The sequence below is a fragment of the Natator depressus genome, chromosome 3 (assembly GCF_965152275.1).
Source record: "Natator depressus isolate rNatDep1 chromosome 3, rNatDep2.hap1, whole genome shotgun sequence".
In the NCBI taxonomy this organism is placed as follows: Eukaryota; Metazoa; Chordata; order Testudines; family Cheloniidae; genus Natator; species Natator depressus.
In genome coordinates, this window is record NC_134236.1 from 13785961 (window position 1) to 13927877 (window position 141917).

The following is a 141917-nucleotide window of genomic DNA, read 5'->3' on the forward strand; positions in this document are numbered from 1 at the left end:
TGAGACCATTACTCCTCGTTCTGTCATCTGCTACCATTGAGAACAGTCTAGAGCCATCCTCTTTGGAACCCCCTTTCAGGTAGTTGAAAGCAGCTATCAAATCCCCCCTCATTCTTCTCTTCTGCAGACTAAACAATCCCAGCTCCTTCAGCCTCTCCTCATAAGTCATGTGCTCTAGACCCCTAATCATTTTTGTTGCCCTTTGCTGGACTCTCTCCAATTTATCCACATCCTTCTTGTAGTGTGGGGCCCAAAACTGGACACAGTACTCCAGATGAGGCCTCACCAATGTCGAATAGAGGGGAACGATCACGTCCCTCGATCTGCTCGCTATGCCCCTACTTATACATCCCAAAATGCCATTGGCCTTCTTGGCAACAAGGGCACACTGCTGACTCATATCCAGCTTCTCGTCCACTGTCACCCCTAGGTCCTTTTCCGCAGAACTGCTGCCTAGCCATTCGGTCCCTAGTCTGTAGCGGTGCATTGGATTCTTCCATCCTAAGTGCAGGACCCTGCACTTATCCTTATTGAACCTCATCAGATTTCTTTTGGCCCAATCCTCCAATTTGTCTAGGTCCTTCTGTATCCTATCCCTCCCCTCCAGCGTATCTACCACTCCTCCCAGTTTAGTATCATCCGCAAATTTGCTGAGAGTGCAATCCACACCATCCTCCAGATCATTTATGAAGATATTGAACAAAACCGGCTCCAGGACTGACCCCTGGGGCACTCCACTTGACACCGGCTGCCAACTAGACATGGAGCCATTGATCACTACCCGTTGAGCCCGACAATCTAGCCAGCTTTCTACCCACCTTATAGTGCATTCATCCAGCCCATACTTCCTTAACTTGCTGACAAGAATACTGTGGGAGACCGTGTCAAAAGCTTTGCTAAAGTCAAGAAACAATACATCCACTGCTTTCCCTTCATCCACAGAACCAGTAATCTCATCATAAAAGGCGATTAGATTAGTCAGGCATGACCTTCCCTTGGTGAACCCATGCTGACTGTTCCTGATCACTTTCCTCTCATGTAAGTGCTTCAGGATTGATTCTTTGAGGACCTGCTCCATGATTTTTCCAGGGACTGAGGTGAGGCTGACTGGCCTGTAGTTCCCAGGATCCTCCTCCTTCCCTTTTTTAAAGATTGGCACTACATTAGCCTTTTTCCAGTCATCCGGGACTTCCCCCGTTCGCCACGAGTTTTCAAAGATAATGGCCAAGAGCTCTGCAATCACAGCCGCCAATTCCTTCAGCACTCTCGGATGCAACTCGTCCGGCCCCATGGACTTGTGCACGTCCAGCTTTTCTAAATAGTCCCTAACCACCTCTATCTCCACAGAGGGCTGGCCATCTCTTCCCCATTCTGTGATGCCCAGCGCAGCAGTCTGGGAGCTGACCTTGTTAGTGAAAACAGAGGCAAAAAAAGCATTGAGTACATTAGCTTTTTCCACATCCTCTGTCACTAGGTTGCCTCCCTCATTCAGTAAGGGGCCCACACTTTCCTTGGCTTTCTTCTTGTTGCCAACATACCTGAAGAAACCCTTCTTGTTACTCTTGACATCTCTTGCTAGCTGCAGCTCCAGGTGCGATTTGGCCCTCCTGATATCTTTCCTACATGCCCGAGCAATATTTTTATACTCTTCCCTGGTCATATGTCCAACCTTCCACTTCTTGTAAGCTTCTTTTTTATGTTTAAGATCCGCTAGGATTTCACCATTAAGCCAAGCTGGTCGCCTGCCATGTTTACTATTCTTTCGACTCATCGGGATGGTTTGTCCCTGTAACCTCAACAGGGATTCCTTGAAATACAGCCAGCTCTCCTGGACTCCCTTCCCCTTCATGTTAGTCCCCCAGGGGATCCTGGCCATCTGTTCCCTGAGGGAGTCGAAGTCTGCTTTCCTGAAGTCCAGGGTCCGTATCCTGCTGCTTACCTTTCTTCCCTGCGTCAGGATCCTGAACTCAACCAACTCATGGTCACTGCCTCCCAGATTCCCATCCACTTTTGCTTCCCCCACTAATTCTACCCGGTTTGTGAGCAGCAGGTCAAGAATAGCGCCCCCCCTACTTGGCTCGTCTAGCACTTGCGCCAGGAAATTGTCCCCTACGCTTTCCAAAAACTTCCTGGATTGTCTATGCACCGCTGTATTGCTCTCCCAGCAGATATCAGGAAAATTAAAGTCACCCATGAGAATCAGGGCATGCGATCTAGTAGCTTCCGTGAGTTGCCGGAAGAAAGCCTCATCCACCTCATCCCCCTGGTCCGGTGGTCTATAGCAGACTCCCACCACTACATCACTCTTGTTGCACACACTTCTAAACTTAATTCAGAGACACTCAGGTTTTTCCACAGTTTCGTACCGGAGCTCTGAGCAGTCATACTGCTCCCTTACATACAGTGCTACTCCCCCACCTTTTCTGCCCTGCCTGTCCTTCCTGAACAGTTTATAACCATCCATGACTGTACTCCAGTCATGTGAGTTATCCCACCATGACTTGCAATAGGAGTTGGGCTGCTTTGACAATCACCCCCCACCCATTTATTATTTATGTATATTACAGTAACGTACTCCCCCCCCCCCAGGATGTGCTGGGTGCTGTACAAACACTTATTTAAAAAACAGCCTCTGCCCCAAAGAACTTGCCGTCTAGGTTACAAGCAGATGAAACCCAGAGCTGAAGGGAAGATGGGGGATGCTCATGAAGCTTCATCAGCCTGGTATTAAAAGGGTGATGTGTGCAGAGTTAGGGGGAAGCAAAATACGCCCCGCCACCCCAGGCTGCAGCCCAATCAGTTCATAGGTTTGATCTGTGAACGCAGCCTCTGTCCCACTAGTGTGGGAGCCGTGGGGCTGCCGGATCCACTGAATATTATAGCGTGAGCACCTTGGGGCAGGGACTGTGTGGTGGTGGTGCTAAACAAAAAGCTGTTCCCCTCTATCCCACCGGGGCTGACATGGAGCCCACTCTAAAAGAGATCACCTGTCCAAATGCCCCACCCACTGCCTCCTCCCTGGTGGAGGCCAAAGTTGGGAGGTAAATGGCTTGTGAGGATCTTGCCTGAATCTCTCATCCCAGGGTAGACATCACCCTTAAATTGAATGAGAAATACAGATAGTGAGCTGGGAAAATAACTGGTCCAGGACCTGGCTTGTCTTCCCAGATGCACAAGGAACTCTCCCGCATGCTTGTGTGGGGACAAGTGATCTCCTATGGCTTAGTGTCTGCTGGGAGCCTGGCTGCATCGCTGGGAGAGCTTTCTGTGGGATTTCATTTCTTCTCAGTGGAAATGTTTTCTGACCTTGCTCCAGCTGGCTTTGGCGTCTCATTGAAATCCAGGCTGCAACACCAGGGCTCTTCTTTCTTTCTGCTTGGTTACTGTATATCAAAGGAAGTGTAAACACTTGGCACTCCAGAGCCTGAGCAAAGCCATTTTACTGAGGAGTTTGGTTTTTGGACACTCACTTTCTGTGTTGCCAGACTGAGGGATTTGCTGATGTCTCATAGCGGCTTCATCCATGGGGGCTTGTGGCAGGGCCAATTTTGCAAACTCATTACTGAGCCTGTTAATGGGAAATTAATGGAAATCCTCATGATAGCATGCACTAAAGCAGGGATCGGCGACCTTTGGCACGCGGCCCACCAGGGTAAGCCCCCTGGCGGGCCAGAACGGTTTGTTTACCTGCCGCGTCTGCAGGTTCGGCCGATTGCGGCTCCCACTGGCTGTGGTTCGCTGTTCCAGGCCAATGGGGGCTGCGGGAGGCAGCAGCCAGCACATCCCTCGGCCCGCGCCTCTTCCCACGGCCTCCATTGGCCTGGAACGGCGAACCGCAGCCAGTGGGAGCTGCGATCGGTCGAACCTGCAGACGCGGCAGGTACACAAACCATCCCGGCCCGCCGGGGGCTTACCCTGGCGGGCCGTGTGCCAAAGGTTGCCGATCCCTGCACTAAGGGCTGATTCTGCCCCCTCTGCTCATGGTGAGTAGTGCCATACTCTGCCTAGAGCCAACAGAATTCAGCCAGGGTGTGTTTGCACAATTACACCCGAAGAAGGATCTCTTCATGCTTCAGCTGAGCAGCCACATGCACCTAGGGGACAGCATATCTGAAAGGGCACTGCCAGCCTTTTCGGCCCCGTCCCATTATGCAGCTTCATTAGAGGATAACATTGCGGTGATGCTACAGCCAAGGTGGGGGCAGCGACTGCATTCTACCCTGCAACCGCAGGGTGAGAGAGCAGCTGGAATAGACATGTCGCTAGAGTATGGGAGTAGTGAAGCCGCGGCAACGTGAGCTGTACAAGCCTGCCAGGAAGCCTGGCTAATTACTTGCAGGGCTAGCCTGTGCTGAAGCACATGCTGCCACAGCTTCGCTGCTCTGCTGCCTGCCACAGCTCGAATAAAGCTAGCTTGGGTGTGACCACTCAAACTGCAGTCGCTCGGAGTGATTGTAATGTAGACATACCCTATGCACAGCTGGCTCTGGGTCAAGCTCTTAGAACCAAACTCCCCCATTTGAATTTAGGGCAATCTGGATTATATGTATTGTGGTAGCACCTAAGAGCCCCTGTCATGCAGCAGGACCCCATTGTGCTAGGTGTTGTATCAACACAAAGCAAAAAAGACAGGCCGAATATCTTGAGCTGATGTATATTTACTTCATTCTAAATGCCTAGTTTTGGCTGGAAGATTTCCCAGCTGCATGTAACAAACTTGGAGGAGAGGGGGTTGGAATTACCGGTTGTGCACAAAATGTTTTGTCTGTTCCTGGCATTAATTGTTGTCAGTTGAAACCTATTAATCTAGAGGGGGTTATATCTTTGGTACATGCAGCTAGAGATCGCAATGGGCACATGTTATAAACTGGACAAATAAATAAGCTCCCTGCTGATCATCTTCCTATTTTGTCTCAGCATTTATTTTCTCCCACTGGAAATCTAAATGCAGCATGCCTTCCAGCCTAACAAAGGGTACATTGGATCCCAAAATCACCAGGCAAGCCACTCTGACCCCATATATTTAAAGGGACATTGTTACACTACAAATCATGGGTCTGATTTTCATAGTTGGCCCTACCCAACTTTAGTGGAGGTTGGAGGTGCTCATCACTTCTGAAACAGAGTTAGATATTCTCCTAAATTCCTTTTTTGTGATTGCTGCTACTGGCTTTTATTATTCATAATAATGGCACCTGCCACCTTTGCATCCAATCACTTCTGTAAGGGAAGGGCAGGGAGTTCATAGCCAAGGCCTATAGCTCTTACCCTGGTTCTGATCCACACAAAAACACCTGCGCCCCTGAGTGGTGGTAGGGCTGAGAGTTTTCCTGTTGATTTCTCTTTGGCCATGAGAGGGAGCTGCCATTCAAAGTCACAAAGCAGATCTGTTACAAATGCAGCTCTCTAGAGAATAGCTTGGGATACAGGAGGACGAGAGCTCGCAGCATTGCTTGCACTGGTATATGATACCACCCCACTCCTATGAACAGATGGGAGCCGAGGAAGACAGGTGGTAGCCAACACGTAACATGTATGCAGGATGATATGCCTACCTAACACCTGCAGCCAGTGTGTGTTGTAACTTCACCTTTGGAACCCAGCACTGGTGTCATGGTTGTGATGAAGTTCTAGGTACGAATTGGATTCTAGTGCTAGGATCCAACTCCTCCACGTGTGAATGTCCCCAGGTGCCCTTAAGGAAGTGCATGTCTCCCACCTTACTGCCGTTTATTATGGATTTTTTGCCATTTTAAAAATCCGGGTGCTCCTACTGTTCGTAAATCCAAGTACTAGACTCTTGCCTAGGGATTTTGCTGTTGATGTGCATCTATTTAGACTTAGCCAATCATTGAGCGCTCTGCTGGGGCTTCCAACAAGGAGACAATACAGACCCAAAACTTACACACTGGCAAACAGTGCTATATAAATGACAAATCCTCAGCTGGTGCCAACCAGCATAACCCCAGCTGGCCTGTCGTTTTTTAAGAAAACAACTTCACTATAAGCAGCGGATTCCTAGAAACAGGATTTGCATTCCAGTTCAGGTAAACAATGCAGCACTTTCATTCTACACCAGTCTAACCAGTAAAGCAGGGGTGGATGGGGCCCCTCACCCCGAAAAGGAAGGGGTGGGAGTGAGGAGCTAGTTGATGTTTTTCTGTAGCCATGCAGCTTTGATGAAAAATGAATTTTTTCACAGAATTTTTTCCCCCAGTTTGCCAGTGAATGCTTTTACAGGTTTTGAAAAGCAGGTTTCAAAAATCAGCATTTATTACAGGTTTGACTTTTATCAACCAAAAAATGTTCAATATGAAAACGAAAAAGCTGCAATTTTTTTCAGTATTTCCCAGGAAAAAATAATTGGTGTTTTTCAGCTAGCTCTGTGGTTCCTGGGTTTCTGAACGCTCCCAAAGTCTGGGCAAGTTCAGAGCTGGGGTTTTGACCTGGGCCCACCTCTAGTTAGAACGGAGTGTCCCCATGTCCGAGTTCACTCTAAGCAGCTTCCACTCCACCTCCAGGAGGTTACGTGTCCAAAGGACAGGCCTGGATTGTCTTGCATTTCTGAATATCTCTGAGTCTATGATTCGTGCTCATTTGCCCCCTGCTATCCCTTCCCTGGCCCTGTAACAGAGAGCATAACTGAGCCCCCTGGTCTATCGGCGGCAGTTTCATTCCACTTTTTTTAAAAAATGCCTAACGTTTTTGGCCGTTGGAAAGAAAACCAGTTGGAACGGCTTTTCTTTTAAAAAGCAAACTCTGCCCAGTTCCATATAGGGTCTGGCTGACACGCCATAGCCCAGGAATGCTGACTCGAACACAGTGCAGCTGATTCGCCAGCTGACTCCCCTGTGAGCTCTTTCCGCCCACTCCAGTTCCCAGCTGGAGACTGAAAGCAAAACACCCCCAGCCACGGCCCCTGAACACGGATCCTGTGAAACAAGCCCAAGTGGAGGCATCTCCGCTCCAGTGAGGATCATGACCCTGGGTGTTGATCCTTCTCTCCCTTATTCATGGATTTAGATGGAATCAATCTTGTTCTGAACTGGTGTCAGTGATTAGAAAATCAGTTCCTCCATCTAGGTGCCTCTGGCTTCCCGGTGGATCCTCTTCCACCTAACGATTAGGTGATCTGGTGGGTCTGACTGGCTGTTCTCAGATGGACGAGAGAAGAACATAAGAGCTGCATTACTGGGTCAGACTAATGGTCTATCTAGCCCAGTAGCCTGTCGCTGCCAGTGCCAGATGCTTCAGGGGGAGTGTACCAAACAGCAATATTGGAAAGATCCACCCCGTCTTCCCCTCCTATCTTCTGGTAGTCAGAGGTTGAGGTTCAGCCCAAGCATGGGGTTACATCCCTGATTATCTTGGCTCATAGCCATTGATGGACTTGGCTTCCATGAACTTATCTAGTTCTTCTTTGAACCCATTTATACTTTTGGCTAGCACAACATCCCATAGCTATGAGTTCCACAGGTTAATTGTGTGTTGCGTGAAAAAGTATTCCCTCTTGTTTCCCCAGCTCCAGGTTTTGTACAGGTTTTCCTGATACTCAGTCGAAACGCCCCACTTTGTTAGTTTCACCCCCATTACAACCCCTAGGTACTGACCCAGCAGTTCCTCCCCACCCTTGGTGGTGGCACCCTTCAGATTAGACTGTTCTCAAGCCCCTCCTTTAGCAGTCACTTAGACAAGCTATTTTATCTTTTAATCTTTCCTCCTACATTGGTCCCTCCAGCCCCCTGCTCATTTTTCTTGCTCTTTTCCAAGCAATGTCCAATTTCTCAGTAACTTTGGCAAGGGAACTGCATCTCCTTAGGTGTTTGGACAGCACCTAACAGAGTGGGGACTACAATCCTGAGTAGGGCTCCTGGGCACTAACATAGCACAGGCAATCCATAGTGACATGGAATAAAACAGGGGATCAGGTGTGGCCATGCCAGAGCTGATCAGGGAGGGACCATCGTCTGCCTGCTCCAGGATGTGATGCTTGCGAGCACGTAACCGCAAATCCAGGGATCTTTTACTGTATGGCACGTCTAGTTCACTGCTATCCAACTACGGTACCTATGTGGGCCTCACTACAATAGTATCTGAGCACCTCACAGTCTCTAATGTAGAACACCTCTGAGAAATAGGGAACTGCTATTTTCCCCATTTAACAGATGTGGAACTGAGGCTCATGGAGGCTAAGTGACTTGCCCAGGATCACACAGGAAGTCTGTGGCAGAGAAGAGACTTGAATACAGGTCACCCAAATCCTAGGCTAGTTCCCAGGACCACGCCTCCTCACAATCTCCCTTAGTCTGGTCTCCCTCAACATCTGTGCTTCCCTAGTTTCTCCTTCCCACTGAGTCAAGGCTTATCACCCTTTTTTCTCCTGTCTGACCAGTGTTCCCGGAGCTCAATCCTTTGTTACTAAGTTATATATCAGGGGTTAGCCCTTGATCCATTGACTTCAGTGGGCTTTGGAGCCGACTCTTAGGATCAGACTCTGAGCATTGTTTTAGCTATACTGCTGTGATGTAGACATGCACAGTGACAGAAGGGGTTTTTTCATCACAATCCACCCTCTCGAGAGGCACTAGCTAGGCTGACAGAAGGATTCTTCCATCGACCTAGCTGAGTCTACAGTAGGGGCTAGGTCGACCTAACAACGTTGTGTAGGACGTGAAATTTACACTGAGCAATGTAGCTACATTGACCTAAATTTTAGATGTAGACCCGGCCTTAGTGAAAGAAGCCTTGAGTTTCTCAGTTGCTTATTGTAAACAACAGTGTGTGGGTTTTATGGAGAGAAAAGCATAGTCATTTGCACCAGTTAATCAGGACCTACCTAATAGGGATCTCTGCTTCCGTAGAGCATGTAAGGCCAGGAATCTATTCCCCATGCTGTATTTGGCTGGAGGGGACACTCGGTGCTCTAAGTGTCCGGTTTGAAACAGCGCAGCTCCTTCAAACCAGCTGGAGCAGTCAGTCCTTCATCCTTCTTCAAACTCTCCCAGGACAGAATGGGCCAGATCCTTAGCTGGTGTCAATCAGCATTGTTCCACTGAAGCCAAGGGAGATATGCTGGCTTACACCAGCTGAGGAGCTGACCCAGCGTGTTTACTGTGTAGGTCTTTGAGATGACATCTTAAAAACAAAGTGTCTGTTTCCAGTTTTTCTAAGCTACTTGCCGTCACCTCTGTCTTCTGTGGCCCTCTCCCATGCATGGCATGATCCCAAGCTCATCTGCAAAACCCTACCTGGTCCACACTTCAGTCCCTCTTAACGACCCACTTTTGCCTTGCCAGGCTATAGTGAACTGAGTTGACTTGAATGTAAATTGGCTATTGTTGATCCCTCTCCCCTTACCTTTGCTTGTCAGTCTGTCCTTAGGCTGTCAGCCCTTTAGACAGAGCCCACCCCTACTCCAGTGTTTGGAAAGTGCCTTGGACTTTGGGGTGCGGCCATCAATAAATAAGAATGGATATTAATGAGTCCAGGATACTCTGCGAAGAGTTCTGCCCTGGAGACCTTGGCCAACTTCTTCTTGTCCTCCAAATTATCCTCTTTCGGCCTGGCTGCTGCTCTCTACCCCAGAAGCAGCTGCATTCTAGTGCTGCTCTGTGCATGTAACTTGTGAAGCACCTTGAATCCTGGAGTCTGAAAGGTGTTCAAAATGTGCTGCATTATTATTCAGTAGGTGTTCGTGTGGATGTTAAAAGGGGTTTAATGTGTGGGTTTAATGCCTCTGAAAATAAAGTCAGAGGGGCCCAGTCCTCACTCAGAGGCTTTAGGCAGGCTGCTCCCATGAATAATGCTCAGCGGGTAAAGGCTGTATGTTTCTAAGACCTCTGGAGTGCGAATAAAGTGGGTTTAGGAGGCAGCATCGCCTAGGGGCTAGCGCGCTGGGCGGCAACTCTGGCGACCTTGCGTCTGTTCCCAGCGCTGCCCCGGCCTGCTGGGGCGAGCTTGGGGAAGTCACCGTCCCGCTCCGTGCCTCAGTTTCCCCCTCTGACAATCGTGACACTGACCTACTAGGTCAGTGAAGGGTGGGGGGTTGGGCAGGATGGAGGAAGGGGTGGGTTGAATGCCGGAGGGCAGGGAGCCGGGGGAGGAGCTGGGGGGGCGGTGAGGAGCCGAGCCCGGCCGGCAGAGAGCCAGCCCCCCGGGCAGGGACGGGTTAAGCGGGCGGGGGCGGTCGGCGCAGGCGCGGGCCCGGCGCTGCCGAAGTTGTCCGGGCTCCGGGCCGGGCGAAGTTTGCGGCGCTGGGCGGAGGCAGCGGCGGGCGGCCGGGCTGCTCGCTCCGCTCCGCTCCGCTCCGGCCATGGCCTTCCGCCGGCGGGCCAAGAGCTACCCGCTCTTCAGCCAGGAGTTCCTGATCCACAACCACGCGGACATCGGCTTCTGCCTGGTGCTCTGCGTGCTCATCGCGCTCATGTTCGAGGTGAGAGCGGGGGGGCCCCCCTGCACCCCCCCGCGGGACCCCCCCTGCACCCCGATCGCTGACCCCGGGGACCTCCCTGCACCTCCCTCGCGGGACCCCTGATTGCTGACCCCGGGGACCCCCCTGCACCTCCCCCGGGGACCCTCCCTGCACCCCTGATCGCTGACCCCGGGGACCCCCCTGCACCTCCCCCGGGGACCCCCCCCTGCACCCCTGATTGCTGACCCTAGGGACTCCCTGCACCTCTCCTGGGGGACCCCCCTGCACCACTGACGCCGGGCACTCCCCTGCGCCTCGGCCGGGGGCCCCCCCCGTGCCCCTCTCCACTGACCCTGGGAACCCCCCTGCACCCACCTTGAGAGACTCCTTGTGACCCTTCCCCAGGACTTTGCCCTGTGCACTTTGGGGGTGCTGCCCACTCCACTCTGGGACCCTGCTGTGCCCCTTCCTGCAGATCTGCCCCTTGCCCTCTCAGGATACTGCCTGCTGCACCCCCAAGGAACCCTACTGCACTCCTTCCTTGGGGGACTCCTCTGCAGCCCCCTACCATGGGACACTGCAGCCCTTCCTGGGGGTATTCTCTGTCCCTCTCCAAGGGACCCTGATGCAGTCCCTCCACCCAGGGCATCCTTCCTTGGGACCCCAATGCACTGCACACCCTGAGGGTGGATCCGAATGTAACTCCTTCCCAGGGATCCTACTCCAGCAGATCCTCTCCTTGTCAGTAGAAGCAAATTCCAACCTCCCATGGTGCACCCCTGGAGAGTGCACCTTTGCAATGCACCCGTTTGACGTGTGGGGGAGAAGACGACCCCCCTGCACTCTGCCTGGGGAGGGAGCCCCAGTGAATCTGCCTTTCGGCACTACCCACATTGCGCCCATCAGGCGGAGCGCAGTGCACTAAGCCCCCCAGGTCCCACCAACCTCCTTTTCCCAGCCCCTTTGTGGGTTAGTTTCCCTCCCCTACACTGCACTTCCTTCCCCCTTTCGTTCGCCAGGGATCCTTCCCACTTTTCCTGTCCTTTCCCATCCCCATACGCCGCCATCGACCCCCCAGGTAACTTCATTTCCCCTCTTCCATACCCCCAGCTGCTTCTCCACTCTGTCCACACCCACAACTTCCACCTCCCCAACTTCCAGTCCCCCCAGTATATCCTTCCCGCTCCCCAGTGCCTCCTTCTCCTGCTCGAGTTTGCAGTCTCCCCTTCCCCCCCCAGCCCCTCTTAGACCTGGACCAGTGCCCACCAGGAACAAGATTTCCCCCTGGCCTCTAGCTGCTGCCCTCCTTGAGTCTGGTTGAGTGTAGGCGGGGGTACTGGGGACACTGACTAGCTACTGCCAGGGGATGGCCGTGCTTGTGGGACCCCTGTCCATAGGGTCCATGAGATAGGCAGGGTAGCATCCTTCAGTCTCTGTGTTTGGGCATGGTGCAGGTGGCGTGTTGACCGTCTTGGGCTCCAACATTATGGGGTGGAAGAAAAGGCTTTTGGGGTGAGGCTCTCCCTGTGCTAGAGCTCTGGGGATGGGGGACAGCTGGCTCTGGCTGGTGCTTTCCCCAGGGTTTGGGGATGAGCTGCCAGATGGCATTGGTTTGTGCCCCAGAAGTTGGGGGAGTTGATGAGTGAGGGGAAGTTGGGTGTGGCCTGAGTTGAAGTGGAGCAGATTTAAGGCAGGGGATGTGCTGTGATGGGGTCACAACCTTTTGAGGTTTGGCGGGAACCCCTGCAGTGTGCTGTCATGCTGTGGTTAGCAGGAGAGGTGGCAGTGCCCACAGCTGGGCCACCGGATGCTGCCATCCTGACAGCTCTTTCGTTAAGCAGGGCAGGCTAGGTGAGGTCATTCCTTGGCTGGGAGACCTCTGAGCAGCCCGGAGGTGCTGCTGGGAGTGGGGATGGCAATTCAGTGGAAAGCTAATGCTCAGCCTGATGCAATGCCCCTGTGCTGCTGGATATCCCCATCTTTCAGGTGCACTGTGGCCGTGGGTTTGGATTGTTGGGCTTTGTCAAAGGGGCGCTATCAGATTTTAAATCTTTTCTTTTTAATCCCTTGTCTAGGTTACTTACCGCTGATACCTTTGATTACCAAAATCAAAAGAACTTTAAAAAATCCAGCCCACTTTTCACCATTTGTGTAGCTTGCTCTGAGTTTCCCGCAGCTGTCGTTACTTCTGTGTTTGTTTATAACCCCTTTCTCGCGCTGGATTCTTGTGTGCCAGCACCTGGCTGCAATGGTTGGGGTGCAAACTCTGCCAGGGAATATGTAAACCCAGATCAAACGGAAGATTTTTTTTTAAAGAAATGGAAACATTTCTATAAATAGGGTTCATTTAAAGAAGAAAAATAGCTTTGCCTGCGGAGGGGGAGAGGCAGTGTTGGTGGAGGACGTCTGCCCCTTCCCTTTCCCCGGGAGCAGCTGCCCCTTTCCTTTGCCCATAAGCTAGGGTTGCCATCCCTGAGCTACAAAAAACTGGGACATTCGGGATGATCCTGAGCGCGTTACACACGACCAGCTGGCCAGTTTTTGGAGCACACCGACCGACACCCAGGACAGCGATCTCAAACAGGGACAATCCTGGGAGAATCTGGCCAGGTGGCAACCCTACTATTGAGGTACTGGGGGTTAGGTGTTGGTGGGGGCAACTGGCCTACCATTTTCCACCACCTCCTTTTGTTCCCGCCTTCCCCAGCGTTGCCCCTTCCCCGGAGGGAGTCGTGGTCCTGACCTTAGAGAAATGTCCTTCTGGAGGAGTGCAGTGCCCCCTCCCAGGCCACACTGTCCCCAGTGCCCCTTTCCCCATGCTTGGGGCATCTTCCCCTCCACCAACCCCTGAGCTCACCAGGAGCCTTGTTCTCCCTCTTTCCAGAGACATCCCACAAGCCAGAGGTGCTCTCCTGCCTCCCTTCAGCCAGCCCCCACCAGAGAGAACCCAATGAAACCTTTCCCCCTCCCTAGACAGGAGTGTCCGCTCCTCCTGTGGGAGGGGGAGTTATTTATCGGCCCCTCCCCAGTACATTTGATAGAAATGGAGCCCCTGGTAGGGGGAGAGGAGCAGTGCTTGGCCTCTCCCAAGCCTGGCATCAGGGCTCTTCCTCCCTGTCAGTCTGGAGAGCAGGCTCCTTGCAGCCCCAGTGCTTTGCACAGAAATGTCAGGAATGTGGAGCTTCCCCCCCCACCCCACCCCACCCCCCCTTCCCAGCTTTCTCCTCTCTTTCCTCTCCTCTTTCAGGGGAGGAGACGGGATAGGGAGGGGGCTGAGGATTCCTGCTGAACAACTCAGCCCTTCAGGCTTGCTCCATACAGGGAGTCTGGCCAGCCTGGCACCTCAGGGGCGTGCGTGCTTCTGCGGTCAGCATCTGAACCATGTATGTCTGCTAGGACCGTGTCTCTCCCAGCCCCCCAGCCGAGTGCCACGTTTCAGGGCAAATGGAGACGAGATGGAAGGGGGGGTGGGGGAGAACGCATCAGAGAAGGGGGAAACCCATTTCCTTAATTAAAAAAACAAAACAAAAAAAAAGACAGTTTTCCCCTCCCTTTCATTGCAATGCACTGAATGAACAAGTAGTTTTCAGTACCTAGAAATCTTAATGTCTTTAAAGGAAACATCTAAATTAGAGCCAGAAAGGCCAGCTGGCTGGGGTATAAATTCCAAAACCGCATGCAAATGCTGCAGAGTTGGACACACCGGCTGCAAGTTTCATAGTTGTACTTTGAAAACAAAACAAAACAAGCAGTGACTTTGAGCTGGAGGGGGTTTTGTCTCCCACTAACACAGCAGGCCGAGGGTTTCCCCTTGGTTGTTGCTGGTGGTCACTTTACCAAACTTTCCTTCTCTAAGGCTATGTCAAAGCTGGCACTTTTGTCAGTATAACTTTGCCAGTGCGGACAGTGCTATGTCTGCGGGAGACCGTCTCCTGATGACATGGCTACTGCTGCTCGTTGGGGGTGGTTTAATTATGTCCACAGGAGAACTCTCCCCCCGTCAGCATAGAGAGGCTACACAGGAGATCTTACAGTGGCACAGCTGCATCGGTACATCTGTGCCGCTGTAAGCTCTCTAGTGTAGACGTGGCCTTAGCCTCAGGGCTGCGTGCAGAATAAGCTCGTCTGGGCTCTCTTTAGTAAAAGCTGATTGTGTTTTTACACAGTTGGAAGATGTCGGCTTGACAAAACTAGTGACAGGACTTGTCTGCATTGGTATTTTCATTAATCTCCCACGATTGTAGCTGCACTAGTCAGAATCCTGGTGTAAACAGGGCATTGTTACCATCCAGACTTCAGAGGAAAATTGTTAGAAGAACCTAAATGATGCTTTTGAGAGAGAAGGTGGGTGAGGTAATATCTGTTGTTGGACCAACTTCTGTTGGTGAGAGAGACAAGCTTTTGCACTACACACAGCTCTTCTCCAGGTCTGGGAAAGGTTCTCTGAGCATCGCAGCTAAATACAAGACGGAGCAGATTGTTTAGCATCCGTGGTTAGTGCACGTTCTGAGGAATCATTGAAGGTGAAGTAGCCCATTAATACATCTTCAGTCATAGGACAAAAAGCGGGGCTAGTGGGCTACAGAGTGTTATAATAAGCCCTAATCCAGTGTCTCTGTCCGATCCATGATTTTCAGTGGCGAGCAGCGTTATGAATTTAAGCTCCCAGGCTTGTCTTTGGAAGCGTTGTGCAGGTTTTGTTCAAGGAGGCGGCCTGATAGGGCAGCTGTGGCGTGATCGCGCTGTGAAAAGTGTTCACCCGCAGCTGCTGGTGTGTTTGTCTCTCCTCGTTTTCCTGTGTGAGTTCGTTCAGCGTAGGTGCCTTTCGTAATTTTACTCCCTCATCTGGACCTGCGCTGAGACAACACAGTAATAAAAACACCCGTGTCCTCTCTACGGTGGAACTTCAACAACGGAGGAGAATGGAAGAAGAATGTTAGTGCAGGGACAGCCAAGGCAGAGTCAGTATTAGCCTAAATACTGTCCCTGCGAAGGGACAAAAATGTTTTTTGCTTTATTTTTTTTCTTTTTGATGTACAGAGAGAATTTGAAGTGTGGTTTGTGCTGGAAATGCTGGTCTTGTGTCCCCTGCTTTCTGCCCCGCCCCCTAGAAGGCTCTGTGGATGTCTGGCAAACTTGTAAGATTAGGACATGTGCCGTACCGTGCAAATGAAACCTGCTTAAGTGGGAAGGGAAGAGAGGGTCACAACGCGCCTACTCTCCACCTTCGCCTGTCCCAGTGACCTCACACCCTCCTGATCTCCTTTCACTTCTTCTTCTCTTCAACTTCTCCCCTCTTACTGCTGCCTTTCATAGTACAAATATACTGTGGTCCCCACGCCCTTGGGCTGTGTCTACACATGGCAGCGTGTAGTATACAGGCACTACTTGCGTATCTACGTGTCACAATGAAAGGCTCCAGCAACAGGGAGCTGCTGGGGCCTTTTCCCACAGCGGGAAAAGGCTCTGGCAGTGGGGCACGATCCTGAAAAGTAGCCGTGTAGACATGGGAGGCACTGCTTGGGCGTGTAGGTAGATACGCTGGAAGATCAAACGTGTAGGGCATGCTGCTTGCGTAAGCCGTGTCTCGCCCTCTACGCTGCTATTTATAGCCCTTCTAGCTGGGGGTGCAGCATCTGTACTCCACACGCCCCCGGAAGTGTAGACGTACTTTTAGAAAGTCATTTCTTGGCCCCAGCTGCCTCTTACTCTCACGTCCTCACCTTTGTAGCCTTCGTGCCTGAACCCACTGAATGCGCCATGTACGGGCAGCACCTCGAGTTCCTGTCTTTCATCCTGGATCCCCTGGCTCGCCATGTCCCCCTGCAGCTGCTGTCACAGAGGTTTCTAACGGCCTCTTCTTGGGCAGGGGGTCCTCAGACTTGGTCCATCCTCCTAAACTGCTGCTTTTGGCTGCGTCAGTCATACTCCCCCCTCTTGATGTCTTGTCCTCCCTTGGCTTTTGTTGTGGCTCTGTCCTCTCTTGGTTCTCCTCCGACCGCTGTGATCGGAGTCTCTTTTCATGGGTGCTTCTCCCCCCTTCCCACTCTGGTGAGGTGCCTCAGGGCTCTGCCCTGGCCTCCCGCTCACTTTACAGCCTCTCCTTGTGAGATCTGATCCATGATCTTTGCTGGAATGACCTCTCTCTCCACTCCTGCCCTGCCTCCCTCGCTCCTGCCCTGTGTCTCTGCCTATCTCTGACAATTCCGGTATGTCTTACCATCACTGTGCACTTAGCGTGGCTAAAACTGAGCTGCTCATCTCTTTCCAAAACCTTCTTTATGCCTCCTCTCCTCCCCCTAGTCTTGATCATCATTGCTTGGACCCACATCCCGGGTATCCCCTTTGACTCCTTGTTTCCTTCCTCACCCCGCGCAGGCATGCTGTTTCCATGTCCTGCCACTTGCTGCTCCACGACATTTCTAAGATCCGCCCTGCGTCTGCTAGAGTTGGAGACTTTGCATGGTGGAGTCTCTTTACCAGGGATGGGTGAATGCAGGTCCACAGGGGCTTTGAGCAGCCCGTTAGGCCTTCCTCAGGCTGGTGTGGCCTGTGGTGGAGATCAGAGAGCATCATCTGCAGAGCCCTTCTAGAGTGTAGTGGCCAGAGCTCAGATCAAAGCGGAGAGTCTCAAGCTCTCTCCTATGCTGCAGCTCCCTCCTAACGTGGATAGATGCAAGATGCTGCCCTCAGCTGGTGAAAGGTTTGGCACTCCCGCTGTCTGGCCATACAGACATGGAGAGACTGAAGGAAATGGCAGAACCTGTCTCACAATAGACCATTTCCTGTAGGGAAGGATTTCTCTGGGCTCCCAGGCACTCTCCCGCAGGCTGTGAATGTGTGACTGTGACTTAACCATTTCCTTCCAAATCTGCAGCTGGCACACTTCTGACCTAGACACTCGCCATCGTGTGTTTGCGAGGGCCTGTGGCGTTGTCTGCTCACAGGTGGTGAGCTACTATCCAGCCACAGTCCTTGCTGCCCTAAAGCTTGCTGTGTAGCTCTGTGCTGCTTAGGCCTTAGCTGGAGTATTGTGTCCAGTCGTGGGCACCACATTCCAGGAAAGATGTGGACAAATTGGAGAAATGCCAGAGAACAGCAGCAAAAATGATTAAAGGTCTAGAAACTATGACCTATGATGGAAGATTGAAAACATTTAGTATGTTTAGCATGGAGAAGAGAAGACTGGGGGGGTACATAACAGGTTTCAAGTATGTAAAATGTGGTTACAAGGAGGAGGGAGAAAAATTGTTCTCCTTAACCTCTGAGGATAGGACAAGAAGCGATGGGCTTAAACTGAAGCAAGGGAGGTTTAGGTTGGACATTAGGGAAAAACTGCCTAACCGTCCAGGTGACTAAGCACTGGAACAAATTGCCAACGGAGGTTGTGGAATCTCCATCATTGGCAGTTTTTAAGAGCAGGTTAGACCAGTGGTTCTCAACCCATTTACCATTGTGGGCCTCAGATGCAGCTCTCTGTGTTACGTGGGCCACATCCACACAATATATATATATACTACCTGTGTGGCCCTGAGGATATCACGTGGGCCACTGCTGCATACTGATTGGGCCACAAGCGGCCCACGGGCCTCAGGTTGAGAACCACTGGGTTAGACAAACATCTGTCAGGAATGGCCGAGTTAAAACGTCGTCCTGCCTTGAGTGCAGGGGTCTGGACTAGATGGCCTCTCGAGGTCCCTTCCAGTCCTACACTACTATGATTCTGTGAACATGGTGGCTAGTACAAGTCTGAACAGCTGTACAGCATTTTCACACACAAAGTACTGTGAGTATCAACTTCTTAGGGCCTGACCCTGCAACCCCTCTTCATACACACAGCTTCTGTTGACTTCAGTGGGAAATCCCTGTGCAGAGAGCGCTTTGTAACCAAGGCCCTGCCTTGGCAAGTCAGACTTGTGCCCTTTGTAGCCTGGTATCCTGTCACGGGCAGTGGGCAGTTGCCAAATGGCGAAGAAGGACAGTGCAGCAGTTAGAGCGCTAGCCCTAGGAGTCGGGAGACCTGAGTTCAAGTCTCTGCTCCACAACGAGGTTTGTGTAACTCACTTAGCCTCTCTGTGCCTCTTATCCCCATTTTAGATGGGAAACATAGCACTTTCCCACCTCAAAGCGGTGTCGTGAGGATAAATACATTAAAGATTGACGCACTCTGTGACAGGAGCCTTGTAAGTCCATGACTAGGTAGATGCCTTTGAAAGTGGCCTGGTCACAGTGCTATACAATGTACTATGGGTAGAGCCTTCCCAAATTTGCAGTACATTTTGGTAAATTTCATGTCATAGCATTTTAAAAATCTTGAATTTCATGGTTTCAGATATTTAAATCTCAAATTTCAGTGTTGTCACAAAGCATGAATATGTATTTAAAAATATAACCATGTAAAGCCCTTAAGTCAGCATTTCTAAAACTGGGGGTCCCGACCCAAAAGGGGGCTCCGAGGCCGTTGTGGCAGGGCTGCGGTATGGCCACCTTTACTTCTGCGGTACCTTCAGAGCTGGGCGGGCAGAGAGCGGCGGCTGCTGGCCGGGTGCCCAGCTCGGAAGGCAGAGCTGCCCCAGCAGCGGCACAGAAGTAAGAGTGCCATGGTGTGGTATTGTCACCCTTACTTCTGTGCTGCAGCCGTGCGGCCTTCTGAGCTGGGCGCCCGGCCAGCAGCTGCCACTTTCTGGCTGCCCAGTTGTGAAGGCGGCGCAGACGTATGGGTTGCCATACTGTGACCCTGCCCCCCCCCCCCCCCCCCCCCGCAAAATCCAGATTACGTGGGAGAGACCAGTTTCGTGGTCTGTGTCATGTTTTTCATGGCTGTGAATTCAGTAGGACCCTAACTATAGGGAACAGTCTTGTGTTGGCCGTGAGATGGCACATGTGATCTACTATAGGCTTCTCCATCTGTAGCTTCTAGGATGAAGGCTGATGTGATGAAAGTATTTTTTTGGCTTGAACCCAGTTTCAGTCCCCTCTTAATTCAAGTTGGATCTGGCTCCCCTCCAGATTGATTGTGTGAAAGGTGTAGTTGATGTGAGAGTGAGAAAGCAGTGCTGGATTTTCTACAGCTCCTGGCCTCTTTGGCAAGCAGTCTAAATAAGTTTCTACTCCTGACCTGTCCAGGGTCAGTGCAGGAAGCTACAGGATGGACCACGCTTTGAAAAGACATGCTTGCTCATTCTAAAAGTAAATCTAAGTGATGGCAAAGAATCACTTCCACTATTTTACTGATTAAAACTACCCCATATTTAAATAAGTTCTTTTCACCCAAGCCCCAAATTGCTTTTACTTCACTGGCATATTTTAAACCATGTTCTAGCAACAAATGAAACTTGAAAAGGATTTGTAATGCCAGTGCTATGACATGGATGATGGCACCACCAGTTGCCCTTACCTAGTTGGTCAAGCTTTGACTAGGTTAACCTTAATACAAAATGCTTACGCAGTGTTTTTCATCCCTCAATCAACAAAGCACTTTACTAAGGAGGTCAGTATCATTATCCACATTTTACAGAAGGGGAAAGTGAGGCACCGGAGATGATGTGACTTGCCCAAGGTCACCCAGCAGGCCAGTGGCAGAGCTGGGAATCGAACCCCAATCTCCCAAGTCCCAGTCCAGGGCCCTCTCTTCTGGCTTGCAGAGCTGTAGACATTTATGGTAATAAATTCTTGCTGACTTGTGTTAAATTCCTATTTGTCTCAAACAGTTCAGATAAGCTTGTTGCTAAAGCACACTTGTGACGTGCAGCAATGCTACTTTGTATAACGTGTACTCACTAAACTTGGAAACTCCCCCCCCCCCCCTCCGGTGCCTTGAAAGTAGGTGGTTTTCGTTAGTCAAAACCAAAAGCACATCTGGATTCTAGAGTCACCACACAGCTTGGTGGGAGGAGAAATTAATCTATTTTAGCCAGAGCCGATGAAGCTCAAGTTGCGATGCTTTCTCCTGTATTCTTGTTCCAAACAAGGATGGGAACATTCACTGCCATCATAGTCCTGAATCATGGTCTTCCAAATATGACCCTGCCAAAGGGAGGAGGCTCACAAATGAGCTCCTGTTTCCAGACTAATACTAAATATATTCTGTCCTATTATAGCACCCTTCACGAAAAGCTCTTAAAACACAGTACAAACAGTAACGAACGAAGCCTCACAATAGCCCTTTGTGGTAGGATAGTGTCATCTGTGTCTGATGGACAGGGAAACCGGAGAACCCAGAGGTGAAGTGACCTGGCCAAGATTGCAGAGTTTGTGGCGGAGCTGGGATTAGAACCTAGATCTCCTAGTGCGGTGGGAATAAATAAAAGGGAAATGCATGGTAGACGAACTGTTGTATGTTAAAATAGACAGGTATATTTGGACAGTGTGTTGTGAATCAGAAGCTAAAAAAAAACCCTCCTTTTTATCCTTGAGCCTCAGAGTTCAAATTTGGGAGTCCAATTTACGTGCAGGTCCAATTCTGACGCATCTGGAACGTACTTCGGATTAACAGGTTTTTATTTGTGTTTCAATGGTCACTCGAGCCCTCAGAGCACAACATTAGGAAGCAACGTATATTTTTTTTAATTGTTTGACAAACCTGTAATATGAACAGAAATATTTTAATGCTTTAAGGAGGCTGTGGAATCTCTGTCACTAGAGGTTTTTAAGAACGGGTTAGACAAACACCGGTCACAGACGGTCTAGACCAGTGGTCTCCAAAGTGGGGTGCACGCACTGCAGGGGGTGCGCCAGAGGATCCCGGGGGGTGCGCTGCAGGAGGAGCGCTGCCGGACGGCACTCTGCCGGTTTTTTTTCTTCGGCGGCAGCTCGGCACGCCTGCGGCAGGTCTTCCCGTCTTCTTTCTTCCGCGGCACCATGCGGGTGCACGATCCAAAAACTTTGGAGACCACTGATCTAGACAATACTTAGTCCTGTTTCAGTGCAGGGGACTGGACTAGATGACATATGAAGGTTCCCTTACAGTCTTACATTTCTATGATTTATTTCTAATGACACTGGCAGGGCGGGGCCAGGTTTATGCATTTAAAGGTGCTGTAAACCAAACCCAATAGCCTCCTGTTAGCTGCGGACATGCCCTAGGCACACCTGAAAGTGAAACTAACCAGGATCTGACTAGAAACTTTTGTCAGTTTCACTTTTGATTTTGCTGCATGACCTGCAAAATGCCAACAGCTTGAACAATGAAGTAAATGGGGTCAGGATGTTAAGATGTCCATTTTAGACCCATTAGAGGGACCTGGTTTTCTGAGGGGGAGGGGATGCCCTTTAATAGGTCTGTTTGGGATGCCCAGAATCTCTAGTCACATCTAAAAATCTTGACATTTTAAAATTCCAGCTTTAATAATCCAAGGTACGTCAGTAACGGGGCCATGAATTATTGGTACATGGTGATGCATGTGCTCTAGGTTCTCTTCTAAAGGGGGGAAAGGGCACCCCAGCATTTATATGGGATAAGCAGCTCCCACACTAAGAATTATTTTGACTTCATTCACCCTCCAGTTATAAATAAACAGGTGGGCTGTGCAGTGTGAATATGCATCTTCAAATACGTCTCATAATAATTGAGTTGTGTTCCTTTGATTTTTGGTCCCCGCTATCCCATTCACTTCCCTGTGGCATGCTGAGTTGCTCCCAATGTCACGCTACAGGGCTAAAAGTAGCAGTGTAGACGTTCCCGCTCAGGCTCTTAGATCCACCCGCTTGCCAGGTTTCCATGCCTCAGCTCCAGTCCGAGTGGGAACATTATACTGCTATTTTTAGCCCCGTAGCACAAGCCCCATGAGTCTGAGTGTGTAGACCTAGGTTCTGAGGCTTACTGCTGCAGGCCTTTTTTGCAGTGTAGACATACTGAGTGGCTGTTGGATGTCAGCCTTGTGCCAGGATTGGGGTTTTAATGTCACCAGTTTAGGCTGTTATTGGATCAGGTGTCAGTATCGTATTCACTGGAGCAGATTCCCTTCTGAGTGATGGGGAGATTAAAACCCATCTGGCTGGTAGCTGGAGTAGGGCAGGAGGGCTGTAATTTGCACAGCATTCGGGAAGCTTAGTTTTGGCTAATGCCGTCCCTGACCCTTGCAAACAGTTCTGTGCAAACAGTAGCTCCTCTCCCACCCGCTTGCTCATTACTCATTCCCCTAATCTGACTGTTCTCCACGTCACCAGCTGGCATTGCACTCGATGGATTCCAAACTCCAGCTGGTGCCAGTGTGTTTACTTACGCAGGCAGCAGGAGAGCCTGGCAAACGGCCCGTGGCCAAGTTGCTGCACAGCTTTGCAAAGAGAGTGCAAGGTAAAGGCATCTTGGAGATGAGACACCGGTTTATGTTCTCGCCCATAGTGCCTGTGAGGGAGGTGGGGCTGAGCTGCTGTTCCTGTACTAAAGGGAAGGTGGCTTGGCGTCTCTTTCTCAAGAAGAACAGGAGTACTTGTGGCACCTCTAAGATGCCACAAGTACTCCTGTTCTTTTTGCGGATACAGACTAACACGGCTGCTACTCTGAAACCTATTTCTCAAGATGGTCCCAGGCTGAGGGTGGTGGTAATGGTTTAAGATCTGTATGGTGGTAGCACCTGGAGGCCAACCAGCTATGGTGGTCGGTGCTGCATGGACATACAGCACATGACAGACGCTGTCCTAAAGAGCTGACCACCAACGGGGGAGGTTTCCAAAGGAGTGTAAGCGACTTGGGGTACGTCCACACAGCAGCCAGGGGTGTCCTTTCCAGCTCAGGTAGATATACTTGTGCTAGCTTTCGTCAGGCTAGTGCACTCAAAATAGTAGTGTGGCCAGTGGCTACATGGGCAGTGACACGGGGTAGCCGCCTGAGTACATACCCTGTCGGGGAGGCGGGGTGCAGCTCGCTTGTCCCGTCACCCATGTAGCTGCAGCACCACTGCTACTTTTGGCTCATTTTATCTGGATCAAAGCTAGTGTGTGTACGTCTACCCAGGCCAGAAGTGACAGCCCCCCCGACTGCAGTGTCAGTGTACCCTTAGGAGCACAAGTTCCTGGGAGGGCTGTAACTTCCCCAAGTCCCTGGGGCTGAGGCTCCTAAATGACTTAGGGTGGTTCGATGAGCCCATTCCAAACCCCATTGATATTCAGTGAGATGTACGTGTCTCACTCCCTTAATCTCTGAAAGTCTCAGTCTACAAGATGAGACATAACCGGTAAATGAGACAAGCAGGCTGAGGTGAGGGACTCTGGGTATAACACAGATCTTGGGATGTGCCTAGTTCTTGGCCAGCTGTGAGCTGTGGTTGCAACTTGCCACCTGCAGTCTGAACTTTCCCGCTCTGGTGCAGTCTTCCTCTTTGGATCCATTGGTACCTCCCAAGTGACTTACAAAGGATTCTGGTTCTTTCTTTAATACTTCAAGAACTTAGAAAAAGTTGTCACCAGGGTCTCCAGGTTCTGCATGCCCATCTTTGGACCAACTAGTGTTACAGTTGCTGTTTCTATTATAAATTTCTCTTATAGATAGATCTTTTATTGGACACGAAATGCAGTTCATCCTAATGCTTTGCAAACACCAGTGCTTGCCATGCCCCTGTGAGTTTGGGAAGTCTTATCCCCATTTTACTGATAGGGGAAACTGAGGCACGGAGCAGTTATGCGACTTACCCAGAGGCACAAAGCCAGGGCTAGAGCTCCTGAGTTCCTGTTTCACTGTCATGTGTGTGAGCCAATAGATCATGCCCCTCTGTCTGCACAATACCCTGGATTATGTTAAACAGCATATGGCGGTACGTTGGGTGCTGTAAATACTTGTTGCCAGTCCTGTTCCAAATGAAGTTATCCAGCCACATCAGATCATACACAGTGGGTCTCCTGCTTTGAGCAGGGGGTTGGACTAGATGACCTCCTGAGGTCCCTTCCAATCCTGATATTCTATGATTCTATAAAATACTGGGATGACCTCACTGTGATGGGTAAACACTGGTATGACTGAGCAGAATTTGACACTCTAATTTACATGTGGCCAGCAAGGACATTACAGGTGTCCTGATAAATGCCCCTCTTACCTGTCAATGGTGCATGTAGCCTGTCCACACAGCCATGTATTCATCTCACTGGAGTCCTGATGGTCCCTTCTCTGTTCCCTTTGCTTGTTTGTTACGTGCATCTTGTTTCAGTTTAGATTGCAAGCACTTTGGGATCTGAGTGTGTTTGCACAACCCCCAAAATGATGGGGCTCTAATCTCAGGGCTTCTCTACGCTTAAGATGCTACAGTGAGGCAGCCTCTATAGTGCTTCAGTGTAGACGCTAGCTATGCCGACAGGAGGGGTTCTTCCATTGACGCTGGTAATCCACCTCCCTGAGAGGTGGTAGCTAGGTCAATGGAGGAATCTTTCTGCCGACCTAGCGCTGTCTACCTGGGACATAGGTCGGCTTAACACTGCTACTCAGGGGTGTGGATTGTTCACACCACTGACCAACATAGTTAAACCGAGCTAACTTTCTGGTGTAGACCAGGCCTCAGTCTTAAATCAAGACTGGATTCTAGAAAGAAATGCCCTAGTTCAGCCACACCATTTGGAGCTCTGAGCAGGAATCGGTGGGTGAAATTATGATGGCCTGTGTTCTGCAGGATGTTAGTCAAGATCAGGGATCGGCAACCTTTGGCACGTGGCCCACCAGGGAAAGCCGCTGGCTGGCCAGGACAGTTTGTTTACCTGCAGTGTCTTCAGGTTCGGCCGATCACAGCTCCCACTGGCCATGGTTCGTCGGCCCAGGCCAATGGGGGCTGCGGGAAGGGCGGCCAGCACAACCCTCGGCCCGCACCACTTCCCGCAGCCCCCATTGGCCTGGAACGGCGAACCGCGGCCAGTGGGAGCTGCGATCGGCCGCACCTGCAGACGCTGCAGGTAAACAAGCGGGCCCGGCCCACAAGCAGATTTCCCTGGCGGGCCATGTGCCAAAGGTTGCCAATCCCTTGTCTAGATGATCAGAGTGGGTTCTTCTGGCCTTAAAATTTTTTCTGACCTGAGAGGGCAAAGCTAATCTTGCCAATTAGGTTAAACAGTGGTTCCAATTGTATTATTCCAGTGACTTCATTGTTATTAATCTGGGTGCTTCCGGGTCAGTGAGAGCAGAGTTTAGTTTTCATTTGTAACCACATCTGGAATGGTTTGAAGCCTTCGTGTGAAGTTAGTGCCAGTGGTGGTATCAGAATGAAAGCTCCAGAGACTTCGGTCCTCTGTGCGTAGAGCAAGTACAGTAAAAGCAGCAGCAACGCAAGCTTCCTCCCCACTTGGGAGCAAGAAGCAGTACTCAGGGTAGGAACTTTGACCCTGCTGGTGTCCTCAAGGCAACACACTAAAGAAAACCTGAGTAACCCAATGAATTGCTGTAGAAACACTCGACTTGGAATCTCCAGGCAGTCCGCTTTGCTGGACTTGCATAGCGGATACAGTCACCAGCGGGTGAAACTCACTAGGCCTACGAATCTCTGATCACATGGTGCTCCTGGGTTTCTCCTTAGAGGGACAAGGAAGACACGGCTGTTATCGGTTGTAGCTGACACGATATGGAATAATTTCACACTTATAGAAATTCTGATTTAGTGTGAAAGAAAATTTCACAGTCCCCGTCATATCAGCCTCTTTAAAAGCTGTCCTTGTGCTTTGGTTCCACCGCACATGCAGACAGGAATGGGGGCAGGAGGCGGGATTGGGAAGAGAATCAGCTTCCAGATGCAGAGAATGAAAATAATTTGGTCCAAGTTCCATGACTAGACCTGGCGTAGTGTTAGACAGAAGGACCAGCAACAACACTTCTGTCACAAATCTCGTGAGCCCTCAGGCCTGCAAAGCTGTTGCTGCATAGCCCGGGGAGGCTGGGATTATCGGTTCCCCACTGGCCAACCACATCTGTTTCCAAACCTGGCTGGTCATGAGACTTCAGACATTTAAAACTGAATCATTCTAATGACTAATTTGCTTTTGATTCCTTTCCGCTTCAGTTCAGACATAGATTTGATGGTTGCTATCTTGATTTGCCAACACTAGTAGAAAACAGTGTTTTGTCCCATCTGAAAGCTTGGAACCCCGCTTTGAAATAGCAGATGTCATTAACTTTAGCCATTCATGAGATTGTCTACTAAAATCACATTGGAATTGACCAGAGCTTTGGGAGTAGAATGCTAAGGATGTTGTGGTATTAAGGTATGAAATCTTGCAACCAGCATGCCTGGAAGTCCTTTGGTGGGCAGTACAAGTGCTTTAGGACCAGAAAACTTTACAAAGCCCTGGTCCAGCGAATGGAAAGAAATACTTTTGTTCTTTGCTGTGTGTCCCTATTATGTAGCACAAGGTCTCTGAGCTATTCACTAAGGATTTGGATCGCAGGTGGGCTGGAATGCAGGAAACCTGAATTCTGTTCCCCACTTTGCCGCTGACTCACTGTCTGACCATGGGCAAGTACCTCCGTTCCCCATCTGTAAAACGGAAATGATACAGGGCTCCTCTTTATAAATCTGAGACATACAGATTATAGTGCTGTGTACGGCATAAGATCACTAGCTATCATTGCCTAGTTATCATGTAGGGCTTTTTAGAATACAACTAAAATGCACCTACCTCTGGGGTGGAGGATGGTTGCTGGATAAACAATTGTGATGCTCAGTAGTTGTGTGGGAGAGAAGGGAATGTTTGGCCAAGACCGTGGGCAAATCCCTTTCTTGTGTTCAGTGCTATGAGACCTTTAATATCCCCACAGAGTCTTTGCTTTTTAAGGCCTTATCTGAAAGACACTGAGACAGATAGTTGCAGTGTTTCATAGATTGTGATCTTCTAAATGGCAGTTGCTAACCTTTACTAAATGCAGCTTCTGTCTATTTGTGTTGAAGCTCACAATGCACTAAGTCTGTCTTTTCTAAAGATCTGCACTTGCCTGCGTGGTATGGAATCTAGACGGCTCATGGGGGCGGTTGAAGAGAAATCCTGTGTTGCCACTTGCTTGGAAACATTAACGTGCCCAATGTTGTAGGTTTTAATTCTCTGATTTCAATACAGATGATTCAGCTTGTTATCATCAAGTCAAGTGTTGGCTGCTAACACTGCACTCTGCGGTGAAGGGGGTCTTTGCAAACAGTGAATTCCACCTCCCCGGCAAGGTAGGGTAAATACTCCAATTTGGTAGCTGAGGAAACTGATACACAGATTAAGTGACTTGCCCAAATTTACTTTGTCAGTAGCAAAGTTTTGACAATAGAAACCAGGAGTCATCATTCCTCATGTCCTACTTTTACTAGTCATAATAATAGCTAATAATACCTAGCTCTTATACAGTGCTCTTCATTAATAGATCTCAACTCGACGTACAAAGCAGGTCAGTATGATTATCCCCATTTTACAGATGGGGAAACTGAGGCACGGGCATGTGACTAGGCCAAAGTCACCCAGCAAGCCAGTGGCAGAGCTGGGCAGAGCTCCTTGGTATCCTGAGTCCCAGTTCTTTGCTCCATCAACTAGACAATAGTGCCTTACATTAAATGGCATCAGAGCTAGCTGATATTTATCATCTGAATTCTCTAATCACCTTTGTGTGTGTGTCTGTAATAACAATATATTTTACATTGTAAAAATTACTCTAGATATTTAATTACCTTCGTTGAGAAGGTTCCTGGCCTAGTGGATAGAGGGGAAGCTGTAGATATATCTTGATTATAGTAACCCCTTTGACACATGACATTCTCATAAGCAAACTAGGGAAATGTAGTCTAGATGAAATTACCATAAATTGAGTATAAGTTTGGTTGAAAAACTACTCAAAGAGTAGTTATCAATGGTTCCCTGTCAAACTGGGAGGACATATCTAGTGGGGTCCCTCCAGGGTCTGTTGTGGGTCTGCTACTATTCAGTATTAATGGCTTGGCGAATAGAGTGGAGAATAAGCTCACAAAATTTATGGATGACACCAAACTCGGAGGGGTTGCAAACGCTTTGGAGGACAGGGTTAGAATTCAAAACATTGGATTCTTGATTCAGTCTTGATACATTGGAGAATTGGTCTGAAATCAGCAAGATGACGTTCGGTAAAGATGAGTGCAATGTACTTCCCTTACAAAGGAAAAATCAAATGCATAGCCACAAAATAGGAAATAACTGGCTAGGTGGTAGTACTGCTGAAAACGACCTGGGGGTTGTAATTAGGCTTGGCAGAGTACAATTTTTATTTATTTTTAAAATAAATTTGATGGATAATATTGATGCTTATTTTTAAGCATTTTTTCTATTATTGATTTAAATTTTCACAGTTGCAGGGAATTATTGGGGGGTGTCAGATAATCATTTAATGACAATAGACATTAAGATTCAAAAAGTAAAAACCTTATAACCACTAAAACACAAACTGTCAGCATCATGTGTCAAAATACGGAAAGTAAATATCCTTAAATCAAGCTCTAATACAGTCTCAAACAGCATTTTTCTTACTCTGCCTATATGTAAATTTCTGTTCTCATTGATAGAAGTATTTTCCCATCTGTTTATGTAGTAAAATCAACATTTACTGAAACTTACTGGTAAAAATCCAACCCTTCCAAGCACCGGTATAGTGGATCACAAATTGAATGAATCAACAATGTGATGCAGTTGAGAAAAAGACTGATATTAACAGGAGTTTCATATGTAAGACATGGAACATAATTGTCCCTTTCCACTTGGTACTGTGTCAAGTTCTGGGCACCACACTTTAGGGAATATGTAGACAAATTAGAGAGAGTCTAGAGGAGATCAACAAAAATGATAAAAAGGTTTAGAAAACCTCACCTATGAGGAAAGGTTAAACAAACTGGGCATGTTTAGTCTTGAGGAAAAAAAAGTCCTGGCTGGGACCTGATAACAATCTTCAAATCTGTTAAGGGCTGTTCTCAAGAGGACAGTGATCGGTAGTTCTCCATGTCCCCCAAGGGTTGGACAAGAAGTAATGGGCTTAATCTGCAACAAGAGAGATTTAGGTTAGATATTAAGGAAAACTTTCTAACTCTAAGGATACTGAAGTATGGAATAGGCTTCCAAGAGAGGTTGTGGAATCGCCATCTTTGGAGGTTTTTAAGGACAGGTTAAACTTGTCCGGGATGGTCTAGGTTAGTGGTTCTAAAACTTTTCGTGGATCACTTGAAAATTGTTGAGGGTTTCGACACGATCTTTCCAAATGTTGTTTGTACCGTTAGCTAACAATTGTAAAGCACTTTGGATAAAAGCGCTATAAAAAAATTAACGTTTTTTTTTGTCCTACAATTAAAAGCACACAACTCCTATTTTAATATCAGTAGTCTTACCTTTCTAATGTGATGGATGTGCCCTCTCTCCCCTGCCGTGGCAACCCCCAAGCTGGGACTGGGAAGGAGGGGGTCTCTCTCCCGCCACAGCAGCCATGGAGCAGAGGCTGGGAAGAAGGGCCGTCTCTCCCTGGCAGCCGCAGCTCTGCGTGTCCCAAATTCCCCCCACCCTCTCTTCTCACCCCACTGCCCCTCCCACCTACCCCCATTCCTCCCAAGGCCACCACCTCACCTTACATGTGCGTCTTCTCCAGAGTCCAGGCACTTAATTAGTGGAACCGTGCCTGGGCGGGCTCCACTAATTAGGTGGGTGGCCCTTCATTCTCTCACGTGTGGCTGCCCAGGCGCGCACCTTAGAGCAGGGGCAGGCAAACTTTTTGGCTTGAGGGCCACATCGGGTTTCTGAAATTGTACAGAGGGCCAGTTAGGGGAGGCTGGGCCTCCCCAAACAGCCAGGCTGCTGGGCAGGGGGAACAGCAGGGGAGGGGCCAGGGGCTAGCCTCCCAGTCCAGGAGCTCAGGGGCTGGGCAGGAGGGTCCCGCGGGCCGGATGTGGCCCGTGGACCGTAGTTTGCCCACCTCTGCCTTAGAGGGAACTATCTGCAGACCACAAGTTGAGAACCTCTGGTCTAGGTATACTTTGTCCTGCATCAGTGCAAGGAACAGGTACAGTCCAGTATGGCCTCTTGAGGTCCTTTCCAGCCCTACATTTCTGTATTCTATATATAAAGTAGCCTCCCCAGAGACCACATAATGCTCCCACACACTTGTATTTCCCTTCTTCTAAGCAACTTTGCGCTGTTGTTTTCTCTTGTTTGTTCTTAATTTAGGAATGCCTATACTGGATCAGACCCGGTCTGTATTCTGTCTCAGACAGTGTCCAGTACTAGGTGATTCAAAGAAAGGTAAAATAAACTGTGATTATGAGCTAGCCTGCCTCCCAAGGAAAATTTCTTCCTGACCTCTATTAGTCATAGCTCAAAGTGTGAGGTTTTATATCCCTTTATATCCTCTTGGAAGAAAACGTAAAATCATCACTAATAAAGTTTGCAGATGCTGCAGAAATTGAGGCTGTGGTATAGGATGAGGCTAGATCACTTGGTAACCTCGGTGCAAGCAAATAATGTCCATTGTAATACAGCAAAATATACCCCTACGAGCAAAGAATGTAGGCCATGCTTACAGGATGGGGACGCTGTCCTGGGAGGCAGTGACTCTGAGAAAGACTTGAGAGTCATGGTGGATAATTGGCTGAACATGAGCTCCCAGTGCAACACAGTGGCCCAAAGGGCTAATGTGATCGGGAGATGCGTAAACAGGGGAATCTTCAATAGGAGAGGAGAAGTTATTTTACTCTGTATTTGGCACTGGTGCAACAGCTGCTGGAATATTGTGGCCAGTTCTGGTAGCCATAAGTCAAGAAGACCACAGAATAAGGATGTTGATAAATTGGAGAGGGTTCAGAGAAGAGCCATGAGAATGATTAAAGGTTTAGAAAACATGTCTTATAATGACAGACTCAAGGAGCTCAATCTATTTAGTTTAACAAAGAGAAGGTTTAGGCGTGACTTGGTCACAGTCTATAAATACCTACATGGAGAACAAATATTTGACAATGGGCTCCTCAGGCTAGCAGAGAAAGGTACAACTCAATCCAGTGGCTGGGTGTTGAAGCTAGATAAATTGAGACTGGAAAGATGTAAATTTTTGACAGTGAAAGGAATTAACCATTGGAACATCTTACTGAGGGTCATGGTGGATTCTCCATCACTGGCGATTTTTAAAAGGTTGTAAGCTCTTTGGGGTATGGTATTTATTTATCTGTATGGTATTTATGGTCATGCAGGGACTGGACTAGACCTCTCAAGGTCCCTTCCAGTCCCATGATTCTATGCCTATCTATGGTATTATAGTGGCAATCATGTGTGTGGTTTGCAGTAACACTTTGTTACTCTTACCCTTTTATGTGCAGTGCATCCGATGAAGTGAGCTGTAGCTCACGAAAGCTTATGCTCAAATAAATTTGTTGGGCTCTAAGGTGCCACAAGTCCTCCTTTTTCTTTTTGCTGATACAGACTAACACGGCTGCTACTCTGAAACCTGTCATTCTTCTCATTAGTAGCTCAGTCACCCAAGACTGAAATTCCTGCCTTAACCGCTCAGTGCCTCAGTTTCCCTACCTCCACAGAGGTGATGTGCAGCTTGAGTCTCTGAAGTAGTTAGAGACTCTCAGATGGAAGCTGGTAAATCAAGTGTATACTTCTAATCAAATCCACCTTCTAATGAGGCCTGTTGAATTGCAGTGATCGCTGCCTAGGCAGCCTGCTTGCACCCCATTGGAGGCTTTACTGTCATCCATGCAATGCATGGAAGGCACAAGGCTCTTGAAGTGCTCAGTGTTGCTGTTAATTGGCTGGCCCTGGAGTCAGGATAGAGCCTGGGGTGTCGGCTCTGTCTCTGTCTTAGGTGCTGTTATTCTAGAGCTCGGGAATAGTTTGATTTAATGCTGCCTGCTCCCAGGCATGCCCACCTTTGGGGCTCAGTTGAGCGTTGGTGGCCCACGCTTGGCTATGGGAGCGTGCACTTCAGGACCTGCTCCCTTCCAACTCGCTCAGCGTCAGGTTTCTGGTATTGTTTTTGGCTCTGTTTCCTGGGGCGCGACACAGGGAGTCCTGTCTCGCTCCGCGTCGCAGCCGCACCTCCCGCTTGGTCTGTCGTCCGCTTGGACCCTGCTAGCCAGGGGGCAGATGGATCCATTTCGTGACCAAACGCCAATGAAAACGCAGTCTTGGCTTTTGGTTCCAGATGGCTTGGTTGCCTTATTCCCGACCTTTCCCCAGCCCAGCAGCTGTCCTCCTGCGTCTGCCTCAGCAGCGTGGGCTGGAGTCCCAGAGAGCATGTTAGCGATCAGATCTCCTGCTCCTGCAGTGAGGAATTGGAAACTAATACTTGCCTTCTTCTCCTTCCCGCCCCCGCCCCCCCATGGACTTCACACTCACCTCTACTGCCATGCTAACCCCTCCCCACCTGAGCTCCCAGTGCAAACCTCCTCTTTTCTGGTTCTGGGCCCAAGGGTCAGATTGAGACCCAGCAGCAGCGTGAAATTCAGACCCAGGGATGTGGTTTCCCAATCCCAGCCTTCCAAAGTTCTGGCCTTTCTCCCCGCACTGGGCAGCCCTTGCTCATCCCCAGCCTCAGCAGCCTCCTGAACCCCAGAAGGCTCTTAGAGTACCCAGCTCGCCAAGGACTGAACACACACTGGATTTCAAGGAGTAAAGAGACCGTGCACAGATGCTGGATGGACACTTGGGCTTACCATGCACAATACAGTCACGTGATTTTGAAACATCGTAGCCCTGGTATCCTTGAGGTTTTGCGAGCAGGATAGAATTAACCCTGAGATGCTTTCCAGGCCCTCAGCCCAAACCACGGATTTTACAGGATGTATCTATAGATGTGTGCCATCTGCAACAGCTTCAATTTGATTCCCAAAGCTGCTTTTCCTCCGCACCCAAGGAGTCTTAACAAGCATCTGCCACTCTCCTCCGTGGTTCTGACATGGCTAATCCCTGTGTCTGTCACCAGTGGGAGGGATTACTGTAAAGAACTGCTGGCTAAATCTGTTTACAATCTACAGCGCTTTACACCCATCACAGGGCTGAGGTTATTCTGGGGAGCCGGGGCATTCGTTTGTGAGCCAAAGCCAGTTAATGTACTATGCTGATGTCCCTGCCTGGGACGCTAGGAGCCGCTTAAAACCAAATAGTTTTCAAAGCCAAACACTATAATCCTTTAGCCATCTGTGGTTCCTCTCCTTTTTAAGAGCAAGAGGCTGGGTGAGTGAGGGCCTGTCCCTCAGCCTAATGTATTGCTCAGTCCTTTGGGGGATTTGTCACGCTATGACTAGAAATCCTGGCTCTGCCTTACAAGGCTGTATGTAAAGCATCCTTAGATTGAACTGATCTTGCATGATCACAACGTGCAAGGAAGGATGGAGCATGCTTCATCCTGAAGGACTTGGGAGCACTTCACAAACGGACAGACCAGGCACATCAGGGCTCAGGGCGTCATTCCGTCCTGATCACTAGTCGTCACAACCTGTCTGTAAGTCTGTCCCCTCCCTGCGCTTTCCAATGCAGTGCTTTGTTTCTTGGTCAGGCTGTTGGCATGGCTCCTCCGTGGTTAAGTTTAAATCCAGTCTAACTTCCCTCCATGATATGACATCATGACTAGAACGTAGTCCTCTCTACCCCTTTGCTGTTTCCCTTTTAAGCTTCGTCTTTTGCAGCAAGGTGAAGGCCCCAAAGAAACAGCTGATGCTGCCTGTTTACCCCCAGAAGTGGTGCAGCGGCGCAGCGTAATCTCCTCTCCCCAGGCTGCCCTGCCGGTCTGCCTCAACCCTGATTTTAAGGGATCTGCTCTAGGCGGTGAACTGCGATGATTAACAGGGGAGCTAATAGTGGTAACGGACTTCACCTGCAAACTGGATTGGACTGAAAGTACCAGCCTTACCCAAGACACCAGCAAATTGTAATCTACACCCACCTAGTCTCATAAATCAGTTTAGACTGTTGGCTGAACAGTGAGCAGAGGATCTGGACTTAACCAGCATGCACTGCAGTGTGATTGGGGATGGGACATGTGACCCAGGGGGAAAGAGGTTGCGGACAAGACTGGACTTTGTGTCCTGCACAGAGTTCCTTGTGATTGGTTGCTGAGCAGTCGGCTTTGTGGAGCAAAGGCAGCTGGCTTGGAAGAGGCAGAGGGATACAAACAGACGTAGCTGGCTCTAAACAGGGAACCCTTTGCCATAAGCCATGCAGAGCTGGGATTTCAGTGGGGGACGGTTCCTGCAGGGTGGATTGTTCTGGCTGGGATATGGGTGGTGGTGGGAATCTGTACCTGGTTCATTGAAAATATTGTGATTCACTTTAACCAGGTGTGTGGGGTTTTTTTGTCTTTAACAGGCGACAGCCAAGACTGCCTTCCTGTTCATCTTACCTCAGTATAACATTAGCGTGCCTACAGCAGGTAAGAGCATCCACACCAAAGCAGCAGCCCTGCATACAAATCCTCCACAGGATCTCGGCAGACTGTGCCACTCATCCTCATTGCTAAGCGTCCCCGGCTGAATGGGTCTCACATTCCACAGCGTACATGACACAGGGGATTTTCTCATAGTAGAAAGCTACTTTAAAAAAACTATGCTAGCAGTTAGGGAATAGCTCAGTTACTGTTTATATGGGCTGTTAATCCTCATGCGTCAGGGCATAAACTTCCCACTAGCTGGGGTCAGGAAGAAAATTTCCTTAATGACACATAGTTATTGTAATGCTTCTTCCATCCCTCTCCCACAAAACCACTTGGCCAAACCAATCAGGGCACTTCACAGCATAATCCTCCCAAACTGTCTTAACGTTCAGACAAAAAATAATATGCACAGGGTGTGTTTTTTGTCTGCTAAGGAGCATTTGGTTGAGACACCGTGTTGGACTGCATGGGCTATTGGCAATTCCTACAGCTTTAAATTCTTGATGTAGTTAGTTGTTGTGAGGAAAGAAAAAGAAAGGGAACCAGATCACTGAAAACCAGGATTGTGTAAATGAAGTCAGATGTGGGTGCCCCAGTAAAATCAATGCAGCACAATCTACCATGCTCTGTTCAGACATACAGTAAATGCCAGTCCTTTTCGCCAAAGAGCTTGCAGTTTGTATTCATCCTAGCCGCTGGAGATGGAAAAGATCTATTAGGCTGTCTTGCTTGTCTCTTACACAGAGCTGTCCTACAATATCTCTTCCAGTGCTCTGTCCAGTCTCGCTTTCATTGTCCTAAGTAATGAACCATCTGCTATGTTCTCTGGGAGACTAGGTTTAAGCGTTCGCTATATGTAGCTTGGTTAAGTGATGCCTGAGGGGATGAGTGTGTGGTGCGTGGCAATCTGCAGATATTTAAAGTGTGTAAAAGCCAAGGAAGGAAAGGAGTCGTTGGAATTAAGGGCTGGTCTGCACCGAAATGTTACATCTGCATAGCTATCACTCTGGGGGCAGGCGGGGGAGAATTTGAAAAACGCACACCTCTAAGAGATGAAGTTAATTTAATCTAACACCCGTGTAGACAGCACTAGATCAGAGGAAGAATTCTTCTACCAGTCTAGCTACCACCTCTCCAGGAGGTGGATTAACTAGAGCGATGGGCGAATCCCTCCCTGTCACTGTAGTTGGTGTCTACACGGGTGTTGCTGTAGCATTTGGAGTGAAGACATAGCCTAATAGTGTGGGGTACAACTAGGGCTAATGAGATGAAAGGGGAACGTTTCTGATCATCACATTAATGATGTGATGAAGGGACCACTCTGATCATCTAGTTTGACCCGTATAGCACAGGCCAGAGAATTCCAGCCAGTGAATACTGCAGTGGAGTGAATTCTATGAACCTATGAAATAATCTCCCAAGGGAAGTGGTGGAAGCCCCGACATTTGGAACATGTAAAAACAGGACAAACCATTGGGTATAATAGGGAACAGCCCAGCACTGGCAACAGGGAGATGGAGTAGCTAGCCTAACAGGGACCCTTCCATCTCTGACCCAATTGGTCTGTAGTGCAGTAGAATGCACTTGTAGGAGACTTCTGTTGCTAGTTTCAATTTTTCTTGGCTGAGCTTCACCTCCATCTCGAGGTGAAGACACTGTCACACTAGCTGCTCATAAATCCAACATACCCTAATTAATTTACTCAGAGGTACCTTCTCCTGCAGTTAGCAAAAGAACAATTACAGGTAGAAAGGTCTGTGAAATACTTTAAAGAAAGGAGATGGGATGGTCCAACTATAGTGTCAAGTAATGAAACTGCTGAAAACCTCACAAACCCTGCAACATTTATTATAGGAACATAGGAATTGCCAGACTGGTTCAGACCCAAGCTCCATGGAGCCCAGTATCCTGTCTCTGGCAGTGGTCAGCACCAGATTCCTCAGAGGAAGGTGTAAGAACCATGCAATGGGCAGATGCGGATTATTCCAGTTCACACACAGGTTTTGTCCCTGCCTCTGAGGGCTAATATCCTTTACAAAATGTTCGTTGTCTTTAATTAGAACTCTGGATATTCTTGTTATAAAGATAAATGTCCAGCACTTTGAATCTTGCGAAGTTCTTGGCCTCAACGGTTTCCTGGGGCAATGAGTTCCACAGCTTAAGTTTTACATGAATTAGTATTTCCTGTTGTTGTTTTTGAAATTGCCACCTTTCAGTTTCATTGCATGTCCCCTGATTCTTGTGTTATGAGGCAGGGAGAGTAGATGCTCCCAATCCACCTTCTTTAGACCAGTAATTATTTTATCTTTTTTATCAGGACTCTGCTTATTCATCTGTAAGGTATCATTCCCTTCCTAGGAGAGTTTTTCAAGGCTCTTGATCATTATCATAACTCTTCTCTCAGCCCCCTTCAGTTCTTTGGTACTTATTTTAATAACTTTAAATGAGATCAGATACCTTAAGTAGCTGGGATTATACATACTCCATATTTAAAATGTGACTCACGCTGTCTGGAGTAGCTCACAACTGTGAGTGCCAATCTCAGGTCAGACTGTCAGAAAACAGGGTAGACACCCCAAACTGATGGTATATTCTATAATTAGATTTTTACCAAGCCAGTAACAATTGTGAACTTCTGGATCACTATATTAGCCTTACCATGGCATCTCAAGCAGTTCCCTTAGGGTCTCCAGCCAATTTTGCCACTCAGACAAACTGGACTTTGTGATAATGGTCCCTTATACCAAATAGCTCTTGACATTATGTTACTCCCAACCTCAAAGGGTCAGTCACTTACCCCAGTCTGTATCTCACACCAAAGATCGCTCTGGTAGCCAATTTTTCTAGTAAAGTAACTAAAGGTTGTTTTTTTTAGCTAAGAAAGGCAATGAGAGTTACTTAGAGGTTAAAACAGGTAAAATACATTAACAGGTGAGTCAAAGTTTGTAAGTCCAAATGATAGCGGAGATGTAGTGATCTGCGCATTTTCCATACCCCTCTCAGGGTTACCCAAAATAACTTTGGGGATCTCTGTCTTGCTTCTGGAGTACTCCCCTGTGAGTGTCCAAACAATCCAGAGCTACAGGCTCGATTCCTAAATCCATCTTTACAGCTGCTTTCTGTGGAAAGCAATCTGGCAAGTGTTTTCATCACAGCATGGGCTCTCTCTTTGTGGACTAAATACAAACTGAGCTTGTGACTTTCCATTGTCAAACACAAGGAACCGTGCTTTGACGTTAGCAGTCTTTTACATTTCCAAGGCTCCAATCTTGTGTGATGGTTAAACCTAACATAAATACAATGTGATAGCCAGAAACAATCCTTCATTAGTTTTCATGAAGTTTACACATCCAGTACATTCACATTTTAACTAGCACACACTTTAATCTAGGATTACCTAATTACCAGGTATACATAGTGTAAAGTGATAGTAGACAACGGGTTATAGGTAAGTGAAAACAATAATATTAGCAGTTCTTTGATATTCACCCACAAGTGAACTGGTCCATGGCTTTGATCTGAGCTGGCCTGTCAGTGTCAAAGTGACCTTGTCCACTTTTGTTAGGCCTCAAACACCAAATATGGCTTATTTAAAATGAGTCCTGCCTGTTTAAAAGATTAGGTCCCACTGTTTAAAAGTATTTAAGCTTTGCTGTTCTCAGCATCACGATACCTATCTGGTTTAGGAGCCTAAATCTTATTTTCAGAAGGGATTTAGGCACTTAAGAGTCTAATCACATCAACTGCTTTCAAAATCCCCATACGTGCATATCTGCATCTTTAGGCACCTAAATCCCTTTGGAAAATTTCCCCTAAATGTTCAGTAAAGATAAACAGATTAAAGCTGACAGTACAAACTATTTTAGAACATAAAAACCTAAGAATGCCCATAATGGGTCAGACCAATGGTCCATCTAGCCCATTATCCTGTCTTCCGACAGCGGCCAGTGCCAGGTGCTTCAAAAGGAAAGAAAAAAACAGGACAATTATCAACTGATCCAGTCCCAGTATCTGGCAGTCAGAGGCTTAGGGGCGCCCAGAGCCATGGGGTTCCATCCAGTGATGAGCTGCCAAAATCTTAACAACCAGTTCACTATAAAAAGTTCTGATTTAAGGGATGTGCCCCAGTATGTATTTTTTGTACCAACGGGGTTGCCATACGTCCGGACGGCGATTTAAGAACCAAAAAGCCTGACCTGTCCGGGAAAATACGTGTGTGTGTTAACCCTGCCTAAAGTTCTTTTTTAAAAAGATGATCCTGAACTAGAAATGAGCTCCGTTTCACATGTGTGGGTCCCCGCCACTCCCTGGGGGTGTGCTAGGGTGACCAGATGTCCCGATTTTATAGGGACAGTCCCGGTTTTGGGGTCTTTTTCTTATATAGGCTCCTATTACCACCACCCCCATCCTGATTTTTCACGCTTGCTGTCTGGTCACCCTAGGGTGTGCACATGTGTGGGTCCCAGCTGCTCCCTGTCCCCCTCATTGAAGCAGGTGTGCAGGGTTACTGCCCTGGGAACTGCAGGGTACCAGTGGACGTGGGGCCAGCTGCAGACAGGGGTATGAGGCAGGGCTAGCTGGAGGCAGGGGGTGGCTGCAGGTAGGGTAGGGGGTGCGGGTAGGGTAGGGGGTGCAGAGCTGTCTGGAGACAGGAGGGTGCGGGGTTGGCTGGAGGCAAGGGGGTGTGGGGCTGGCTGGAGACGGGGCTGGCTGCAGGCAGGGCAGGGGGTGCGTGCGGCAGGGGCTGGCTGCAGGCAGGGGGTGCAGGGGTGGCTGGAGACAGGGTAGGGGCTGACTGGAGGTAGGGGCTGGCTGCAGGCAGGGCAGAGGGGTGCAGGGCTGGCTGGAGACGGGCTGGCTGCGGGCAGGGCAGGGGGTGCAGGGGGTAGCTGGAGACGGGGGCTGGCTGTGGGCAGGGGGTAGCTGGAGACGGGGGCTGGCTGTGGGCAGGGGGTAGCTGGAGACGGGGGCTGGCTGCGGGCAGGGGGTGGCTGGAGACGGGGGCTGGCTGCGGGCAGGGCAGGGAGTGCTCCCGAGGAGAGCAGCAGGACGCAGCCCAGGCCCAGCAGAGCAGCTGGTGACCCACCAGGCAGCAGCGGGAGCCCCAGGGTCAGGGGAGCAGCAGCAGCCCAGAGCCAGACGGCAGCCCACATGGCTCCCGCAGTGCAGTGCCCCCGGCGGCCGGAGCCCATCAAAGCCTCAGCGCCCCCTGCAGGGAAGCGGGTTAACAACCGGTTCTAGAACTGCTTCAAAATTGAACAACCGGTTCGCGTGAACCGGTGCGAACCAGCTTCAGCTCACCACTGGTTCCATCCCTGACCAATTTGGGTAGTAACCTTTGACCTATCTTCCGTAAACTTCTCTAATTCTTTTGGCCTTCACAACATCCCCCAGCAATGAGTTCCACAGGTTGATCGTGCGTTGCCTGAAGAAATACTTCCTTTTGTTTGTTTTAAACCTTCCGGCTATTAATTTCACTGGGTGACCCCTCGGTCTTGTATTATGTGAAGGGATAAATAACACTGCTTTACTCACATTCTCCACGCAATTCATGATTTCATAGAGCTCAATCATATCGCTTCTTAGTCGTCTCTTTTCCAAGCTGAACGGTCCTAGTCTTTTTAGTCTCTCCTCAAACGGAAGCTGTTCCACATTCTTCATCATTTTTGTCGCCCTTCTCTGTATCTTTTCAATTTCTAATATATCTTTTTTTGAGATGAGGTGACCAGAACTGCACACAGTATTCAAGGTGTGGGTGTACCATGGATTTATGTAGTGGCATGATATTTACTGTCTTTTTATCTATCCCTTGCCTAATAGTGTCTAACATTGTTAGCTTTTTTGACTGCCGCTGCACATTGAGTGGATTTTTTCAGAGAACTAGTCACAATGACTACCGTGGAGGTCCTGGACTTTAATCTCTTACCTAGCAGCTTAAATTTGGGCGCTAGGACTTCTCTCCTATCCCTCCCTATGTCATTGGTACCTACATGTACCATGACCACCGGCTTTTCCTGAGCACTGCACATAAGCCTGTCTAGATGGCTTGAGAAATCTGAAGCCTTTGCACCCAGCAGGCATGTCACCATGCAGTTCTCCCAGTCATCACAAACCCAACTATCTATATTTCTCATGATTGAATTGCCCATTATTATTACATGTCTCTTCCTCAGAACTGGGGTCCCTTCCTCAGGAGGGGTATCCTCAGCGGGAGAGGACATCATTACATCATTTGGAGGGTGGGTTACCACTATGGGATCATTTTCTTCCACTCCAGCTTGATGTTCTCCTTCCCCGCGACTTTCATCCTCCTCAACAGCACAGAGGCTGTCATACTGGACGCGTGACCACTCTGACTGTGTCCCAGAAAGTGTCCCCTATGTACCTCTCTGTCTCGCTTAGCTCCTCCAGTGCATCCACTCTGGTCTCCAGAGCCCGTACTTGGTCTCTGAAGGCCAGGAGCTCCTTGTCCTGAATGCACAAATACGCCACCTGCCCTCAAGTCAGGTAATCATGCATTCAGTGCAATCAACTGGATAGTCTCCGCTTTGCTGCTGGACTTCTGTCTGCTTTCTTTTTACTCCTGCAGCTTTTTTGGGGTGGGGGGTTGTTTATTAGCCTCAGGTTAGAGAATGTTAGGTGTCTCTCTGGCTCTCATGCTGCCTTTCTCAACTCCCTCGCAAAAATTCCATTAGCTGCTGCTGTTTGCTAGCTCCTCTGCTCACTTAAGAGCTGGCTTTTTAAACCTCCTGCTCTTCCTGAGTAGCCCTGCCTCCTGGTTAAAGGATCCTTGCACAGATATTAAGAGGGGGTGGAAACACTCAACACAAGCTACTACAGTAGAGTTAAGGCAGTTTAGCATAGGGCTCATCTACCTGGAGAAGCTATTGTGGGAGAAGCTGGGGTATGAATTTAAAGTGCAATGGCTATTGTGCACTAGCCCACATGTGGACATTTTTATTCCACATCAAGGGTGTGTGTCTACCGTGAAGCTGGAGGCATAATTTCCAGCTCGGGTAGACATACACACACTAATTTTGACCAAGCTAGTGCACGCTCAGAAGAGTGAGCAGAAAGAGGTGGGGGAAGATGCCAGGAGGGAGTGGGGCTTTGGGGGAAGGGGTGGAGTGGGGGCAGGAAGAGGTGGGGTGGGGGCTTGGGGAAAGGGGTGGAGCGGGGCTGGGGCCTGGGCTGAACGGTTGAGCACCCCCAGGGAAAATTAGAAGCCAGCGCCTGTGCCAAAGGTTGCACCCAATAGGGACCTGTCTCTCCCTAAACTCTAACACTTTGGCTCTCCAGCATGTCAGATCCCCCAGAAAGCTCCCTGCTGAGGAGTTCTGGTTTGGCCGTGGGTCGCATCTCTCTGGGTCGCATCTCTCCAGCTGCGCTGCTAGGCCCATCTGGCTCTAGATGATGTGTTTGCAGTGTTGGTCCAAGGACGTTAGAGAGACCAGGCTTGGAAGGTAGTATCTTTTACTGGACCAACTCCTGTTGGTGGAAGGGACAAGCTTTCGAAAGGTGGGGGGTTACCCTCCCCCCACCTTGTCTCTTTAAAATATGGGGCCTGCACTCCCTGGAGTGTTGAAATTCCCACTCTGATTATCCTGGTTGCAGCACCCAACCCTCTTGACTGTGTTGTCCCTGTCTCTGGGGTCTGTTGGGATACTGATGCTTTTGCCATATGTATTTTTATTGTAAAGGCTTGACTCGTTCAGCAGCTGGACTCTTGTTCCCCAAGTGACTTTAGTGCTGCTGAAGGGTTGTATTGACAGCCAGAGGGACTGGAGTCTTGTTGTGACATTGCACTCCATATGCGTTATAAAAATATGTTTATAAGTGTGAATATGATGGAACTGGAATATGCTTTATGCAAACGGTCTCTTGTAAGGTATCATTACAAAGCTTATAATCTACTGAGTGTGTTCATCCTATTTGTATGAATGTAGCATTATTGTATCTGAAACTAGAATATGAAGTGTAACTCTGGGGTCCTATTGTAATTATGCAAAGTGTGGGCCATTAATGGTGGTTTAGAATCTTGATGGCTCCCATTGACTAGGACAGTTGACTGTAAATGGTTCTGTTTACCTGCAAGCCCTGCCTGTGTACATGTAAGCCAGCCCCTGGGTAAGGAAAAATGAGGTCTTACAGTGACATGTGACTATGTCACCTGATACTGGAATCCATCTTAAACCTGGTGCTTTTCCATTTAGAACGAGGGGTTGGGATCCAGAGAGACAAAGGATTCCCGTCTTGTGCCAAAGCTATAAAAGGGGGGTGGAGCAGGACAAAGGGGGTCCCAGTCATGAGAGAGCCCCTGCTTTTCACCTAAGATGCCTGCTGGAACTAACAAGGACTGTACCGGGGAAAGGATTGGGCCCAGACTAAGAAGGAGGATAGTCTGTGAAAGAAGCTTATTGGAATATTTCTGAGGGTAAGATATTATCTGTAATCAGTTTCTTAATGTATTAGGCTTAGACTTGCGTGTTTTGTTTTATTTTGCTTGGTAACTTACTTTGTTCTGTCTGTTATTACTTCGAACCACTTAAATCCTACTTTTTATACTTAATAAAATCACTTTTGATTATTGATAAACCCAGAGTAAGAGATTAATGCCTGTCGGAGCAAACTGCTGTACATATCTCTCTATCAGTGTTATAGAGGGCGGACAATTTATGAGTTTACCCTGTATAAGCTTTATACAGAGTAAAATGGATTTATTTGGTTTCAGAGTAGCAGCCGTGTTAGTCTGTATTCGCAAAAAGAAAAGGAGTACTAGTGGCACCTTAGAGACTAACCAATTTATTTGAGCATAAGCTTTCGTGAGCTACAGCTCACTTCATCGATTTGATCCGATGAAGTGAGCTGTAGCTCACGAAAGCTTATGCTCAAATAAATTGGTTAGTCTCTAATGTGCCACTAGTACTCCTTTTCTTTTTGGATTTATTTGGGCTTTGGATCCCATTGGGAGCTGGGTGTCTGGGTGCTGGAGACAGGTAACCTGCTGAGCAGCTTTTAGTTAAAGTCTGCAGCTTTGTGGGCACGAACCAGACCTGGGTCTGTGTTGCAGCAGGCTAGCGTGTCTGGCTCAACAAGGCAGGGTTCTGGAGTTCCAAGCTGACAGGGAAAACGGGCTCAGAGGTAAATTAAGCACATCAGGTGACAGTCCCAAGGAGGTCTCTGTGACCAAACCCATTACAGTGACATAGTCGAGCAGGGTCTGTGCCCAGCTGATTGCTTTGATACACTGGTAGTGATTTTAAGTGAGTTTTAAGTGTGGTGGCTGGAGAACATACAAAGTGGTTACGGGTTTGTTATTTTCTGTTTGCTTATTTCGGGGAAAGGGAAGTAGGAACAGGAAAATGAGTGAAAGCAGTGAAGCGATGGTGAAGTTGGAGCTTTTTAGGCTGCAAGTTGTAGAAAAGGAGAGGGAGCACCAGAGATTATTGCAACTGAAAGAACGGGAGATAAAAGAAAAAGAAGAGTCAGCCAGAGAGGAGGCTGCACACAGAAGGGCTATGGAGGCAGAGGCAGCCAGGGAGAAAGCTGCACACCAGCAGGCCCTGGAACTCAGGCAGCTGGAGGCTGACGAAAAAAGGCAGGATAAGAAGTGAGAGAGGCAGCAAGCCCTGGAGTTAAGACAAAGAAATTGAGGCCCAGGTTGCAACCCAGAAGTATGAACTGGCTGTAATGGAGTGGAAGAGACAAAATCCTTCAGCAACTGGCTCCACTTCCCCAAAAATCCACAAATGGGAACGGTTATACCCACAGTATAATGAATCCTATGATATTGCTGAATATTTCATCACCTTTGAGAAACTGTGCACTCTCCTTGCGATTCCTGAAGATCAAAAAATGACCACTTTGGTTGCAAAATTGACTGGGAGAGCTCTGGACATATTCAGTAAGATGCCTATTGATGATGCTTCAAACTGATAAATTTAAGGAATTGGTTTTGAAACAGTTCCAGACTACACCTGAAACCTCTGCCAAGATCCTGGCTCCTCAGCTGCACAACAGGCCAACCATGGTCCCCATGCAGTGCTAACTAGGTTAGGCTTTTTGGATGCTCATGAGAAATGGCTTTGGGCCTGTCCGTCTGCTCTCCCCTCCATCTCGGCTATCATGAGCTGGTGACTCTCTTGTGGGGTGGGTGTAGCTTTAGTGGGGGAAGCCTGTGGCTCCCGGTCAGCAGTGAACTCTACCCTTTAGCCCTGGATCTGGGCTGAGTCACCAGCAGGGGTTGGGCAAGGGACACCTTCACTTGGAATCTGAATAGTGAGAAGTCACTGGTCTCTCTCTCTTTGACTGCTGTGAGCTGTGGAATTAAACCCCTCTCTTATCAGAGTCCCTTGTCAGGTGGTTCTGTCTGTTGTGTGGGTGGTATTCCAGAAAACCCACCGCAGGACCCAGGCTTCTGGGAGGGCCGTCCTGCAAGTGGTGGTTGGGTCACCCAGCTGCGCTCTTTTGTGACTGTGTTGCAAGCTGTTTTATAAGACTGGGTGTGGTTCCCCCTGTTTGGGTGTTGCTTAAAATGTCCGAGGGACGACTGAAGCTGGCTGTTTTATGGCCCTCGTTACCGTAATATCTGAGCACTGCATTTATCCACCAAGACTCCTGTGAGGCAGGGCACTTCCCCACAGGCCACCCAACAGCCCGGGAAGGCCGCAGCCATCTAGCACTGCCATGTGTTTCTAGTCGCATGGGAACGAGGGTGCCATTGACAGGGCCTCAGTTTGACTTCTGTCAAAAGGAAGGATGGCCCAATGGTTAGGCTGCTAGTCTGGGACTCAGGAGACCTGGGCTCACGTGCTGGCTCTGCAACAGACTTTCTGTGTGTCCTTAGTCACTTGGTCTCTCTGTGCCTCAGTTCCCCATGTGTACAATGGGGATAATAGCACTCCCAGGGGTTTATAAATCCATTCAAGACCTCAAGGCACTAGGGACCTGTAAACTAGCTCAGCTACGTGTCAGTGTGAAAGCAGCGTTCCCTGCCGCTGCCCATGCTGGGCCAAGATGAACAGAGCCCTCCAGGCTTGGCATCCAGCTTATTTAAAAAAAAAAAAAAAAAAACACTTCATCTCTGGGTGCCTTTAAAACCCAACCCCGGCCCCCCGCTTCGGCGTCGGAAAACAATGCCCTCTTGGCCTAGCCCCAACAGCTGCAGTGACGCTATTCGTCTCTCTCTCCCCAGACGGCGAGCTAGTTCACTACCGTTACGGGCTAAAGGACTTGATCACCATCCTCTTCTATGTCTTCATAGCAATCATCCTGCATATGGTGTTGCAGGACTACGTCCTGGATGTAAGTTCTGCTTCTGTTCTGAGGTAAAATTCCTGGAGGGCCTCTTGTTAAAGAGCCCGCAGGCCTCTATGTTGACTCTTAGTGGCCACAGCTGGCCTCTGCATGCTGGCTGGCCTTTCTGTACTGGTTGGTTTGATCGGGCGGGGGGGGGGTCTCTCTAGGGCTGACACGGTGGCTGGTGAGCTCTCACTTCAGGGGCAGGCGGGAGTGACTGGTGTTTGGGAGTGAGGAGGGTGAATTGCCGGCATTGTGACTTATGCCCTCTTATTATTTTTCCTCTAGAAAATCAACAGGCGGCTCCATCTCTCCAAGGTCAAACACAGCAAGTTCAACGAATCGGGGCAGCTGGTGGCTTTCCATCTCACCTCCATGATCTGGTGCTTGTATGTAGTGGTCACGGTAAGCTATAGCAGAGGGCCCAGCCAAGACTCGGCACGGTCCATTTCAGGTTTCCCTTTACAGAGATTGGGCCTAGACTGAGGGAGTCTGCAGCAGATACCTGCTCACATGGGTCCTTTAGCATTCCCTCTGCTGGGTGTTTTCTGTGCGTGTTGGTTTGAGGCAGTTCTTGCCCATGCTCTCATTGGTAGGAATCCCTCCAAAGTTACTTACTGTGAGGGAGTCTCGAGAGAGCAGACGACTGGACTCCAGAGCAGCATGTACAGTGGAGGCTCCGTGTACTCCTTGGCGAGCTGGACTGAGTCTCTGTCAGAGTTAGGGGATTGCACGGCAGACAGAAAATTCTGTGTCCCTTTCACTGAGCTAAAAACAGGGGCTTGAATGAGCTCAGTTTGAGAGTGAACCATGCAATCAGCGTGGCAGCCACTGTGCTGTTCGTTTTAATATTACATTTAATTGATTTGAAGCTGTCTCCACACTTCAAGTTGTCAGTGTGACACCGACTCTGTATTGACAAGGCGTAATAATGATAATAAATACCTGCCTTTTATAGAGCACTTTTTATGACTAGCTCACAAAGCGCACAATGAAGCTGCATTGTAGACGTTGTCATAGGGAGCACTGGAGGATCTTGGCACCTCGGGGAGGGGTAGAAGACAGTTTGGAACCAGCCCATGGAATGAGCACATTAGCTGGGTGTTTCTGCAAAAACTGTCAGCAGTGAGAGAGCAGTGCAGCAATTTAAACTGTCACTTCAGGATTCAGACTCTCCAGACAGACACACACACACAACAATTAACCCCTCTAAGCTGTTGTTTCAGGCTGCCGGCAGACTCAGGCAGACGTCACCATGTCAGTTTACACTTGGTTCGTGTTTTCAAGGTTTTCTTTGCAAGCGTGAAGGCTACAAACAGAGGGTAAAATTCTGGTCCCACTAAATCTGGGGGAAGTTTTGCCGCTGACTATAATGGCACCAGGGTTTCATCTATCCTATGTTGTAGGGAAAGATTCTGGAGCACATTTCTCTGACAAGGGGAGGATTCTCAGGCAAAACTCCTGACCATGGAATTGCATTGTATCCTGGACCCTGCTTTACAATCCCTTGGCAGCCTGCTCTCTCCCCCTCTCTGGGAAGCCTGTTGTTCTGGCTTTCTGCTATGTGAGGCCCCTTTATTCAAGACGAGAAAGCTGGAAATGTTCAACCAATGGCGCTATCTGATCGACTGGAGTCAACACACAGTACTGTATAGTCCACAAAGCTGCTGCAAGGAGGAGCTGCGGGTGGGGCTGGCTGTGTGCATTTTAGCAAGAGCAGATCTCTTAACCCAGGTTACCAAAGCCCCTGGAATGAGCAGAGAGAAGAGGATAAACTCTGCTAAACACAGTTAAGGTCTCTGAACTCCAAGTGTCTTACTGCCAATTGCTCTTCCGCTCACATTCTGATTCCAAGCTGGGGGAGCAGCGTAGCATAAAAGCCTAGAGATGCCAGGAGACTTTAATATGCATGAAAATGTAAACTGACTTTCCATTGGATTTGGGGGCGGGGGGGCTAGATAGGGCAGAGGCATTGTGCAAACATTCTGTAAAATGTGGGTTTAAAGCATTAGCCAGTGTGCCCCATTCCCCCCAAAATCCCAACCGAAACCTACGTAACTTCAGCTTTAATGTCACAGAACATAAATGCAGTAGACAAAAGTCAGGCAATGCAAAAGTTAAGGATCCTCCTGGCAAGGCTAACTCAGCCATTTGTGTGTGGAGGGGAGGTGTTTTTGGATTGCTCTTAAATACGTGGATTAATACATGTCCCATACAAAAGGCTTCATCCAAAGAACTGAAAGGGTACTGACAGTTCCTAAAGAGTTACCACTTAACCAGCTGTATTAAGCCTCTCATATCCCCCAGTGTCAGGAATGCCCCAGTATGTGGTATCCAGCCAGTGCTGGATAGTAACTGACTGTCACAAATTACATGTGACTCCAGTAAATAACCCTAAACTCCATCTACAGCATCTGCCCTAGCACCCATGTCCTTCCCAGCAGGCTGGCAGCTGCATGCTGCCTCAGGCCCCAACTCCTCCTCCAGCACAGCTGGCTCCACCCTAGTTTTACCCCTCCAGATGTAACTCGCCTCCACAGTGGTGGGCGCCAGCCTGAGGGAGGTGGGTATCCGGAGCCTGCAGGCAGGGAGTCGGGGGGAGGGAGAGAGATTTATTAAAAAAAAAAAAAAAATGGATCAAGACTGCTTGTAAGAATGGCCTCCTGCCAGTACTCAGTTCTCCTTAGGTGTGACCAAGGAACTGGCTGGTCTCCACTGTGTTAAGAATTAGCCAGGGTGTTAAGGGTTAATGTTCTTGTTGCTCTCTATCTCTGGGGAGGGACGGGGACACTTTAAATAAAAAAAAAACAAAACGGGTTCACTCTCATTTTGTTTCTGGCCCAGCCTGGTGTAATGGGCTCCTGGCCAGGCCCAGGGCTCCCTGTGACTCTTTAGTTTCCAGTTAATTAAAACCACCGAGTAAATGTTCCTTTGGAAGCTTCACCTGGCCCTGCCAACCCCTCCCGACCTGCACTGCCTCGCAAGCCAGTCACGGAGCATCCCTCTTTTTCAGCCTGTATTACTTTAAAGTACATTCATTCCTGAGACGCCTGTGGCTGGTGGATGCTCCTGTGAACGATATGGGGCCTGGTCCATTGAAACAGGTGGCAAAGCTATCGTTGGCTTCAATTGGCTTTGCACCCGCCCTGTGGTGCCTGTTCTCTCATTGCTGGCGGTGGGCACCCTGTCTCTCGTTAGTGCAGCGTTAACCCTTTGGAGACTGCCCATCTAGGTACCTATTTCTGCTCCCCCTCCCTCCCACCAGGAAAGCCTGGTGTCCGGAGGGTTAAAAAGACTTGTCGATCCTTCAACATCTCTTATGCCCTTAGTGTGGGCTGCTTGTGCCCCTTGAGAGCAAATTAGCAGCCTCACTCTTGTTTGAGTACTTCACGGCTACAGTCTCCTCCCCCACCACCACCATCCTGCTTCAGATATTTCCACTAGCCAGGGGTTGCAGAACTGGTAGGCAGGGGGGCTAGAGCCCCTGCAATGGAAATATTGTGGGGGCGCTGTCCCTGCATCAGCTTGCACATGCCCAGGTGGAGGGGGCGGGGGGGTTGCAGAGGCGAGAGCTGAACCCAGAGGGGCTAGAGTGGCTGCGTCAGGGCCTGGGACCGGGCCAGGGAGCAGGACCTGGCAGAGCTGAAATGGAAGCCCCAGGACTGTCCTTCCAAGCCTGGAGCTGGCTGCCTGCTCCCACCCCTGGCCAAGTCTCAGTACCTCCCCTTACTCCTCCTTCTATTCCTCTGTCCCCCTCCCCCAATTTGCAGGGAGCTTCCGCCCTCCTGCCTCTAACTGGGGGCCGCAGCCTCCTCTGTAAACATCCCAAGCTGCTGCTGTGCCAGGGAGCCCTGAGGGCGTGCCAGCTGACTGAAAGAGGCGTCTGAGCTGTCTAACTCTGTGTGCTCTGTCCCCCAGCCTGGCTGCAGCTCAGTATCCAGGGTGGTTTTTCAGAGAAGACGCTGTAAATGAGGGTGAATCGTCCGAGCTGGCCCTGGCTGCGGGTTTTGCCTCCAGATCCCAACTCCCCCCCATCTTCAATTTGGCACCATGTGAAATTACGTCCGACAAAGCCAAGATCTGTTGGCCTCCAGGGTGCCTCTGTTCTCCCGCGCTTTCCTTAAGGGAGGGGGAGTTGATGGGAGGAGACTTCCCTTTGGTTTGGGAGCATGGGCTTGTCTACACGGTGAGAAAGCCCAGAATAGTTAGTGTGCACCCCAGCCACTCTGCACTAACTCCCTGTGTGGACACTCTTACTCTGCACTAACAGAGCCTTGGTGCACATCAGCTTAATACACTTCCAGAGTGCCCAGTCAGTGTGTCCACATGAGGATCTAGCGCAAGGTAGCTATTGTGCTGTAAAATCACACCCTGGCTTAGCGCGCGCTAGCTGCTCCGTGCAGACAAGCCCTGCATGTGGGCTTGCATGTGTTGAATATTGATCGGCTTGTATCTCACAATTCCAAAGCAGCTTGCAGTGTTGAAGACACAAGTCCAGTAAACTGAAGTAAATATGGATTCCATGCAAAGACGCTGCATTAAAAGAGCACTTACGTTTGCAGAACAAAGCACTAAAAATAAATCTGGGAACGTCCAAGTTCAGGTTTCCTGCACAACCATTATTATTTATTTGTATCATCCTAGCACCTCGGAGCCCCAGTCCAGGACCAGGAGCCAGGACCCCATTGTGCTAGGCACCATGTAAACACAGAATGAAAAGAGGGTCCCTGCCCCAAAGAGCTTACAGTCTAAGACAAGTGACTGCAGGTGGATACAGGCCGGCAGGGGAGCATAAGGAAACACTGAGACATAACTTGAACTTCACCCCTTTGGGCTTATGATGGGTTTTAATTACAGGATCGCTTCCTGTTACCTCTGCTGGACCCAGGGCTCGTTCAGCTTGCTGGCTGGCTGGTACACACTGTTGTAAGCCTTTTATAGCTTGGTGGAATCAAAATGCATTTTCACTGGATCCCTAAAAGGCAAATGGGACCGTCTCCATCCTTGAACTATCAGGTTTCTGCCCTTTCCCACTGAGAGATTAGCTGGGGGAAGGCTGCAGCAGCTTTATAACAGAAAACATTCCCTGCGTTCAAAAATGGCTGAAGAAGTTTTGCCCAATTTTTATTTCAGTTCCCCTTCAGATACAGAGGAGACCTGGAGAGGTGCAGCCCTGTCACGTGAAAGTTGGACAAAATTATCATCAGCCGTAAGAGGCCTATTAGAATGTCAGTGTTTTGGCAACCTTAATGCTGGCCTTACCTAACGTGCTTCAGCTTGTAATAATTGCAGCTGCTCTGAAAGGATCCAGCCTCCAGGCCCCTTTTCTCGGTTTCTCATTATTGACATGGCATTTAGTTTGCGCAGTTGGAATTGGCGCTGACGTGGGTAACCCCAGAACTGACACGTGCTGATGATTTCCTTTGCTTAGAACTTGCCTCTCCTCTTCTCTTTCAGGAAGGATACTTGTCAAATCCGAGGAGCTGGTGGGAAAACTACCCTCATGTTTTTCTCCCGTAAGCGTTCTGTTCTTCAGCTGACCGCTTCCTTCCTCTTTTTAGGTTAATGTCAGGACGTGGCATGGGAGTCAGTGCCATGTGACTAGGCAGCATTTACCTTGCTGTGTATTTTCAAAGCATTGTACAAAGGATCCCACAGCCCCTTCCCATGCTGGGTTTGCTAGTAAACCCTGATTTCTACAAAGGTCTTAAGGGACATTTGAAATCTTAACACAAATTCAGGAGGTGGCGGGGTGGCAGGAGGCATTGTGTGATCAGGCACTTCAGAGCATGTCTGCCCTTGTGGCCTGGGACTCGAGAGGCCTGAATTCAGTTCTGAGCTCCCAGTGACTTTGGGCAAGTCACTTAACCTCTCTGTGCCTCAGTTTCCCCTCTGTAAAATGAGGGATGATAATTCTCCCCTCCTTGCAGGGATGCTGTAATGGTGAACTTGGGAAGGTTTGTGAGGCTGGGGGATATATAAGTACCCAGACAGAAAGAGGGAGCTCCAGTCAGTGTATAGCCAATGTTTGGGAACCATGGGTTCAGAAATTCAGGAGTGATCTGTCCCCTTATTAGGATGCTAATGGGGGCAGAGAAGTTGGGACTTGCCCAACCAATCAGCGGCAGAGCTGGGGTTAGAAGTTAGGAGGTTCCTGGCTCCCACTCCCTCGCTAAATCCCCAGGAGGAGCTCAGTGGGGTTAGGAGCTGGATGCAGGAATCCCTGGGTGGAATTTGCTGGCCTGTGTTACGCAGGAGGTCAGCCTAGGAGGTGACCACAATTCTCCTCCTGGCCTTGAAATCTGTGACTCTAGATCATTCTGGCCCAGGAATCCTGGATCCCATGAATGATTAAACTTATTTGGCCCCTCCTTCCCATGTGCGCACTCCCCTGAATGCTAGTGGGTAACCGGATCTTAGTATAGGTGCAAAACAGTAGGGAGAGGAGTGCTCTGTGGTGCCCCGTGCAGCGCAAATGGAATTCTAGCACCCGCATGCCAAATCCAGAATGAGTCCGAGTCTGCCAGGCCTCCCAGCAGACACACAATGTTGCATTTTGGTTGCTGTCAAATTCTCCTTCTCTCTCTTCCCTCCCGTTCCTTGGGTGCCATATCTATTAGCTCTTGAAAAGCAGTAACCCCTTGACGACTTTGTCTAAGGCCTTAGGCTGGTACCTCTTTCCCAGTCCTCAAATAAGAGATTAAAAAACTAGCCCAAACCTGACCTTCATCCCCCAGACTGTTTGGGAATGGCTGCTCCCTGCAGGCTCTCTGGTTTGCCCGAGGCTTCCTCTTTCCAGGAAAAGTCCACCGGGGACAGACCTCCTGCTGAGTTAATGGGCATAGTAGATCAGGCAGTCTTCCCCCCCCTGGCTGGGACTGGGGTAGCTGGTTTGATTTCCAGGGGTCAGCTCAGGGCATGTGCTTTCTGCTCAGAGGAATTCTCCCCGCAACTCCCAAAGGGGTGATGCCCCATCCCAGCCCATAGTATGGGGAATATTTACACACATGGAACTTCCAGTCTGGAGATGGGTTTGCCCGCCAAGCTTTCACCTGTCCTGTCTTTGCATTTCAGGTTCCAGGTGAAGTTTTTCTACCTTTGCCAGCTGGCCTACTGGCTGCATGCCCTGCCTGAGCTATACTTCCAGAAGGTGCGCAAGGTGAGTGCTGGACAGGCCGCGCTGCAGGCTTTGCAAAGGCTGCCTCATCTGGTGGAACCACTGGCCAGCGGATTTGCAGTAGCTTTAAGAAGCAAAATGCCAGACTGCGTACATGGAACTTGGGGAGAAGTGCAAGGCTGGGGAAGGCACGGCTGCTGCATGTTCCCCTTACACTGAGAGCGAGCTTGGAAGCTGCTTTCTCTCAGCTTGCCTAGGTGCCCTGGCCACCATGTTGCCTTTACACTTGGCCAATTAGGTGGAATCTTCACGGCCACAGGATGACGTTGCATGTACCACCGGGAGCGCTCCACAAATCTTGGCGGAGCAGGGAGAGCCCTAGACTTACCTCCGTGCTTCGCTGCTCCATTGTGTGTGCTCATTCAGATTTCCAAGTGAGGAAGGTTGAACTTACTGTTAAATCTTTGTTCCTTTGCCAGGAGGAGATTCCTCGTCACCTGCGGTACATCAGCCTGTACCTGATGCATATAGCTGGAGCATACCTCTTAAAGTGAGTGCGGTGGAGTTCGCTTTATGGGGCCTGCGAAGAATGATGGGAAAATCCTGGTTTCCGGAGGGCGGGTGCTCAGTACTTGCTGAGGGGTGGACAGCCAAAATCGCTAGTCCCTGTGAAAATCTTGGCCAGCGCATTGAGACTTGAGTAAAGGGGGGGTGATTTAAAAACCAACAATAAATGCAACAAATGATTAGCCTGTGGAACTCCCAGCTACAGTATGTTACTGAAGCCAACAGTTTCCAAATAGGAGAATAGCTACTTTTAGGAAAGAAGATACTGTCTAGTCACATCAGCTAGGATGGATGACATGCCGGCACCTAATACTTTCAGAGCATCGTACAATGCAAACCTCTGCGAGTGCTTCTCAGTCTCAGGCTGGAAGATGTGATCCCCTTTTTGGTGTCAGGAAAATTTTCTCCCGGGGTTGTTATTGCAGTTAGACAAATACGTTCTAAAGACTTTCATGCGCCATCCGGTGAAGCACGCAGCCTATGTGAGAGGCAGCAGGGTCCAGTGACTAGTGCGCTGGACTACAATACAAGAGACCTTGGCTTCTGTTCCCGGCTCTGCTCAGTGATAGTGGGCTCTGTGCCTTGTTTTCCCCTTAAACCGTGTCAAGTCTATTTCGATTGTAACCTGTCTGGGGCAGGCATGTGTATGTCCAAGGCCCAGCACAACGGGGTCCTGATTTTGATTTGAAGCGCATAGTCCGCAGAACAAACATGAAGTAGAAGTAATAAGGTAGGTGGCTGACTGGAGCTCAGGTCTGTTCCAATATGGCAATGCCTGTGTCTTCTCTCTCTAGCCTAACCCGCCTGGGGCTTGTCCTCTTGCTGCTGCAGTACTTCGCTGAATTCCTCTTCCACATGGCCCGTCTATTCTACTTCACAGATGAGAACAACGAGAAGCTGTAAGTACACTGAGCTGAGAGGAGCAATTCGCCCCTTGCCGGCCAGAACTGTCATGCAGTGGAGTCTAGGGGGAAGTCTGTCTTCCTTCTCCAGAATGGATCTGCAAGGGGTCTCTCATCTTGGAGGTCGGGGGAAGGAGACTAGGGGGAGCAGGGGAGTCTCTCTTCCTTCTCCAGAACAGATCTGCAAGGGAGCTCTCACCTTGGGGGTGGGGAGAGGGGTCACGGGTGCTGCAGTTCCTGACTAGCCTGTTGGCAGTGGGCAGGAAGATCTCCACAGCACAAGTGCAAAGAGGGCACTCGAGGCCGGATTAACTCCCAGGCTTGATTCAGTAAGTATAAGAACCCCTGATCAGTGCAGCCTGTGAAGGGCCTGAGACCTTGTGTAGTCATGTACGGTGGTGCAAAGTTGGGGAGGTGGTGTGGTCTAGTGGATAGAGCACTGGCCTGGGAATCAGGAGGCCTGGGTTCTATTCCTAGCTCTGCTGCTGGGCTTCAGTGAGATATTGGGCCAGTCCCATCTTCTCCCTGTGCCTCTGTTTACCCTCCCACCCTTTGTCTTGTTTGTTTAAACTCATCAAAACTATCACTCACTAGGTGTATGTGCAGGGCCTAGCGCAATGGGGCCCTGATCTCAGTTAGGAAAGCAGCCTGCTGCGCTAACACAAAGACTAATGAATGTAAAAAGATACTGGAATGGTGGTGACGTTTTATGCTCCTGTTGCAGTGGGGTGCATGACCACACACAACAAAGTGCATAAGAGAATTGGACCTGAAATCCCCCCGGGCCTGAAATTCACTAGTGCCAACTGTGCACAAATGTGCCAGGAGACTCTCCGCGCATGCACAAAGTGGTGTGCTCTGGAGTGGAAGGTTGACAGCCCTGGAGACTTAAACCCTGTTCAGCACAGGCACCAGCCAACCTGCCTCCCACGTGACTCGGCAGGGCCATCTAACGCGTTGCCTGTTCCGGCAACGGCACCCTTGCTGAGGCTGCAGGAAGGGGGCCAGCTGTGACAGTTGCATGGCACTCCTAGGCTGAAATAACCCCTCCTCCCCCAAAGTTCAACCCTGTTAAAAGTGGGTCCCCATGAACAACATGCTGCCCCTGGGCATCTTGAGGCAGTTTCCTGGCCTGAACGTCTGCGTCTCGCGACTCCTGCTGCCCTTCCGGGTAGGCTGGCTGTGCGCCCCCACTGCGGATGGAGGCTCATCCCAGTGACACTCCTGTTGGAATTCACACAGGTTTAATGCCTGGGCAGTGGTGTTCGTGGTCACCCGGCTCTTCACCCTCACCCTTTCCGTGCTGGTTGTTGGCTTTGGGCTGGCTCGGGTGGAGAACCAGGCGTTCGACCCAGAGAAAGGAAACTTCAACACTCTGCTTTCCAGGTAAGACGTGGCCATGTGCTGCTCCATCGGCTTCCTGCCCGTAGGCTGAAATGGTCTGCCGGATTGCTTAACGCATGCTCATGTAGTCAGGAAGGGGACTGATGAAAGCAGTAGTGATGCCCGTGTTCAGGTTCTCTACCCATCCACTCCCACTCGGCTCCCAAGGGCCGGACCTGCAAAGTCAGAGGGGTCTGAAAATCCAACTGTCTTCTGCTTGGAACTTCTCCCGTACCGAGGGCTCTGTAGATGCAGCATAGTGCTAGGCGCGCAAGCTGGGTGCTAGGCTGTCTTGAGGCTCAGCAAAATTGTCTGTGAACTGTAGTGTGAAGAAAAGAAAAATTCTTGTTTGCTCAGTAAAGAGACCAGATACGAAGAGAGCCTCCAAGCAGATCTGTCATGTAAGGAGGTGGCACTTAGTACAATCCCTTTTCTAGCCATAACTGCAATTTAAGGGACCTGGTCAACATAAATCATACTTCTGTCTGGCTGTGTCCTCCCTCCTGTTGTCAGAGGAGCCTAGGGACATGGCAGGCGTGATTGTACCTAAGCAAAAACTGGCAGCGGGACTCAGGGCAGGGCTGGTACCTCAGGGCAGGGCTGGAACAACTATTCCCTCCCCTCAGGTGTCCTCACAGAACTGGTCTGTGGGCTCTGGAGAGCACCAGTCTCTGTAACATCGAGATCGCTGTGGTCTTTGGGAGTGAAGAGCCATTTATTAGCTGGCTTGGTTGGGTTTGGAAGTGGCTCCAGGGCCCCTGGCTTCAGCCTCTCTGCTCCATTCTCAGCCTGCCCCTTCTCTGCCCCCTCCCACCCCCCAGGATGGGCGTGCTGTCCCTGGTGTGCCTCTCCCAGGCCTGGATGATGTGGCACTTCATCCACTTCCAGCTGCGGCGCTGGCGGGAGTACTGGAATGAGCAAAGCGCCAGGCAGAGAGCTGCCGCCCTCACCAAACAGCAGTCCAAGCCCGTCAAGAGGGAGTCGGGTAAGTGCCAAGGCGGGGTGCTGAGAGCAGGGCCGTGTGTGGCTGAGCTGGGGGCAAGATGTAAGGGCCCAGGATGCTGTCGGGTCCCTTCCTCTGCTGCAGAGGGATCAGCAATGGCCAGGAGCCATCAGGGCCCCAGCTCTGTCCTAGGGTTGCCAACTTTCTGTTAGCAGAAAACCGAACACCCCTACCCCGCCCCTTCTCCAAAGCCCCACCCCCATTTACTCCATCCCCCCTTCCTCCGTCACTCGCTCTCCCCCACCCTCCCTCACTCATTTTCACTGGGCTGAGGCAGAGGGTTGGGCTGCGGTGGAGCTGAGGGCTCCGGCTGGGGCTGTGGACTCCGGGGTGAGGCCAGAAATGAGGGGTTTGAAGTGCAGGAGGGGGCTCAGGGCTGGTGCAGAGGTTGGGGCTCAGGAGAGGGTTTGGCATGCAGGCTCTGAGCGGCGCTTACCTCAGGTGGCTTCCGGGAAGCGGCCGGCATGCCCCTCCAGCTCCTCGGCACAGGGCAGGGTTGGCCACGGGGGCTCAGTGTGCTGCCCTCACCTGCAGGTGCCGCCCCCGCAGCTCCTATTGGCCATGGTTCCCAGCCAATGGGAGCTGCGGAGCTGGTGCTTGGGGAGGGGGTAGCGCGTTGAGCCCCCATGGCTGCCCTTGAGCCTAGGGGCTGCAGGGACCTGGCCACCACTTCCGGGAGCTGTGCGGAACCAGGACAGGCACGGAATCATAGACTTTAGACTTTAAGGTCAGAAGGGACCATTATGATCGTCTAGTCTGACCTCCTGCACAACGCAGGCCACAGAATCTCACTCACCCACTCCTGTAACAAATCCCTAACCTATCTCTGAGCTAATAAAAGTCCTCAAATCATGGTTTAAAGACTTCAAAGTGCAGAGAATCCTCCAGTAAGTGACCTGTGTCCCACGCTGCAGAGGAAGGTGAAAAACCCCCAGGGCCTCTGCCAATCTGCCCTGAAGGAAAATTCTTTCCCGAGCCCAAATATAGCAATCAGCTAAACCCTGAGCATGTGGCCAAGACTCACTAGCCAGACGCCCAAGAATGAATTCTCTGTAGTAACTCAGATCCCACCCCATCTAACATCCCATCACAGGCCATTGGGCATATTTATTGCTAATAGTCAAAGATCAATTAATTGCCAAAATTAGGCTATCCCATCGTACCATCCCCTCCATAAACTTATCAAGCTTAGTCTTGAAGTCAGATATGTCTTTTGCCCCCACTGCTCCCCTTGGAAGGCTGTTCCAGAACTTCACTCCTCTGATGGTTAGAAACCTTCATCTAATTTCAAGTCTAAACTTCCTGATGGCCAGTTTATATCCATTTGTTCTTGCGTCCAAGAGCCTGTCTTAGTCCCGCTGCGCTACTGACTGGACTTTTAACAGCCCACTCAGCAGCCACCAGGGTCCCTTTTTGACCAGGCGTTCCAGTTGAAAACCGGATGCCTGGCAACCCTACTCTGTCCCCTCCAGCAGCGTAGTGCCCCGAAGGCGGTGCTGGGGCTTTGCTCAGGAGCAACAGAGTTCGATGAAGCAACCCGAGCCCGTGGATCTGGTGGGACCAGGACACAAGGGGGAAGGGCTGCAGCGTGCTGACATCCCTCTGCAATTCTGCATGAGCCCAAGCGGAGGAAGCTGAGATGACAGTTCTTACCCTTTGCGCTGAGCTGGCACTAAGCACTCACCCCCTTGAAGCCAATGAGGCCCCAGTTGAGTGTCCCTAACTCGCTGCGCTCCCCTGTCCCCAGGTTACCATGAAAACGGAGTGGTGAAAGCCGAGAACGGAACCTCCCCGCGCACCAAGAAGCTCAAGTCTCCATAGAGCTGAAGGCTCGTCTGCTGGGGAGGAGGGCGAGAGACCAGGACTAAGCACCAGCCCCTCCCTCCGCCTCCCAGGTGCTGAATGGCTTGGAAACCTCTCAATCTTCCCAAGGTCTCTCCCCCTCCCCCCCCTCCCTAAACCATTTGCAATAAAACCAAAAAACCTTGCTCCGTCACACGGCCTGCAGGAGCCAGACCCAAACCTCCCGTCCTCTCCTTCCTCTCAGTTCTATCATCACTCAGCGTGCAATTTTCTCCCCTCCCCGACCCCGCCCCCTTCTTGAGTGTTTTTTCTTCCTGTTGTGTTTTTGTTACAAATGCACCATGGGATGGTTCCAAGCAAACCATCCCTTTTCTAAAGCAGGTTCTTTCCTTGCCCTTTTGGCATTCCCCTACATCCTGGGCTTGGAGGGGCAGGCGGGTGCTTTAAGGTGCCCTGTGACCATGCAGGTAGAGGTTTGGGGAGCTGGGGAAGCCATGCCCTGTGTGCAGAGCACCTCTCGGCATCAGGGTGGCGTCCTTGGGTGGTGATGCCACTGCTAGAGTTCTCGGGTGAACTGCAGAGCAGCCTTGCATCCAACACGCCCAGCGGAATTGCAGAGGCGGGCCAGGTCTGGATTGGGCCTGTTGCATTAGGGCACAGGGAGGTGACTTCAGATGTGCTTTGCATCGTGCTGGAGCTCCAGCATGTGGGATCCCTAGCAGTCTGCGGCAGGACATGAGCTCTTAGGCCGGTTCTGCCCACCTCTCTCCCTCCCCTGGGTGCGGTGACTCGGCTCTGCCTCTGCCCTGCAATTCCTAGTGCCTTACTTGGGATGATGTCACCCAAGGAGTCGCTCAGGCCAAACTCAGTTGAGGATGTGTAAGCCCTGGAGGTGAGGTCTCCACCAGCCCTGGTCCCACACCTCACTGCTCCTTACCTCACCCAAGTGCTGGCTTAATCCTGTGGCGTTGTGGTCACGTAGCACTTGCTGCGTGCCAGAGAGCAGACTCCCTGCCACTCAGAGTTTATCTGTAACAGGGCCTTTCACCTCATGCCTCACCACTGCACTTGCCATCCCAGACCAGCTATGGCCTCTCCCCTCCGGCTGCAGCTGCCAGCTTCTGTCTTTCCACTTCACAGGCCTCACATCCCCTGAGGGGTTTGGTTAATCTGGGATCCAGCCCATGCATCCCTTTCTGGGCTGGGTGGGAATAGCAGAGAGCAGCCTGTGCGAGTGCCTCTCGCCCGATCCGTGCCACCCTCCTCCCCGGCTGGTGGATGGAATTGTCTCAAATCTACCTCAGAGGCCGCCTCTTTCATACGACCGCTCTCCCTCGACCCCTCGTCGGCTGCGTATGTTGGGAGGAGATGTGGGGGAATTGTTCGAGCACCCATTGATTCTGTCCACTGCCCAGGAACAGCATCCCCTGCCCTCTTCCGGGTGGCTGGAGCCGTCCCACTTGCAGGGCTCTTCCAGTGCCATGTGCTGGTCAAGACTGGCCAGGCTGTCATGCAGCAGAGGGTATTTCTCTCTGTGGAAGGTCCCCGTAAGCCAGACTTTGCAGTGGGCATGTTGCAATGCATTGAGGTGATTTGGCGCTTCACTGGGGTGGGAGCTTCCCTCTCGGCAAAGCTGGCTCCGCTGCACTTGCTGCGGCTGCCCAGAGGGGTAGCATTTCCCTTTGGCTGAGCAAGGAGAGGGTGTCGCTGCTCCCAAAGGGGCAGCAGGAGAGGCAGGCAGGGAGTAGCAGGGATGAAGTGTCATGGAATCACTTCTCATGCAGATCGGGATCAGGGTTCTTCCTTCCTAGCTGGGATGAGTGACACGGGCCAGAATAAACCAAACCGGATGTTCCTGGCTTGTTTCATGCTCCTCCCTGTGGCCTTCCTTACTGGAGGCGATTGTAATTCATGCTCTCCGGCCTTTTGTTTTTTGGGGTGGTGAGAGGAACTGGCTGCCCGTGCTGCTTTCACAGATGTTGAGTCCTCTCCACACCTGTTCTAGCTCCCGCACTGGAAGCCCCTGCCTGTGCTGGGGAGAGAGTACTGGGAGCCTGAATGTAGCTGGTCAGATTCCATTCCTTCCCCCCATCCCCCTAGGAGCTTTGAATGTCAAAGGAGGGCCACTAGCTGGCATCTCCCAGGGGTCTTCCTCCTGCTCCCCCAATATCTTGGAGCAGAGCACCAGGGAATACCTTGTGACTGTCCCTCCTTTGCCCTGGCTGGACAGATACATAGCAAAGCCAGCACTTGGGTGAAGGAGCAGCGGGACCAGGCAGGAAAGGACTGTTACGCCAGCGAGAGAGAGCGAGAGCTGGGACACAAGCTCTCGGCCCCTGGGCCTAGTACAGTTCACCCTTCCATCCCTCTCCCCTTTCCCGTCCGCTCCCAGCCAGGAGGGGATCGCTGAGCCCTGCAGGGAGTGACTGCTCCCCAAATCTCTCTAGAGCCGGAGCTGGCCTTGCTCCTCTGACATCAGCGACTTAACTGCAGACAAGGAGTTGAGACTCCCGGTTAAAAGGTGGCTAGTCGTCAGATCCAAATAAACCAGGATGCTGAATGATTTCCCCCCACCCCGCCCTGCTCCAGGCAGCCTTTCCTCTGGCACAAGCCTGCAAGGCCGTAAAGTAGCTCATTGTTCTCTATATACCAAGTGCCTTACATTGCGATATAGTCTGTACTCTCTTGCCTATGCGCTGCCTCAATAGCTCCGTGCCCTCAGGCTCTGTGTATCTGTATGATGCGTGTTCCATATTTAGAGTCACTGGGGAAAGGGACCGTTCCCGCTGGAAGTCGCCCCTCGTTTTCTGTGCCTTTTCGGTTTGTAGGATGGTTCCTTCCTCCATGACTAAAATCCCCTCCCCTTTTTCTGTCTAGATCGGTTGGCCCCTGCAGTGACGCCCACGGGCTGCCATTTCGCAGGCATCGCTGGGGTCATTTGTGGCTGGAGGGGCTCCCATCCCATCCCTCCCAATGCAGACGCTCTTGCTCCTCTCTGCTCCAGTGCACGTACTGTCCCTGGCTCTGCAGTCACTGGTGCAGCTCTCCTTGCATTTCCTAGCAAACCAAAACTTCCTCTCTATCCTGGAGAACAATCTCCTCGTAGAGATGGATTATTTTCTTTTCCAGTCTCTAGGGTTAACTCTTTCATCGACCCATCCACATACAAAGGTGCAGAGAGCATGGGGAAGGGGAGACCCACTTCTCGAATAGGTCCCCTTCTTGGGCCCCATCCCACAAAGTGCTGCGTATCTTCTGCAACAGTTTGAGTGTCCCCATCTGCTAGAAGGCTGAGGGCACTCGGGATCATGCAGAATTGGGCCCTGGGTCCCAGATTCAGTGTTATAGCACCGCTGGTTGTGCAATAACCCGCCTGGATCGTGGTCACTCCAGTAGTGCCTGTATCCGTCACCAAACCCTGGGAGGGGAGGGCCCCTGAGATGAGGTCAAGTTGTGATAATTGCGTGGAGCACAGAACGCCTCCTAACCTGGGCTGTGGCAAAGTCTCTTAAGAACCAGCAGTTCTTCTCCCTCTCTCCTTGTCCCAGATGGATCTTAGAGGGGTGGATGTTGGGGAGATTGTAGCATTTTGCAGATCAATATCTTTTAAAAAGTTTGTTGAATGAATCTTCCTTGCTCAACAGGGCATTAAAGTTTGTATTTTTGTAGGATGATTTTTTCCTACCTATCATGCACAGGTGTAGCAAATAAGGGAAGAGTTTCTCCCTGGTTTTTATATTAAGTGGAGGATGGTCTCTCTTCAGAACTAGACATGAAATCTGTAGAGGGGTGGTCTTCATTCCAGTGGACTGGAGTTACAGCTACATCTGACTATGGAGTCCAGTCAATGGAAACTGACTTCTGTCTACAGTAGATGGCGTCTACAGCTGTCTGATTGTGCAGTATAGCAGTTCCTTTTTGTGACCTTTGAGTGCATAACAGGTGGCTCAAGTTGGCAGTCTTTATATTGACGCTGTCATCTGGGTCACTCATCTCCCTATGTCATGTGTACTTCTTGCCAGAGGGAGGGATGGACACAAGACACAAAGTTTGGGTGGGTGCTCGTATCTGTCTTTTTAACCTGTTTAATTCTCTGGACCAAACTTCAACAAAGAAACTCAAGGAAAATTCTGTTCTTCCATATTTATGCTTTAGTGCAAACGTTCTCTTCCTTTGTTGTGTATTTTAATTTGTTTTGGTTTGGGGGGGTTGGTTTTTTGGATAACCTCTTCAACTCCCCATCACCATCATATGTTTTTATTCTTCCCCTGTCATTTAAAAAATAACCAATTTTGTACGGAATTTTTTTCATTAAATGGCTTTTGTGAACAAACTCTCAACAAAGATATTTTCTGAAATAATAAAAGGCATAGAATCATCAAGTGGTGCTTAACACTGGTGTGTGTGTTTCCTCAATTTGCGAATACCTTGTCGCTATGACTAGCTATTCTAGTGTTCCCAAGCATGATGGGACGGACCCACCAGGTATGGCAGAGAGAGGTGCAATCTGCTCCATTTGGTGTTTGATCTATCTTTGTCATAGACAACACATCTGCAGGTGGCTGGCTCTTTCCATGGCTTGGACCTGTTCCGTGGTTTGGGTGCAGGCAGCGTATAGGGGAAGTGATTCCTACCCAATGTGCTGAGAACGCAAGTGGATTCTGAAGGGCGATTCCATGGCTCGATGCAGTGGCCTGTGCTAAAGGCTACTGACGTCCATGGAAAGACTCAGTGATTACAACAGGCTGGGGATCGGGCTGCAGCTCTGGACCTACTGGTGAGGAGGGCTGGAAACAGGTTCTTGAAGCTGAGGAGCAGCAGAGTGGTGGCCTTATCGATGCTCTGAATAAGGAACAGCACGGATAGCCCCAGAAGGCGAGAGCCTAACCTAGAAGATGGGAGCTGGTGTGTGGCTGTGTGTTGAGATTCTCGAGTATCTGTGAGGAAACGGGAACCACCCCACACACACACATTCCAAAAAGGGACGGATAAAATAAGCATTTTGCTCAGAAAGTGTGCCCAATGGTGGAGACCTGCATGGTCTCTGTCCTAGTTGCTCCTCAGGTGCACCTGGGCATCCCACTGGCACAGTTGGCTGGCTGACCTAGAGCACAATGGGGGTGGGTGAGTCTGTGGCAGCTTTCTTCATGTAAGGGCGAGCGACCAGACTTTTTAAACAGGGTGAGAGTGCTATAGACTCACCCTGACCATGTGTCTCTCTTCACTGTAGGGAAACACAGCACTATCCAGGCAATAGCCAACACTTTCTCATGGGACCAGCATTTCTAGTAGGGCAACTAAATTGAGAGAACATCCAGAGTGTGTGTGTGGGGCGGGGGGGAATACGTATCTAAATCTATTCTCCGTGACGTGGGGCACGTTATTTAATCAGCTCTAAATCTGTTCCCCCGTGTGTTTTTTTGCTTAGTTAGTCCTCCTCGGGTGGTATGTATGAAAGACCTGGAGCTCTCAGTCCATCCAGTCCACCCCGTCCCAGTCCACCCCATCAGAGCCCAGGAAGAGACAACCTGGAACGATGTGGAGTCATTTCTTTAATACAAATGAAGCTTTTTCTACAGGCTCTGCTTACAGGCCCCGCATTTGGGACGTTGAGCTCAGTGAGGCAGGAAGGAAAGTGGGGCAGAGATGAGGTGACCTGGTGCCGAAGGGATGAGCAGCGCTAAATGAAGCGATGGGGGGAGTCTAAAGGTACATTTGAATATGTATCATTTCAGCTGGGACAATCTTGGCTGGTTTGTGTCTCACCTTCTGGGGGCAGCTCAGCAGGAGAAAGCTCTGATGAAGTCATGGTAATTGATCTTGTTCTCCCCATGTGAACACAGGCTGATCAGCTGGAAAAGAAACGGCAGCATGAGGAGAGCAGAGAAGTACAGTCACATTTCCCTAAAGGATAACTCCAGTGAGCAGCTCCTGTGGGACAGGGCAAAGGGCCCCGTTCTTCCCTATATGGGAGCAACCCACCTACAGGAGAGGAAAACTTTCCCTTATAATAAATAGCCCCATTCACTCAGGAGTAACCTGCCCCATGAAGTTTCAACCCAGCGTCCTCCTCATTCTAGCAGGAAGAAGCCAAATGTTCCCCGCCCTTTGCCTACAGACTTCAGGGGATCCACAGGAACTGAGAGGGACCCACATGGGTGCCCCTTGCTCTGTTGTCCAGACACAGCAGGTCCCACTGACAGCTCCTAAGGAACTGTTTCCCTGTGGCAGCAGCTCCCAGCCACTGCCTAAAGGCAGCAGAGGGAACTGGCGTCGGCTATATTACCGTCCCTGGGGGCTTTCATGGGGGAAGTAGAGTTTTTAATGGTGTCTTCTCTTTAACACCTTGGGATTATCATAACTCCTTTGAAAGATTTACTCACCCTTTGTCACCTCGTTTGCACGGTCACTTGTGTGATGGATACATATTTGGTTAATTATTTCTGTTTTGGAGGTAAGAATTATCTGCTGCTGCTCGGTGTCTATTTTTAGCCTGTGGCTCTGGTATCTAGACTAGGGATCTAGGCACTTTATGTATTACACAGCTAGACTGGAGGGGCGGTCCTGGGTCTAAGGCCCTGGCTTGGGACTCAAAGCTGGGTTTAATTACTGGCCTTGGCCGGGGTGACCTGGGGCATGTTAGTTAATCTGCTCTGAATCTCAGTTCCCCCATGTGTTAAAATGGGGATAACAATACCTCCTTTCTCCCATTATATCGGGTATGGCAGGAAGAGTCTCCTGCAGAATCTAATGCAGCAGGGCCCTGGTGATGAAATAACCTTGTTGCCTTTACTGTAATACCAAAGAAACAAGTCTTGCTAGAATGCATTGTTTTAAATCGGCTTGATCCCTTGGCTACCATCCAGTCTAATTTTCGCTAATTTTATTAAGAAAATGGGGGACATAGTCCCCAGGTTTTATACATTTCTTCAGATGGAGAAGTTTTCTGCACTTACAACTCTAACAGTTTATACTGAGGAAACCCAAGTTACCATTTGTGTTCAACTATGTTTGGTTTCTTCTCTCACACACGTGGTTCTCGGTCCTGTTTCCTACAAGGCAGACTGTGATCTCTGCTGGCTTCTGCTCATGGCCCCATAGCTGTATTGCCATTGACCCTTATTAGCTAAGCCCATAAGGTTATCCAGCCTTAGCGAAAGCCTGAGGTGGAGATGGTGGAGACGCCATGCAGGCTTGGGCTTACTGTACCTTGGCAATTCAGCTGGGATGTGGTACGCAAAGGCAATTGGTGATCAGAAGCTGCCCTGCAGGAAGCATGACTGTGGTGCCCATGACAACATAACCGTGGAGGAAGGCTAGTTACTTGGCTACCAGTGCTATCTTGGGGCCTACATGGAATTGGATTCCCACCTCCATCCCCCAGCTTCTGTTTAACCCACACAGGGGTGAAGTGGTTTTCACCTCAGGCTTTGAAGGAATTTCTCCCACCTCTTGCTAGTCCCACTGCCAGACTGTATGTGTGGGTCTCCTCTGCCTCTGGGGCCCTGAGCAGGAATGCTCCAGGAGGAGGAGGGATAGCACACAGTCTAGTTCATGGCATTGCCCGGGGATGGGGCACTGCCAGCAATGGGGCTTGGCTGCCTTCTGTAAATGGACAGGGCAGCTCCTTTGGAAGAGCTGAGGCAAGCGAGAGAGGACAGTGCTGTGTGCAATATTATGTGGCTCCCAGGTCAACGTTTCAGCTAAAAGCCAAACTCCGCACATGCTAACCATGCTGTCTCCTGACCTTGTTAACTAGGGCATCGCTGACTGGCAGGTTGAATCGGTTGCAGAGGGCAAAGAACTCTGCCTTCTCGAGGAATCCGGAGCCGTCCTTGTCGTGGTGAAGGAACGCCTCCCGCATGCTGCTGTTACTTAAGTAGTTATGGTGCTTCAGCTGCTCTTGAACCTGCTTCACTAGCTCCTCCAGTTCCTGCCTGCCTGTCCCCGCCGCTAATTGGCTGTGGAGGAAGGAAAGGAGGAAATGACTGCGTGCAGAAGTCACGCTTGACACAGCTGAGTCCTTCTCTCATGTGTTCCATCAACTAAAACCTATGGGGGCCAGTCATGTTCCTGGGTGGGCCAGCTGTTCTTCCTGAATATATACAGGCAGTCCTTGGACTTACGACAACACTGGTTCCTGAATATCGCGTCTTAAGTCGAAAACATCGTAACTTGAATTTCCCATAGGAACGATGCTGGATCGAGCATTGTAAAGTCAAAACAGATGTCATAGTCGAAACACAATGACAATTTATAAACGTAAGGGCCGTTCATCGTAACTCCAATGTCGTAAAGTCAAGGACTGCCTGTAGTAGGCTTCTAAAGCCATACTCCTTTGAATAACAAGGTCACCTCCTTGGTGGACAGGACATTGGGCTGGAAGGCAGGGGCCAAAAAGCCTCTGCCCAGCTCTGCCCCTTCCCCCTTTGCCTCTGTTTCTCTTCACTCCTTTTGTCTGTCTGGTCTATTTTGTGTAAGCTCTTTGGAGCAGGGACTGTCTCCTTCTGTGTGGTCATACAGAGCCAAGTGGCCCCATTCTCAGCTGGAGCCTCTATGTACTGCCATAAAAATCAGTAGCTGGAGCCCACAACAGCTCGGTGTGGCGTGGTCTCCCAAGGGATGGGATGGAAGCCCTCGCCCCAGGGAGAGGGGAGGGGAGGTCATATAAAATAAGGCTGGACAAAGCACTAGACAATAGGGTAGGGTCCCGTCCTTCACAGGCCAAGGAATGGCCCAAATGACCCACTAGCAATGGTAAGAGAACCGTCAGGTAGGCTTCTCATAGCCAGAGTGCGACAAGAGGCGGGTGCTGGTACTGTGAGCAGCCACTATTACCGAGCGCCGCCATCCTCCACAGAAGAAGGACGACTTAACTGCTCCGAAGCAGGGCTGAAGAGAAATCTTTGCTACAGGCCTCAGGGCGGCGCCAATGCTCTCTAAGGAAGATTTCAGGCTCGTGGGCTGTGGTAGCCCCAGCTCAGCAGTTCTTATATAAGCAGCCTTAGTGGTACCTTGCATACACTGAATTCCTTCTCTCTGTGCCCAAGGAGGGGTTCCCAGAGTGGAACAATCAGCTGATCAGTCATTAGCCAGCAGTGGCCAGAGTAAGAGGCTAGAGCATGGTACCGTTGGTTAATGATGGTCTATGCAAGGTTGCACTAGAACGCACAGCACTAGGGCAGCTACTGCAAATAAATACTAGCCAGTTGACCAGCTAAAAGCTGAATGACTTATTAAGCCCAGCTCTCGCTGCCTCTCATGTGCTCACCATTGAAACCTACCTCTCAGCTGCCTGCGCTGCCCTTCGGCGAGGAGCAAAGTGATCCCGCAGAGACTGCAGCGTTGCTGCAGGGAAACTCTCGACGTTGCTTTCCATGTAATTCAAGACGTACTCGTCAGCATCGGTGATGATAAACCTGTGGCCAAATACTGGGCAAGCAACAGCAAACCAAGTGTTACTTCCGTGTGTGGGCGAGTCAGGTTACTGACACAAGAGAAGACAAGATTCCTGCCCTGAGGAACTTGCAATGTCAGAGCCAAATCAGAGCAGTTCATGCAGTTTTTTATTGTCTTGGTGTAGGAAAAGATCTCTATGAATTCCGTGGGCATTTTGCCTATGTCAGGAGCCACTGAGTAAAGGCTTCAGGACTGGGCCCAGAGGAATTATACATTTAACACTGTCTACTTTCTAACATGCTTTAGGATCAGGTTTATTTTCCTCCATGGATGAACTGATGGCCCAGGCTCCAGGATTTCATCTGGCCCAGTGCTCCAGCATTAATCCTTAGAATGCTGGCATACCTCAGAACACCAACTGCACAAATGCTACGGAAAACATAGTGCTCTCTCTCTATGTAGGATAGAAACCAAATCACCAGCTAAATGAATGGAACTACACCATTTTCCACCACCTGCTGCATTTTACACTTGATCCAGAACTAACAGTTTGTCGGTGGAGGATGTTGTGTGCAATATCTGTGCAAAAAGGAAGAGTTTGTCTACACTTACTGGGAAACTGAAGCATGGCGATCGATGCATCAGCAGTCGATTTAGCGGGTCTAGTGAAGACCCGCTAAATCGACCGCAGATCGCTCTCCTCGTGGACTCCTGTACTCCACCTGAACGAAAAGCACAAGAGGAGTCAACAGGAGAGCGCCTCCCGTCGACATCGCGTAGTGTGGACCCCATAGTAAGCAGATCTAAGTATGTCGACTTCAGCTATGTTATTCATGTAGCTGAAGTTGTGTAACTTAGATCGATCCCCCCGTAGTGCATCAGAAAACTCATTTAAAACAATGAACCTGCTCTAAAGAACAGATGCTCTAACGGCTCCATCGAGTTCCAGATCTACCTTCAACTGTGGCACCAATGGTGAGGTCCGCTGGCTCGTAGTAAACGGGGTTATCTGTAGTGGAGCCTGGCTTGGGGACTTTGGTCTTTCCTAAGTATTTGCCTCCAATGATGCCTGAATTGCGGACAGGCGGCTCATAGATGCCGATCATGTCAGTGGAGAGGAAATAGGAGAGAATGAACCGGCGCTTTCTCTCCTCAGGGTTTGGCGATTCCTAGAGAAGGGAAGGACCGGAGTGGGTTGTGTGGTCAGGAAACACATATTTGGACATTCAGGGTTAGCAGCTTTCCTTGGATACTCACAAATTACTCCTATACACCCCCAAGCAGCCAAGGACCGAACCTAGAGCTTTCTTTTTTACACCTGTCTAAACACCTACAGCACTTGGTTCGAGCCCCTGCCTGAAGAAGGCAAGAGGAGTAACCAGCCTGCTGCACTGTAATAAAACCACAGACTACGTTCAAAATCGGGATATCAGTGACTCATTGGACTACTCCCAGCCCAAACTATTGCTCAGCATGCCTAACCGTGGCAGAATCTGGTCCAGAGCCACCAAATTCACTCATTACATCCACGTCTACAGCACTCCAGGAGCAAGGCATATCTTGTATGAAGTGATTCATCCCACAAAGAATGATTAGCTGTAGAATTAAAGTCTGTATCTCTGTGAGGTCTGGGCCGATTCCAGCTCCTAACCACAAGATGAAACCCTCTGAGCACTCCACTGGGTTTATGTGCTTAGATTAAAATTAGCTTTGATCTGAGCACTAAATTATGGCCTTCGGGAACAAATACAGCCAACACGAGAGAACAGCCACAGCACGCCCCTTAGAATGTGGGAGGGGCAGACATCAGCTGACCCAAGGGTAGCATGGGAACTACCACTACATCGCAGAGGCCATGCACATGGCAGCCTAAAAGCTGCTGCTGTGTGAAGAACACAGCTCTCAGCTGGGCTCCCTCGCCAGCTTCCCAGCCTGCAAACCGCTGGACAGTCCTGATGTAATGAACCACAGCTGGCTTCTGAAGCTGGGATTAGCCCCGGGGAGGAGGGGGCAGCGTGCACAGGTGCTGGCAGGTGTTACTGGAAGATGATGTAACGGGGCATGGACATGGGGGTGAGGATGGATGATAGGTTCAAGCGGCAATACTGCTCATATGAGCATTGATCCAACACCTACTGAAGTTAAGGGGAGTCTTTCCATTGACTTCAATGGGGGTGTGGTGCAGGACCATGTAATATTGTCTGGTCCTGCTTTTATTCTGCCTTACTATATTACTGCTTGTCTTAAAGGCCATACTGGAACATGTGACCATCCTCAAACAGAGGGCTGTTCGCTGGTGGCTGCTGAAGACCTTTCTTGTAGTGTTAGCTCCCCCCAGTGCTATCTTTTGTTAACTGAGAACACACCACTCCCCCAACCCTTCTGATTTGGAGGGTGTAACCAGGTAGCGCTTACTCATGTACCAAGCTCTCACCAGTGCAACCTGATAGCGCAGCACCTTGTGGTCATTCTCTAGCATCTTAATAAAGTTTTTCCTGGGGGGATGCGGCAGTAGGGAGAAGCAGTTCTGCAGGGAGTCTTCGAGGAAGCCGTAACCGTTGTAGGGAGGAATGATCTGCACACACAAGAGACAGGAGGCACACGTAGTTACAACTAACAAAAAGACAGTGGTCAGGAAGCGGCTCCGGGCAACCATTCTCTGCAGCGAGAATTGTGCCAGTTCTGAATACCTTCCCCGCGGGCAGTGCTGTTTTCCCCAAAGCTGAGCCATGATACCCTGGACTGTACATGTAAAGCAGCAGGCCTCCCATGACTTCGGTTACAGCAGCTGACCCTGTGTTTTACATACTCTGAAAAGAAGCTCTGGAAGAACAAGTCTGAGTTTAAGGCCAGAGGGACCAGCAGGTCATCCAGTCTGACCAATCTCCACTCAACCCCCGCAGCCACCCCCTCCCCAAGCCAACAACCAGCATTAGATCAAAGTATACCAGCCCACAATAGGACAGGCAGAGAGGTGCACCAATCCCCGGAAGCCCCTGCCTTGTCAGGGAAGTGAGGGCATTGCAGGGTTTCAGGTTTATTGTCTTGACTTCAGATCAAATGTGCTCCAGCCAAAATATGTTTGTTTTTCTAGTTCCAAAGCCTGCAAATTCAGCCTCAAGCTCGAGGCTAAAGCTGGGTTCTTTCCTTTCCAAATACCAGGTCCAGGAGTTTTGCAGGCCTGGGGATACCCATGCAACCCTATAATCTTCAAGGGGGCTCACAGCTGTAACTGATTGAAGCCAACTAACCCATTCTGTTGACAATACAGATCCTGTGACTTAAGCTCATAAATCACTTAGGCCTAATGGGAGTTAGTCTCCTAACTATCTTTGAGGATCTGGGCATTAGCCATCTTGGCAAATGTTACCTATTTCAACTATCACAACTGCTCTGTAATATGGCAGTCACCCCGAGAGCAGAGAACATGGCCAAACTGACTCACCAACTCAACTTGAACACCCCGCAGTTTGGAGGTAACCAAGCTACGCAGATGTTTCCTACATGAGCTGTGACGTTAAGCCTTTCCCCGCTCCTGGAATGGCATCCCAATGAAAGTACTAGCCTCTCTGGAACTAGCCTCTCTGGAACTGCCATAGTGGAACAGATCAATGGTCCATCTACTCCTATATCCTCTCCCCATGACTGGCCAGAACTGGACATTCCAGAGAAAGACATAGGCCCCTTCTGCAATAATGTGCCTACTTGTGTGCAAGTCTACAGTGTACAGGGGCTGCAAATGTCTCCTTACTTCAGCTGCTCACCCAACCCCCTGAAGCAAGAGGGGTGATAGCCCCTGTACTTTTTAACCGTATGTACTCTCCTTGGCCAAAAGCTGAGCTGTTTGTTCAGTTTTCATGGAGTCTTTAGTCAAGAAGTTAGTAGGACTCCACTCCCATAGAAATGTAGGGCTGGAAGGGACCTCGAGTCCAAACCCCAGCACCAAGGCAGGACCAAGGAAACGTAGACCTCCCTGACAGGCATTTATCCAACCTGTTCCGAAAAACCTCCAGCGATGGGGACACATGAATAATTCCTGCTCTGAATCAGGGCTGCAGAATTTGGCTCTGAGTAAGGACCTGTGGTGACTTATTCATATCAATATCTAATGAGGTTTATTGGTTTTTAAATCTCAGTACTCAAAGCAAATTCCACAAGTCCACTCAACACTGTGGAAAAGGCACCAGGTGCGTTCCAGAGCATTAGAGGATGTGTTTTGCCTTCCAGCTGCTATGTCATTCAGCAGTGGAATTAACCTTAGAAGTAGAGAGCTTTCCAGTACTTCACTGCTATATAGGTTAAGACTCACAGCCCTACTACCCTGGCTGACACACACTAGACTTTCCCTCTGGCGTCCCCTTAATCTGACTCTCTTGAGCAACACCACAACATTAGGAGAAAGTATTTCTAAAAGGCTTACAATAACGGCACTTAGGAGTCCTAAGGGTCTTTGCCTTGTACAGACTGATGGGTTTCCTCCCCCCACCCCGCCCTGTAAATTTTCTCCCAGTACCTGTGGCACTTCCTCTGGTGGCTTCTTCTTTACATCCACTGGCTGGAAGTCAGTGATACCAAACTTCTCGTAATAGAACTGTCTTGTGAACTCATCACAGTCGTAGATGAAGAAGCTGCGCCCCAGGAGGGTGACGGGCTTGCCAACGGCAAAATCTTTGGCAGTGTACCACTCCAGCACCTCCTGATTGGAGATCTCCAGCACGCAGCGGGGGAAGGTTTCTGGGGAAGATCAGGGGTAGAAAAGGCAGCTCAGTGAGCTAGATGTCGTCTTTATTACTGCATACAAAGCAAGAGATGAGAAAAGCCTGTCTGTATGTGAAAGGTATAAACAGCTTCAGGGGGCCAGTGGTGGAATGCCTGAGATGTCGCACTTGCTTTGGCAAAGCGGCAGCAAAAGGTTAAATGTTTTAAAACCGACAGAGATTGTTTCTGTTGGAAAGAAATTGTAAACTCAAGAAAGGTTCCTGGGATTAATTACATAGACGGTATATTTATAATATGAGACACGCACGCCCTGCATGCATCCACCCATCTATGCTCATGCACACACACAATTCCTGCTAACAGAAAACAGGTAAAACCCCAAGCACAGACTCTTACTCATCTTGTCCACAAAGCTTTTGGGCAAGTGCTGGCGTCTGATCAGCACTGGGAAAGGGTCTCTGCCATCGTTGCGCTCATGGAGTTCCCGAACCTCCACCGTGTCGTCCGCCAGGTAGTAATGGATGATGAAAGGCCGGTTCTCGCCAAACATGTTCTCAGTGTCGTCCCATATGGCGTAGAAGCGAAGGACCTGCAGGTGTTGGAGAGCAAAGCAAGGGCCATGAACCCAAAGTGACACTAAAACATGCCCTGTCTGGATTAGGCCAGTGCAATTTGGGGGCTGTGTATGCAGAAGGATCCTGCCCTGAGCACAGGGGTGCCAGTCTGCCTGTGTTAAGCACTGGTGAGACTGGCCTTGAAATCCTGCACTCATTTCTGGGCTCTGGTCAGCAAGTCATTGAGGGAGGCAGTTCAGAGAAGAGAAGCAGAAATGGTTCAGCAGCAGGAGGTTTTGACTAAGAGAACCAAACAGAACTAGCTAGGCTAGGCAGCAGCTGAGGGGAGAGAAGACCCAACCACAAATATCTGAAACACTATGGAGGGACAGAAATTATTCAGGTAGTTCAAAAGAAATTTGATCAAAGGAAATATTGGGAAAAATGCCCTAGCACTGAGATGTATCAGTCCCCAAGGGCAGCGCTGGGACATTGATAACTAGGCTGGACAAAGTACTAGAGAATAACAATCTAGTACTGGTACAATGAGGTGGACTAGCTGATCCAACAGGGCTCAAACTGCGACCATTTCTTAACAGAACTTCCTTCCACCCCAGATCACAGGGAGACACAGGTGGCAGGCATCTTGCTCTCAACCATCAGGCTGCCTAAACACCATAGCTACTCTCAGGTGGGGCTGTGGTTTATTTGCCCCAGAGGTCAAAATAATCACACAGCGATGGATGTTTGCAATGCACCATCATTACCCACTGAGGTAGCAGCTAGCTGCAGAGCTGGGTTATAATGTGCCTTTCATGACAGATGTGAAATCAGGAGTCTTCAGATGCCAAACAGTCACTGCCCCTGATGCACTCAGGCAAGTGGCTGGTTACCCTACCTGGACATAAAGCTTTCTGGAGCAAGAAAGAGAGAGAGGAGGATCTAGAGTGTGGGCTGAGCTGTTCTGAAGGAGGAACTCTAGAAGCAGCCAAGCCTGGGGGGAAGGTAAGAGCTGAACTTCATATTCTCTTTTTAACCCAGGAACCTATCCTTGCAACAAAGCCCGTTGCCAACTGTGTCCATATATCTATTCAGGGGACACCATCATAGGGCCTAATCACATCAGCCACACTATCAGAGGCTCGTTCACCTGCACATCTACCAATGTGATATATGCCATCATGTGCCAGCAATGCCCCTCTGCCATGTACATTGGCCAAACTGGACAGTCTCCGCGTAAAAGAATAAATGGATACAAATCAGACGTCAAGAATTATAACATTCAAAAACCAGTCGGAGAACACTTCAATCTCTTTGGTCACTTGATTACAGACCTAAAAGTGGCAATTCTTCAACAAAAAAATGGACACACACAGAGAACAACCTAACCCAAGGAAAGGCACCTGTGCCCCACTCACCTGCTTGTCAAAGGTCAGAAACTGTTTGAGCTGGTCGAAGTTCGATGGTGTGACGTACATGCGCATGGGCATCTTCCGGAGCTCCGTGTATGGGTCGAAAATCATTTTCTCAGGAAGGTTCAGCTCAATTCCTTGGCTCTCCAGAAATACCTGGGGAAGTGTCTGGGCCATTAATGCTGCGATGGGTTCTTAAGGTCAGGAGGCAAGGAAAACTCTGGGCTGGGTTTGGGAGGGTATCAGCAAGAGCCTGTAAGCTCACTGTTAGCAGTTGCACCTAGAGGCCCCAATCCCAATATGCTAGGTGCTGCACAATAATCATAGACTCATCGACTTTAAGGTCAGAAGGGATCATTGTGATCATATCATCATAATTAATAAAGGTTTTTAACTGTCAGTTGCCTCTTTGTTTCCACGGACCTTTCAGACCTCTCTGCAAGCCAGATCTTGAAGTCCTGCCTCAGGTTAGACTCGGGCAAACCTCCCATTGGCTCCACTGCTGGGAGTTTTGGCGGAGTAAAGACTGAAGAAGGACTTCAGGTCTTGTCCCTTTATGTTTCTATTACAAATCAAGAGGGCACGTCTCTCTTTTTTGGTTTAATTTGCGATGCCCCTGGAAGGCGCCAGCTCTGGAAAGCAGAGCCCTATTTCTATACTCACGGCACTCACCCGAGAGAGCCACTGAAGCCAATGCGACTGCTCGCCTGCCTAAGTCACCAAGATTTGGCCCAGAAAACATGCAGCTTGGGAAGCAGCAGCACAAGCTTCCCCATCAGGGAACTGACCCCTGAGTTGGAGAGATCACCACAAGGCCTTAGAAGGAAGGGTCAGGCTGCATGGCTTAGTAGTTCTGGCCCTGAGGATGCCAATTTATGCTAAATGTAGTTGCAGGTTTGAAATGGGAACTGGACGGCATCATCAACTCATTTCACATAAGCCACCAAACGACTCTAGAGTAACATCAGGGACTGGATCTACAGCTGGGGTAAACAGGCATAACCCCACGGACTTCAATGGTCATTCAGTTCCAGTTTGCACCAGCTCTATAAAAGAGACCAGTCTACATCATGGGTTCTCAATGTGTTGGCACAACCCTGCGGGGTGGGAGTGTCAGAAATGGGTGTCAGGGGGTCATGAGTGATCACCTCACCTGCCCCATGGTCTTATGTGGGGTGGGGCCCCAGTATGGAAGAGGCTGAGAATCCCTAATCTTACTTTTGTGTGCTGGGATTAGTGGGCTGGGAACAGAGCAGGGATTCTAGTGAGCTTTGCCCATCGCTAACTCCTAGGATTCTCTTAGTCGGCTAGTTCCCTGCATCCCTGATGCACCTGTGTGAACGGGTCACAGTCGACTATGCGGAAAGTCTTGCCATAGATGGTGATGTTCATGCCCCGATTCAGGTCTTTCCAGTGGTAATGGTCCCCGTGGTCATTCTTAGGAATCCGCTGGCGTTTGATGAGCTTGCCCTGAGGAATACCAGAGTTCTCCACGATGGGCTCCATGACGGACATGCTGTCATCCTCCAAGTAGTAATAAATACCCACTTGGCGGATCCGGAAATGCTCTTCTGTGGATATGGGAACATCTTCCTGGAAATAGGCATCAAACTTTAACACCTGTAACATGGGGAAGGACCCCAGAAGGAGAGAAGGAACTCACATTAGTGACGACATTAATCAAAGATCTTGTTAACGTTTGCCATCTGCTTTGACAACATGGGTCACTGGGATTAGTACTTATCATGCCATCGAGGGCCCCAGAGTCTGACCACAGACTGACTGCAAGAGCCTCAGGGGAGCTCTCATTGCTGGTGGTTTTTCTAGAGCCCAATACTTTGTAAATTTTTCCCTTGTCTGAGGCACCCAGGGACCGAGTGTAAGTGGCTCGAATAAACATAGCTCCTGCCCCCACGAAGGATCTCCAAGCCCTTTACAGCCAGGGGCCCCGGCTGGCACATTGCTGAGCTCTCCAGTTCCCATTGGCGTAGCTTACTGACATACACGAGCTTCTTTAATATGCTCATCCCCTCAGAGTCAGTGTGGCTGCCGAGCTCCCAATAGGGGAAGCCATTCTCTCGTTCTCTGGCTCCACTACTGATGAGGTTTCCTGTGCTCTACTGGATTTGAGAATCTGCCTCACTCTCCTGCAGTTGCATTTGCCCTGCAGGCTGACAGCAAGAGCCAGACTGTGCATGGGGAGGTGGTGGTGAGGGAGGGTCAGGGCACAAGGTGACTGCCCTGTCTTGGGCACCCTGCGCAAGTGCAGCCACAATCACAGTTCCTGTGCTTGGGCAAAGCACAAGGAACGTTTCCTCCATGAGACTCCAGGCTGCAAGGGGTGTAGAGTAGCTAGGGCCATGGACCTGCCTGCCTTTCCACACCAGCCAACGGAGCTGCCCAGACATGCTGTGGGGAGCAGATGGTGCCACCCTAAAAGCTGGCACAGCCTACGCATTCCCCGTTGCGCTCTCCGAGCTCAGAGAGGGATTGCAACTTGCTGGGGCATGATCCCTCCCAAGCTGTGCAAGGGGTGGTGCTGCAAGTTCCTTAAGGACACAGTCTGGTCCGAAGCAGATACGCTGACGACGACTAATGCAGGAAGTCTATATGGGGCAGTACAGACTTTAGGACACTGTGGTGATGAGCACGGTATAAACTCCCAGATGACAGCTCGACAAACAGGAGATGCCCCCTTTGCATGGGACCTTTAGGTGCCTGGCTCTGTTGCAGTTCCAGCATAATTTTGCAAGGAGAACATGAGAGGGTGGGACTTACCAGGAGATGGTTTTGTAAAGTGAAGCATCTAGAGTTCATCCAAGTTCTCTTTTAAACTACTGGATATGTCCTTGCGTAGCTCGTGGGGAATGCTTTATAATGTTTACTTACTGTAATCCTCTTCGCAAGCAAAGAAAGCCTCTTTCAATCCAGACATCAGTTGTCTATGACTAAGGACTACGGCAGCTGGAAAATACATTCTATACTGTCTGTGTCCCCGCACCCTGGTGTTCACAGCCCTGGGTTTGGCTAGCAATGCTCCTGAACTAAGGCTTTCTGTACCTTTTTGTCGAAAGCCACATGTGCTGGAATGAAGTCGGAAGGTGGGGCCTGCTTGGCTTGCCCGTAGGTCAGCGTGGGTCTCTTGTTGGACAGTTCATCTAATTCAGCCTGGGACAGCTGGTTCACGTAGAGTCGCTCCCTGCCTATCCCCATCGTCGGTAGCCGCGAACAGGCAAAGCCATTCCTATAGCCCAGTGTCTGGGAGCGATGGAAAGCCGATTTCTAAGGAAAGAAATTCAACCATTAAATACAATCTGGCACCAGCTAGATCTTGATACACAAAGCAAATTCTTTCACCAAAAAACAGCTCAAGGTGTCAAATATCCTGAAAAACGGCAGTGCATTTTATTGTAATTTCTTGCAACAATTATTAGTTTAACCTTTCCTGGTCCCACTTAGCCAAAGGAGGTTGCAGAGAGGACAGGTGTTTTGGGGAGCTGGCACTGGATTGGAAATCAGGAGATCAGTGTCGATTGATCCTCCTGCTCCAAAAGCTCATGCCAATCTAAAGGAGAATCTCAATTTGTTCTTAGAAGGATAGAGCCTCTGACACACTGTTGAGCCATTCTCATTCCATGCTATAGAAGGAGGTGGGAACCAGCACATTACAATGCACGGAAAGAAAACGCCTTCCGCACCCCGAATTTGCAACCAGTTCAGCCTTGAGCACGTGAACAAACAGCCCAATGGTTAAGACTCTAATCCTATTTATAATCCCAAGGCATCAATGGCATTCCAAGTACTTGCCCATTTTTCCTTAAACCCAAATACAGCGGCCTCGGCCAGTGCTGCTCAGGACAGAGCAGCAGTGAAGCAAGCTGGTTTTTTAAGGGAAGTTAATAGCCAGTTGCATAAATATCATACTTGCCACAGAATAACGATTTCCTGGTGGTAAATAAATGCCAGGGCGAAGCAGAGGTGGTTGTGGGAAAGACAGCTGAGAGAAAACCAAGATGCTTATCTATGAAAGCAGGGGACAGCAATCTTGTGACAGAGTAAACTGCAGTGTATTTGGGCCCAATCCTGCAGCCCTTAAAGGCATATAGGCAATCGCCTAGGCGCCGACTGGAATTTTCAAAAGTGCTTATCTACGTCTTTAGACCCCTAGGTGCCTTTCCAGATCGGGCCCATAAGGACTCCCAGTGATATTAACAGGACCAATCAAGTGAGTCTGGCTTCCACTTCAGGACTCTCCTACCAAATGACTGACGTGAATGTAAAGAGACAGCCCCAAATGTAAGCTATTGCATCTGGTCTCAGCTACGCCAGCATGTATCTGAAGGAACACCATTGACTTCAATGCAGTTCCTCTGTTTGCTGGTTCGGAGCCCATTCTCCCCCTCAATGAACACATCAACCACCTTTCGCCTTCCTCGTGCAGATTGCTGACACCAGCTCCGCACTTTTGAGCAACCCTTTAATAATAGCCCGACTAGCCAACTCCTGCTCGTGGCGGATGGCTTTGCTAGAAGATACGCTCCAGTTCAAACAAATTAATTCAGCGAAGTTCTCTGGCCTGTGCTATAGAGGAGGGTAAGCTAATGGCCACAATGGGCCCTTCTGGCCTTCAACTCTAGAAGTCAATGTGAATTACACCAGTTGTCCTGCTGTCAATGGAACTACTCACATGAGTATGGCAAGCGGGATTTCTACAGGCCAGAGGAAAGAAACATTTGGACAGGGAACTAGATTTGAGGTTCAAACTTTCAAGGGGCTATAACCAATGGTGAGAAAAAATATTTAAATGGTGACGAGCTGGGACAAAGCCCTTTTGATAGGTGTGGGGGCAAGGAGGGACAGCTCTTCACTTCTCACTGGCTTGTCTGGCTGATTGTGTGCTTCAGAATGCAACTGGCCAACAACCAGTGTTAGAGTATAATTGGAAGAGTATCTGGGGAACACTACAGCCCACTGGGGGACACTGGGTTCCCAGGAGGGTACAGAGCTATCAGGCCCCATGGGGCACAGAGGTACCTCTCCTGGGGATATCAGATTCTCATGGGGGTCCCATCCCTATTAAGGAGGGTGTGAGGTCCATGGGGGGCTGATGAGAACATGGGACCACTGGTTCCAAGAGTATTGGGTATCAGATCTGGGGGAGGGGATTGGGTCTCAGGGCCAGGGGTATCAGTCCACGGGTATCAGGTCCCAGGGGGGATTGGGTCCAAGGGTTGGGGGATGAGGGGAGGTATCCGGTCGCAGAGAATTTGTGTTCAGGAGGAGTAGGGGTGGAATTGGATCCCAGGGTTGGGGGTATCAGCCAGGGTATCAGGTCTCGGGTGGGAAGTATCGGGTCCCAGGGGCTATCGGTTCGGGAAGGGATCCAGTCCCAGGCTTAGGAGGGGGAGGGAATTGGCAGAAGGATTGGGTCCTAAGTGGTATCCAGTTGGGGGGAAGGATTGGATCCTGATGGGATGGGACAGGGGATTGGGTCCCAGGGAATCGGTCGGGGAAGAGTATCGGGAGCCAGGAGAATCGGGTCCTGGTGGGGGCTTGGTCTGTGGAGGGGAAGGGAGATCGGAATCGGGTCCGGGAGGGGGGGATCGGGTCCCGGTGGGGGCTCAGGTGGGGGGGAAGGAGGATCAGGGCCCGGGGGGGCTCTGTCCGGGGGGTGGGGGAGCGGGAATCGGGTCCCAGGCAGGCTCGGTCCGGGGGGAGGGGAATCGGGTCCCGGGGAGGGGCTCGGTCGGGGGGGAAATCAGGTCAGAGGGGGGATCAGGTCCGGGGGGCAGCTCTTTTCGGGGCGGAGGGGAATCGGGTCCCGGGGGGCTCTGCCCGGTGGGTGGGGGGACGGGAATCGGGTCCCGGGGAGAATTGGGTCGGGGGGAGAATCGGGTCCGGGGGGCAGCTCTTTTCGGGGCGGAGGGGAATCGGGGCGGAGGGGGAATCGGGTCCCGGGGGGCTCTGCCCGGTGGGGGCGGAGGGGAACTGGGTCCCGGTGGGGGCTCTGTCCGGGAGAAGGGGAATCGGGGCGGAGGGGACTCGGGTCCCGGGGGGCTCTGCCCGGTGGGTCTGGGGGAGGATCGGGTCCCGGGGGGCTCTGCCCGGTGGGGGCGGGAGGGGGGGATCGGGTCTGGGGGAGGATCGGGTCCCGGGGGGCTCTGCCCGGTGGGGGTGGTGGGAAACCGGGTCCCGGTGGGGGCTCTGTCCGGGGGGAGGGGAATCGGGTCCCGGGGGGCTCTGCCCGGTGGGGGCGGGAGGGGGGATCGGGTCTGGGGGAGGATCGGGTCCCGGGGGGCTCTGCCCGGTGGGGGTGGGGGGGAAGCGGGTCCCGGTGGGGGCTCTGTCCGGGGGGAGGGGAATCGGGTCCCAGGGGGCTCTGCCCGGTGGGGGCGGGAGGGGGGGATCGGGTCTGGGGGAGGATCGGGTCCCGGGGGGCTCTGCCCAGTGGGGGCGGTGGGAAACCGGGTCCCGGTGGGGGCTCTGTCCAGGGGGAGGGGAATCGGGTCCCGGGGGGCTCTGCCCGGTGGGGGCGGGAGGGGGGATCGGGTCTGGGGGAGGATCGGGTCCCGGGGGGGCTCTGCCCAGTGGGGGCGGGAGGGGGGATCGGGTCTGGGGGAGGATCGGGTCCCGGGGGGCTCTGCCCGGTGGGGGCGGTGGGAAACCGGGTCCCGGTGGGGGCTCTGTCCGGGGGGAGGGGAATCGGGTCCCGGGGGGCTCTGCCCGGTGGGGGCGGGAGGCGGGATCGGGTCTGGGGGAGGATCGGGTCCCGGGGGGCTCTGCCCGGTGGGGGTGGTGGGAAACCGGGTCCCGGTGGGGGCTCTGTCCGGGGGGAGGGGAATCGGGTCCCGGGGGGCTCTGCCCGGTGGGGGCGGGAGGGGGGATCGGGTCTGGGGGAGGATCGGGTCCCGGGGGGCTCTGCCCGGTGGGGGTGGGGGGGAAGCGGGTCCCGGTGGGGGCTCTGTCCGGGGGGAGGGGAATCGGGTCCCAGGGGGCTCTGCCCGGTGGGGGCGGGAGGGGGGGATCGGGTCTGGGGGAGGATCGGGTCCCGGGGGGCTCTGCCCAGTGGGGGCGGTGGGAAACCGGGTCCCGGTGGGGGCTCTGTCCAGGGGGAGGGGAATCGGGTCCCGGGGGGCTCTGCCCGGTGGGGGCGGGAGGGGGGATCGGGTCTGGGGGAGGATCGGGTCCCGGGGGGGCTCTGCCCGGTGGGGGCGGGAGGGGGGATCGGGTCTGGGGGAGGATCGGGTCCCGGGGGGCTCTGCCCGGTGGGGGCGGTGGGAAACCGGGTCCCGGTGGGGGCTCTGTCCGGGGGGAGGGGAATCGGGTCCCGGGGGGCTCTGCCCGGTGGGGGCGGGAGGCGGGATCGGGTCTGGGGGAGGATCGGGTCCCGGGGGGCTCTGCCCGGTGGGGGTGGGGGGGAACCGGGTCCCGGTGGGGGCTCTGTCCGGGGGGAGGGGAATCGGGTCCCGGGGGGCTCTGCCCGGTGGGGGCGGGAGGGGGGATCGGGTCTGGGGGAGGATCGGGTCCCGGGGGGCTCTGCCCGGTGCGGGCGGGGGGGGGGATCGGGTCTGGGGGAGGATCGGGTCCCGGGGGGCTCTGTCGGGCTCGCGGGCCCGGCTCTTCTCACCGTGGGGTCGCTGAAGGCGCTGCCCGGCAGCAGGGGCAGCCCCTGCACGGGATGGGCGCTCATGGCCAGCGGGCGCCCGGCGCGGCGGCTCCGGTCCCCAGCCTGCCCCGGCGCCAGGCAACGCCGTCACCCCTGGCAACCGTAAACATTCCGGAGAGCGCATGCTCGTCAGGAGCGCCGGCGGCGAGGGATGCGCCGCCTCTGGGCATGCGCGCTGGGGGTGCAGCCGGCTCTGCCGCGGGAGTCGGGGGCTCGTGCGAGCGTTTCCCGGGGGGGGAGGGGCTTGCCCAGAGAGCGCTGCCAAGCCCCACCTGGGCACCCCCCCCCCGCCCGGCGTGACAGGGTGCGGCGCTGCCAGCACGGGAATGGGCAGGGACTCGCCGCACCAAGCCCCTGCCAGGGCCCCTTCCACCTGCTAGGCTGGGGGGTCCCCTGCCCCCGCGCTAGGGCCCCTTCCACCTGCTGAGCTGGGAGCCCCCTGCCCCCCTGCCAAAGCCCCTTCCACCTGCTGGGCTGGGGGTCCCTGCCCCCCTGTCCTCGCGCTAGGGCCCCTTCCACCTGCTGGGCTGGGAGCCCCCCCGCCAGGGCCCCTTCCACCTGCTGGGCTGGGAGCCCCCTGCCCCCCCGCCAGGGCCCCTTCCACTTGCTGGGCTGGGAGCCCCTGTCCCCGCGCTAGGGCCCCTTCCACCTGCTGGGCTGGGGGGTCCCTGCCCCCCTGCCAGGGCCCCTTCCACCTGCTGGGCTGGGGGTCCCTGCCCCCCTGTCCTCGCGCTAAGGCCCCTTCCACCTGCTGGGCTGGGGGGTCCCCTGCCCCCGCGCTAGGGCCCCTTCCACCTGCTGGGCTGGGAGCCCCTTGGCCCCCGCGCTAGGGCCCCTTCCACCTGCTGGGCTGGGGGGTCCCCTGCCCCCGCGCTAGGGCCCCTTCCACCTGCTGGGCTGGGGGGCCCCTGCCCCCCGCGCGCTAGGGCCCCTTCCACCTGCTGGGCTGGCGGGGGGTCACACACCCTGGGCCGGCCAGCCCTCTGCCCCACTGGGAGTGTGCACCAGGTCCCCGCCACCTGCCAAGCTGTGGGGGAGGTCATGCTACTGAGGAGTAAGCGGAGTCGGGAGCGGGGGATAGTTCCACTGTTGTGAGGCACTTTCCTGGCTTATACACAACCCCGGTGAAGTGGGCTAGCAAAAGGATCTGAGTCCTCGCTGCCACTTCCTTTACCCAGAGGCCTGCCTGACCTCGAGGACTCCCACTCTCCTGTGTGGTCCTCGTAACCCCGACAAGCCTGGGCCCAGGATTCTTGAGGGACTGAACCCCCAACCTTGTTGTGGTCACTTAGGGCAGGGGCTAGGGTGTCCCCACTCCGGGGTGCTCTCTCCACTCTGGACGCTTCCCTGGCTCACTGATCATTACATATAGTTCAAGCAAATACAATTTATTAAACAGCAACCAATTTTAAAAAAAAAAGGAAAAATGGGAAAGGTTAAAGGAAAACACATCACCCTGCTCTGTGGCATGGGGCTATCACACCCAGCCATCTCTGGAACATAAGGGCAGTTCATAGTTTGTTCCTCAGATGTGCCAGGCCTCCCTCCCAGGCCCTGGCTGTGCTGCAAGGATACTGTGGGGTCGGACACTTGCTCTCGTGGTGGCCACACGCCTTCAGGCTCTAGGTGGGAGAGTCCTTCTTCCCAGCTTTCCCCTCCCTTCCCCCCCGTCGCGGTTATGATCCCCTCCAGGTTTGGCCTGCAAGGCCTCTTGGCTGGGGGTGTCTCCATCTGCGGGGCCCGCTGCCCAGGGTCCTCCCTCGTTTTCCCCCCACTGCTCACTGCACCTGGTGCCAGACTGTTCCAGCCCCAGCACTGCTGCTGCTCCACCTCCGGTGCAGCTCCTCTGGCCCCTCTAGATCTGTTTGCTGCAGCTCTGCTCCCAGCACAGCTGTCTGGGCTGCTTCTCTGGCCCCTCTGGCTCTGGCTGGTGTGGCTCTACTCCCAGCACAGATCCGCTCCCTAGGCTGCTTCTCTGGACCCTCTGGCTTTGGCTGGTGAGGCTCTGTTTCCCAGGTCAGTCCAGGCTCCTGCTCTCTCCTTAGCTCGGCACAACTTTGGCCCACGCAGGTAGCTCTAGCCCACACAGGACGGGACCCCTGGCCTCCTCACTCCCTCATTAGCCTGCCCACCCTGTCAATCAGGCTGATCTGGAGCATTGGCCTCTCCGCATTGTCCCTGGTTTCCCATCGACCCTTCCCCTTACTTTTGGTACTGGGAGTTGTCCAACCAAACACCACCCCGCACTAAGTTTTAGTAAGGGGCCAACAGTCCCCTTACACAGGCAGTATTGCAGCGACACACTGTGGGCTGGCCAGCACCTCTGTCCTGTTGACACCCTACCCATCCCTCCCAAACCAGGACGCAGTGCTGCCAACTCTCATGACTTTGTCTTGAGTCTCATGATAATTATTGTTTTCCTTAAAGTCCCCCTCCTAGAGTCAAGTGGACAGGTGATGATTTCAGCCTTCATTCTTAAAGAAAAGGCATATTTCTAGCCCGTGTGGCTGCAGAGACAGCTTCAAAATGTGGGCCCAGTGCACCCTAAAGGCTCAGAAAGCAAATCAAAACACCAAATCTAATATTTTTACATAATCTTATGATTTTTAGTGAGCCTGACTCACGATTAGGGCCCTACCAAATCCACAGCCATGAAAAATGCATCACGGACCGTGAAATCTGGTCTCCCCCACCTTGAAATCTGGTCTTTTGTGTGCTTTTACCCTGTACTATACAGATTTCATGGGGGACACCAGCGTTTCTCAAATTGGGGCTCCTGACCCAAAAGGGAGTTACAAGGTTATTTTAGGAGGGGGGTGTCACAGTACTGCCATCCTTACATCTGCGCTGCTGCTTTCAGAGCTGGGTGGCCAGAGAGTGGCGGCTGCTGGCCGGGCGCCCAGCTCTGAAGGCAGCACCCTGCCAGCAGCAGCGTAGAACTAAGGGTGGCAGTACCAGACCATGCTACCCTGAAAGCAGCGCCATGGCCAGCAGCTGTGCAGAAGAAAGAGTAGCAGTACCGCAACCCCCCCTCCCCCCCCCCCACACAACTCCTTTTTGGGTCAGGATCCCTACAATTACAAAACCTGAAATATCAGATTTAAATAGCTGAAATCATGAAATTTACGATTTTTAAAATCCTCTGACCATGAAATTGACCAAAATAGACCGTGAATTTGGTAGGGCCCTACTCATGATTTTTGAACGTTTGGGGCTGGCCATACTGAGGGCCATTCCAGAACCTCCCCCCCATTTCACACACTCTCTTCATCCCCAAACAGCATCTATGCAGGAGTGGCTAGCTCTTAAACAGGGACAGCTGTGGGGTGGGTAGGGCCAAGGGGTGCATCCAGGAGGGGTTTGTTATCTAGGGTAACAGCCTTCCATCGTCCCATACACACACAGAGTGAGGGGTCAGGCTGGCTTGGGGCCTCCTCTGGAGGGGCAGGGGTTGGTGGGGAAAGCGTGTGAGGGTGGGGAGGGCCAAGTGACAACATGCAACCGTTCTGCCTGGGAAGGTTCTGGGAAGTGCACAAGCCCACAGCCTACCTGTCGTCAGTGTCACCACAGCAGTCAGCTAATGGCTCCTGCAGGTGACTAGGCTGCAAAGGGTTAGAATACCCGGACAAAATATAACAGGGACACTAGGACAGGACTGGGACATTCCTGTTTTTCAAGGACACAAGGTCACCTTAATGGTCCGCCCGCAAAACCTGAGAAGGCCCACGCCATTGCTCTAATAGTGCAAATAACTAATAAAATGCAGAGACACTTAGAAATGCTTCTTACTGAGCTGCACTTCACGTATCTTTATCTACTGCCTAGTGTCCTTCTCGCTGTAAAACCCACCCTGGCCTCTGCTACAGCAAAAGATCAAACACTGTGACGGAAAGGAAGGATTTTCTGCTATGTATGATTTTGTACCCTAAATAAAACATTCGGGGGGAGGGGAATGGCAGGTTGACTTTTAAAAAACAATCTGGCTCCTGTATCTTTCATACCATTGTCCTTTAATTCCTTGGAAGGCCGGTGGCCACCTGAACTGTGCACCATCGTTTTTTTCACAACATCAAGGCGGCAGCAGGAGCTATCTGTCTGTCCATCTTCCTCAAATATTTCAAAGGCACCTATCACCATGATATTTAGGCCTGGAACAATTAAAGGTAGCATTAAATGGGCACAAAAGGACTCTGGTCTCTCCTCCTTCCACCATTACCATGTGCCCCCCCATCCTTCCCCCTCGTCCTTTATTCTCCTCCTCCAACTGCTCTTCTCTCGCCTGAGACATCTTTCTTTTCTGAGAACACTCAGATCCTCCTGCTTTCAAATCACAGGGTCTACCTGAGCCACAGGAGAATCACCATTCACCTTTAGCACTACAGACTCTATGACACACCACTGAGCAGTTCCAATTGCCATTCTACAGCAGTAATATGGATACACACTGACCACATCATTGAGATATTCAGGAGCACGTTGTCAGCCACAGGAACAATGGGTTTGCTGCATTATCTTGTACACAGCTGTTGTTTATGTTGCAAGTGTACATCATAATATGCCACGGGGTAAGTGACTGCTGGACCACTGCGACTTAACATTTCCTAAACCGGGCCTGGTTCTGTTCCTATTACAGACAAAACTCTCATTGGCTTCAAAGGGAGCTGGGATCAGACTCTGGTGAATTTTAACTGTGAGCTTTGCATTTTACCCTGAGGTTTGTTCCCTTCCTCTGCACATAATTTTTATCTCCTTTAAAAAGATGCAGTAACAAGGGAGTGGAGAGACCTTCAAAGAAGATGGTTGTGAAGAAAGCACTCCTCCATCCCCAAATCCTTGAAGCAACAGACAGCGGAGGTGTGGATCAGTCAGCAAAGGGGATTATTTTCCTGCTGCCTTTCTTTATCAGAAAACTACAACAAAGGCCATGCTGTAGCGTGCAAGCGGGCGGTGGGACGCGGAATTCTGCAAATGGAGGTCGGGCAGGGAGAGACACAACCCTGGCCCTCGAGTGGGAGAGAGAGAAGAAAACCAGCCGTGGTGAGATAAAAAAGGGGGCGGATGAGCTTGGAAAGTAAAATGATAGATTCAAGGCCAACTGGTGCTGAAAGAGAGGAGATTAAAGAGAGGCACAACCAGCCGCTGGGCCTAAGCTATCACGCTAATGTACTTATCCCCATGTGAGCACCTCACAATCTCAAATGGATTTATCCTCACCATACCCCTGGGAGGCAGGGTAGTGCTATTATCCCATTGTACAGATGGGGAACTGAGACACAAAGGCCCAGATTCTCAAGTCAAGATTTAGACGCCTACCTTCATTCATGTCAATGAAAATTAGGAGCCCAAATACCTTTGAGGAGCTGGGCGTAAATGCCTTGCCCCCGGCCATATAGGAAAGCTGCCGCAGAGCTGGAACCTGTGCTCACCTGGTGGTGAGTCAGTTAATCCCTTTGCCCCATGCTCCCAAAACATTCCTATCAGGTATTCTGGGAGGAGTGGGACGGTTCAGAAAAACCATTTAATGACTGCAGTAAAGCACAAAAGAGGAAAAATGGTCATGTGGGTAAGGCACCGGCTTGGGACTCCAGACAGCTGGAGTCAGTTCCTGCCTCTACCCTTTGTGTCCTGAATCAATCTTCCTGTGCCTCAGTACCGTACCTGTAAAATGGGGATAGTAATGCCTCCTTTGTCTCTCTCGTCTATTCAGATTTTAAGCTTTTTGGAGCAGGGACTTAGAATGTGTCTGTACAGCACCTAACAACCTGGGACACCGATCCTGATTGGAGCCGCTAGCTCGTCCCGTCACACAGCTACTGAGTAACACTACAAAGAGGTCAGACCTGGTGAACATTCAAGCCACAAAAGGAGTGAGTAGGCTTCCCACATGAGCTACTTCACTATGTTCCACTGGCTGGTGCTGCATGGGGTTAATTTAACAGCAGCCACCCTGTGATGTACCATGACCTTGTTTCCCCTTCTGTGAGCAAATCCCTACTAGCTGATAGCCAGGTAATGGGAAGGAGTGATTTTTAGTGCTTTCTTATTTCCATCTAGGGGCATTTTCTGTTAGAGTGATAGAAAGTCTGTCTTATCCGACCTCAGCCAGAACAAAGCAAAGAGCTGTGAGGTACTGGACATTGGAGATGGCTGCACTGTTTAAGACCACAAGGAAGGGCTTTGGAGCTGTAAGCTTCAGCTTTAAACCACTTATGGCCTGATTTTCAGAGGCAATGAACACCCACAACTTTCACTGAAGTCAATGGGAGCTCCAGGCAGTGATGGACATTGGTCCAGCTGGGACACAGGGAATGAAATTTTCTCCTTTAACGGGCTAGTTGGCTGTGGAAAGAATAAAATGAAGCCTGCATAATTTAAACCCATTTCCCAACCCCTGGCCTAGTTAATGCATGTTAACAAGAAGCTTCAGGAATAAGACCAGATAACACTTTTGAGTCACGGTGGATGCTCATTACTGCAGTATCTGGGTGCCCCAGGTGAAAAGTTATGCATTCAATAAAATCTTCCCCACTCCTATTAATAATGCCAGAAGATATTAAGAGAAACCCAAACTTTAAACCTCACTGTAATTTTCCCCCTTGATGTTGTTTCACTCTTTGCACTTCACTCAGTTTGGGCTGGGTTAGTCAAGTCCACTTTTTTTCTATTTACAATCAGTTTCAGGTTTTCATGCAGCTGTTTCTAATATCACTGAGATGTATAAGTAAAAAACAATCTCTCCTCTCTGCATCCCAAAAATCCCTATCATCGATTTTTTTTTAAATCCTCTATTCTGTTTTGTAAATTTCCCATCCCCTCAATTTTGTATTTTTCAAACATTTAAGATTTGAGCCTAAACTGCCCATTTAAAATCTTGACTTTGTAACTTCCATGACGGATAACACTTTAAAGAAAGGAATCCCCTGCACTGGAATACATCTATTAAATAAGAAGTATCCACACTGCACGGAGTTGATACCGACTCAAATTCAATCTTTTTTTTTTCCCCTTAGATCATTTGGAAGTTGTTGTTTTTTTCTGTTTAATTAGTTTCCTCTTTATTGTAGGATCTGGGGGGAGGGTAGTTATGCAGATACTGCATTCGTGGCATGAAGAAGCATGCTTTCTGCTGCTGAGGGTGAGGAAATCTTGCCATCTGGTGGAAGGAAATGCAAACACACTGCAGTAGCCAGGGGGCGCAAACAGACTCACATGTTGTTATATATGAAAGGCCAAAAAAACTAAAAAAAACTCGGTAGTAGAAGGAGGAAATATTCCCATCTCAGATTCCTGGAGACAACCTGTATAAGTCAGACTTTCCTCCCAGGGTTTATGAGCTCGCTGGAAAACAGTGTGTAGTTGTAGGTGACCAGATGGCTATAGCCAGGAGGAACAATGATCAGGAGTTCTGACCTTAACTCAGCAAAGCACTTAAGCATGTACTTAATTTTAAGCATGTGACTAGTCCCATTGACTGTCAAGAGCACTACTCTCCCGTGCTTAACTTTAAGCACACACTTAAGTGCTTTGCTGAATCAGGCCCTGCATTCATAGCTCTGCCACTGATGCACTGTCACAATCTCTCCAGCTAGTCACAGTTAACCACTTTGTGCTTCATCTGTACAAGGGAGATAATACCTACCTGTTGTGAGGCTTGAAAAGTGCTTTGAGATCTACAGATGAAAGACAAGTAAAGCACATTCATTATTATTATTTATTGTCATCCACTTTTTAAGGCCAAACTTTCTGCTGAACAACTTACAGCCATGACCATCACATTCCCCCTCCTGTTGGTGGAGTTACAGATTTCATGTTGCACCCCTTCGTCTTGCTTTTATAGATTTTATTACTGAGGCTTTTGAACAGCTGTCAATACAATACACCGTTTTCAGTGGTCTCAGCAATACAAAGTTGGGGGACAAATGAGGGAGGGTTTGTGCATAATACTTACACCTCTCCCACACTCCCAAAGAAAAAAATGCAAAACTCACTACTCCTGTTTAGTAGGAAGCGATGCTTTTAAAACCCAGCCAGCATGAGATGTAAATACCAAGGCACATGTGTAGCCTGAAGCATGTACCCCAGTTCTGCTACATGAAGCACTCAAAGTAAATTCATGGTTAACTGACCCCCTCTGCCTTCACCCTCAATACCAAGACAGCTCTCTTGGTAAAAAATCAACCAGTAAGTGTAATCATGAGGCTACAGATGGCAAAGCTGCTGCTTCTAACCTGCTCATTCCCAATGAGCAAGTCCGAAGAGTGAGCAGCGTAATACACACTGGACCAGATCCTCAGCTGGTGTTAATCAGCACAGTTCCAATGGGAAACACTGATCCACACCTGTTAAAGACCTGGCCCTTGGTCTCCATCTGAGGGTCATGTCCCCCAAGGAGGTTTGTGACCCTGTTTCCCATAGTCAACCTACCGAGGCTGATGTACTCAGCCTCTTGCGACCAGGTCATCATCAGATGCCACTGCTGGCTGAGCTTCTCGTGGGGGGCCCCAGATCTGGCGCAAAGGACTCTAGGAGCAGGAGGAAGACCAGCTGCAAATGGCCATGTGGGAGCTGTGGAAGGAGTAACAGGCTGACAGCCGAACATGACGGCATTTACGTCCTCTTAGGACCAACCCTCAGTGAAGTCAAAGGCAAGACTCTCGATGACTTCATTGGGTTTAGAGTAGCACTGTCAGCGACCTGCAGCCAGCCCAGGAGTGCATACACAAAGGTCCACATGAGCAATCGCCAGCCAGCTGTGTAAGGCACAAGTACAAGACGACTTGGGAAGAGGGAGGGTTTGTGGTCTGGTCTGAGAACAGACAAGACTGGCTCGCTCACTGGGAGAAGGACGGCAGGGATGGCACTAACTCCAGTGTTGATGAAGCACCCTGTGTCCTTAGGATGTTATCTGAAAAGCAGCGTTGGTCAGTATTTCCCTGCAAAGTCAGCTCCATCATTCCCCGAGGAGGTCAGTTACTGGTCTCATTTGCAGGGGTGAGTGGGGGTAACTGCTCAGACTGAGAGTTAACATGGGAACACTGAAAAAAACAACCCAGGAGGAAAAAATTAGTTGATTTGTGACACCAGTAGGTGGCGATATAGTATCACAGAAAGCACCAGGTTCAGTCCTTCCATTAAGAGCGATACACATTCTTGTCCCCTGTGCTTTGCAAACACTTGTGCTGAGATGGCATGGGTTAGTGTATCCTCCTCTGTTGGGACACAGCCTAGTTTACATCCTTGGGAGAAGCTACGCTTGGTCCACACAAAGATTTCGTACCAGTTAGGGATGTGATTTTCCCCCCCGCTATAGTTATACTGGTACAACTTCTAGTGTAGATGCAGTTATATTGTACAAAGGTGCTTTATACCAGAATACCTTATTCCCATTCCTACACAGAAACACATTCACACCACTATAATTGCATCCACACTAGAGGGTTTGTACTGTTTTAACCCAATGCAGTTACAGTGGTTCAACTTTAGTGTGTAAATAAGGCAAAAGAAGAAAATCTGCTCTGACGGACTCTTCCCCAAAACTGACAAGAGCAATTTTACAATTACGCAGGTCCCTGAGCAGCTCTCTCATATAAACCTCTTTTTATCGCTACCAACCTGGGCTGAATTTGAATCAGGAATGCAGAGTTCACAGCCTCTGTATCCTATTAGCAATCCCTTGAGCCAATCCCCTCCCTGCTACCTCCATAAATGTATTTAACTTGTCATTAAGGCCAGTAGTTTCAGATTAGGTTGCCCAGATGTAGGCACTTATCCACAGAGAGGCACCTAAATTAGTGGCTTGGTTTTAGTCCAGGCATCCGCAGCTGCCATTGTCTACTGCTTCCCTCCACCAGCGAACCATTTCTCTCCCTGGCTGACCTTCACCCGGCAAAAGGGTTTGCTAACATCAAAGCAAAACGGAGCCCCCCCTGGCAGTTGTAACACACACAAAAGAGAGGTTTCAGAAAAAATCCCCCAAACCAGACCGAACACTAAAGCTCAAGCTTATAGTGACTGAGCTTCGGTCACATCTCTAAGCCCCACCTCCAAGGTCAGTTTCAACTCACTCAAGTAATCCAGTTTCATTTGGATTTGATGGGCCAGATCCTCTGCTGGAGTAAATCCGTGTAGCTCCACTGAAGTCAATAGGGATTTACACCTGGTGACGATCAGACCGTTTGGGTGTGGAGATATTGCACAGGACACATGGGTAGTGCAGTGGTATAATCAACCACAAGGGAACTGGGATTTAACACTGGGAGAGGACAGAATGGACAAGACAAGAACTGCTTACAAGTTAGGCCTGTGAGGACTGTAGCTAGGCAGAGCCTCCTCGACGGCTGATGTAAGTGCCCCTGACTTCAGTGCAGTCACTCCAATTCACACCAGCTGGGGATCTGGCTCATAGCCTACAATCACCTACTTCCCACTCAGGTAGACAGAAGGGACTTATCCAATTGGCGAATTCGTTCTAAGCAACCCAAACCTTTGTAATTCATTTGGGATGGTAGAAGGGAATGACCCACAACCATCAGCATGAAATATTTAACTGTCTCCTACCCTCATTTCCATATTACAGGAGGGCTACACTACAGTGTCAGGGTTACGCACTGCCCTAGATCCATATGCAAGGCTTTCGCTGACAGCTCGCTCCCGCAGCAGAGGGCAAAGGCCTATTACACCAGCCAGTCCATTCCTCTGCCAGGGTGGGATTGTTCCTTATGGTACTTCCACTCCACTGGCATCAGTCAGAGTCGAATATTCAATAGAAATCTGCAGTGCAAATGGAAGAAGAATTTTGCTCTGAGTACAATAGACATTGGGGGACATCAGGTGGGATCATCGAAGGGAGAATGAGGGTACATTTTGCTTCTTCTCCCCCTTCCCCCCCACTATTTTTTCTCCAATTATTAAGTTTTAATCTCTAATGTTATTTTGCTTTGATGAAAGGTGGCAGACTCACAACCTTGAAGACCTCTGTTTACCCGCATAAGTACAACACAGGCTACAGCAAGTGCCAGCTTCCCCAAAATGCCCATTAAAGAGCACTGCTCCTGGCCAGAAGGGGACTGTCCCTACAGCGAAGGGTCTTTGTTCTCTTTGCTCCACCAGCAACCCAATTACGAGCACAAACGCATTTGATGCAGGCCACCAAACAGTCACCGGCATCACTACTGACCCAGCCTGGATTCAACAACAGGTGAGGAGGGATAGCTCAGAGGTTTGAGCATTAGCCTGCTAAACCCAGGGTTGTGAGTTCAATCCTTGAGGGGGCCATTTAAGGATCTGGGGCAAAAATTGGGGATTAGCCCTGCTTTGAGCAGGGGGTTGGACTAGATGACCTCCTGAGGTCTGTTCCAACCCTGATAGTCTATGATTCTAAAGATCTACTAGGGAAAGGCTCCATATCCCATTACCAGCCCCTGAGACAGTCCACCTCATTGTTTTAAATTTTCATGAGCAGCCCTGGTACTGGATTTCTATAAACACCCATGCTAAAATCTCCCAGTGACAGAAGAGTGAATTTTGCTCACATCATCACTGGGTCAGGTGTCTCCTGGAAGAAAACCTGGGTCAGAGTCAAATAGTGAAGCAGAGATGGGCCTGAGGCACGAAGTTCTGATCTGGTCTGGAACATCTCCAAAGTCTGGGGATAGATGGATCTAGAGTTTTGGTCCAGACCCATCTCTACAACAAAGATTTGGCAAAGTCATCCTAAGAACCTGGTACTATTTATTTCAGGAGAGCAAAGTTGACAGAACATGAGTCACTAGAATCTAACTTGGAGATATATAAAGGGCTTGTGCAGCTGCAAGCTATATATCACAGTGCCACCCAGACCTGTGCAGCTACACCCTGAAAATTTAGACTCATATGGCCCGATCCTGCTGCTGCTGAAATTTTGCTATTGACTTAAATGGGAGCAGGATCAAGCCCACATATAGCAGAGATGGAAAAGACCTAGTAGGTCATCTTGTCCACGCCCCCTGCCAGTACAGGACTGATCCACACTGCTCAGTCTCCTGTGCTTTGTAAAGTCTTAAATGACTCTAGCCATGTGCTTCCCCTAGGAGACTGCTCTCCAGTCTAATGACCCTTAGGAAGGTTTTCCTGATATTCAGTGTAGTATTCCTTGCAGATTTACTAGCATGGAACAAATTAGAAACCTCCGCCTAATCCAAGCATCCTTGGTTAAGTGCCCCAATCTGGCTTAAAAAACACCCCTGCATTGCAAGAGGTAGCCACTCAAGTAAAAACGCTTTAGACGGAAGGACTCTTGTACAGCGACTCCAGCCTGCGACCCATCCCTCAGTTATAAATTAGAAAAACCTGTTATGCAAACAAACCAATTTGTTATGTCTCTATAAATTATCTTCCGCTGGTTTCCACCAAATCGGCACCAGCCAGTCAGGGTCTAACTAGTCTTCGCAATGGACTCTCAGGAGTCTCTTTTAGCCAGCCCCGCTTTGATCCTGCACTGCAGGAAGTGAGCAGTGATGGAGCTACAGGCCACCAGGCCGAAGAAAGAGACACAGGACAGGTAGATGGAGAGGGGTCCATGCCTACTCAGGAAAATCTCCTGCCTGATCTTGTAATCCAGGAAGATGGCTTCCAGCTGCGAGAGCGTGCAAAGGGCCAAGAACATGTGGAAGATCTGATGGGCATGGCCAATTATATCACAGGAGCCCGGGAAATACTTCTCGGGGACCGGGCAGGAGAAGAAATAAGCACTGATTAGAAAGAACAGTATCTGGAAGGTGTGATACCAGGCAGCCTGCTCCTCGCAGCCCCCCAAGTGGCACATGACCACACGGTGTGCAACAGGGCTGATGTCCAAGACGAACGCCAGCCCTGCTGGGATCACCTGACACATCTTTCTCATGAGGGGATAGGGGCGTCGGTACCGGTACTTGGCGTAGCAGCAGCCAGCACAAGAGAGCCAGCCGCAGAAGGCAGCCGCGGGAAGGAAGAAGAGCCAGAACTTGTCGTACCAGGCTTGGTCCGAGCTGTAGTAGAAATGGGCCAGGGCGCTGCCGTATTGGTAGACGCTGACCCCGACGTAGTCCATGAAGTAGAAAGTGTAGTGAGACAGCTCCGACTTGGATTGCAGTAGGTGGGCCAAGAGGCTGCAGGTTAGGTAGGTGAGGGAGGACAGCACAAAGATGAACAAAGGCAAGGATGAGACGTCCAAGGACAGCTCCTCTGCTTCTGCAAAGGCCTTGAACCTCAGCAACACAGCCAAGGCCGCCAGCAGGTGAGTCCAGACGTTGACCACCTCGTTGTGCTTCTGGAACAGGCTGAAGAAGTAATAGCGCCACTCCTGGCCGGTAGGGCGGTACCCCGTCTGGATGTATGGCTCCCGGAAGAGCTGGGGCACGTCGGATTCTTCGACGGTGCAGGGCATCTTGGGGAAGCCTTCCTCCAGGAGTTTGGGGAGGCGGCGGAGCTGCTGCCCGCTGACGGACAAGGTGCTGATACGCTCGAGGATGGCCGTCATCATGCTCCCCACGGCAGAAGGGAGTCTGCAGACGGGTAAAGCCAATCCCTCGCCCTGCAGTTAGGAGAGAAATGGGAGCAGTGAACAGCAGGATAAAGCCGGAATGGAACCAGGGAACGTGAGGCAGGGTTACAGAGGCAGCCAATGAGGCGCAGCAGCCTCGAGTGGCCAGTGCTGAGACCAGCAGCGCTCTCCCCGTCCCCAGGCCAAGCTGCTCAGGGCAGAGGGGTGCTCTGGGTGGGGTTGGATCTGGGAGGGTTTGCCCTAATTATTGGGAGAGTCATTGCACAGCAGCAAGCAAGGGCCTGCACTGTGCTTTGAGCTTGCAAAGTGCTACGGATTTCCCCCGTGGGCGCTGCGATACCACGAAGCACAGCCCGAAAGCTGAACAGAGCTTGAGCTCCCAACGCCGGGAGGTCCCAATCTTAGCGGGGGGCCTCTAGCGGTGTGTCTACACAGCTCACTAAGCCTGGGGCTGTGGAAACCTGCATTCACAGACCGTCTGACTCAGCTCTGTGGCTTGACCTGCCTCCACGCTGCAAAATGACAGGGCTTGGACCCAAGTCACAGCAGGACTCGGGCTCTGAGCCGTCCCTTAGCAGGATCTGGGTTTGGAGTGCTTGCTGACCGAGTCAGACTGATTTGGGTGTGGACCGAAGGAGGGGGTGGGCTCAAAATCGAGTCAGAGCCCGGGCTTAGTGCGCAGCAGCTGCTGTAATAATAAGTTAGCAATGCAGACTGAGCCACTTAACTTCTGAACCAAATGCACACCTCCTCCTGGATGGGGAGCACTGGGCTCCGCCGGAGGGGCCAGACCCCTCTCCACTACTGAGCAAGCTGCTGTTTCAGTTGACATTCCAGCCTGCTCCCTTCACTGGCAGCAGTTAAGCAGCTGCAGGCCAAGGGAAGCTCTGTACCAAGGAGCCGCCAAAGAGATGCTGTTTTCAAGAGAGGTGATCTGATGCAGGGAGTGCTTAGCCTTGCCAATCCCGTCTCCTCTTTCTAGGACCTGCCTTGAAACGCAACCATGTGGCTCCCATTGTTATAAGATCCAGTCAGTCAGGCTTGGGGAGACGTACTTGGACTTGCAGAAAGCCTATGATAAGGTCCCTCATAAAAGCCTTTAAGCTAACTAAGCAGTCAGGGATGAGAGGGAAGGTCCTCTCATGGGTCACTAACTGGATAAAAGATAGGAAATAAAGGATACGAATAAATGGTCAGTTTTCACAATGGAGAGAGATAAATAGCAGAGTTCTGCCAAGGATCTGTAAAGATAGTTAAATCCAAAGCTGACTGCAAAGAGTTACAAAGGGATCTCACAAAACTGGGTGACTAGAGAATAGGGATGTAAATTTCGTTTAAAAAGTTAACCTTTTAAACTATTAAAAACTATTTTGCATAAACGGTTAACTGATTAAAGGGCCGGCAGGTTGATGCAGCTGGGGCCGGGGCCGTTTTGGCTGGGGCAGGCACAGCTGGGGCTGCTCTGGCCGATGCAGGGACATGGGGGCCGGCTGGCACAGGGTCGGGCCCAGAGGTTAACAGTTAAGGCGCGTTAGCCAGTAAGACTGATGCTTACCGGTTAACCATTTAACATTTTACATCCCTACTGGGGAACAAAATGGCAGATCAGATTCAATGTTGATAAGTGCAAAGTAATTCACATTAGAAAACATAATCCCAACGGTACATATAAATTAGCTAGTACCACTAAAAAAAGAGATCTTGGAGTCACTGTGGCTAGTTCTCTGAAAACATCCACTCAATGTGCAACAGCAGTCAAAAAAGCAAACAGAATGTTGGGAATCATTAGGAAAGGGATAGATAATAAGACAGAAAATATCATATTGCCACTATCTAAATCCATAGTACACCTTCATATTGAATACTGTGTGCAGTTTTCGCCTCCCCATCTCAAAAAGATATATTAGAATTGGAAAAAGTACAGAGAAGGGCAACAAAAATGTTTACATATGAACAACTTCCATATTAAAAAGAGTGGAACTGTTCACCTTAGAAAATAGATGAGTAAGGGGGGATATGAGAGAGGTCTGTAAAATCATGAGTGGTGTGGAGAAAGTGAACAGGGAAGTGTTATTTATTCCATCACATAACAAAAGAACCAAAGGTCACCCAACGAAATGAATAGGCAGCAAGTTTAAAACAAACATAAGGAAGTATTTCTTCACACAACGCACAGTGAACCTGTGGAACTCCTTGCCAGGGGATGTTGTGAAGGCCAAAAGTATAACTGGTTCAAAAAAGAACTAGATAAGTTCATGGAGGATAGGTCCATCAATGGCTATTAGCCAAAAAGGTCAGGGACACAACCCCATGGTCTGGGTGTCCCTAAACCTCTGACTGCCAGAAGCTGGACAACAGGGGATTGATCACTTGATAATTGCCCTGTTCTGTTAATTTCCTCTGAAGCATCTGGCATTCGCTACTGCCACAAGACAGAATACCGGGCTAGATGAACCATTGGTCTTACCCAGTATGACCGTTCTTATGTTCTTACATATAACCTGACCCTCACAAGCCCCAGTGGGCTGGCCTTCCTGGCCCCTAGAAACAGCCACCGCTCCGAGGCACTGGGGTGGTGTGTGGTTGTGAGAGGGTCAGAGCTCCCCCATCATTCGCAAGGCCTGGGAGCTCCAGACACATTTCTGCAGCAGATGGAAACCTGCAGCATGAAATCGTGGGGTCTGCAGCAACCCAAGCAGTACCATCCCCCACCACGGAGGGCTGCACAGGTGGCACCCTCCTAAGGGGTGGTGGAACAGGCCCACTCCTCCTGCATGCTGGGCAGCAGCACAGCGGACTTCCCTAAAATGCAAGGCCGCCTGAGGCTCCCTGGGAGGTGATGCAGCTCGACACAATTCCCATTGCAGATCCGCACCTAGAAGGCACAGTCTTAGCCCTCAGCCTTTTCCCTGCAGTCTGGAGGAGGAGGGCTATACGGCCTGGGAAAATCTCCCTGTGAAAACCCGCAACGCCACTTTCCTTAGAACTCCCCTTTGCGGCAATGCCTGTGATGCCCTCAGCTATGGCCAGGCAGCTGACGTGCTCTGACCGCTCTCTGGTATACTCAGAATGATCTTACTAAGTGCATTGCCATAAATGCTGTGCAAACCCATAACAGAGAGACGGTCCTTGCCCACAAAGAGCTTACAATCAGCTCTCCGGTAACAACGAGACAATTTTCCCATCGGTTTGTTGTGTCCACCGCTCGTCCCCCATTTTATTCTTAGGCTCTAAGGGCATGTCTACATTACAACAAAGGACGTGTAGCGTGGCTGCAACCGGTCCAGATCAGATGACTCGAGCTCGCAGGGCTCAGACTGTGGGACTAAAAACGGCAGTGCAGCCATTTGGGCTTTAGGCTCGGGCTGGAGGTTGGGCTCTGACGCCCTCCTGCCTTGCGGGATCTCAGAGCCCAGGCTCCAGCCTGAGCCCCGATCTCTACCCTGCAATTTTTAGCCCCATAGCCTGAGCCCCGCAGGCACAAGTTTATTGACCCAGGCTCTGAGCCACAGGGTTTTTATTACAGTGTAGACAGCCCCTAAGCTCTCTGGGGCAGGGACCATCTCTTTGCTATAGGTCTGTACAGTGTCTAGTGCAGGGACATCCTCATTCCTAAATGGGGGCCTCAAGGAACACATCCATTGCCAGACTGGATCAGACCCACGGTTCTGCTAATCCACTCTCCTGTCTCTGACAGTGGTCAGCACCAGATGCCTCAAAGGAAGGTGTAAAAACCCCACAGTAGGCAGATGTAGGGTAACCTGTCCCCATGAAGGTCTCATCTTAATCCCTTAGAACTTGGCTGAAACCCTGAAGCCTAAGGGCTAATTTTCTTTCCAAAACTCTTTTAGTTTAGCATTTATTATTACAACTCTGGGTACCACTGTTGCCTGTAGACACTAATGTAATCCAAACAATAATGACAAGCTATGGACCCGATCCTGCAAACGCCTATCTATGCTTGTACTTTATGCATCTGAGTACTTCCATTGACCTCATTATAGAATTCCTGTTCCTCAGATATGTAAAGAGAAACGTGTGCATCTATGTTTGTGGGGTCAGTGCCTATCTCCTTAGCTGACATGCACTGAACAACCACCGTCGTGGAGACGGTTCATATGTAAGTAAACACAGAGGAGAGTTTGGTTTGGGGGCATGAATTATTTCAGGGGTGGGAAAACTATGGCCCGGGGGCCGCATCCAGCCCTTCAGACATTTTAATCTGGCCCTCGAGCTCCGACCGAGGAGCAGGGTCTGGGGTTTGCCCCACTTTAGCGCTCCAGTTGGGGAGCAGAGTTGGGGGCTTACCCTGCTCCACGTGGCTCCTGGAAGCAGCACCATGTCCCCCTCTGGCTCCTACACGTAGAGGCAGCCAAAGGGCTCCGCATGCTGCCCCCATCCCAAGTGCCACCCCCGCAGCTCCCATTGGCTGGGAACCACAGCCAATGGGAGCTGCAGGGGCAGTGCCTGCGGATGGGGCAGCGTCCTGCTTCTGGGAGTTGCTTGAGGTAAGCGCCGCCTGGAGCCTGCACCCCGACCCCCTCCCACGCCCCAACCCCCTGTCCCAGCCCTGATCCCCCTCCTGCTATCTGAACCCCTTGGTCCCAGCCCAGAGCACCCTCTTGCACCCCAAAACTTCATCCCCAGCTGCACCCCAGAGCCTGCACCCCCAGCTGGAGCCCTTGCCCTCCCCCCCCCCCGCATTCCTACCCCCTGCCCCAGCCGAGACCATCTTCCTGCACACTGAACTCCTCATTTCTGGACCCACCACAGAGCCCACACCCCCAGCCGGAGCCCTTCCACACCCCAACCCCCAATTTCATGAACATTCATGGCCCCACATACAATTTCCATACCCAGATGTGGCCCTCAGGCCAAAAAGTTTGCCCACCCCTGAACGATTTCCTCCTTCCTCTGAAGCAACAGACGCTGGCTATTGCCCGAGATGGGATATCGGGCTTGGTGGACCCATTGTATGATCTGGTATGGAAAGGCATGTTAATTAATGGCTCCACAGATCCTCCCAAAGCTACATCACTCAAACACAAAAGGAGAGAAGGCCGGGAGATGGCAACCACCACAGGAGGAGATCCACATTTGAAGCCAACGCCCCTGAACTAAGAAGTCCTAGAAGAGCCAAAAATGAAGGTTCTGAGCCTGATTTTGCAGTGACCCGGCATTCCCCACTTCCTCCAACAACCCAACCAGTCCGTAAATAGAGATTTGGGTGGAACTTCCTGCTTTCAGCAGACACTGTTAAGATTGCAAAAGAGTTTCTGGCAGAGCACCCGGTTCTTTTGCTTTCTGAAAATAACACCTCGTGGGGCTGTCATTTCCCATGTTTGGCAATGGGGGAACTTGTCTGCTGAGTCTGACTCAGTCCCCATTGGTCCCTTCAAGAGGGGAAATTTACAAAGTTCTTTTGGTTCTAAACAGGGCACTGGCAAAAAAAAAACCCTGAAGCGTGAAAGCCCTTTCAGACAGTGCCCTCAGTAAGGGCTGCGGCCTTGGCACAGTATTGAAAGAATTGGTTTAGGAAGGCTCAGAAGGGTTCACAAGGGAGAGTCCTTCTGTAAACTGAAGCCACGACAACTGTGCTGTGCAGTGCTGCTGTCGTCACCCGCTGTTGCGCCGGTTCTCCTGTGAACATTGTGGCCCAGATCCTGGCCTGTGGCAGAGCAGCATTTGGTGCAGCTCAGGAAGGGCAGCGCAAAAGGGTTTTAAGCCACATTTGGGTCCCATTCCCCCTCCCTGTCCCCCAATCCTGGAGTTATGTGAGTGCTGGGCCATTCCCTGCCAGAAGAAGGAGCAGCTTCAGGACTGCTCCGTTTTACGCTGGCTGCCCATGCTGCTGTCCTGGCAGCCGCAGATCGTCATGGCATAAGGATGCACCAGCCACAGCCCTTTTTCTCCAGCCATGCCCCGTGTCAGCAGCCAGGAAGGGCCAGTTCAGTGGCTGCCACCGGAGGATCCCCTGCAGAATGAAAACCCTCCAGTGGCTCCGTCTACCAGAAGGGCACAAAGAAGCTCTAATAGACTGGAGGATCTGGCTCTCTCTATTCAGCTCCCTTCCCTATTTAGCTTTAACCTTCCCTCCTATCCCCAAGGATGATTGACCCGAGCTCAGCTGCATCAGGGAAGGTGCAGAGATTGGAGCCAGACCAGTGCTTCTCTCCCACAGAAAGCTGCAGCACCCGGCTAGCACTGCCTGGCACGGAGCTGTCATGGCTAGCAAACAGCGAGGAGAAGCAAAGCACCATGGGGAAGGAGGGGCCAGAGGCTAGCGGGGGAGTGGGTTTACAATGCTAAGCAGAACTCACTCGGAGTATTTTGTCTCCTGATGCCTTGGATACACATAAAGGGCCTGATCCTAGAAGCTGCTGGGCACCCACAATTCCCACTGACGTTCAGCTCAGCACCTGCCAGGATCTGGTCCAGTCGCCTCACACTAGGTCCTGCAAAACTCCCACTACAGCAAGGCTGTCTCGGGCCCCGAGTGGGGGGAGAGTGCAAAGAAGCTGCCTCTCCTTGCACGGCAGTGCAAGAGCCGTGCACAGTCACAAGCCTGACACTCCCTCCTGTGCAGGGGCAGCAAAAGGCTTAGGCACCACTTAAGCCTCCGAAATAGAGCTTGACGTGGGAGTTAAGGATGCCTCAGCCTCACGCTGGCCCTCCGCATGGGGGCGCGGGGGGGGCGGGGAGTTTCACCACGGCAGTGCTGGGACTGCACAAAACTAACTCCTGCAGTAGCCCTTGCCCCTCCAATGGGCAAGGGCTGCCGCAGGGCCTTGCTTCCCTCATTGGGCCACCCAGCACATCAGACCACGCACTGCAGTGAGTGTGTGCTGCACCTCAAGGCCAAAGCAGCAATCACCTTCCCACATGCCTCCTTCAGGAATAATCCCTCCCACAGGTCACACTGGGGTGTGCAGCTCTGCGCGGACCCCAAAGCGGGGCTGCGCGGTAAGGGCACAATAAAGCGCGTAATATCACAAATGTGGCGGAGGTTTTCTGCGTGGGATTTATGGGATATCGGCTGCTCCCGGCATAGTGTGTCATTGGTTCCTTGTACTCCCCCTTTAGGGCTACTCCAATACAAATAATAATAAAAATAACGCTCTGGAAGGAAAACACGTCCACGCATCTCACAGAGCGGATGGTCTCTATTGTAATGTAGAGATCCCATTGTCTGGTGTCTCCAGCTGACAATCGAACAGTCCATGGGGTTTGCATTACGCTGACCCTGTGCTGCTCTGGGCACACCAGCTGGTTATGCAGCCTGACCTTGCACTCCCCACTGGGCTCCCAGTCCCTGACCTGCTACATCCCTTTTTAATTATTATTGAGCTTTGATGCTGAAAACTCAGTTGGAGCATTTCAGCCTCCCTCAATGCCCTCCATTCCCACACACAGGGAGCAGCCAAACACGCTCCTCCCCGCACCACGGTTCTGGAGCTGTAACACCGCCTCAGGGCTCAGATGACTCTGAATTATAGCAAGGTGAGGGCCGGTCAAGCCCCAGATTGGATTTCCATCCCAATGGCACTCTCCAAGATCACAATCCAGCATCGATTGTCCCCAACAAGGTCCAGAGGCGAGGGTCACCTGCTGGGAATGTCCTGCACCAGGCCCCTGATGTTTAAACCCGGGCACTGGGTGCTCGAGCACATCAGCTGGCCTTTGTGGTCATGGGGAGAGAGGCAGTCACAGCACATAGATCACTGAGGGCCAAGCCACACGGACAGAAAGTTGTGTAGCAACTTCCTGCGACAGCTGGAGCTTCCATGTGCAGGCACTTGGTACTCACCTTTCAGCATATCATCAGCCTCTCTTCTGTGGAATCATTGCTTGGGGGATGCCCACTAGCCCATCCCAAGGGAGATGGTGTGTAACCAAAGCACCATGCTAACCCTTCCCCATCTCTCCTTTAAGCAAACAGCAGCCAAGAATTCAGCCCTACCACGGAAAAGCTGGATGGTAATCGCCAGGCTACCAGTGAGCACAGGTCATACCAGAACAGGGAGGATGGAATGGGTATCGCTAGCTTGAGTGACAAGACCCAAGGCCCTTGGTAACCCTTTGGAGCCTGCAGACCCGGCTCTACACAATACAAACCTGTTTATCTGAAGGTCTTGGGGCCCAAAGCTCCTGGATGGCCCCGGAGGGATCACTGCAGCTGCTTGCACTGGTGTCAGAGGATGGCACTGGGGCTTTGGTTGGAGTTTAAGTTAACCAAAGCTCACCTGAACGCTGTGGCATTGACATAAGAGGATCCAGACCGTGGCTAGCACGTAGCTGATCGGATACTATGCTGGTGGGCGCAATGTACAAATCTAGCTAGGCAGATGGATTAGACAGACACAGGTGTGATGGCCCCTTCTCCTGCAAACAGGGCACTAATACATCGCCAAAGCAACATGATTGTGTGGTCCTGAAGCCTGGTTCAGCCTATGCAGGGCTCCTTGCCCATTCTGCTCAAAGGCTGGGGGAGACTGTGCAGAGGGGTTAAGAGCAGGTCAGGCCGTGCTGGCACTATACAACCCTGGCTCCCTGGTCACACCTATTAGATCCCCTTGGCACTGCAACTCACAGAGGACATTCAGAGAGGTCTCTGCAACTTTTGGTAGTAACCATCCAGTCAGCGTCTGTACTAGACTAGTACTGGCTACAATTAGTATGGTGTGTGTCAAAGTGTAGGCCATCCAGAATCTACATAGGGCCTGCTTTTCAAAAGTGCTGAACCCTCAAGCTCCCATTGGCTTCAAGTGTACCTGCAAACGCTTAGCTAATGATAGACAGAGACTGACACTCCAAGCAATCATGTACCTAACGGTCTGGAAAGCGCTAATGTTTAAAGGGATAAACCCCGGCTAGACATTTTAACAATAATATCCTGATATTAAAAAAAAAAAAATCACAAGAAACACACTTGAAACCTGGATAAACAACCCTAAGTTAAGAATCTCCTACATGGCTTATTTCAAACAGAGCCCATGACGCTAGTGAGCAGGAACCAGTTGGCAATTTCCAGCAGTCATGTGGTGAACAAAGCAACAAGCAATTAATGTTACAGAGAAAAGAAATCCACGGTCAGCACTGCCTGTTTCCCTTTCACAGAGCTTCTATTCTCTCCCTTTTGCGGGGGTATAGCCTCAGCTGAAAGCTGCATTCATTTGTAGGGCATCTATTTCAGAATCTGTCCTCACCCCGCTCTCTGGAGGATTCAATTATTTTGGCTGTTCCCAAACAACAGCAACCAAGTGTCATTTATTTGGGATCTGAGAAAAGGGAAAGACTGAGGGGACCACAGCCAAGTTGTGTCATTACAAGCCCAGTAAAAATGTGCAAATTGAAGGAGAATGATTCTTTTTCCCTTTTATTAATGCCACAAAACAGGTTTAAAAGAGTTAGCAAACCCAAACCATTTCCAGACCTTTACTTTTGGTCTAAGTCTAGTGGAGAGGTTTGAATGAGGAAAATCTGATGCTATGTGACAATTCTCTATTTCCCCATCACTTTGGCCTCAGAACTGAGAGACAGAGATTGTACTGATCTGATATGTTTACTTGCAGTATGGTATCCAGTCAGTCACTAGATGTCTTTGTGTGATACCTGGTAAAGAAGAGTGACAAAGCTGGAACTGGAGCTGCATGGAAGTCTGTTTGTTTCTGCACTTGCGGTTGTTTTCTTTAATAAATGTCTCCTGTCTAAAAAAGACCGTGATTCTCTATAATGTGACAATAGCAATGGTGAATGATCTCCTCCTAGCAACTGTCCAGGTCATTTCTATTACCATTTATGCAGTGCTAAAAGCATGCTTGTCACTTATGGCAAGGTTCTAGTGCCATGGGCTACAAGGTTTTGTTGACTTGCCTGCAGGCTCTTGTGAGGACGGATGGGGGGGCCCTTCAGCAAAATCATTAGAGACTGTTGACATTTTTTGAAATACAAAGTTTTTTAGTTGAAAAAGGGCCATTTTTAAAAATCAAAATATTTTTGCAAAAACTATCAATGTTAGCTAAATTGTTTGCAAAAATTTTTGAAGCATTTTTCATGGGCATCTTTATCAAACATCATTATGGAAACTTTTCATTTACAAAACAAGGTTTTTGGCAAATGTAAAGTTTTGGTAACAATTTCGATTCACAAATATGTTGCCAAAAGTTTGTTAAAAATGCAAAGTGGGCCCATTTTGAAGCCTACACACAAAACAACTTAGGAATTTGTCATAAAAGTTTTCTCCCTGACTAGCTCCAGAATTCCTTCTCCTCAAAGAAACTCTGCCTTCCGTCTTGTCATCCCTCCTGTTCAATGTGTATGTGAAGCCACTAAGGGGGACTGCAAATCATTTTGGGGCACAGATTTATTAGCTGACACTCAGCTCTATGTCTCCTTTGAATTAAAGCTAGGTTCTGCTAGCTCATTACCTTCCCACTACCCGGCTGAGACTGGGAGCTGAGAGGAAGTGATCAAACCTGCACAAGATATGCCTAGTGCTTGGTGGCAGTGTGTAGAAGAATGGGCAGGCCAGTAGTTGAAGGGTTATGTCTACCAGTCGTCATGATGGCTAATGGCCTCCATCCCTGTTGGAGCCACGGCTGCCCAGATAGCAGTGGGGACCACTGCTTCCTTTCATTCCTACTATCTGTAGCTGGCCAGAAGTTATGACCATTCCTCTCTAATGTGGGCCACACAACAGCCACACACACGGCTGCCATTTCCAGGCTCAATAAGTATAATGTTCTTGAATTGAGATGAACCTGATAGTTCCCCTAGGACATCAGCGGATGCTGAACACAGCTGCTTAATGGCTGAATGAGGCAGGTCACAAGGGGTATGTCGACACTGCAATGTAAACCCATGCTTGAGCCCAAGCTCAAGGCTCAACCCCCTTATGTCCACACTGCAATTGAGCTCACCTAGTCCTGAGACCCTGCAGGGCTAGAGGGTCCGAGCTCAAGTCAAGCTGGGAAACAGGGTCCGATCCCTACTGCTTTGCAGTGTAGCCACAGCCGCGCTTGACTCAGGTCCCAGGAGTCATCTGCAAGTATCCCACAATTCCATGGGACAACTTCCTTAGTCCTTTCTATCCCAACAATCTGCAATCCACTCTATTGAAAACGGAAGCCACCACCCATTGGCAAAGGTCAACGGCTCAGGTCAGAGTTAACCCATTCTCTTCTGACCACCGATCTGCAAGCACACTATCAGAGAGCCTCATGACTTTGCAAAGGAGATCAAACTTGTAACGTGTAGGGAAGGCAGTTAAGTTTCCCCACAGCGCACCATGGTCTAGAGCGGCAACACGGGAGGGAGGAACACTATGGTCTCTGGGATACGGTTACTTTGACTCAGGTCTTCCAGTGCAGACACCAGAGCCCTAGGTTTGAGCAAAAACTTAACTAAGGGTTTAAATGCAGTGTAGATGCTCAAGCCCAGGGTTCCCTAACACAGGCTAGCTGACTCCAGTCCCACTAACCCTGGGCTTACACTGCAGTGTAGACATTCCCTAGGAGCACATAGCTCTGGTGACTGAATCTCTGCACTGGCTTCGGGTTGCAGTTCAAGGTGCTGGCTGTCTTTGGCTTCTCTGCGACAGTTATCAGAAAGAAACTGTTCCTTCTCAGCAGTGAAGACCAGTTGGGGGAGACTTGCTGTCAGTTCCTTGGGCTAGACACTCCCAGACAATGACAGGGCTTTCTCAAGTGAGGAGCCCTCCTGCATCTCACCTGAAAGGCACCCACTAGGAACTAGACTGAGAGCACCACCTCCCATCACCTCCCACCAAAAAGCCACCAGATGATCATGTCTTTGGGTATCTACTGAGCTGAGTTTGAAAGGATGTAGTGAGAGATGCACTCACAATGGACTTGATCCAGAGTCCACTGAACCAGGAGTCTTTCCACTCACTGCTCTGCATTTCTGATCGGGCCCATTGCCCATTTGCGCTCCCCAGTCAAATCACCTTAGAACAAACTCACTCCTCTACAATCGTAGAAGTAACTTGGTCTAGAAGCAAATAGTAGAGGAGAAAAAAAATGGAACTTACTTTGAAATGAGCACCCTAGCACGACTGTAAATATTTCCCAGCCCCAACCCGTGTGACCATTGGGAATTACTACTGCCCTTGGCTGCGAAACTGAGAGAACATAACATACTTGTTGTTAGTAGCTCCCTGCACTCTCAGTCTTCACTTCCTTTTCCTGTGGTACATAAACCTGCCATCTTCACATTTCCTGCCAACTGCTACAGCTTGAAGATGGCAAGCGCTGTGCATTCAGATAACTAAAGGACAGATTCTGATCTCAGCTACGCTTGTGCAAATCCAGACTTCACTTGAATAATTCTGGATTTACACTCACGTAGCAGAGCTCAGAATCAGTTTCTGTGCTTGCACTGTCCACGTAGTAACATATAAGAGGGCAGATTCAATGAATTTACACCAGGGATGAATTTCTCCCAAGGTCTAACAGGTGGCAGTAAAGGATCCAGTGATTTTTTGATCATCTAGGCTCCAGTTGTCAGACGTGCTGAGCACCCACACCTCTAACAGACAGGAACTGCTGTAAAATCAGATCCCAGGCGTCTCACGCTGGGCATCCAAAAATCAAAGCACCAACATTAGAGGACACAACTGGGAATATGTTTCTTAACTGCTCCGTGTCTCAGTTTGTGAATCTATAAAATGGGGCTAATAATACCTACCAGCTTTACTGGTACATCCTTGTGTGTGCGCTTTGAAATCCTTGGACAGAAGGTGCTCAATGTGCTGTTACTACATCATATATTAAATAGGTATGTTTTATTTCTACACAAAGGGGCAATCTGGGACCCACTGAAGTCAGTGGGAGTTTTGCCATTGATTTCAATGGGGCCAGGATTTCACTCAAACACCATCTGATTTCTATCAGTCAAAGGATACATTCAAAGCACTCACCCAAGTGGGGGACTGAATGGGTCAGGACATTAGAATTGGACTGTGGAACCTTTTCCTTCTAGGTCGCACCTTCAAACCCAGACTAGGCAGAGACCAAAAGCTATTCCTACCTGCTAGTTACTTAGTTCTCCATAGTGAGTTGGTGGCTCCAATCTGGTTTCCACTAGCTGGCAACCACCTCGACCACTGGGTCTCTCAGATGAGAAGGGAAGGACGTAAATAGGCACATTTCTTAAGCCCTAAAACTCACTGGGGCCAAAATGCTCTAATGTGGGGGCTTGTTGGGCACCTATATTAAAGTAGTTGAGTTTCCAGAGTTTGCTGGCCCCACAAATCCTATCAAAGTCAACAAGGTGCTCAGGCTGCTTTTACTTAGGGTCCTAAATGATGGATTTAGGCACCCATGTTGGAACATTTTGGCCTGGCAGTTTCAAAAGAAAAGGTATTTTAACTAGGGGCAAAGCTCCTCAAATCTAACTTTATAATCTCTCCGGCTAGAGCATCTGTAGCACAAGCACTAAGCCTGAGGTGTGTGGAACTGGGATGGGCACTACAGAATCTTACGGCAACTCCCACGTCCTTTGCATCTGCTTAGATTTGCTGCTTAGGAGGCCTGGCTGCTGTTCTGTGTTCAGCCCCTGGGCTGTGAACTCAAAGAGCACATTGGGCATGAGGTGGAAGTGTCTAAACCCTGAAACCGTAGCTGAGTGAGACAGAACAGTACAGGGAGAAGATTGCAAAGGGCAGAGCTGCAGGGGAGAAGGCTCTTGCACCAACAGTGATGAGAGTGTGTGAAGTGAGGAGGTGGTGGAGGGCGCAGGAAGTGATGGAAAGAGAGAAGGTGCAAGAGAAAAGACTGGAGCAAGTCTGTGGAGGGTTATAAAAAAAGAAAATGGGCCTAATTCCGCCCTCAGACATACACATGTACAGCTCCAAAGGGAGCTGAATACAGGGAGCTGAAGGCAGGATTTGTCCCCATATGTATTAATCCGAGAATTGGCGTCTCACAATTTACAGAGATTAGCCATCAAAAATGACAAGAGCTGGCGTCACCATTTAAATCCTAGGAGAGTCACCAGAATGCCAGGTCTCGCTGTTTTCTGGCCTGGAGGCAGGCTCAGGTGTGCTGAGCCATAGTACTTCTCAACACTGACACTGCATGGTCTGTCAGTTGTGTTGTCTCCAGCCAGTGAGAGAGTTGTGCATCTTGTACAATGAACAGAGCACGAGGGCCCTGGATAGGGCGAGTTATGACAAAAATATGCCAGGGCATCGCCAGACAAAAAATCAATGATCCTGGAGCTCCAACACAGGGAAAGCAGTTTGTAAAGTCCAGCCAAGATGAGATGTGCAGGAGCAGAGGGTCTCAAACTGTGGTCCACGGCCCATCAGTGGTCTGCGAGCTCCATTCAGGTGGTCTGCGGATAGTTCCCTCTAAGGTGCGTGCCTGGGCAGCCGCACGTGAGAGAATGAAGGGCCACCCACCTAATTAGTGGAGCCCGTGCAGGCACGGCTCCACTAATTAGGTGCTTGGACCCTGGAGAAGACCCATATGTAAGGTGAGGTGGTGGCCTTGCGAGGAATGGGGGTAGGTGGGAGGGGCAGTGGGGTGAGAAGAGAGGGTGAGGGGAATTTGGGACGTGCAGGGCTGCGGCGGCCAGAGAAAAAGGCGACTTTCCTCAGCTCCAGGGCTGCAGCTGCCAGGGAGAGATGGCCCTTCTTCCCAGCCTCTGCTCTGTGATGGGGGAGAGATCCTCCCTCCTTCCCAGCCCCAGCTCGGGAGCTGCTGCAGCAGGGGAGAGAGGGCACATCCACAGAATTAGAAAGGTGAGGTACTGATATTAAATATGAGTTGTGTGTTTTTATTTGTACAACAAAAAAACTTTTAATTATTATTAAGGGTTTTTTTAATATAGCGCTTTTATCCAAAGCGCGTTACAATAGTTAGCTAATGGTACAAACAACATTTGGAAAGATCATTTAGTGGTCTGCCGAGATCCTCAGCAATTTTCAAGTGGTCTGCGAAAAGAAAGGTTGAGAACCACTGTGCTGGAGAATTCTTCATGGGTTTTTTTTTTCGTGCCTGGGAGACAAGAGCAGAAAAGTAGATTGAACTCATTCGTAGCTGTGAGCCAGGAACTGAGGTCTAGCCCTGGCTGCTGACTCTGCCCTCTGTGCCCTGGGGAAAGTCACTATGTCACACAGTTTTAACCCTGGATACCTTAAGTTAGACATCTAAATACATGGCCTGATTTGCAGAGGTACAGGGTTCCCAGAGCAACTCCTAACTTGCTCAGTATCTCTGAAATGCAGGCTATGGATTTAGCTGTCTCACTTTAGGCATCTCAAATTGAAAATTTTGGCCAGAATCTTTCTGTCGCAAGATGCTATCGCTCATATGTACAGTAGGGGGCGTAGTCCTAACCAAATTCCAAATAAAGTCACTGTCTGCCTTCCCAAATTGCAGTTTCATTTGGATATAGGATCCTTCTACACCTCTTGTCCCAAATCATTGTGCAGTGTTAATACGTACTCCAGAGGTGGCTGCATTTCAGCGCCGATGCACATGTATAGCCTGCAAAGTAGTTTGTAAGAGGTCATCACCACCGCCCTTAGCCCCTGGACAATGCCACGCACCTTCAGCATCTGCCAGGGGTTGGACTGGGCATACTGTGGAAATGAAGTAGACCAAGGTCAGCTATGGATATACATTCCACCGGGTGGGAGCAAAATTAGAGCGCAGGCTCAGCATCGTTAACAGTTGCTATGGCGGAGCTGAGTCACGGGAATCGGTAACTACGAGCGTGAAAAGTCACAGAGATGCTTCAGAGCAACCACAGCTAGGAACTACCCTCCTGGACCTGGGAGTTATAAGAACATTTTAGAAGGTAGCTCCCGACTCTTTGGATACCCTCCATCTGTCCATTTCCTCACTGTAGCCCGAAGGCCTGTTGAGCAGGTAACCCTTTTCCTGAATCAGTACAGGACCAATACCCACGTATGGGGTAGGGGATGCTATGCTACTGGGAGGGGAGAGGGGGTATAGATTTGCTATTGTAGATGTAGAATCAGGAATCAGTACAGCAAACCCTTCCTCACACAGGTAGATCAATTGACTTTGTGGAGATGACTCATGTGAGCAAGGCCCACTCACACAAGAGTTTGACAAATCAGGCCCTCAGAGAGGTCATCTGATGAGAGCTAAGAAAGTGCTCTTAGATCTGCTACCCAGACCAGTGGGGGGTTACAAGTGTCCTGCACTGCGTGAACTGTGCTCCCAACAGCATGACATTTAAATTCTGGGTTGGATTTTTGTGATCAGGTGACCATCTGCAGCATGCCAAACAAACAAAATAAACCTGTGAGCCCACTGTGAAAAGCAACAGGGCGGTTGCCAAGAAGATCTCCCACAGCACGTCCTGCTGGACTGATTTAATTTTGCTATAAACATGTCGTCACCACAAATGCACAGAAAAACTTTTAAGGCTATGAATCCTGGTGCCACAGTCGTTAGAAAAAAATTTACACAAATTATTAGCCGGAATTAAAGATTAATTTTTAATTAAAGATTACGTGATGTGATGAAACCTCCAGGAATATGTCCAACCAAAATTGGCAGCCCAAGCAGTGCGATGTTCTCAGTCCTACCCTAATTGCCTAGAGTTGTGGATCTTTTCCACATCAGGTCTCATTTACATACTAGTACCTCCATCCCCCACTCTCCTCCAATCTAGCAAGGAGCCCTTTCCCATTTAGCAATATGAAAAGGACAAAGTGATCACAACCCCTTGACACCTGTTTGCGACACCCCTCCCCCCCCCCCCAGAGTCACAGCCACAGACGAAGAAGCTCTGGCTTAGAAACTCTTCAAGGAAACTTGTAACTCTTGGAGAATTTATTGAGCAATTATGAATACTGTAATTCAAGGGCTAGTAAAGGTTGCAGGGAGAGGGTTCCTGACGCAGCTATAGCTAAACCTTGTAAATTATTCAGAAACATCAAGCTGTGCATGCACATAGCTGCTTGCGCAACCACATGATCTCACATGTTAGTCTCTAAGGTGCCACAAGTACTCCTTTTCTTTTTATGATCTCATTGTTACCCTCATCCTCCCTCATCTTCTCCCCTCTGTTGTTTGTTCGGTTCACTTGCGCCACAATGTTGCAATCAGACTGTAAACTCTTTGAGACAGGGTCCATTTATCTGTGCCTGCACAGCACCTAACGCAAAGGGGCCCTGATCCCGATCAAAGCCATCGGGCACAGCTTCAGTGGAAATATTAAATAATAATAAATGATGCACAGGGTATTTTTAGAGTCTGAACATTCTTGCAACCACATGGCGTTGGTGGGAAACACCCTTAGCAGCAAACAGGAGTAAATAAAGAATGTTTTTGTGGTTTGGCTTGATTTTTCTTGTGTTTCTAGGAATTGTTAGACAACATCTGGATAAATTCACACTGTCCCTTAATGATAAAGCAGGCGCACAACCTGTTTATATAATCCACTGTTATGTTTCTCTCCCATATACAAAGAGGAGGTAACCATATACTTTCAGCCTGAATGATTTTTTTATATTCGATTTAGGGAAACAATCAAACAAGAAGGAACTGGAATGATGTCTCCATGAGAAGGCACAGCATGTGTGCCATGTCTGTAACATGATTCACTGAACAGCAGCTGCCCTCTAGGCAGGCAGCCTTGTTAGAAATGAAGAGGGGAGTACACAGAAAACAAGCAATACTAGCTACAGAGCCACCAACAACACATTTACCTTGTATTGTGTTTTGCATAATTGTACAGTACTGGTAAGCGGCCTTTTTTTCAAACCCAGCAACCATGTTTTCATGACTAATGATACTTTGTGTGCCTAGAGCTCTTTTTCAGCAAAGTACTTCACAAAGGTGGGTGAGGGCTACTGCCTCCATTTACAGATTGGTAAACTAAGGCACAGAGAGGTTAAGTGAGCTGCCCAAGTTACTTTATGAGACGGTGGCAGAGACAGGAATAGAGCTTAAGTCCCCTGCTGACAATCCATTAGATCAGCATTACAAATCACAGCTGTGGGCCTTTGAGAAGCGGAGAGTGCAGGAGGGTGTGTCAGAGTGCCATGTAACTCAAATACATGTTAAATCTTAATCAGTCAAGGCAGAAGACGTGCAAGCTGCGGCTCTCAAACTGTGGTTTATGTTTTCACTGCAGAGTTCATTCAAGTTATCTACCCTCAAGTTACTTCTCTTGAGTGAGCCTAACTAAAGTGGTCTCTGGAACCCTCTCTGGACAAAACATACTCAATGCCAAGCGGCAGGGGGAAGTGGTCTGCAGAATGAAATCAATGATGAACCACTCATAAAATCAGAGAAATCAGAGATGGCAGAGACCTTTTAGTTCACGTATCAGGTACACTACAGCATGTTTGTATACTACATGCCACTGAGTATATGTGTGTAAAAATTGATATGCAAGGGGCTGAGATTTCACCTTCAGTCCCACTGGAGCGAGCCCCAAAGGAGTCACTGTTCAGAGTCACACAGGAGTCAAGTGTGACGGAGAACAGAATTTGGCCATGAGATTTTAAGCAGTGCTTAAGGTAATGGGGAGGGCAGAGGACACAGGCCCAGGGGAAAAAAATTGAGCCAAGTTGCTGATAGACCCCCCTACACCCACTTCCAAACCACTGTAAGTCCTGGTTACAGAAGTTTAAATTATAAAGGCAGAGAAAGTGGCCAAAGGAAAAAGCACATTTGGGCTCACTTTCCCTTAAGTGCAGGGTTCTTGTTTTCCAAATACTAGTGAAATATACAAGAAACAAAGGACCTGATCCAAAAGTCATTGAAATCAATGGCAAGACTCACATTGTTCGACTTCAGTGAGCTTTGAATCAGGCCCACAGCTAATATACACCTTGCAACTGTATGTGATGTAAAACAACACAACCCAGAAAAGACACAAACAAAACAATGCATCCTGAGAAAAGCAGATCAGAAATATGCCCAGCTGATGTACTAATAGTGGGCCTAATCCTCAGGTCCTTACTCAGGACCTGTTACTCAGTTGTTAACCAAAAGTTTCGCTTGAGCAAGGGCCACTGGTTTTGGCCCAGGGATCTGAAAGCCTCCCAGGCTTATGCCCTAAAAACTGGGCGGCCATCCTTCCTTTCATACCACCAGGATCAACACCGTGTGGAACGTAGTACAGGCACAGCTATCTCTGTGGATGCGCAAAAGGTGCCCAGCTGTTGAGATGTCCATCTCTGGGATGCACCGAGGAACCTATCTATCCTTTGGGCGTGCAGGGGGTGTTCAATCTAGGCACTCAGCTGTGTGGGAGGGAGCACAATGCTATCTATCTATGCTGGTGTAGATGGGGTGCTCATAGCTGGGCCCTAATTGAGGGGGGGCAGACAGTGGTGTTGTCTGTGTGCCCTCTGGGTGTGCCCATCTCTGGGGGGGGACACAATGGGTGCCCATCTATTTCTGTGCAGGGAGTGCCCATCTCAGGGGGGCAAATGGGGGGTGCCATCTATTTCTGTGGGGGGGTGCTCATTTCAGGGGGGATGCATGGGGGGTGCCCATCTATTTCTGTGCGGGGGGTGCCCATCTCAGGGGGGCAAATGGGGGGTGCCATCTATTTCTGTGGGGGAGGTGCTCATTTCAGGGGGGATACATGGGGGGTGCCCATCTATTTTTGTGCGGGGGGTGCCCATCTCATGGGGACAAATGGGGGGTGCCATCTATTTCTGTGTGGGGTTGCTCCTCTCGGGGTGGGGGCGCACAGGGGGTGCCATCTATTTCTGTCCGGGGGTGCCCATCTCGAGGGGGGAATACATGGGGGGTACCCATCCATTTCTGTGCGGGGGTGCTCATCGGGGGGGGTGCCATCTTTTTCGGGGGGGTGCCCATCTCTGGGGGGGCACACGGGGGTGCCCCTCTATTTCTGTGCGGGGGATGCCCGCTCGGGGGGCCCACGGAGCCCCCCGGACTGGGCGGCGCTGCTGCCCCGCGCCCCCATCCCGCGGTCGGGGTCGCTGCAGACTCACCGGGCCTCCAGCAGCGGCAGCTCCCCGCGATCCTGGAGCGCGGCAGCGGCAGCCACGGCCCTGGGGTGCCCGGGATGGAGCCGCCGGCCCGGGCTGTCTGCAAGCGGGCGGGGCCGCGGCTGACGGGGAGCCCTGCCCCGCGCATGGCCCTGCCCACGGCGGCCGCCTGCCCGGCTCGGCTCGGCTCGGCAGCTGGAACACGCCGACCCCCAACTCCAACCTCACTGCCCGGTCCATACTGACCCCCCCTACCCCCCCAGTGACCCCCCCACCGCCCGGTACACGCCGACCCCCAACTCCAACCTCACTGCCCGGTCCATACTGAACCCCCCCTACCCCCCAGTGACCCCCCCCACCGCCCGGTACACGCCGACCCCCAACTCCAACCTCACTGCCCGGTCCATACTGAACCCCCCCTACCCCCCAGTGACACCCCCCCCACCGCCCGGTACACGCCGACCCCCAACTCCAACCTCACTGCCCGGTCCATACTGAACCCCCCTACCCCCCAGTGACCCCCCCCACCGCCCGGTACACGCCGACCCCCAACTCCAACCTCACTGCCCGGTCCATACTGAACCCCCCTACCCCCCAGTGACCCCCCCACCGCCCGGTACACGCCGACCCCCAACTCCAACCTCACTGCCCGGTCCATACTGAACCCCCCTACCCCCCAGTGACCCCCCCACCGCCCGGTACACGCCGACCCCCAACTCCAACCTCACTGCCCGGTCCATACTGAACCCCCCCTACCCCCCCAGTGACACCCCCCCCCCACCGCCCGGTACACGCAGACCCCCAACTCCAACCTCACTGCCCGGTCCATACTGAACCCCCCCTACCCCCCAGTGACCCCCCCCCCCACCGCCCGGTACACGCCGACCCCCAACTCCAACCTCACTGCCCGGTCCATACTGAACCCCCCCTACCCCCCAGTGACCCCCCCCCCACCGCCCGGTACACGCCGACCCCCAACTCCAACCTCACTGCCCGGTCCATACTGAACCCCCCCTACCCCCCAGTGACCCCCCCCCACCGCCCGGTACACGCCGACCCCCAACTCCAACCTCACTGCCCGGTCCATACTGACCCCCCCTACCCCCCCAGTGACCCCCCCCCGCCTGGTACACGCCGACCCCCAACTCCAACCTCACTGCCCGGTCCATACTGAACCCCCCCTACCCCCCAGTGACCCCCCCACCGCCCGGTACACGCCGACCCCCAACTCCAACCTCACTGCCCGGTCCATACTGAACCCCCCCTACCCCCCAGTGACACCCCCCCCACCGCCCGGTACACGCCGACCCCCAACTCCAACCTCACTGCCCGGTCCATACTGAACCCCCCCTACCCCCCAGTGACCCCCCCCCCCCACCGACCGGTACACGCCGACCCCCAACTCCAACCTCACTGCCCGGTCCATACTGACCCCCCCCTACCCCCCAGTGACCCCCCCCCCACCGCCCGGTACACGCCGACCCCCAACTCCAACCTCACTGCCCGGTCCATACTGAACCCCCCCCACCCCCCAGTGACCCCCCCACCGCCCGGTACACGCCGACCCCCAACTCCAACCTCACTGCCCGGTCCATACTGAACCCCCCTACCCCCCAGTGACCCCCCCACCGCCCGGTACACGCCGACCCCCAACTCCAACCTCACTGCCCGGTCCATACTGAACCCCCCCTACCCCCCAGTGACCCCCCCCCACACCGACCGGTACACGCCGACCCCCAACTCCAACCTCACTGCCCGGTCCATACTGACCCCCCCCTACCCCCCAGTGACCCCCCCCCCACCGCCCGGTACACGCCGACCCCCAACTCCAACCTCACTGCCCGGTCCATACTGAACCCCCCCCACCCCCCAGTGACCCCCCCACCGCCCGGTACACGCCGACCCCCAACTCCAACCTCACTGCCCGGTCCATACTGAACCCCCCTACCCCCCAGTGACCCCCCCACCGCCCGGTACACGCCGACCCCCAACTCCAACCTCACTGCCCGGTCCATACTGAACCCCCCCTACCCCCCAGTGACACCCCCCCCCACCGCCCGGTACACGCCGACCCCCAACTCCAACCTCACTGCCCGGTCCATACTGAACCCCCCCTACCCCCCAGTGACACCCCCCCCCACCGCCCGGTACACGCAGACCCCCAACTCCAACCTCACTGCCCGGTCCATACTGAACCCCCCCTACCCCCCAGTGACCCCCCCCCCCACCGCCCGGTACACGCCGACCCCCAACTCCAACCTCACTGCCCGGTCCATACTGAACCCCTCCTACCCCCCAGTGACACCCCCCCCCACAGCACCGGGTACACACCGACCCCCAACTCCAACCTCAACTGAACCCCCCCACTAACCCCACTGACCCTCCCACTGCCGGGTACACACCAACCCCCAACTCCAACCTCACTGCCTGATCAATACTGAACCCCCACACTAAGCTCCCAGTGAGTTCCTCACTGCCTGGTACATGACCCCCCCACACTGACTCCCCAGGGAGCCCCCTCCCGCCTGGTTCACAATGACCCCCCCCAGTGAGACCCCCTCCCACCGCCAGATATACCCCCCCCACACACACACACACACACTGACCCTTTTAATGAGATCACCCCGCACTTGGTACACACAGACCACCCACCCACACACTGATCCCCCTCCCCCACAGAGCGAGACCTCCCACTGCCTAGTACATACTGATCTCCTCCCTGTAAAACTTCCCACCTGCCTGGTACACACTGATCACACACACCCGTGAGACCTCCCTCCAATGCTTAGTATACACTGATCCCACACACGCTGACCCTTCCCCACTGTCTGGTACAGACACTGATCCACACACACACACACACTGGTACACACACTGACTCCCTCCCCCCTACACCCTGGTACACACACAGTGCAATCCCCCCTCAGAGTGAGCCCTCCTCCCCCCGGTACACACACTGACTCCTCCAACAGTGCCCCCCTACCCCTGGTCCACACACAGTGACCTCCTCACATCGCCTAGTACACACACAGCCCAATCTCCCCCCCACCCCAGTCTGGTACACACAGCCTGATTCCCCCACACAATGACCCTTTCACAACTCCTGGTACACACACAGTGACTTACCCCACACTGCCTGGTACACACACAGCCCAATCCCTTCAACATAGTGACTTCTTCACACCCACTGATACACACACATGGCCCGGTCTCTCCCTGACACAGTGACCCCGCCACACCCCTTGATACAAACACAGCCTGATCTCCCACACACAAAGTCACCCCTGCACACTCCTTGATACACAGCCCAATCTCCCAAATACACACAGTGATCTCTCCACACCCCGATACACACACAGCCCAATCTTGCCCCCCCACTGCATAGTGACCCTCCCACACTCCCTGCTATACACACAGTGACCCCTCCACACTCCCTGCTATATATTCACAGCCCCATCTCCCACATACACACAGTGACCCCTCCACACCCCTGATGCACACACCGCCTGACCCACCCCCACACACAGTTACCCCTCCACACTCCCTAGTACACACACAGTGACTCCTCCACGTCCCCTGACAGACATTCAACCCAATCCCCCAACATACACAGTGACCCCTCCACACCTCCTGGTACACACACAGCCTGATCCCCCCACATAGTGACCCCTCCACAAACCCTGATACATGCTGAGCCCGATCTCCCACCACACGCAGTGACCCCCTCCACACCTCTGATATACACAGCCTGATCCCCGCAACTTCGTGACCCCTTCACACCCACTGATACACACACACAGCCCAGTCTCTGCCCCACACAGTGCCCCCGGATACAAACAGCCTGATCTTGCACACACACAGTGTCCCTCAGCACCCCCTGATACACACCCAGCCCAATCTGAAATACATACCAATCTCCCCGCTCATATACACAAACATATATTGACCCCCCCCAAACACACACGCACATAAACACACACATTTTGACCCTCCCCCCATACCTTGACACCCAGGAATCACATTCACATACACTCTTTAAAACACACACATACACAGACCCTGACGCACAGTCACATAAACACACGCAATTTAACAGTCACATTCACGTGCATACACCCACCATGTTACTTAGAGGCGCACACCCAAAAATCACATAAAAACCCACACTTTAACACAGACACACAGTCACATACACACATTGTCACATGGAGACACCCACAGTTTAAGACAGACATACACACACAGTCACATACATGCAGGCACACAATGACCTGGGTGCACCCGCCCCCACTTTAACCTGTGCTTCCTGTATAATACCACAATATACCTAGTGAGGTGGTGGAATCTCCTTCCTTAGAAGTTTTGAAGGTCAGGCTTGACAAAGCCCTGGCTGGGATGATTTAGTTGGGGATTGGTCCTGCTTTGAGCAGGGGGTTGGACTAGATGACCTCCTGAGCTCCCTTCCAACCCCGATATTCTATGAATATAATACTCTATAAACCTTTATCCCTGCTGTCTTCCCTACTTTACTAATCTACATTATTACCTGTTACTGACAAAAATCAGCAAGCCTCAGCTCTAGACACCAGCAGCAGAAAGCCTATTCACATCCCCTATGCAAAGGTTTGATCTCTTTCAGATGATTGCATTTTCAGTAATATTTCCAGACCTGTGCATTCTGTTCTGGCAATGTATAAAAGAGGTGACATTGAAACACGCCATTTTCTGGAGAGGAAGAACTCACAAGATCCTTGTTATTTTCATCTTCTGAGATGGAATCTGAGTCACACCATGATATTGCAAAATCACCACAGCATTTCTGAGACGGCCCCAAATCATGGTGTTCTGGCCCGGCCCACAGCTCAGAGTACACGTGTATGAAGCGTTCATATCCTAACGGTCGTTTTATGGGGCACGGAATAGACGGTAAAAAAATCAAGCATCTCCTGTGAATTTTGAGGGGGGCTAGATGGCAACCCAGAAAAAAGTCTTGCTCCTCTGGAGCCATTCAGACACTCAGGCTCCAGTCCTGCTGCTACCTGCACGAGGATGGACGACGGCCCCTGCTTTGGTTTCAGCGGGGCTTCTGCCAGGAGTGACTGTCCCACTGAAATCAGTGTAACCCCAAACAGGTGCTTCAGTCCAAGAAGAAGCTGGAGGATGAGTGCCTACAGCTGTATTGATACCCGGCTTTTCCCACTCACATTTGCCACTGCTGATGCCTCCAATACAGCTCCACCAGCAGCTGCTGCCATTTTATTCACCATGTCACTGAAACCTGTTCACCCAGATATGCAACGTACACATAGTCTGGATCCTGAATAATTTTCTTTGCTCACCATGGACCAAATTCTGTCCTGCCCAACTCCAGGGGCTTTGAGGAGAGGGCATGGGAGGGAAGATTCTTTTGTCTTAAAAGGGGAACTGGTTTGCAACGGCTCTGATGTAAATACAGTAGATTAGGAAGTTAACTAGTTTCACAGCTGCTTCTATACTAAACTTTCTGCATCCTCCGCTGAGCTGCTGTTTTGTAATTTCCGACACGGGGAGACAGTTTATTGGATCAGATAACCCTGTTTCTTAGCATGACTGTACTCACACATGACTGGTTTCTTCTCTCTTTAGTGGTTAGAGCATCAGTTCTCAACCAGGGGTCCGAGGCTCCCTGGGGGGCCACAAGCAGGTTTCAGGGGTCCACCAAGCAGGGCCGGCTTTAGACTCACTGGAGCCCAGGGCAGAAAGGAGAAGCCCCGCTACCCCAAGCCCCAACACCCGGGGGTGAAGCCGAAGCCCAAGCAATTTAGCTTCACGGGGTCCCCTGTGGTGTGGGGCCCCAGACAATTGCCTTGCTTGCTACCCCCTAATTCTGGCCCTGGCTTTCATACAGGGGCACTGGAACAATTTGTATAGTGGGGGCGCTGTGAACCGTTGACCCAAACTGTAAACCCTGTATATGATGGAAACCATTTCAAGCCAATGGGTGTGGCTGCACCCCCGCACCCCTAGTTTCAGCACCTATGCTTTTATATGCAGAAAACCAGTTGTTGTGGCACAGGTGGGCCCTGGAGTTTTTATAGCATGGGCGTGGGGGGGAGGTCAGAAGAAAAAGGGCGAGAACACCTGAGTTAGAGTATTATCCCATGCTGGAGGGGAATAACCTAATATTCTAAGCACCAGGGGCATGATCCTGAGAGGTGCTCAGTGCCCTCATTGCCCACTGGAGTTGAGTGCTCAGCACTTCACTGAGTCAGGCCCACAGTTGGGAAGGCAAACATTTTTTTGCACCATAGGTTCAAATCCATTCAGCTTCCCAAGGGAGACAATAAACTGAGTTCCACTCAGTGCCCTGAGTGTGTCTTCATAATGAGTTCCTGTTTGATCTCTGGGTGGACAAGCAATGGGGCTATGCCCTGATGCCTTTAGCTAACATTTTCCCTCCTGCTCTCTTGTTCAGTGTTCTGTAAGCTGGTCTCCTCCCCAGAAGTGGGCCCATGTATAGTTAATGATCCTTTTTGAGACGGGAGATGTATTAATTCCAGGTGCTATTTGGTGATGTAAACTGTGCTGAATCCAGCATTTGTCCTCCACACTGATGCCATGTCACACACAGGGCCATAGCATGCCCTCAATCCCTGGTTGTAACCCCCATTGACATCAGTGAAATTCCCCATGTGGCTCAAGAGCAGCACAGAGCTTGTAAAGTGTAGGCCTAAAAATGGACATGAAACAAAATTCAGTACGTTAACTCCTCATGCTTAAACAACGTGTTCCACCTTGCATTTAGTCATGACACTCTGAGTACCTTTCCCAGACCTGAAGAAAAGCTCTGTGTAAGCTCAAAAGCTTGTCTCTCTCACCAACAGACGTTGGTCCAATAGAAGATATTACCTCTCCCACCGTGTCTCTCTAACATCCTGGGGCCAGTGTGGCCACAACAGCACCGCAAACAGAATTCAGTAGGTGTCTGTATGCTGACTGATAAACTCCCGTGTTTCGGTCTCCTAATTATTCACCCTTCTTACCCCCTCATTCCTGGCTGCTTGCAGGGATCCTGGCCACTCCAGTCCCACTAGCAAATTGGTACCTCATGTGCATTCGGATTGGATCACAAACACATCAGCATCTAAGAGCCACTTGGGACTGTACAGCCACAGATTGTGCGATCCAAGGAGGTATATCCCTAGGAGGAATAGAAAGAAATTGAGCAGGGGAAACTGAGGCTGAAAATTAGAAAAAAAAATCCTAAAAACAAGATCTATCAGCTTGTTGGGAAAGTGGTGGAACCCCTGTGGCCTGAGTCATTGAGTTGCATGATTGCACAACGCAGACCACAGTACAGGGGCAGAGCTACAGAAGCAATGGTTGTGGACTAGGTAACCTAATTGGTCTTTTCCAGCTCTGATTTCTATGGTTCTATGGTGTTTTATTTATAACATACCTTCTCTTATAACTCTAATTACTGTTATGTATCACTGCCAAGGTGCTAAAATCAAGGCATTTAAAAATACAATGAAATAACCTTTTGCACAAGTTTAATCCCTGTTGTTCCCCCTCCCCACTTCCAGTCTAAATGCATCTTGGTTTGTTTATGAAGGGTTGCTCATGATGCCTAGCACAGTGGGGTCCTGGTCCATGACTAGGGCTCCTGGGCGCTACAGTAATACAAAAAAATTAATAATAATAGTAAGAGCACTGAAGTGTTTGTTCTGGGAGAGCGGGGGAGACATATATAAAGAATTATATGCAAAAATAGGAGGAAGAAAATATGGCCCCATTTTGAGCCTACCCACCTTGCAAACAACCCCCTGAAGGCTTCAGCCCATCTTTCTAAGCACACATGTGTCTGGCCGGCTGGAAGCTGCCAGCATTCTGTGAATTAACAGTAGATCGCAATTATGACCCATTACAGTCACATGGCTTTAGCCTGCGAGATACAATTGAGTAAGAACTCAGAGCTGGTGGTGAAGGGGACCAGAGGAACAGATCTCCTTGACTGGCTGTCAGTAACGTTATAACCGTGGCAATAATCCTTGCTAAATGGCAATTCATAGCCCACTGAAGTCAATGGAAAGACTTGAAAGAGCCGAAGGCTGGAAATGCCTGCTAGCAGCATGCAGGAACAAGCAAGATCCTTGTGAGTTTCCCTTCAAGGATGTACAGTCTCTGGATGGAATTTACTTTTCCTTTCCTCGCAGCAGGGAGTCCAGCAGGGTGGCCAGGATGAGCTGGTGCCTATGCTTTATCTGCAGTGCGGGCACCAAAGGGCATATCTCCACAGCCCACAGCAGCGAGCCTCCCAGCCCAGGCTTACAGGCTCTGGTTTGCGGGGTTCGCGCTAGCGCTCTAAAAATAGCTGTGTAGACAGCACTTTGAAGGTGCGGTTTGGAAGGTGCAAAATCTATGCAGCTATTTTTAGCAACATAGCACAAGCCTTGTGCACCCAAGTCTGTCAAGCTGGGGTGGGAGGTTCACTGCTGTGGGCTGGGTAGACGGAACTGAAGGGCCAGAAAGGAATAACTGAACAACCCAGTAGTGTGGTTTAGTGGATAGAGCAGTGGACTGGAACTCAGGAGACCTGGCTTCTATTTCTGGCTAGGCTGTGGGCCTTTTGGGTGACTTTAGGTAAATCAGGTCATGCTGTGCCTCAGTTTCCCTATCTGTAAAATGGGCTTAATGTAAACAGCGTTAAACCTGATGAAAAACATTGTGTAAGGGTGACGTGTTATTATAGTCTACAACTTCCCAAATGGTAGCGCTTTGCAAATTAAGGAGTATCTGCTTAACTGACAGATTGAGGCCAGAATGAATCTGTAAAAAAGTACCATAAACAGATCTACGGGAGAACGTAGACTGGACTTGGCCATCCTGCTAGAGGACCTGATTTATAAAGCCTATATCAGGTTTGCCCTCTTGTATGGTTTGTGATATAGATTGCTTTTCCCCATTTATCTTAAAACACGCCTGTGAATAGTCTTTGAGTAACCTTACCACAGCTCACTGCAATGCAGTCCTAATTGCTCTCCTGAGCAGTCAGTTTGTTCTGCATGCTAACTTTTGTTGATGCTGAAAAGTGAGACCTGTGGCAGTGTTTAGTACATTTAATTACCTGATTTCAGCTGAATGTCCCAGGTATGCTAACACAGCTGCCATGCTACTGAGTGCTTGATGATGACCTGCTCTGTTCATTCCCTCTGGGGCACCCGGCACTGGCCACTGTTGGAAGACAGGAGACTGGGCTAGATGGATGCTTGGTCTGACCTAGTGGGGCCGTTCTTATGTTCTGGGTACAGCCCCATAGAACACACCAGCTCTGCTACAGGTACATATGGAGAGAGTGCACCCAGAATCCTGCTGAATATGCCAGTTTAAGCTGATAGAAAACCCCTGCTGTGATACTCAATGCTATAGGTATTTTCAGGAAGATCACACCTGCCCTGACGACAGATGTTCTTTAGGTAGAATGCACCTGTCATGATGCCGACTGTTCCAGGCACATCCAGGTAGAACGTATCAGCTACTCTGTCAAACACAATAGAAAGATATACCAGGTAATGAATGGTCCAGAGAAGGCAGATCTGGCACTTTTATTCACCTTCCTCGGAAGCAGCTGGTGCTGTCCACTGTTGGAGACAGGATGCTGAATTAGATGGACCTGATCAACTCCAGTCTGGCAATTCCTATGTTCCTAATTATGTGATTTGATAACTCGTAATTCATACAACCATCTCTCAGCACACAGCAGTTGTAACATAAATGGTGTTGCTCTAAGGAGGTGAGACTATCTGGGGCAGGAACTGTCTTTCTTTTTGTGTCTTACTCAGTGGTGAGCACATTGTGACTACTAGACAGCAAATAATTATTGTTACTCTACAATTATTATTATGGCTTAAAGAATTACCCAGCCATGTTTCTGACATTTTCTCTTTTTCCAGTGCTGAAAATAGCTCCTGGAAGTGGCCTGGGAAATCCCCCTCCCCCAACAGATTTCCCATGCCCACTGGGAGCTGATCCTGGAGAGTGCTGTAGCTGAAGCAGGGGGCAGTTTTTGATATGACTTAAAGAAAATCATGCTTTAAACACAGATCAATGATTTTTACTCTTAAAGATAAGCCATTGATTTTGAGAATTAGCCAGAAGAAAATAAAAATAGCTGCTTAAAACCTCAGAGGCTCCATATACAGAAGTGAATCCTGGCAGGGGATCCGCCTTCAGTGCATAGAGGTGAAAGGTGACACATACCTTACGTACACACACTCTGTCATCTATGCTATTGAGAGTTTTGTTGATCCAGCCACTCCTCAGTTTCTGTTTGCCATGGTGGTGACATTTTTTTTTTATTGCTGTTTTATTCCTTGTCCCAGACAACCTGGAAATAAAAAAGCAACAATCCCAACACATACACCCCACAGCAACATCTGGAGGTAGCATGTCCACCCATGCATTAACAACAGGGTTCGAACCAGAACAGGCCAGGATATAGGATAGCATTGTAGTATGTACCCAAGATCACTGATGCTTCAAAAAACTCCCGCACCCCAGTCTGGGTCTATGCTGGTTATGTACTATGTATGTATCTTGAGAACCTTGTGAGAGATACCTGTAATCTCTCATAACTCACGCCTGCCCCAGATGTACAGTACCTTCCTTCTTAACTTGTGTAAATTTGATTTTAAACATTAGCGTTAATAAAAATTTTAAATCTGTGCACTTCCTCAAGCATTTCAATACAGAAATACCCATAGTAGTCTCCTGATGGTATTTTATTTTCTTCCCAGTCTGTAGAGGAAATAGCTAGAGACAAAGGTTTTGTCTACACTGGAACCTGAACGACAAAAGGTTTGTTGTTCAGAGGTGTGAATCCCCTGCCCCCCGAACATGAACGACAACAGTTTTACTGATGAAAAGTGCTGGTGTGAACAGCGCTGTCGGCAGGAGAACTCTCCTGCTGACAAAGCTACTGCCGCTCGTTGGGGGTGGAAGCATTTTGTCAGTGGGAGAGCTCTCTCCAGCAGACAAACAGTGGCTACACTGAGTGTCTTTTAGCAGTATGGCTGTAGCGGCATGGCTGTGTAGGTGCATAGTGTAGACATAGGCTAAGAGGGAGAATGGGTGTATTGTGTGTGTGATGCAAATATTGAGGGAAAGCAAAGTCAAAGATGCTTGAACTGGATGTAGGAATCACTGGGTGGAATTCCCTGGCCTGTGTTACGTAGGAGGTTGGCCTAGTTAGTCATAATGGACTCTTCTGGCTTTAAAATCTATTGAACAAGTTTTGCACAATCAGATCTGTGATAATTCTTCTCTCTTGCAGGAGCGTGTTCCATAGTCTGAGTCCAGTTCATAGAATCATAGAATCTCAGGGTTGGAAGGGACCTCAGGAGGTCATCTAGTCCAACCCCCTGCTCAAAGCAGGGCCAATCCCCAATTTTTACCCCAGATCCCTAAATGGCCCCCTCAAGGATTGAACTCACAACCCTGGTTTTAGCAGGCCAATGCTCAAACCACTGAGCTATCCCTCCTCCCTCCTGCGCTTCCTGCACTCGTGAGCCGCCCCCAACATCTGCGTACAGTTCTGTTGTGTCCTTGGAACATGGCTACCATGGGAAGTTGCTCTGAGTATGGAAGATTCAGCGAAGACAACGGGCAATGAGGATGGGAGTGAACATGACCCAGAGTAGCTCTTTCCTTTTTGTCCAATTGACCTTTACTGTAGATGAAGGGAAGCCAATCAAACAAGAAAGAACACAGGTAAAGACCAAGATAGTGCTTGGTGTGGATGTGTCTCCTTCATAACAGGTTGCATCTGAACCCAGCACAAAATGGCAGATGTCTCCAGGTCACTGCTATAAATTTAAAGGCACAGCACATAAAAAAAATAATAACAGTTATATGGCTATACACACTGAAGAAATAAACACACAATTAGGACTCAAAGAAGCTGTCCCACAATAGATCAGGATTGAGGCACATTGGATGCAGCTGCATAGGGGAAGCTTCCGCACCTGCTTCCTGCGTTGTACCTGTGCTGCGGCTATGCTAATAACTTTGTTCTCCAGGGCTGGCAGGCAAGTACTTTTCAACCTCTCCACTGGCTCCCTTGCCTGTTTTGTTAACTGAAGTCAAATCGGCCAGCACTTTTCAACAGGGTGACATAGACTAATTCAAACCAAAAATGTTAGCAATCCTAGGAACGATGCATCAAATTCTTCTCTTGTTTATGCTAATCCACCTGCACCCAGGACTTTGCTTTTCTGTGTGTACAAGGCTTGCTGGATCTCTCTCTGGGAGCATTCTCAGAAGAATGAGGGAGGATTTGATAGCCGCTTTCAACTACCTGAAAGGGGGTTCCAAAGAGAATGGATCTAGACCAGTGTTTCCCAAGCTTGGGATGCCACTTGTTCAGGGAAAGCCCCTGGCGGGCCAGGCGGGTTTGTTTACCTGCCGCATCCGCAGGTTTGGCCGATCGCGGCTCCCACTGGCCGCAGTTCGTCGCCGCAGGCCATTGGGGGCTGCGGGAAGTGGTGTGGGCCGAGGGATGTACCGTCTGCCGCCCGGCCCGCCAGGGGCTTTGCCTGAACAAGTTTGGGAAACACTGATCTAGACTGTTCTCAGAGGTAGCAGATGACAGTCTGTTGTAAGTACTTCAGGGCAGGACTGCCTGTTTGTTCTGTGCAGTGCCTAGCACATGCTTGGGCATAGCACCAATCATTGTGCTCAGTCAGAAGGCCTGGTTTCTGTTCCTACTTCTGGCACAGACATTTTGTGCTTTTAGGTGAGCCAATTAATTTCACTGTGGGGCAGATTGTGCTGTTCTTACCATCTCCAACAATGGCCAAAAAGAGCTGAAGGTGCAAGGAACACTGAAGGAAGTAGTTGTCAGATAACCTGTCCGCATGGAAAATTTCCTCCTGACTCCCAAAATTTAGAGATTGGCCTAAACCCTGAAGCGTAAGGGCTTATATCCCCACCCAAACTCTTTATTTTTATTATTGACTATAACTCTGGGTTTTCTTGGTATCCATATAAATGTCCATTTTTAAAAATCCTGCTAAGCTCTTGGCCTCAAAACATCATGCGGCAGTGGGTTACACAGGCAAACTGTGCCACTCAGAGGGGGTTTGTGAAGCTTCATTATCACGTGTAAAGTGCTCTGAGATCTATGGATGATCAATGCTATATAAAGGTAAAGCATTACTAATTATTAATTATTATTATTAGATTGGATAGTAGGTTAGTTTGTATGGTACCATGGTGATCTCTGAACCTGCTCTGGGATCGGAGTACAAAGTAATAGGAGTCAATTCCATTATCCCTGCTCTCTCTGTCTCTTTTCATTCCTAGGGACTGACTTGCTCAAATAAATTGTTAATACAACTGCTGCCATGGGGCACTGTCATAAATAACAATGGGCTGCTATTTTTAGCCCTCACCCTTGTTATTTTGAGGCTTGGAGCCATAGTCCTTTCTGACTTCTCAGGTGCTCTAGCTGTGGTGTGTTAGGGTGAGGAAAGATGTTCGTATTTGTTCTTAATGTCAGAACAAAATCATAGCCACTAAGGGATTTATAGGTTCCCCTTGCTTCACACTACAACCTTTACGAGGTTCACTGTGACAACAAGGATAGAACTCAGATCCTACTACTCAAAAGCACAGGACCCCACCATTTAAGCCAGAGGAGACTTTCCTTCAGCTAACAGCAGTATAGGGCTTATGATGCTCAATAGAGCAGTTCTGAGTCAACCCACTACGGGGCAGTGGTGCCTAATCAGAATATATACTAACAAATCAGCACCCTCCTCTCCCTCACATTGGTGGTAGCAGTTTACACTCTGCACAGATGTAAATAACTTCACATAAGGGGCAAAGCAGTGTAGAGCGAAGCCCATAACCTCTCTGATGACATATGTTATAAATACAATACATGATGGCAATTTACGATGAGTCACTACTGTCTTTATTGGTGTTCATGGCTCGTTTTGTAAGCAGATCCACAGGTGCACTGAGAACTGGCTTCTACTGAAACAGATATGCAGTCAGACTCTTCCTGCTCCATCAAACGCTCATATCTTTTCTGTTTATAGTGAAAGAACTTTCCCATCAGTGACCATTTAAAGTAGGATACTCAGTCTATGCTGTCTATTACAGAGAGTGGAGAATACATACCATGCATTACAAAGAGAGGAAAGTTGCTCCAGAACTGATATTTAATGTCATGTCCTGATAACATATATCAACAGCACCAAATGTCCTCCGGTGATTTGTTATGATAGCTGAATCTACCAGCCAAATTGCAGATTATGGTTTGTCTGCTCCTGCCCCATTCTAGCCAATGCCTGTCACCTGTGTTTACTGCACACATCAGTTCATTCCAGGGGCTGGGGCTGTTATCTACACATGCATTAGCCAGCATATTCCTGGATATTTCCATCCTGCACAAAACCCAGCAAGCTCTTTTCAGTTTCTCAACTATATAAATATAAGGCTTGATCCTAGTCTCATTCCTGTCGATAGCAAAACTCCTAATAGCTTCGGTAGGAGCAGGTCCTTATTCCTTGCTTCTGCTTCTGCTGCTTTTCTTCCCCATGGTTACATGGGTGTGCATGGTGCTTTAATGAGAAAATAAAAACATGGGGACAAACCCACAGGTGAACCTGAGCCCTGATTGTTGCACTCCAGCAGGGAGCATAAGTGGCTTTTTACCACCTTTCCATCACCTCTGATTTTGAAGGCTGCCAAGAGCTAATTTGACCCCGAGCACGAATTGGAGCAGCCTCACCCTCAAAGGTGCTCTAACTGGCACCAGCTGGAATGGCCTTCTGGGGCTGTTCTGCTAACCGCAGATCCCTGGAGTGCATTGTGCTTTGGCCATACTTCCTTCTGCCTCCAACATGCTTCCTTGGCAGTGGAGCCAAGGACAGGTGGTATAGAGTCAGCTACAGCTGGGTTTATGCCCTTATCTGAGGGGAATCTCCAGCTTCATTAGGGATGCTGTCTAGCTACTTGACGCCATCAGAAAGACACAACGCAGCCAGAGCAGGGACCAGAACCTGGTCAATAAGACCTAATTCTCCACTCCCCTGCATGCTGTGTAGCCATTTGCCATGAGTTACCATCCTGACCGGGTAGCATTTTATACCTACTTTGTGGAGTATCAGGTCCAGAGTCACGGCTCCAAACATCTTCCAACCTAGGTTAGACACAGGATGAAATGCTGGAGGGAGACATGACAGAAGGGGAAGCACGGGACATGCAATACGGTTATGCATTTGCGTATTACAGGGTCATGTTACATTGCACTAGCTTAGAATTTACATTTAGATTTGCCTAGGATGCTAAAGGTTAGCTTGGAGGTGTGTGACACTGGGCCCAAATCCTCCCCTTCAGTTACACAGCCCCATTGAAGTCACTACAACTAAGAGGAGAATTTAGCTTATTCTAAGAGAGACTGTGGAAAGAGGTACATTTGAAGGACCAGGAGGTTGCTGAGACCATGGGATCAGGCAGGCTATTGCAGGGGGACAGCACAGGAAATAGCAAAATGGTCATGAACAGAAGCAGAATTGGTGGAACTCAGCATCTGAGTGGAGGAATTGCAGGAGAGGCCTGATTCTCCACTCACACCAATTTTACACTAGTGAAGCTGTATTGACTTCAACTGAGTTATTCCAAGAGTAAAAAAAGAACAGGAGGACTTGTGGCACCTTAGAGACTAACAAATTTTTTTGAGCATAAGCTTTCATGGGCTACAGCCCACTTCATCAGATGCATAGAATGGAACATAGAGTAAGAAGATATATATATACATACAGAGAATATGAAAAGAGGGCTAATTAATTAAGATGAGCTATTATCAGCAGGAGAAAAAAAAACTTTTGTAGTGATAATCAAGATGGCCCACTTAGACAGTTGACAAGAAGGTGTGAGGATACTTAAAGTGGGGAAATAGATTCAATATGTGTAATGACCCAGCCACTCCCAGTGTCTATTCAAACCCAGGTTAATGGTATCTAGTTTGCATATTAATTCAAGCTCAGCAGTTTCTCATTGGTCAGTTTTTGAAGCTTTTCTGTTGCAAAATTGACACCTTTAAATCTGTTACTGAGTGGCCAGAGAGGATGAAGTGTTCTCCTACCGGTTTTTGAATGTTATGATTCCTGATGTCAGATTTGTGTCCATTTATTCTTTTGCGAAGAGACTGTCTGGTTTGGCCAATGTGCATGGCAGAGGGGCATTGCTGGCACATGATGGCATATATCACATGGTAGATATGCAGGTGAACAAGCCCCTGATGGCGTGGCTAATGTGATTAGGTCCTATGATGGTGTCACTTGAATAAATATGTGGACAGAGTTGGCATCGGGCTTTGTTGCAAGGATAGGTTCCTGGTTTAGTGCTTTTGTGGAATTCCTCAAAGGCTTCTTTTCCATGGGTCCAGACGATGAAGATGTCATCAATGTAGCACAGGTAGAGTAGGGGCGTTAGGGATGAGAGCTAAGGAAGCGTTGTTCTAAGTCAGCCATAAAAACAAATAAAAATAAATGGACACAAATCTGACATCAGGAATCATAACATTCAAAAACCGGTAGGAGAACACTTCAACCTCTCTGGCCACTCAGTAACAGATTTAAAGGTGGCAATTTTGCAACAGAAAAGCTTCAAAAACAGACTCCAAAGAGAAACTGCTGAGCTTGAATTAATATGCAAACTAGATACCATTAACTTGGGTTTGAATAGAGACTGGGAGTGGCTGGATCATTACACATATGGAATCTATTTCCCCATGTTAAGTATCCTCACACCTTCCTGTCAACTGTCTAAATGGGCCATCTTGATTATTACTACAAAAGTTTTTTTTCCTCCTGCTGATAATAGCTCATCTTAATTAATTAGCTTCTTACTCCACCTTTTCATATTCTCTGTATGTATATATATATCTTCTTACTCTATGCTCCATTCTATGCATCCAGTGAAGTGGGCTGTAGCTCATGAAAGCTTATGCGCAAATAAATTTGTTAGTCTCTAAGGTGCCACAAGTACTCCTGTTCTTTTTGCGGATACAGACTAACACAGCTGCTACTCTGATTCCAAGAGGAGAGGAGAGAGGAATTGGACCCAAGAGATGAGAAGCAAGGAAGGGGCAGAGCTGTACAGTTTCAGTTGCGGAACCAGTAAAAAGGACTACAGGAGTGGGGTGATTATACTTGAGGATTGGGTATCATTCTAATTTAGTAACAATAGCTATTTAGCAGATTTCAGATGTCTAGGTGAAACTGATCCTGTTACGTAACCTAGTAAAGAGGAAACAAGACACCTACTTGTTATATACTCTCATTTGGACACACAGACAACGGTTAGCTGTGTTCGATCTGAAGCTGCTTCCCCTAGTGGGACTGGATAGGAATGAATGAAGATTTTGATGTAGCATTTTACAGAGCTGATAATATCCTGACTGTTAGAGAGACAAGGAGGATGAGCTAATATCTTTTATTGGACCAACTCCTGTGGTGGAAGTTACAAGCTTTCAAGCTAAGTAGACCTCTTCTTCAGGTCTGGGGAAGCAGAGTATCTGTGCTAAACATTGCAAATAACATGTTGCAATATTTGCAGTGTTGTTGTAGCCACACTGGTCTCATGATATCGGAGAGACAAGATGAGTGAGTTAACAAGATATTAAAAATAATAAAAGGCATAACTTTACCCACCTTGTCTCTCCACTATCGTAGATGGGCATTTATTATCATCATAGCTGCCCCTACCATTTTGTATTATAGTGGTGCCTAGAAGCCCCAATGAAGTATTGGGGACCCTCTGTGCTAGGTGCAATACACACACAGTGGAAAGATAGTCTTTCTTTCTTTCTTTTTTTTCTTTTGCATCTATTTTTAATTGCAGTGAAACAAGCCTGTTTTTAAAAAAGAGATTCCAATGGGCAGCTTATAAACATAAGTCAAGGAAATTCATTGGGGAAAAACTAGTGGCCTGCCGCTGAGAGGTGCTGGGCCTCTGCAATTCCCACTGACGTCAGCGCGTAGAACCTCTCAAAATCAGGGCCTAAGTCAGCAGCGTTGCCAACACTTGCTACTTTACTGTGAGCCTCGCTCGTGATAACTCGTGATTTTCTGAAAGCCCTAGCTCCCGGAGTCATGTGAATATGTAAGAATTTCTGTTTCCATTTTAATAACTCGTATGTTTCCATCCCTTGGGGGTTGGGTGGGGTGGAGAAAAGCATGAAAATGTGACCCCCCAGTTCACACTAAAGGTGAGCAACCTAAAGGCAAATAGCACAAACTTTTCATTTATTATTATTACTAATCTCATGAGTTTGGGGGCCTCACTCCTGGCTTTTGAGTGACAGGGGCTGGGTTAGCAACGTTTCAGTGCCTGATTTGCTGGTTCAGAGAATCGGAACTGATCCAAAAACAGCCAACCCTGATGGACTACATATCCCAGCATGCCCCTGGCCGGAATACACCTCCCAGCATGCAATGTTCTCTCCGACTCAGAGCAGTTCGAAGAAACTACATATCCCAGCATGCCCTAGGGCGGACTAGCGTGTGCACAGCGGAGGCCTCTCACTCGCTCGGGAGAACTCCCCCTCCGGTAGACCACGCCCCCCAGTTCCACACGCCCTCCCCGGTGATTGGCTGGAGCTGGGATCCATTCCCGTCCTTCCGGTTGGGCTCCTCCCGTCACGCTCGACTATTGGCTGGCCGCGAGCCGGCGCCGTCAGAGGCTGGCCAATGGGAGAAGGCCAGGCTGGGAACCTTTCTGTGACCTTTTCCGTGGCGGGAAAATGCATCGCGTTTTGGCGCCAGGGGCGGAGCCGGCGGCAGCGCGAGTGCGAGCGCGGCGGGCCCGGCCTGCGCCCCTCCAGCCTCTGCCCCGCGGGTTCGCGCCCCTCCCCTCGGCCCCGAGCAGCCTCTGGTCCCGTCCCGCCGCCCCTCGCCCCCGCGCCGCCGGCCCCGAGCGCAGGGAGCCCCGGGCAGGGCGCGCTCCCCGCTCCCCAGCGCAGGCAGCATGGCGGCCCCCCCGGCGGGGCTGGAGGACGCGGAGCTGCGGGAGGCGCAGCGCGACTACCTCGACTTCCTGGACGACGAGGTGAGGCGGCGGCGGCGGGGGGCCGGAATCCCCGAGCTCCCGGCCCTGCTGCGGGGCGGGGGGAGCCCCGAGTCTCGCCGGGCCCGGTCGCGCCTCTAGCCGTTGCCGGGGAGGCTGCAGAGGGGTGCTGGGGGGAGTGGAGGGGGGAGGCTGCAGAGGGGATGGGGGAGGGGTGCTGGGGGGAGGCTGCAGAGGGGATGGGGGAGGGGTGCTGGGGGGATGGGGGAGGGCTGTTCCTGGGTTTCCTATTTCCTCTTCCAGCCCCACAGGGTGAGCTGTGGGTTTTCAGCTCTCCCCCACCCTCCCCATTTCTCACCCTGGCCTCTATTGGGTGGAGATCCTCCCCCCCCCCCCCATTACAAACTGCTCCTATGCTGCCATTCCCAGCTGGAGGAGACATTCTTGTGCTTGCTCTGATTGAGCTAATGTGCTATAAATTGTAACTCTGGCGGCAGGAGGGTTACACCTCACCTATGTGCCTGTGGTCTCAGAGGTACATTCTTTGGGTGGTTAGCCCTTCCTGCGGCTCCATCAGAGCTGGTGTGGGTATGTCTCCACAAGTTGGGAACTGCACCTCCAACTCAAAGTGCAGACGTACCCCAGGCTGGGGAGGGGGATTGAGAGTGCCTCCCTCTATCTGGCCTTTCCCTGTGTCAAAGTTCCTTCCCCACTCTGAACTCTAGGGTACAGATGTGGGGACCTGCATGAAAACCACCTAAGCTTACTTTTACCAGCTTAGGTTAAAACTTCCCCAAGGTAGAGACTATTTTCCTTTTTCCCCTGGACTTTATTGCTACCACCACCAAGCGTCAAACCGATATATAACCGGGAGAGAGCCCGCTTGGCAACGTCTTTCCCCCCAAAATCCTCCCAAACCCTACACCCCCTTTCCTGGGGAAGGTTTGATAAAAATCCTCACCAATTTGCAGAGGTGAACACAGACCCAAACCCTTGGATCTTAAGAACAATGAAAAAGCAATCAGGTTCTTAGAAGAAGACTTTTAATAGAAGAAAAAGTGAAGAATCACCTCTGTAAAATCAGGATGGTAAATACCTTACAGGGTAATTAGATTCAAAACATAGAGAATCCCTCTAGGCAAAACCTTAAGTTACAAAAAGACACAAAGACAGGAATATCCATTCCATTCAGCACAGCTATTTTATCAGCCATTTAAACAAAACCGAATCTAACGCATATCTAGCTAGATTAGTAACTAAAGTTCTAAGACTCCATTCCTGTTCTGTTCCCGGCAAAAGCATCACACAGACAGAGAGAGCCTTTGTTTCTCCCCGCCTCCAGCTTTGAAAATATCTTGTCTCCTCATTGGGCATTTTGGTCAGGTGCCAGCGAGGTTATCCTAGCTTCTTAACCCTTTACAGGTGAAAGGGTTTTTCCTCTGGCCAGGAGGGATTTTAAAGGTGTTTACCCTACCCTTCCTATTTATGACACCTTGCAACAAAGAGATTCTGGCATCAATAACAGTTAGGGACTTTCTGAGCCACTAAAGACATTCCTCTGGAATCAGATCAAAGGGGCTGCATCTCACTGGCTTAACTTTGTAAAATGGAAACCTTCTCCCATGGCATGTTGCAGGAGGATCAGGGGATTTACCAGAGCAAAGTCCGGGATGTGATCAGTGACAATCAGTATCGTCTCATTGTCAGCATCAATGACCTGCGGAGGAAGAATGAGAAGAGAGCCAACCGGTAAGAGTGGCCTCTGAAGGGACTGGATAAGAGCGGTTAGCAAGACACTTTCCATTTGGCTACTGCATAGCACGCAACCTTCTGAATGTCCTTAGGTTTTAGGTGACTGGCATGAGAGGAGAGCCATTACAGTTGTTGCCCTGTTGGCAAACTTTGTAGGCAGGCCAATGGGTTAAGCTATTACTTTCTCTCTAAAGCCCAGTCTGCGCTAGAAAAGGTTTGCCTGTGTACTTATACCAGCAAACCATCCTAATGTAGATGCAGCTTACACTGACATCTAAAGTGTTTTTGCCACTATACCTTATAACGGGTCCCTGAGCAACAGAAGATATATCAGCCAAAGCACTTAACCATCTACCATAGGCCATATTAAAATGGTGCTGCCTCCCCCCCCCCCCAAAAAAAAAAAAAAAATTAACATTAACAGACTTGCAATACTGGCAAAAGTTTCTTGTGTGGACCTGACCTAAGGTTATGTCTTCACTGCCAGAAAGGGGTGCGTGTGTAATGTGTGTTTTTGTTTTTGTTTTTTTTACCGTGCATTAGCCATCTTGATGTAAAATCACAGGAGATGAGTCACAGGTAGCTTTTATCATGATGTAGTTAGATGATGTCAACGCTATGCTCCCCTCCTGGGTTTGACCTTGGCAAGCAGAAAGCGAATATAAGGGATGGGAACACTTTCAAAAGCACCCAGGTAATTTAGGAATCTAATGGGGTTTAGGGCCAGACTTACACAAATATTTCAGCACCTACAGATAGACACCTAGTAAGACTTTCAAAACTGCCTCAGTCACTTTGGTTCCTAAATCCCCTAGACTTGCGGTGGGGGTTAGGTGCGTAACCTGGTTAGGGACTTAATGTCCATAGCACATTCACTTCTTGACTGAAGTGAATTCTCATGTGAGTGGTGGGGGAAACATCTGTTGGTGTTTGCCCAGCTCTGCTATTAACCTGTGAAGGCATTAGGAATTGCCACTGTGTGAAAGAAGGGTCTTCCTGCTGCGGATGTGCTGGCAAGATCCTCTCCTAGCAGCTGAACTGACCAGAGTCCTGCTGCCCTTTGCTACAGGCTCCTGAGCAATGCCTTCGAGGAGCTGGTCGCCTTTCAGCGCGCCCTGAAGGACTTTGTTGCATCCATCGATGCCACGTACGCTAAGCAGTATGAGGAGTTCTACATCGGGCTCGAGGGCAGCTTTGGTTCCAAACACGTGACGCCCCGGACACTGACATCCTGTTTTCTGGGCTGCGTGGTCTGCGTGGAGGGCATTGTGACAAAATGTGAGTATGGTGTGCTGGGGCTGAGTTGTTCCCTCTGAATGCACACGTGGGATTGATAGCTATCTGTAGACACTAGAGCGGTGGGAACGTCAGGGATGCTCTAGGGTATAACTAGGAGTCATGGAGTGAAAGGTAGCTGAGAAATTTAGGCTTGTTGTCAGGGAACGTGCCCCGAGAGCTGTTACTTTGTGGGATGATCTCCCAGTGGAACAGGTAGAAACCCCACTGCTGAAGCCATGGTGAACAGGAGTGGACTATAAGGTGGATAGAAAGCTGGCTAGATTGTCAGGCTCAACAGCTAGTGATCAATGGCTCGATGTCTAGCTGGCAGCAGGTATCAAGCGGAGTGCCCCACGGGTTGGTCCTGGGGCTGGTTTTGTTCAAAATCTTCATTAATAATCTGGAGGATGGCGTGGACTGCACCCTCAGCAAGTTTGCAGATAACACTAAACTGGGAGGAGTGGTAGATCTGGAGGCTAGGGATAGGATACAGAGGGACCTAGACAAATTAGAGGATTGGGCCCAAAGAAATCTGATGAGGTTCAACAAGGACAAGTACAGAGTCCTGCACTTAGGGCGGAAGAATCCCATGCACCGCTACAGACTAGGGACAGAGAGGCTAGGCAGCAGTTCTGCAGAGAAGGACGTAGGGGTTACAGTGAACAAGAAGCTGGATGAGAGTCAACAGTGTGCCCTTGTTGCCAAGAAGGCTAATGGCATTTTGGGATGTATAAGTAGGGGCATTGCCAGCAGATAGAGGGACGTGATCATTCCCCTCTATTCGACATTGGTGAGGCCTCATCTGGAGCACTGTGTCCAGTTTTGGGCCCCACACTACAAGAAGGATGTGGAAAAATTGGAAAGCATCCAGCGGAGGGCAACAAAAATGATTAGGGGACTGGAACACATGACTTAGGAGGAGAGGCTGAGGGAACTGGGATTGCTTAGTCTGCAGAAGAGAAGAATGGGGGGGGAGGGGGAGGGCGTGGGATTTGATAGCTGCTTTCAACTACCTGAAAGGGGATTCCAAAGAGGATGGATCTAGACTGTTCTCAGTGGTAGCAGATGACAGAACAAGGAGTAATGGTCTCAAGTTGCAGTGGGGGAGGTTTAGGTTGGATATTAGGAACAACTTTTTCACTAGGAGGGTGGTGAAGCACTGGAATGCGTTACCTAGGGAGGTGGTGGAATCTTCTTCCTTAGAGGTTTTTAAGGTCAGGCTTGACAAAGCCCTGGCTGGGATGATTTAGTTGGGGATTGGTCCTGCTTTGAGCAGGGGGTTGGACTAGATGACCTCCTGAGGTCTGTTCCTGAGATTCTATGACCCTCTGAGTGGGGAAGGTCTACAGGGTTTCTTCCCTCCTAACTTTTTCCTCCCACCAAACAAATCTGAATGCAGGCTCTCTGGTACGTCCAAAGATCGTCCGCAGCGTCCATTACTGCCCTGCTACCAAGAAGACCATTGAACGCCGATACACGGACATGACGACTCTCGAAGCTTTTCCATCCAGCTCTGTCTACCCCACTAAGGTGAGCAAACGGAGGCAGCGTCAAATATTTGCCAGAGACCTGGGGAAGGAAGTGACTTGCCCAAGGCCATACAGTAGGCCAGTGGTAGAGCTGGGTATAGATCCCAGGTCTCCTGAGTCCAGTGGACCTCACTGCAGTCGTCCCATATAGCTGTTGGGAGCTAGTTACCTCCCTCTGGCTTCATCTGTGGGGCATGCATGTTGATTAAACAACAGTAATGTATCGGCTCTGCTGTAGCAGAGGTGCCGATATATGTGGAGTCCCTCCTAGCGGCCAGTTGAATGCCCTCCCAAGAAACAGACATCCGCATCGGCTAACACCGTTTCAGTCCTGAAGGCAGCAGCGCAGAGGAGGCAGCTTATGAATTGTTTTGCAGTCTGTGCTGGATTTGATGGAGTTCAAACCTAGGCTCCTGGTGAGACGGAAGCATCTGTTAGTCAGACTGGATCAAATGGTCTGTTAGGCAGAGTGATCACTCGGTCTCTGGAGAACATAGTGGGTAATTGGTCTGCCAGTGACCAAATAACACTCTTCTCACCTGAAGGTCTTGCTTGTGTAACTGCTCTTGCACGGGTGATCTGTGACTGCCTGTCTGGTGTAGCCAGTAGAGCTCTCCATGACTGCTTAGTCTGTCCTAGTGCTTGGGTAGGCCCAAGGGGCTCATGCTAGGTAGTACAGGCTGTTAGTCTGGGAGCTGGAGAGCCTGGGTGAACCACAAGGTCTCTGTGTCCAGCAGCCTCAATAAAGAAGCCCCTTGCAGCACAGTCCTGTCTCACTGCTACCACAAGGGACACTCCAGCCTCCCTTCCCTGTGTGGGTGACCCCATCTGATCCCAGAGACTCCTTCCTCATGTTCCTGTGAATGAGGCATCTCATTACTGTGTCGCTCATCCAGGATGAAGAGAACAATCCCCTGGAGACGGAATTTGGCCTCTCCGTCTACAAAGACCATCAAACCATCACCATCCAGGAGATGCCTGAGAAGGCCCCAGCTGGTCAGCTTCCTCGCTCTGTGGACGTTGTTCTGGATGATGACCTGGTGGACAGGGTGAAGCCTGGGGACCGAATCCAGGTTGTTGGAACTTACCGCTGTCTGCCCGGGAAGAAGGGGGGCTACACATCAGGGACATTCAGGTGAGGCACACAGTGTAATCACCTTCCCTTCATATTGCTGCTTTCATCGTGAAAGATCCCAGAATGCTCTGTACCTTTTATAGGAGGAGCACTTCACTTGCCACTGAGATGCAGCCAGCTCTGGGGTGGGATGCAATAGCTGTTGAACAGCAGCATGGCGTTGTAATTAGGCCAGAACACCGAGTCAAACACCCTGAATCTCTTGGAAGGTTCCATTAGCTCTCTAGTGACTATGGATGGCCAGGACCAAACAAAGGATAGAGATGTAGTACTGCAGACACAGATGAAGAATGGTCTTATTGCTCAGTTAATTAAGCAGACACGAGGGCATCAGGATACATCGTTTTCTGAGCTTTCCAGAGTCTCCAAGACTCGGCTTGAGGAGTTGACCCTTATGGAAGGACGCTGTGGGTGATTGCTGTAATCTGTCGGTCCTTGGATGGTTGGGTCTGTCTGCAGGGTTTTTGTGTTCTAGACTTGACCAAGCTCCCTCTCCTTTCCAGAACCATTTTGATCGCCTGCCATGTGAAGCAGATGAGCAAAGAGGTTCGGCCTCTCTACTCTGCCTCTGATGTGGCCAAGATCAAGAGATTTAGCAAAAGTCGCTCAAAGGTATTAAGCTTTATTTTCAAACACACCTTGTAGAAAATTGTATATTAGAGATGGGAACATAAACACTGATCAGCTAACCCATCCCCATGGTGCAAGGCAGGGAGGCTCTGAATGTTTTCTAGTACTTTGTCCAGCTTTAAATGGCTCTAAAGATATAGCTTCCCCCACTTATCCTGTGCAGGTGTAGGGGGGCTCTTACTCAGTCGTCCCTGTATCATTTGCTTAGTTTCTTCTCATCGCTTCGGCCCAGCATAAACAATTCCTTTGCTTCATGTTGATGCTCTTCAGATACTAGCTCAGCGTCTATCTGATCAAACGTCTCTCTTGTGCATGCACTGATCACACTGGAATCCAGTCGTGTCTGCTCTTCGCAGAAGTCTTAGGTTTTCTCACTCTCAGACCCTCCCCTTCTCCTTAGCTGATCAAAGTTTGAGCATTGCCAAGACTCAAAGGATACAAGGTCATATCCTACACTTACCTATTAGAGAAACAAATCAACCCTAATCCA

The 141917-nt window shown here is 50.4% G+C and overlaps 4 protein-coding genes across 4 annotated transcripts in view; 2 read left to right on the plus strand and 2 right to left on the minus strand.

Moving 5' to 3' along the window:
• Positions 1-10220: 10220 nt before the first annotated feature.
• Positions 10221-63173, plus strand: TRAM2 (translocation associated membrane protein 2). The gene is made up of 11 exons (XM_074947438.1): positions 10221-10432; positions 34670-34733; positions 45928-46037; positions 46320-46436; positions 51489-51547; positions 53106-53190; positions 53628-53698; positions 54510-54614; positions 55860-56003; positions 56822-56985; positions 58751-63173. Exons 1-11 carry the CDS (start codon positions 10313-10315, stop codon positions 58822-58824), a joined length of 1113 nt encoding a protein of 370 aa, XP_074803539.1. The 5' UTR covers positions 10221-10312; the 3' UTR covers positions 58825-63173.
• Positions 63174-64345: 1172 nt separating this feature from the next.
• EFHC1 (EF-hand domain containing 1) lies at positions 64346-82663 on the minus strand. Its single transcript, XM_074947439.1, has 11 exons — positions 82518-82663; positions 77951-78172; positions 76223-76510; positions 74897-75046; positions 73321-73513; positions 72719-72939; positions 70640-70780; positions 69161-69374; positions 68091-68238; positions 66554-66767; positions 64346-64658 (listed from the first exon to the last, which is right to left on the minus strand). Exons 1-11 carry the CDS (start codon positions 82578-82580, stop codon positions 64587-64589), a joined length of 1926 nt encoding a protein of 641 aa, XP_074803540.1. The 5' UTR covers positions 82581-82663; the 3' UTR covers positions 64346-64586.
• A 6513-nt stretch (positions 82664-89176) lies between these two features.
• Positions 89177-116161, minus strand: PAQR8 (progestin and adipoQ receptor family member 8). Its single transcript, XM_074947441.1, has 2 exons — positions 116051-116161; positions 89177-96105 (listed from the first exon to the last, which is right to left on the minus strand). Exon 2 carries the CDS (start codon positions 96052-96054, stop codon positions 94993-94995), a length of 1062 nt encoding a protein of 353 aa, XP_074803542.1. The 5' UTR covers positions 96055-96105; positions 116051-116161; the 3' UTR covers positions 89177-94992.
• Positions 116162-135022: 18861 nt separating this feature from the next.
• The window catches only part of MCM3 (minichromosome maintenance complex component 3), a 20193-nt gene continuing 13298 nt past the window's right edge, over positions 135023-141917 (plus strand). Inside the window, exons 1-6 of the mRNA XM_074947442.1 lie at positions 135023-135145; positions 136740-136852; positions 137925-138133; positions 139533-139663; positions 140559-140797; positions 141301-141409. Coding sequence (XP_074803543.1) covers positions 135065-135145; positions 136740-136852; positions 137925-138133; positions 139533-139663; positions 140559-140797; positions 141301-141409 — 882 coding nt within the window. The 5' untranslated portion in view covers positions 135023-135064. The remainder of the gene's footprint in view (positions 135146-136739; positions 136853-137924; positions 138134-139532; positions 139664-140558; positions 140798-141300; positions 141410-141917) is intronic.

Bases quoted from the DNA above. Each gene is read 5' to 3' on its own strand.
- TRAM2 (XM_074947438.1), top strand. From the start codon at position 10,313: ATGGCCTTCCGCCGGCGGGCCAAGAGCTACCCGCTCTTCAGCCAGGAG. The intron at 53,699-54,509 runs GTGAGTGCGGTG...TTCTCTCTCTAG, and splicing joins GCTGGAGCATACCTCTTAAA to CCTAACCCGCCTGGGGCTTG. The intron at 54,615-55,859 runs GTAAGTACACTG...GAATTCACACAG, and splicing joins GATGAGAACAACGAGAAGCT to GTTTAATGCCTGGGCAGTGG.
- EFHC1 (XM_074947439.1), bottom strand. From the start codon at position 82,580: ATGAGCGCCCATCCCGTGCAGGGGCTGCCCCTGCTGCCGGGCAGCGCC. The intron at 69,375-70,639 runs GTGAGAGCTTGG...TCCCTTCTCTAG, and splicing joins TGCGCTATCAGGTTGCACTG to GAATCGCCAAACCCTGAGGA. The intron at 64,659-66,553 runs GTCAGGAGACAG...TTTCTTTTCCAG, and splicing joins GCGATGCCCTAGTTAACAAG to CTGATCAGCCTGTGTTCACA.
- PAQR8 (XM_074947441.1), bottom strand. From the start codon at position 96,054: ATGATGACGGCCATCCTCGAGCGTATCAGCACCTTGTCCGTCAGCGGG.